Here is a 103,006-nt window from a genome sequence, read left to right on the forward strand (position 1 = left end):
TTTTGTTCTCCCTTGGACACAGCTGAGACCCAGGTGCGAGTGACCCATCAGCTCTGACAGACCTCCAGCTCCTACTGTACCTTCGGCCCTCCTTGCAGAGACGGGCCGTGCTGGTACGTGGCGGCGGCCTGCTAAGTGTTCCCCAGACGCAGCTGAGTGGCTGCCAGTCCTTGACGTATGAGACACTGAGCTTGAATATCCCCTACACGTGGCAAAATACACCAGGGAAACAACACTGAGAATATTTCTACATACCTGTAGGATTGATTATATTCATCTACTGAGGATCAACCGAAGTTCCCTGGATTATACCTGTTTTACTTATGGCCTCCAGGGCCTCTTGATAGCACAGTGCCGCTGGCCGGTAGAGTCTCATTTGGCTGTAAGCATAGGCCAGGTTAGCCAAGCTGCCCGCCTCTCCTCTCCACTCATACAAAGCCCCTGCAAGCAGTTTGATTTGGTAACTACTACAGTCATGATTTATGTCAGGCCTGCCGTGGTTACGGTGTTGGTGTGTGGAGCTAGCAGATTCTGAACATGTTCATGTTTCTTTATTACAGAAATTGTCCAAGAATCCCAGATTTACTCTTGTATGTGTATTGTATTGTATACATATATATATATATATAAACATTTTATGCAGGTTGTATGTATGTATATTTGTGTACTCATATACTATGTGTATTCTTTACTCTCTGATCTATTCTGTACATTCTCACTGCTGTCACACCCAAATCCAGGATTATTAAAGTTCATCTTATCTTATCTTGCATTGCTCAGAGCTAGAATCAATACAGCTTTAGAGTGAGGAAAGGGCCTTCATACCGAACAGCTGGGCAGCCTCAGCATGATCAGGCAGAGACTGGGAGAAGAGGCCCCTGGCGCTCTTCGCGGCCCCCAGGTTCTGCAGCAGCACGGCCCTCGCTAGCCTGCTGGTCGTCTGCGCGGCGCAGTCTGTCAGCGCTTCTCTGAAGCAGTCGTCTGCCTGGCTGTATCGACCCAGCGCACAGTAATGCAGCCCCACGTCAGTCAACAGCTGCCCTGAGTGAAGCAGAGCACAGTTGTAGGACGGTAACTGCCCATTCATACACTAAAGTAATTCTGCACTCGACTGAAATTGACGTGACCTCAGATATAAGAGGGGTGCTATGCTGTAGTACCTCTCAGTCTGCTATCAGATACCCCCTCCTTGCAGTTGTGAAGGCAGCTCTGGAGAAGCTCCACCGCCTGTCTGTCACTGTCAGACGCCCCCCGGCTCAATATCAAGTGTTTGGCGCCCTCTCTCTGTGCCATGGCTGCGTCCTCCCTCCTGCCGGCCCGTTGGTAGGCGCGGGCGGCCCGGACGAAGGAACCGACGGCGGCCGCTCTGTCCTCCAGGCTCACCAGGCAGTAGGCCAGTTTGACCAGGGCGTCGCCCAGGTCCCAGGGATCCCCGGACTTGGAGCTCCTCGTCGCTGCCAGCTGGAAGAACGGCAGGGCCTTGTGCGGCCTCCGTAGTCCCTCATAGGCCAGCCCCATGTTGAAGTATAGATCTCCATCATCTTCCTCATCATCATCAACATCATTAGCACAACCAGACTGCCTCTGTAGTTTCCTGTATCTCAGGAGGCACCTCAGGCCTTTCTGGGGTTTGCCCGCAGCTATGTAAGCTGCCCCCAGGTTGAACAGACAGCGGCGCCGGCGCCGGGGGCAAGGATCCGCACGGCTCGACAGGAAAGCTCTCTTGTAGCGTGACAGAGTTTGATCATTGTGAGCAGGCGGTGTTTCAGTGGTGCCCTCCATCCACCCCGGCTCTGAGAACTGCTGTAGGCTATGTGTGATCCACGTCAGACAGACATCCAAGACGTGTGCTATATCGTACTGATGTGACGAGCTGTGAAGAAGAGCGATTGTTGGATTAACAACTGTATGAGAACAGTTCGTATTCGTAAATAACAACAACCACTTACCTGATGTCAAGGTTTCATCTGCCTCTGACGGTATTCTCATCTCATTCCAAAGCAGCGGCATCTGTATGACACATTATCGTCTGGCTATATGAATGTTAAGGGCAATATCATGAAATCGCTACTAAGCAACAAGAAATCCACCCACAAACATGCGTGTCTTGGGCCTAGTTACCAAGATAAAGGATCTGGTGTAAACATGCAACAGTACAGAGACATGGTGTAGACATGCAACTACAGAGACAGAGTGTTAGGGAGACCTGGAAGAGAGTATGGATATACTGGACATATAAGACATACACATTTTCAATTCTGCATTAGATTCTTTAATACAAACAGAAATCCTTACATTGATAATATTTTGAAGACAATGTACATGCTGTACAATAATGCAAAATAAATTAAAAAGCAAGAAAAATAACAAGTAACTTTTGGGTCTTCTAGCTCAGCTTATATCAAGGAAGGTTGCAGTACAATTCAACTGCCATACATGTGATGAATCAGTCTTGGACCCTAACAGTTATTGTTATGATTTGGTGTGTCTGAACACCCCAGGGGTCCTATAAGCACAAAAAGATGTTGCACTAAGAGAATGAGTCTGAATCTGAATCTGAATGAACTGCGTAGTGAGAACTGCAATCTAAACCCACGCTGAAGCCATCATGTCTGCTGCAGATAGAATACTAATATACAATAGGGACAAACAGATTGGTCTAGGTCAAAAGATTAAAAAAAACATCTGGTTAGAAAAAGAGCCTTTTCGTTTGACAGGACAGTGGGTGTCAGGAGTCAGAAGGTGCACTGAGATAGTTTTACATAAAATAAGTTCTTTTTTCAGTGGTATTACAGCTAAGTACATCAATAAACCATTCTGTTCTTCACGTGAAATTAGGTGAAGTAAATGCTTACAAAATAAATTTTTCTATACCTTTGCGACATTGACTCTCAAAGCAGCAGGTCTAATATTTGCTAACAGCAGTGGCTGAGATAGCCTGTCACTGCTGCCTGTCAGTCCGACAGGGTGTAACTAAGGCCTATCCCTCTATCCCTGGGTATCTCCCTGACAGCACGGTGAGGGAGCTGACCTGTCTCTCTCGACGGGAGGGGGTTTGTGGACATTCTTCTCCTGACTGTCACTGACATTTCTGAATCACACAGACATTCTGTTGAGTCCTCAGAGGTGGAGCACTTTAGCTCATGGTGATCATCTCGTATTTGTCCTTGAGGCTGCTGTCCTCATCCTCTTCCTCCTCCTCCTCCTGCTCCTCTTCCTCGTCACAGGGCTTCTCAGGCTGAGCGTGGTGCAGCTCGATGAACAGGAAGTAGACCACGGCCCCGACCACACCACCGACCATTGGCCCTGCCACAGGGATCCACCACCAGTAGTCTCCAGTGCTGCACGCACGCATACACGCACGCACACACACACACACACAAACACACACACACACACACGCAGGCAGTGAACCAACAGTCATACAACTGATGATTCAATAAAGAGCGTGCAAGGACACAACATCCTGGCACCAAGACCAGCGTGACCGCTGTTGACACCAGATCACTCGTCAGTATTGACCGCATGCGATGAATGCATGTGAGGTTATATAACACGTGAATCAATTTCAACATCCAATGTTACAAACACAGTTTGCCTCACATCTCAAATGCGTTGTTGCCCATAATCAATACCAGACAATAACAGCAAAGGGAAGTGAATGAACAGAGCCTAGACTCTTCACTGCGTGCCTTTGCTCTGAATACCAGAATGTGGAGCTACCTGAAGACCTCCATGCCCCACCCAGCCACTGCAGAGAAGAGCCTGGGCCCGAGGTCGCGTGCAGGGTTGAGGGGGTACCCACAGTTCAGACCCATAGACACCCCTATGGCCATGATGATCAGCCCTACGGACAGTGGTTCCATCCCTCTGGGAGCTCCAATGTTTTTTCCATCAATGATGGCCAGGGTACACATCACTAGCATTCCCGTTCCAACCACCTGGAGAGAAGGAACAGTCACATTCACACCCTGTCTCAACACGTGTCCTGATAAACCACATTCCGAGTCCACATTCTACAGTTTCTGTTCATTTTAGCAGACATCTAATTATATTACAGGATTTAGATGAAGGGAGAACATGACACAGTTTTCAGTAGATCCATTCCACATGACACGCCTTTTTAGGACAGGGTACACCAAAAAGCCAAAAAGGGTGTTAAACATAGAATTGACCCTCCAGAGAAAATGGATCATTAGACCCAAAACTCAGCCAACGATGGAGGTGGTCTGTGACAAAGTAGGACAATCAATTTGCATTAGCCACTTTTCCCTGAGAATGGGCTACTTTAATGACGGAACCGGAGCAACAGCGTGTAACTAGGGCAGCCTGGAACACCAAGAGAAAGTTGTGACCCTGTGACCCCCGCCTCACCTGGTCTAGGAAGCCACCCAGGACCGACAGGTGCCTGGCGGGGTAGGAGGCGAAGATGTGGCCGGTGGCATTGATCCCTGTCACCGACAGTATGCCACTGCTGTATTCCATGAAGGCATCTACAGGGATCAGAGAGGAAATAGCAGTTCAGCTGCTCACATCGTGGTCACGGATCTATAGATTTGAATCTTCACAGTGGAATAGGTGTTCAGCTAGACACACACATGGCAAATGAACGAGTTAGAAGGTTCAAGGACCAAAGCAATATAAACATTGCGTTTGTTAAGGTAAAGGGTAATGCATTCAATCCAGTTGACCTGATGTGCCTTGGACTCTGTAAAACACTAATATTCTCTGACACTTAATGTCCGTTGTGCTTTAATGGCTCAATGCGCTGTCCTTTCAGTCTACAACATAGCATAAGCTGAATACTGGGGATGTGAATGCAGCACGCTGGCTGACGTGTGGAGATGTCAGCCCCACCGTAGTACATCCCGAAGACTGCAGCGGCCCCAGCGAAGCCACCGAGGAACTGAGCCATGACGTAGATGGGGAACTTCCAGAACTTCAGCTTGCCCAGGATCACCATGGCCAACGACACAGCAGGGTTCACATGGCCCCCTGGGATGAATGGAAGACAAAACAGACAGTGAGAGACACAGCGGGGTTCACATGGCCCCCTGGGAGGGAGGAGAAAGCAGATAGTGAGAGAGAGAGAGATAGAGAGAGAGAAAGAGTGGGTGGGGGGGCGGGCACTCCATCATCCTCAGGAGAGACATTTACAAGAAGCAGCAGAAGGGAATGGCAGCTTAGGCACTATGGGCCTTTGCTATTTAAAAAGAAATGCCTGGGGCACGTGATGGAAGAGGAATCTATCAATAGCAATTATGGTCATGGTCTGAATGTTAATCACACCAGCACACATTGCACGTTTCAGATGAGCAGCTCTGAGCCAGGTCTCTGTCATAGAGAGACAGACAGTCAGTGGTTCAGATCAATGAAGCCGGTAGGACGTTCGGAGCCCGGGGCTGGGTACAACCTCAATGAGGCTGACACTTCAAACGCGCTAGGGGGGAGAAATCAATGGCCAGTCCACGTCCAGCAGACCAGGACCAGGATCAGGGCTGAAACATTCTCCCTGACTCTGGAGTGTGGAATCAGAGAGCTGTATTGTGGTAGAAAAAAACCCTGTTTACCTTGTAACACTGCCAAAAGACATTAAGACATTACCCTTATCATTAACTGGTAAGAAATGACCAGGAATATCCCACATTCAGACAAACGTTACATTTACATTATTGTTCAGGCCTGGCTTAGATCCCATATCTGGGATCACTGAAAGAATTAAGAATGTAATTGATCTACCACAGAGGTACAGACTATTCAACAATAGAAAATGCTGAAAAAGCACATCGCAATTGAATGTTAACTATTATTAGGTGGGATAGCTGCTAACCCAGTTTATGATATTCCCACTATTTCTTTTTGCTGAGAGCCTTCACATTATTGTTATCCTGTTCTTTATTTTTTTTACTTCTTCTGTCCGTTTTTTGGCTCTCTTCAACTCCTTCATACTTTTAGCTACTTAAACCATTCAAATATCAAAATGTTCAGCTCTATAAGGACATGCTTTTTCAACTTTTTTTTTTTTTTTTACAATGGAAGTCAATCTGGGAATTTTAAAACATTCTTCAACCTTCAACGTCTTCATTCTTTGAGCTACAGAAACCATTCAAATATCAAAATGTTAAGCTCTTTGTGAACATTATGGGACACATTTCAGACTTTTAATATCTTTTATAGTTTTAAAAATATTCAGCTTTTCCCCCCAACATTTTTCTTTACAATGTTTAAGCATGACAGGGTGGACATATGTAGGACATCACAGCACCTGACCCAAACGAGACAGGTGGACATATGTTATTGGAACTGTACTACTGTACGTCCCCATCAGAAGACTCAGCCTTCATGGTTAGCTCAATCTGTACCTTGTCCATCACTAAGCCACTCCCCTGTCCACCAAAACTAACAGAGATTCACTTAGAGAGTTTGCTCTCACATTTTTGAGATTCAAACTAATAGAGCTCCACTCTAGTTTTTGAGTTGCTAATTCCGAACCCATCACCGTTTCCTAACCTGTCGCCACTCCTACAGTTTTTAAGATATATGGACCCAAGATTCCTACGATGTAGCCTAGATATCTAAGCTGTGACATATACTTTTTGAGATATACTGTAGCTGTCTGAAGCTGGTCATGCTTTCCCATGCAAACAATTGAGGGAATGTTCAGAGTGGCAGTTGGGATTTGAATTTGGGTGCATGAGCAGACTTCCTTGAAGGTAGACACCCTTTTATGATTACTGTAGCATTATAAAGTATTCCTACCTTCAGATAAAGTGATACAGATTAGATGTAACTCTGAACACTATTGTTGACCCTTACACCACTGTTAACTTTAACACTACTGTAATGTTACTGTTAACCCTTACACCAATACCTTTGCACTACTGCTAACTCTACTCTTAACCCTTACACCACTGCAGTGGCATCTGGTGGGTCCTGGTACCAGACACGCCAGAGCCAGCGAGATGCTGCCATCGCGCACGCAGTGGACAATCCGTTAATGTAATGCTCCCGTCATTTCATGACTCAGCCGTATTAACAACTCTAATTAATCACAAAAATCCTACATCAGCACCTTCATTAGCCTACTTAAATTCAAGGTTTTATACTATTAGCCTACTATCAATCAATCAATCAATCAAAGCTTTATTTGTATAGCGCATTTCATACCCAGAGGCAACACAATGCGCTTTACAGAGAACAAGGGAGGTGGGCATACGACCCACCTCTACATATTCCAGAGGGAAGCAAAAAAACAGTAATCACCCGGGGGCCAGATAAGTGAGCTGTAAAAATTCATCCCTGACCCCTCTCAACAAGGCGATCGAGCAAGCTCCAGGAGTATGTTTGTCTACCGGCTAAGAACATTTATAAAGCAATACATTACAGTACATTAAATTACATTTCAGAGTAACAGAGGCTAAAAAAGCATCATAGGAGAGACATGGCAAATACTGGTGTGTGTTTGCAATGGCCCAGGCCTAAAGCCGGAAGTGGGCTGGTGTATGTCTGTGTGTACGTGTGTGTGTTAACTAAATGCTACGACATCCACAGCAGACACAGGGGTATCTATCGGACTCAGGGTGGTCTACTGGTGACAGTGGGGTATCCACTGGACCTGGTTAGAAGATAGGAGGAAGAGAGAGAGGCACTAGGGAGAGGGAAGGCAGAACAGGGTTAGTAGCACACAGAGCCATAAAAGCAACACAGATATTAAAACAGGCAACCTGGAGCAAGCTCCTGGAATATATTTGTCTAACGGCTAATAACATTTATAGAGCAATAAATTACATTAAATTAAATTTTCAGAGCAAGAAAGGCTAAGAGCATCAGGTCCAGGCCTAAGCCGGATGTGGACTGATGTGTGTCTGTGTGTACGTGTGTGTGTGTGTGTGTGTGTGTGTTAACTAAAATACTACGACATGCTGCTGACACGGGGGTAGAACTAGTAGAACAAGCTGTAGTATTTATAGTAGTTTATAGAAGTTTTTATATTTATAGTAGTTTGTAGTTAAAGTAATACTAACAGTAATTGTATTACAGTAGTAGTATCAGTAGTATACAGTATATAGTAGTTTATAGTAGTACTATCATATCATTATATAGTAGGCCTAGGCTATATTTATAGTAGTTAGTATGATATAGTAGGCTAGTATTAGCAGTAAGTGATACGTCCGCCTGTGGCAGCTAGCCCACCTCACCAGGAAATGTACTACTACTACTACTACTACTACTACTACTACTAATAATAATAATAATAATAATAATCATCATCATCATCATCATAATCATCATCATCATCATCATCATAATAATAATACACTTGTATTTGTAGCACCTTTCATACAAATAAATGCAGCTCAAAGTGCTTTACAACAGAGAATGTACATTACATAAATGTGATGTGCTTCACATAAAAATAGACATAAAATAAACAAAAAGCAGGAAAATAAGATGTAAGATAAAACACAATAAAAGGTAAAGATAAGAATCAAGTAAAATACAGTGTAAAAATTACAATTTAATAAAATATTGTACTGGAGAGATATAGCCTTCATTAAAAAAGAAAGAAAAGTGCAAAAGGAACTAGTTAAAATTTAAAGTGAAGAGATACGTTTTTAGCTTTCTTTTAAAACTATTTAGCGAGCTGGCTTCCCTGATATCTATAAGTATTGTGTTCCATAGCTTTGGGCCATAACTGACAATGGCTGTACGCCCAATCTTCTTCCGACTGTTGCTGGGAACTTCTAGTAAACGAGCAGTGGATGATCACGGTGTTCTTAAAGGCACATAGTTGACAAGGGAGTTAGCCATATTAATAGCTGGGCTGCAGTTTTGAATGAGCTGAAGGCTCTCAGTGGTTTTTGGGGGGAGGCCAGTGAAAAGTGCATTATAGTAATCAAGTCAGCTTATTGACCGACTGACTGATTGGCCATACTTTTCTTACTTTACTTTTCACCTGAGAAACATATGTTTCTAATGTGGAAAAATTTGGTTTTTGTCACTTTGTTAACATGAGACTTAAAGCTTAGATGTGAATCTAGGATAACACCAAGACTTGTAACCTCAGGTTTAATCCAGGATGTCAGTTTCCCCAGATTTTTAAACAGCATTTCTCTTTTTGTTTTAGAGCCGATCAGTAGGATTTCAGTTTGGTCCTCATTTAGCTTTAAGAAGATTTATTACTCATCCATTTATTTATTGCTAGAAGACAGGTAGTAATGGAGTTTATAGCTGCAGCATCATTTGGTTCAGCAGAGATGTACAGTTGCAGCATGTATAGTGAGAATAGTAATGGACCAAGGCAGCTCCCTTGTGCAACCCTAAAGCAGGTGTCATGATTCTCAGACACATGATCTCCAAGCCTGACGTAGAACTTTCTCCCTGTCATGTATGTTCTGAACCAGTTTAACACACAGTCAGAGAGACTAACCAGCCTTTCAAGGCGATTGATTAGGATAGGATGTCATGGTCAATCATATCCAGCGCTGCACTTAGGTCTAATAGGACAAGAATTGAGACCTTATTTGCAGTCACTCTATGTCTGACCGTGGCTATCTGAGTCTGTGGTCACTGAATATTTTAGTAAGAACAGTTTCAATGCTGTGGTGTGTCCTAAAGCCTGATTGAACTTCCTCCAGGATATTATTTTCTTTGATAAAGGAGTTTATTTGTACTGAGACTATCTTTTCAAGTATCTTACTAATGAATTGGAGTTTGGATATCGGCCTGTAGTACAGTGCATTAACATCTAGGTTGAGTTTCTTTAGTAGCAGTTTTACAACAGCTGTTTTGAAGGCATCTGGGAAGATGCCTGTTTGAAGAAACATGTTTATGATCTTCAGGACATGACTTGAAACACTGTTGAACACTCACTTCAAGAATTCTGTAGGTACAGGATCAAGACATGAGGTAGAGGAGTAACACTCTTCAACAATCTTAGTGACTATCTTACAAAGCTCTGGTAATGTGATACATGTGAATTTCCCCATGGTTACATCTTTTTAAAGGGTTTGCTGAGGTCATCTATGTTTATGTCAGAGGTAATACTGGCCCTAATTGATGTTATTTTATTGTTGAAGAACAGTGTGAGTTCTTCACATTTTGGTGCTGAGAGCTGCAGAGGAGGAGGGGCAGCGTTGATTCTAGCCTCTAGTTGAAATTGAGATGTCAACTCCCATTGATTTAACTGAATGCCAATATCTGGTTTGGAGAGAAGAATTGATCCCTGCAACTTCCAATTAATAACAATCCATTCATTACATCATCTTGCACATGCAAGCTTTTATGCCATGCTCTCTGGAACATCCCACTCTAAGCCAGCCAGCCTGTTTGATTTGGCCTGTATCAAGACAAACCTTCCAGTAAGCTCGTATCAAAAAGTAATTAGATCAACCCAATATGAGGTGAAGGGCATACAAACAAATCTGCAATATACATGGCAATATATTCATATTTGTATAAACATATATTCAATAACCCAATGGTGAGATAGTAGATTTACCTGAGACTCCACCGGCCACGTACATCGCCATCATCAGTCCCACAGAGAACCCGATGTGGATGGTAAGGGTCTCGCCCATGGCGTTGCGACTCAGGACAGTCTGAGCCACAGACCCAATGGCAAATAACTGGCAGAGAGACGGGGAGAGAGGTGCACAACATCAGCCTGGCTAAGTTAGTTGTCAATGTCAATTCAAATTCAAACTCATTCTGACCTGGTATATAGCCTACAGCAGGTTATAACACTTAAGTAGTCTTTCAATTGACTGAAACATTCTCAATAAAACACACATATAGTTCTTATAGACAATTCTGCATCAGTCTTGAGAAGAAGAAAAAAACATGCTTTACAACAAAAACAAAAACGCATCACATCCTAGGCTATACTTACCACCAAGACAAAAGTCCCCAGAAATTCAGCCAGGAATTCCCTGAGTATGCCATGCTTCAGAGAGAAACGGCGCCTCATGGTTGTTCTCTTTACTTGTGTGTTGTTAGCGTGTATCGTGGACCACTGTGCCACCTCTGCGCTCAGGACTGACAGTTGTCCTGCAGTCTGTGAACCTCTGGAGTTCACCAGAGCTGACCCCCCCCCCCCTCCCCCCAACACACCAAGCTGAACTCCCCCACCTCCCCTCCCCCCAACACACTAGGCTGAACTCCCCCACCTACCCCCTGACAGGACTCCCATTCAGCACTCTGCATTGACCTGTTTGTTCACATCCAGCCCATTCACACTGAACCTCTGTGGGCAGAACGAAGGCCTGGGGGTACAGCAGGCATCATTTTTAGGAAAACACAAACCTATTTTAATTTTGGAATTGGCTTACAGAGATGATGTGTTAAGTACAGTTCAGTATTCAGCTGTGCCTCCGCCAATATGGAAAGCGCAGTCATACATACAAACAGCATATTCCTGCATACAGCAGTGGTTCGATTGTTGGTTCAAGTCTACCAGGCACTCAAAACATCTTAAAACAATGATTCTGCAATCCGCTTCCATCATATTATACTTCTCAGCGATTTAATAACTTAAGATGCATTACATCATGTCAACTTTAATTACATATTAGCAAAATGAACATTAATGCAAATGAAGTAGGACACGCTTAACATAAGGCTTTGCCTGTTTTATCATATTTGATCAACATTGCTTTGCATCAATCATTTCATCAGTGTCACCTTACAGTAGTTCTTGCATGGGACATATCAATTGTTATAGAACCAAGCAGTTTACAAACAGCCACTAGAGGCCACCCTAAGCAAAAGATTAAGGCAAGGCAAGGTAAGTTTATTTGTATAGCACATTTCAGCAACAAGGCAATTCAAAAGCAAGGCAAAGTGCTTTACATGAGACATTAAAAACATCAAGACAAAGTGCAACACATAAAAGCAAAGTGATCAACACAGTTTTGTACAGAGATTCATCAGTTAGAGAAAGTTGTCCATAATGTTTAACAGGTCAGGATAGCTCACAGCAATTGAACAGTTCCTTATAGAGGGCCAGTGAAGACTGACTGACTTCTGTCTGACTTCTTTGTTCTCAGCTGGTTGAAGTCATTCAGTCAGAGACATAGGCCAGCTCATCAGTATCATCTTCCACGATCATCATGAGTGGAGCGGATATTGCCTTACGCCTAATAAGAAGAAGAAGAAGAAGAAGAAGAAGAATACATTTTATTTATAGAGCACCATTTGTGACATAAAATGCACTTCAAAGTGTTTTACAAAAGAGACATTAAAAACAAAAACATAAATAATAATTGAGATAAAGTAAAAGTAAAGTGCATTAATAAGAGACATTAAAAACAAAAACATCAATTAAGAAATAATAAAAATTGAAAACGAAATAGAAAAGTAAGATCTAATGTAGATGGAGACACCACGAGAGCAAAGAGAGTGCAGTATAAGGTTAAGCATCATGCTGTAAGGAACCAGCAAGCCACCAGGGCGAGAGGGCTCACCTCATCTCGCTGCGCAGGGCGTGGAGTTGGCTCTGCAGCTGCTCGTTGGACTCCACCTGCTCGTCCAGGTCTCTCTGGAGCTTCTTCTTGGCGTGTTCCAGACGCTCGATCTCCTCCTCTGCCTCGTCCATCTGCCGCTTGGCCGTCTTCAGCCTTTGACTGAGCTAATAACGGACGTCACACACAAAGTGAGACGCCTGTGAGTCGACCCGAGTCTTCACAAGGTTCTTTGAAGTGCATACCGTGTGGTCTAGACTCTCTGTGTCTGACCGTGGCTACGAACTCTTACTTGGTCTCTCTGTGTCTGACCGTGGCAACGGAACTTTACCTGGTCTCTACGGAGCTTACCTGGTCTCTATGGAGCCTTACCTGGTCTCTACGGAGCTTACCTGGTCTCTATGGAGCCTTACCACGTCTCTACGGAGCCTTACCTGGTCTCTATGGAGCCTTACCTGGTCTTTACGGAACCTCACCTGGTCACTCTATGTCTGACCGTGGCTACGGAACCTTACCTGGTCTCAACTGAACCTTACCTGGTCTCTCTGTGTCTGCAGCGATAGATGCTCGTCATCCACCTGCATCGTCATCTCCTTCATCTTGCGCTCCAGTTTGCGGTTGGCCTGCTGCAGGTTGCTGTTGTCCCTGACGATAACGGACCACAGAGAGAGAGGGAACACATCCTGGTCAGGCGGTCGCCGTCGCGCCCCTGTAACGTGACGCGGTCTCGGCACACACGGTCAGGCCAGAGAACGCCCGCGCAGCACTCTTAACCACCTTCTTTTACAATGCGGAGGTAAGTCGACACCGGGGCAGTGAAAAGAGTATCGCGTTCTGTCAAGCAACCCGAGCAGACAGTTCGACGTTTACTAACGACTATGTAATGAGCCCACCCGACACAAATACTGGTGCATACTGTAAGTGCTTAATGAGTGTGTCTGACATGTGGTGTTGGAGGGTGCTCACCTCTCCTCTCCCAGCAGCCTGTCCTCCAGCTCCTGGATACGGACCACCAGTCTGGACACCAGGCCATCTTGGCTGGTCCTCTGGGATCCTTCCAGATGAGACACTCGGCTCTTCAGGTCCTTATTCTGGGGGGGGGGGGGGGGGGGGGTGAATAGGAAACTCAACGGAGGGGGGTTTGGGGGGTTTGGCCGGGATGGGGACATGAGCCATGTGAAAACAGGAGCGGAGGATCCGCCCTGTACGGGCAATGTGGGGTCAGGGGGTGATGGCGGTACCTGTCTCTCCAGCGTGATCCCGTCACACTCCAGGTCCTGTCTGACGGCTCTCTCCTGCTGAAGCTCGCTCCTCATCTTCTCCAGCTGTTACAAGACAACCGACAGGAATCAAAACATGAGGAGAGGTCAGAGGTCACGCCGACGCCCTCTCTCTGACCCTTCAGTCTACGGACGAGCTGTTCACAAGCGCTGACATGGCTTTGTGTTGAGCTTGAAAGAGGAGATGACGGCATACAAGGACAATCTCATAAACAGTGACGTTTCCTGCTTAACTCACAAAACCAGAGGAAATTGTGTGTGGTCTGACTTCCCCAATCAGAGGGTGAGCAGCCAGGGTCCAGAGGCTTTACTCACTAATGATGGTCTGACTGAGTCCCATGCCTAGAGAGGGGCCATCAGCGGAGGCTGAATAGCTGCCCAGAATAGCTAGCTCCCTTTTTTCGTCTTTTCAGGGTAGCCAAAACCAAGAGTAATATTGTGTCAATTAGTCTGCACCAATCAGCTCCCATACACACTGGCCTACTTTACCAGCGGGGGACAGGGACAGAGGACATGAGGGTGCTTGTGACTGCATCAGCGCTTCTCAAACACACACAGTTGTTATATGAAAGGGGGGTTGGGAGTGGCGGTGTTGGTGGGCTCGGGACTGTGGCTGAGTGAATGCTTACACTAGAAACAAATACTCTTCCTGAGTTTCACAATCTGAACGCCCTTAGTTGGCAGCTTCCAGCTTGTGGGAGCATTCGAGTACTCCGACCTACATCTGTTTACGATATAAATCTAGCATGTTTTTTTATGACCCAGAGAACCCGATATCTGATAGCTCGTCTGAGGAGTTGTCTCTCAGCCAATTGGTGGTGGGGGGGCGGGGGGCGGGCGTGAGGAAGAACTGCAAATGTAAGTCAACACAAAATCTGAGGGATCTTTTCCATGTAGCATGCGAGCGAGAGGCCAGAGAAGGGCCTGAGGATCTGGGACTGGCCTGGTCTCTGCCCTTCTCCACCCTGGTCATCAGGAGGTCTGCGCTGCTGCGCTCCTCGCCCAGGTCCTCCTCCAGACGGCCGATCCTCTCCTGAGACAAGAAACACACCGCACACCACAGGTGACGCATCATAAAAACTGAGTTACAGCGCGTTATTCGAGACTGCAATAGTGAGAACATGGCGGAGTGAAACAGAGGAGGGTGTAGTTGAGTAGCCTCGTAAGTCCTTCCTGATCTAGCGAGCTCACGGTCAGTTTCTCTCCGCAGTTCAGTCTGACCCTCCCCCAATCTCTAACGGTTATTGTGGGCGGGAGTACTTGCCCTGACAGATTAACTCCTTCAGCCAATCAGTGTAGCAAAACTTTAGCCCAATACAGTCAGAAGAATGGGGAAAACGTCTTTTCCTCATTATGAGTCTATTTCTGCAATAACTGCACTTACGGTTGTGTTTATTCTACTAACGTTAACGTTACTGCTCGATGCTTCTGGAGACTGTTTTGCCACGGGAACCACTCAGGGGCTGCGTTCTACTGGGGCAGAACAGCTGTCAGAACACAGTCCCTGATTGGCCCGGTCAAAACGTAATCAGAGAATAATCGTTCGATTTCGCTGGAAGCCCAGACTGATCTGCAGAGGCAAACTGAAAGTGAGCTTGCGAGATCAGGATGGTCTCACCAGGCTAGTAGTTGAGAGGTTTGATGGAGAGATCAGATTCATGACAACTCTCTCTACCCAGACAGGTCCGTCAACTCTGTCACGAGTGGCAACACGACCCCGCCCGTCTTGCTGTGGCCTTCCAGAGAGACAACAGGGAGCTAACTGGTGTCTCTCTGAGTGATGTTTTGTCATCAGTGAGAAAAAACAGCATTGAGGTGTCACTAAGTGAGATTTAGCAACCATCGCTCTTTTTGGGCGCCCTTATAATGTGCAGTTCATGCAGGTAGAAACAGAGGCATGTGAAAAGATCAACGATCCATGACGAACTGATGAATGCATCTGAGATTCTATCGACTTGGGGATATGAGGGGAATGTCTGTTTCATGAACTCTGTAACTGAAGAGTATGTATAATGAGTTCCATTGTAAAAAAAAAAGAAGAAAAAAGTACTCTCTCCTAACCTGAGCTTCACTCAGATGTGTGTGTTGACGCCTGGTTGTGTATGCGTGACGCTACCTCCAGGAGTTTGACCTGTCTGTCGCGCTCGTCCTGGGTGGAGGTGCTCCTCTCCTCCAGCTCCTCCACCCTGCGCTCCAACTGCCGGCCACTCTCCTGGGCCTCGTCACGGCTACGATGACACCTCCGCAGGTCCTCCTCCAGAGGGGACAGCTGGACACGTATAACACACACACACAGAACACACATTGAGGCATAATATACATACTTACATACATACTGTACAACATCAACACACACACACACACAGAACACACCCTTAGGCATAATATACATACATACATACTGTACAACATCAACACAACACACACACAGACACACACACACAACACACACTGAGGCATAATGTACATACAACACACACACACAGAACACACACACACAGACAGAACACACACTGAGGCATAATGTACTAGTCTTGTGAGACCATACGGATCTTGCAAGCTCACATTCAGAATGTGAGCTGGCGAGATCAGAATGGTATCACAAGGCTACAGCTCTGGTTATCAATACATATTTATTTGCCAAATCTGTAAACAATACTCAATCTACACAATCTTCACAATGGAACCATATCCCTCCCAAGAAACCATTCAGCTGTGGAACAGCCACTCGGCTTCTTATCACAGCGGGGGTGGAATGTGAAATCGTCCTGCGGTGACTCAGAGGGGAGAACGGCGGCCCCACCTCTTCCTGAAGTTTTCTGGCCATCTGCTGGGACTCCTCCAGCTCCGCTCCCTTTTCCTGCAGCTGTTTCTGCAGCTCCGCCAGCTCCCTGAAGCTCTCCTCCCTGGCCTCGTTGATCTGGAGCTGCAGCCTCTCCGTGGACGTCTCGCACTCCTCCACGATGTCGCTCATCTGACCGCATGCACACCAGACAGGAGAGCAGCCAGTTCTCAAGTGAGAGGTGACAAGTACATGATGACTCATGTTGTAGCTAGATGTACTGTAGACCAGGGGTTCTCAACCTTTTGTAACGTAAGGCCCACTTTTGGCTGTAAGAAGAAGAGGACCACCTTCCCAAATACATAACAACAAAAACTGGTGGTCTGTCACTTTTCGCATCTGAGGGCGAGGGAAAGTTTGCATCAGAGGGAACGTTCGCTAGCAAGCTACCTTAGCTAAACACATTCGGATGTGACTAGCGTTGTGATATTCAAACGTAACTGGTCATTGAAATTAAGCATTTTAACAAGAAATGTTTTATTTATACGTGAATTCTTGAGTACATCTAGATAGAAAAATAACTAGCTTTGTAAATGACCAAACTTTGTTTCTTTTTTTGTCTAACCATTTGGCAGTAGGCCACTTCGCGCTCACTTGATGGCACTCTGTGGTTGAGAATGGCTGATGTAGACAATATGCATAACTAACTCTAGAGTAGAGCCAAGCAGAGGCTAATCAATCCTATACATCCTACCACACCTTTACACTGAAACATAAGCTGTGTTTGAAACCGCTCACTCATTCACTCACTCACTATTCCCTATGTAGCGTAGTGAACGGGAAATTGTAGGGCACATCCTCTGCTCACTAGAAATTGCTGTGAATCGTGGGTATTTTCTAGTGGGCTATATAATGAATCGAATTAACCGTTGAGAATTCGGACACTAGAAGAAAATGGCGAACTCACAATATAGTCCACTATTACCATATAATAGGGAATGGTTTCCAACAGTCCTTGTGTTCATCCCAGTGACCTTTACTATGCCTGCCTCCCCCCCCTCGCCCTCTCCCTCCCTCCCCTGTCCATTCTACAAACCTTCCTCTGCAGCTGCTCCACCGTCCTGTCCTGCAGCCTCCTCTCCTCCTCCAGGTCGCCCTGCGCTCTCCTCAGTGCCTCCGCCTCCGCCCTCTCCACTCTCAGCCTCTCAGACTGCTCCCGGTGCTCATGGTTGAGCTTGGTCAACTCACACTACGGTGAAGATCACAAAATGGTAAATGGACTGCACTTATACAGTATAGCGCTTTTATCCAAAGAGCTTTACAATGAAGGCCTCTATTTCACCCATTCACACACACATACACACACCAGTGGCAGTCAGCTGCCATGCAAGGTGCTAGCCTGCTCATTGGGAGCAATTTGGGCTCAGTGTCTTGCCCAAGGACACTTGGACATGTGGACAGGAGGAGCCAGGATTCGAACCGCCGATCCTGCGACCATTGGACGCCCCACTATACCTCCTGAGCCACAGCCACGCCCAGCCACCCCTCCCAGCCAACAGAGACCGTCTCCTTATTCACATAGAGGACACAGTTATGGAGTCACAGATCTACAGAGCTCCTGTACACTTCATGAAAATAATTGGGTCCATGATGGGCGTTTGATTTCAGTCAAGAGTCAAGAAAACGTTATCCTTTAGGGGCAAATTGTATCACAGCCGGCAGTAACCACATGCAATGTATACAATATGAACAACAACCTCCCATTGAGTTATTTAAAAGGCCAATGGCCGCAGGGATCAATGAGTTGTTAAGTCTATTGGTCTATTGTATCTGCAGCCAGACAGAAACAACTTGAACTCCTTGGACAGTGGATGGCTAGTATCAGCCAGGATTGACTGGGTTTTCTTCAAGGTTCTAACCTTATACCAATGAGGAATGTCAATTGATTTTGCTGCACACTTTGACAATACCCTGCAGTGTGTTCCTATTTTTTAAGTTAGTTGACCCATACCTGCTAAACAAAGGCAAATGTTAGGACCGAGGAGGAGTCTCACCTGCACGTTCTCCAGGTGTATGGCCAGGGCTTGGTTGGCCTGACACATCTCTTCCTCCTTCTCCCTCACCCCTGACAGCGTCGCCTCCACCTGCTGCTTCTCCCTCTGTGGAAGGACACCTTCATGAGGCTTCCCTCTAACCAGAGGTTCCCTCTGACATGGAAATACATTTCCAAACACATTCTCTCTCTCTCTTTCTCACTCTCACTCGCTCTCTCTCTCTCCGCCTCACCTTCAGATGTTCAGTCCTTTCCTCCAGCTGGTGCTCCAGCGCTCGGGACTCCTGGATAGCCAGGTGGAGCTGCTGGACCTTGCTCTCCAGCTCCTGTAGCTGTCCCACCAGCCGCTCCCTCTCCTGGGTCAGCTCCTCCACCCGGCCCTGGGCTGCTCCTCTCTGCTCCTCCACCCCGGCCTTCTCCTGGCCCAGCACAGAGTTACTCTGACCGTGAAAGACAGAGGGAGAAGAATAGAACAGGATTTAAAGTGAGGGGAAATGAAGCCTCTCTTGGTTCATTATTAAAACGAGTTAAGAGACTCATTAGGTTGGATGAGCCGGAGTCTTTCCCCCCTGACCACGTTGGCCTCCTCCAGGGCCTTGCGGAGCTGCTGGATATCCTGGTTGTATTCCTCCGCCAGAGAGGCCATCTCTTTGTCGTGGGTCTCGACCTCCTCCGTCAGAGCGCCCCTGATGGCCGTCAGTTCCCTCTCCCTCCAGCGCAGCTCCTCCTCCTGCTCCTCCTGCACCTGCAACACCTCCTGGAAATCCAGGCGCAGCTGGGCCATGTCCTACCCAGACCAGCAGAGATAAACAAACAAGAGTTGTTCCTCTACCGAAGCCTATGAATAACCATATATATAGGCCTACCCGTTTGAATATTTTGGGGAGAACTTGATCAGTAACAGATGTACAAACTATCCTAATAATATTTTGTGTGAATGATATATAAATCACTTGCAAGTACACAATGTTCTATGTAGTGCTATGCATTTAACCCCCTTCTGGTGTAAATGTCAGAAGAGAGAACAGTAACACACCGTAAATGTAAATTACTTATATAGTTATTAGTCCGTAGGCTTAAATATTTATGAGAAAGTTTGACCTATGCCTCTAACCTTTAGAAGAGCCTCATCCTCTATGCTTTCGGCTTCCATCTTCTTGGCTTGGTCCAGCTCATCATGCATCTCAGACAGCTGTTGTTGCAGGTCCTTCATCTCTATCTTGGACTTATCTCTCTCCACCTTCAACTGAACAAGCCTGCCAGACACAACGTTGATATAATCACTCAACGGAACGACTAAACCTCTGCTTATCTGTGTAAACCCCTTGAAAAATAAGCTGTGCTTCCCCCCTCAATTACTCCTGTTTGGTGGACTGAAGTTCTGCCTCCATCTTGTCCAGTCTGCCCCTGAGTTTGGAGAGCTCTTCCTGGCTCTTCTCTAGCTCCCCCTGTAGAACTTTCACGTCGTCTTTGGCCTTCTCACAGGCCTCCGCTAGACTTCTCTCCGTCTGATAAAACACACACACACACATACTGTACAGTACACATCCCGAGTTGTGGGGGGATCATTCTTCCACCGGAAGAACCACATGGAAAATGATATATTGCTAAGGATGTGTGGATGTTTCTGACGGTGTCCGTCCCCTACTGAAACTACAGTACCATGGTCTCTTCTTCCAGCTGTTTCTTCAGCTCAGAAACTTCTCTCTCCAGCGCTGCCCCTCTCTCCTGGAGCGCCTGCGCCTCCGCAGCGAAGTCCTACAGTGTTTGAGAGGAAAACACGGCCAGACAGAGACATATTGCTAAGCTTACATGTTATTGAAGCTAACCATCTGAGTCACACCCCTTCCCAAACCTCACTTTGTCCTCCTCCTCCACATTCTCCGCAGTCTTCCACTTTAACTTGTTGATTTTGTCGAACACCAGGCTGACCTTCCTCTGAGTGGTGGAACTATTATCAGTCGTCCTGGAACACAACAACAACAACCAGTTGCACCACCATACCAGTATTTTCAGTGCAAAACTGGTGGAAATCCTGTTCGACAACCACCTAGCCTAACACCTTTTTTCCTATCATGATGACATGGAGATGGAAAGAAGATCAGATAAGACAAGGCAAGGCAAGTTTATTTGTATAGCACATTTCAGCAACAAGGCAATTCTAATGAGACATTAAAAGCATCAAGACAAAGTGCAACACATAAAAGGTCATATAAAACAAAATGCAAAAAATGACATTTAAAACAAAATGCAGGAAAAATAAAATACAAGAATAAAAGTTACAGTGCAGTGTATGAATAAATAATTATTTGATTTAATAAAAAGCAGCGGCAAAAAGAAAAGTCTTCAGTCTTGATTTAAAAGAACTGAGAGTTGCAGCAGACCTGCAGTTTTCTGGAAGTTTGTTCCAGATATGTGGAGCATTAAAACTGAACGCTGCTTCTCCATGTTTTGTTTTAACTCTGGGGACCGAAAGCAGGCCTGTGCCAGATGACCTGAGAGGTCTGGATGGTTCATAACGTAGCAGCAGATCAGAAATATATTTTGGCCCTAAACCATTCAGTGCTTTATAAACCAACAGCAGTATTTTAAAGTCAATTATTTGACAGACAGGAAGCCAGTGTAAGGACCTCAAAACTGGAGTGATTTGATCAACTTTCATGGTCTTAGTTAGGACTCGAGCAGCAGCGTTCTGAATTAGCTGCAGCTGTCTGATCGATTTTTTAGAGAGACCAGTAAACACACCGTTACAGTCGAGTCTACTGATGATAAACGCATGGACACGTTTTTCCGGATCCTGCTGAGACATAAATCCTTTAATCCTTGATATATTCTTCAGGTGATAGAAGGTTGACTTTGTAATTGTCTTAATGTGACTGTTGAAATTCAGGTCTGAGTCCATGACTACACCAAGATTTCTGGCTTTGTTTGTGGTTTTTAGCATTACTGATTGGAGCTGAGCACTGACTTTTAATCATTCTTCTTTGGCTCCAAAGACAATTACCTCAGTTTTATTTTTGTTTAGTTGAAGAAAGTTCTGGCACATCCAATCGTTGAATTGTTCAATGCACTTACTCAGTGCTTGTATGAGATTATAGTCCCCTGGTGATATGGTGATATAAATGTGTGTGTGGTCTGCATAGCTATGGTAGCATATTTTGTTGTTTTCCATAATTTGAGCTAGTGGGAGCATGTAAATGTTGAACAGAAGAGGCCCCAGAATGGAGCCTTGGGGAACTCCACAGGTCATTTTTGTCTGCTCAGATTTGTAATTGCCTATAGACACAAAGTAGTCCCTGTCCTTCAAGTAGGATTCAAACCAGTCTAGCACTGTGCCAGAAATTCCCAGACAGTTTTCCAGTCAGCCTAGTAATATGTTGTGGTGAACCGTGTCAAATGCAGCGCTGAGATCCAGCCTAAGACTGAAATTCTGCTATTGTCTGTGTTTAAATGGATGTCATTGAAGACCTTAACAAGAGCAGTCTCTGTGCTGTGGTGTGGTCGAAATCCTTACTGGAATACATCAAAACAATTATTTAGTGCCAGGAAGTTGTTCTGCTGTTGAAAAACTGCTTTTCCAATGATTTTACTTAAAAACGGGAGGTTTAATATGAGGCCTATCGCATATCAAGATAAGACTTGGAGAGGGTGTTCCACGTCGATGGAGAGGGTCGACGTCGGAACCGCGTAGTCTGACTACGGGGGTTCCACAAGGGTCTGTCCTGGGTCCTCTCCTGTTTTCCCTCTACACTACATCTCTGGGCTCTGTCATTCGCTCGCATGGCTTCTCCTATCACTGCTATGCCGATGACACCCAACTGGTTCTGTCATTTCCCCCTTCTGATACAGAAGTGGAGACAAGCATAGCTGGGTGCTTGGCTGACATTTCGGAGTGGATGACGACACATCACCTCAAGCTCAATCTGGACAAGACTGAGCTGCTGTTCCTCCCGGGGAAGGGCTGTCCGCACCAGGACCTGGCCATCACCATTGAAGACACAGTGGTGACCCCGACTCGGACTGCGAGGAATCTGGGTGTGACCCTGGATGACCAACTGTCATTTTCCTCACATGTCACATCCGTCACACGTTCCTGCAGATTCATGCTCTACAACATCAGGAGGATTCGCCCTTTCCTCACTAATGAAACGGCGCAGGTACTCATCCAGGCCCTGGTCATCTCCCGCCTGGACTACTGCAACTCCCTCCTCGCGGGGGCACCGGCGTCAGCCATTAAACCTCTGGAACTTGTCCAGAAAGCTGCTGCTCGCCTGGTGTTCAACCACCCCAAATTCTCCCACACAACTTCCCTTCTCCGTTCCCTACACTGGCTCCCTGTAGCGGCTCGCATCCAGTTTAAAACTCTGGCGCTAACCTACAGGGCAATGAAAGGAACAGCCCCCTCCTACCTCCAGGCCATGGTCAAACCCTACATCCCCTTCCGACCACTACGCTCTGCTACCTCAGGGCGACTGGTTGCCCCGTCACTCCGAGGCTCCTGCGGTCGATCGACACGGTCACGGCTCTTCTCTGTCCTGGCCCCGCAGTGGTGGAATGAGCTGCCCACTGATGTCAGGACAGCAGAGTCGCTGCCCATCTTTCGTCGCAGGCTCAAAACTCATCTCTTCAAGAAGTACTACAACAATCCTCCCACCTAAGCACTTATTATATTGCACTGTACTTTAGATTGTGATTCTTGCACTTTGCCTTCAGCACTAGATTATGCTCTTAGTCACTTGTTTGTTTTAGAAAGAAGATGCACTTGTGAGTTCTGGCAAGTAGTAGTACATTGGCTCTTCCTACGTTAAATGCAATTATTGTTAGTCGCTTTGGATAAAAGCGTCTGCTAAATGACTGTAATGTAATGTAATGTAATGTAATGACTTTATTGATCCCCCAAGGGGGAATTTTGGCATTCCAGCAGTTGAAAATTAGTTTGGGAAGTTTGGAAAGGAGAGAAACACTAGATACAGAGTAACAAAAAAAGAAAGTCACTAGATAAGGGGGGTAGCAGCATAAAAAGGGATAGTAGGGGCTATAAACCTCCATATGTACAGTAACTGTGCAGTGTAGAAATCCATATAATGCTTAGAAATGGAGATCCCCATAATGTTAGTCATACTCCAGTGTAGTGGTGCGTGATTTTTCACATTCACTACAGCTGTCATTACTCAGCAAGGAGGTGGAGGTGAGCGTTACATTTCATAGGAGGAGCTGTGGAAGTGACTTCATGCTTTGCATTCCTGGGCGGGCGAGTGGGAAAAAGCTCTCACAGCTGAAACAGCAACTCTTTATCAGACTGCTGTGGGGTGACGATGACCACTCCGCATGAAAGGAAGGATATGACCGAAGTGTTTTCAGCTAGTGCTCTCCAGGAAAAGACTTTCAAATGACTTCTAGGGGGAATTAATAAGAGAATTGCGTTACCATTATATGGTTGACTTACTGTAGTTCGTAGTACCTACCCATCTTGGAGGAAAGTGTACAGTATTTGTTTGGTCGTGTCTTCGTTCGGCTGTGGTAAGAGCTGCTGCCAGCCCTTCAGCAGATCTGGAGTAACCTGCCCACAGAACACACACAGCAGAGTGTTTACAAAGTGCCTTGTTTATATTCCACTGTACCATACAGTAAACTACCACACTGTACCTGAGTGTCTCTCTCTTCAGTGGACTCATCCGGGTGCTTGAAGGACGTGGACCTGGACAAGGAGGTCTTCTCCACTTTGTACAGCACTTTCACTGCTCCGGGGGAGGGTACTGCCTCCTTCTCCAGTTGACGGAACAACGTCATGGCGGACTTGCTCCCCCCTCTCCTGGGCGCCGGACTGGGTGCCAGATCTCCGGCAAAAAACCTGGCCCTGGGCGAGCCGGGGACACCGGACCTGCCCCCCGGCATCTCCCCTCTGGTGCCCCGGGCAGCAGGGGCGGGACTGGAGGAGGAGGGGTCCAAGGAGCGACTGCTGCTCTCCAGGCTGCGCGACCTCCTCCGCTCCTCCGGGGCCAGCCTGGCCCTCGGCCCGCAACGCCCCCTCCTCTGAGGGCTGTTGAACTGGTCGATCAGCCTCTCCACGGAGGTGATGGGGTCCGCGTCCACAGAGTTTGGGGACTTCAGGGTGACCCAAGCCTGGTCCTTAGGAGCCGCGCCAGGGGCACAAGCCTGGGTCTGGGTCTGGGCCTGGTCCGGGCTCTGGACTTCCCCTGGGCCATCAGCCGGTAGAGGGATCCTGGCTTTGGATACTGCTGCTGTCTGAGTGGTGTTAGACTGGAGGCCCACGTTGGCGAGGCTGTTGCGGTCGGGGTCGTATTGTCGGAGTAACTCCGGGTGTCTCTGATAGTGAAACATGGTGTTTGCCGCCATAGTCACCCGTGAGTCCCTGAACTCGGCCTGAGAGGCTCCACCACGCTGGCCCTGTCTCTGAGCCGGTCTCTGGCCTCCTGAAGGGCTGCCCAGCGGGGGTCCCCTGACCGCGGCCAGGCCGTACTCCGGCTGGTGGTGGTGGGCTGCAACGGAGACCTCCCTGAGACTCTCAAGGCTGCCACCGGCTGCGGCGCTGGCGCGGGGGTCTTTACCCCCGTTGTTCAGAACCACGTAGGGATGACCTTTGATCCCCTGGACTTGCACCCTGACCCCAAACAGGCCGGCGCTGTCGAAGTGAGGGCTGGCTCTGGGACTATGCTGCTCGACATAGCCTCTCTGTGGCCTGTAGTCCGGGGAGCCACTCATCCTGGCAGGATTCAGTGTGCCAACACTGTTGAGTAAATAAACCCTCCCCTAGTCTCACTGCTGTAAAGAAGCAAATTACTAGGCTATATCACTATATAGTATATATACTAAATCACTATAATCAAGCAGAGCACACACCCCTTTCATGGGAAGTGAAACATCTATATGGATAGATAGTCGAAATGGCAACAGTAATAAACAAAGTGTGGGCTAGTGTGGAACAATGGCATCCAGAGAGCACCTCACACACAGCTGCACGTACCAGCAATACAAGAATCGACAGCCAAATCACACAGCCACAACTGTGCCATGAAAACAGTTCCTTCTGTGTGCTAATCACAGAGTACTTATTGTAAAGCCCAGTTGAGTCAACTGCATGACGACTACCACTGGCAGTGATTGCCCCTCGCAGACTGTCATCTACAGATGATGTGATGGCACTTGGTCAAACTGTTCATCGACATCAATCAATCCATTACTTTGAAGAACACCAACAAGCAGCAGTAACTCTAACCTATTAATGAACCATATTCAAAAAGATATGAAGCACTGAACATGGCTGACATTTTTTAATTCTGCACTTCATCAAAATAGGTTATGTACGCTAAATGTCGATTGTATCATTGTAACTAAAACATCTCACTATCTATACAGTAGCCTACCTTGACACAACGCCGCTCAAACCTCCTTATCGATTCGTAAAAATAAGGTTAGTTTAGCCTATAAACTCAAATTCTTTGAGCAAGTCAACTAGGAGTTGTAAGTGTTTATGACTTCCATCGACTCACGAGACCGTTGAGAACAGGAGTGAGATGCGCTTCTTGCGCTCCTGAGTCTTGTGGAAAGTTCCTCCCACCCTTGCGCTCCTCCTCTCTCTGCCCGTGCAGAGCGGGCGGCGGTAAAGCGACGACACTCCTTTATTTTTGTCAGATAAAATGGTAGGCTACTTTTTAAATATTAGGTCTTAATTTGTTCGATTTGGCTTTGGAGTAAATCTAATAGTATGCCAGGAGAAATTAACAATCTTCATACTATAGCTACCCGCCCACCCCCCTCACCAAAAAAGTTGCTTTTATTTTCACCCAAATTAGTACTTAAAACTGTACACAATGTAGATGAGACATTTTTTATTATCTACATTACAATTACTTCGATTTCTGGACAAATGAAAACATGTAACATCTGTTTTAAAATGTCTAGTAAAATATAACAAAAACATTGTCATCTGTAAAATTAGACAGAAAATGTAAGATATTTACTTGTCAAAACATGTAAAAAAAAGATTAACTATTTTAAAAATCAATGCAATGTTCTACAGAGATCAAACATGCAAACAAACAAACCACCTCAGATGAATACCAAAGGGCCCAGGGGAATACTGTTGGATAAATACTTCCATTTGATATGTTGTGTTCTATCCTTCATTGTATCCTTCACCATAATCCCGTTCTCATTTAGCGTGACTATAAACACAAGGATGTAGCTAACAGAATACACGGAGAGATCTGTTCATTCACAGAATGCTCAAACTCCCACCACACAACCATGCTGACTCACTCACACACACACACACACACACACACACACACACACACACACACACACTGCACAAACTCTACATGAAATCCAGTCCTCTGAGGTTGGTTGACATCTTCAGTGCAGGAATGTACATTATGTAAATGATGACACAAGCGTTCCCCTCCCCTCTGTGGATAAACTGTGGCTACTGTCAACACTGGCTTCTAACCTTTTAGATCTCAAAACAGAAAGGTAATTGACAAAATAAATATAAAAAAAAACATTTTGTACAAAACATTTGCAGATCGCAATGCATTTGTCAGTTACAAGTTTAGGCACGAGTCAAATTCCATTTGGAGAGTTGAGAAGATTGTGACACTTCATGATTGTTCAGCTGCAACACACATAGCAAACACATCCTCCTCTTGCTACAGGGTCCACATAGCAAACACAGCCTCCTCTCTGCTACCGGGTCCTAGTTCATAGGAACACTATAGACGTCATCATTAGGTGGCGCATCGACCTCCGCAGTCCCAAGTTGCTCCTCAGCACAGCAGCTGTAGATCAAAGACAAGGTCGTATTAATGAGGTTGTCAGGGTGAAGATTAGACCAGCACAAGGTACCATAAATATAGAAATCAACGATTGTATTATAGTTAATCAAGTGGAGTACCACTATCATTTTGTCCAATGAGAGTTAAATTAGGAAATGAGATGTTGTGCACCTGACTGATGCTCAGAGATGACCCATGGGGTTGGTTGTGTCGGTCAGACTGGGGTGGAGCGAAGGGTACAGGGGCTGTCCGTCTGTCAACGCCCCGGACACCTTCTCCTCCTCTCTCCTTCTCAGACAAGCGGCCTTCGGGTTCAAATTCCTCTCTGCGGGTTTCAAAAGATGTCCAGGTTAGTGCCTATCCACACGGGGCAGATGACCAAATGACAAGAAAATAAAGACATTATTTAATATCTAATAGGTATTCCCTCCCCTTCTTTAAATCATCCTACAGCACTGTAGGACATATAGGGCTATAACTGTAGATTATCTGTCTTGAATTCTCTCTCTTGTGCTCACATTTGTTGTTATTGTCCTCATCTCTCTCTGATTGATTGCTTTTATTTATGGACATAGCAGACAATAATATCCATGAGATAACATGTAAAAGTTAAACATTTCCAACATGGCCCCTGATGTCCAACATGGTCCCTCTCTCACTCTCTCCTTTTCCCTCTCTCCCCCCCCCCCCTCTCTCTCTCTCTCTTCTGACCTTAGAGAGGTAGAGGCCCTGACCATGTCACACCCGTCTTCCTCTGAGCCAGCAGTCAGAAAGAAGGAGACACAGCAGTCTGCCCTGCCTGCCCGCGGCCTCGCCCACCCTAGTGACGCGCTGACCTCTGACTTGCTGCTCCAGGCTGAGTATGACGCCCACGGCCTGGTGCAGGACCAGCAGCTTGGTCTGGGCCTTCTCGCTCTTCAGGTGCAGCTGGCACATGTGTCCCAGCTCCTTGAAAGCCTCGTTGATGTCCCGCACGCGTAGGCGCTCCCGGGAGTTGTTGGCCATCCTCCTCTCGCGCTCACGCTCGGCCTTCTGTTCCGGGCTCAGGTCCTCGTCCTCATGGATGCTGCTGCAAATAAACCAGAGAACAATCAGATTCGGATTATTGCCATGGTAGTTTACAAATACTAGGTATTTGTATGTGTATTAATATGAGGTCGATGGTGCATACACTAATGGGGACAACATTAGACAGGGTGCAGGACAGGACAGGACAGGACAGTGCAAAGACAGGACAGTGCAAATACAAAATACAAGGTAAGGTAACGGTTTATTAATCCCCAGGAAATTCGTGAAACAAGAAGTCAGGGCATGAGAAATCACAAACAATTTCATGCATTCACTTTCTGATCCATATAAATGTCTTTAAGCTGACTGTACTGTGGACCAAGAACTGTGGCTTTGTATAATATGGACTCATCCACCCTCTAGTGGCAAGATACAGTAGCACATAAAGTAATGCTGGAAATACCACAGCCTCAATCACTCTGATTGGCAGGAAAATAAATCAGAATCATATATTGATGGACGCAGACAGACTAGAGTCCTCACCTGGCCCTGGTGCTGTCCCCAGGTGTCTTAGACTCCAGTGTTTCACTCTCCTCGTCCGACCGCTGGCTGTCGGAGCTGTGGCTGCGGGTGGTCTGCATCTCATCTCTCTCTCCTCCAAGACCCTCCAGCTTCAGCTCCAGCTGACCCAGCCCTCCTGAAAGACCTGGCGCACAGACATCACGTTAACTTGAGGTCATGATGTGTGATAGATAGACAGACAGACAGACAGACAGACAGACAGACAGACAGACAGACAGACAGACAGACAGACAGACAGACAGACAGACAGACAGATAGATAGATAGACAGATACATGTAGATAGATAGATAGATAGATAGATAGATAGATAGATAGATAGATAGATAGATAGATAGATAGATAGATAGATAGATAGATAGATAGATAGATAGATAGATAGATAGATATAGTAAGACAGTGGTATAACTGACCTCTAATTCCTTCCTGCATGTGCATGTTGTGCAGTGAGCCTCTCTGCATGATGTGGTAGGGGTGGCCATTTTGATTGAGGCTCTGCAATGCGGAGTGGTTGTTGTTCAGATTGACACCTTCAGCCTGTGGAATACACACAAGAGAATATGCTAGATAAAGGGTTATGCACATCTGTTATGCACTTGTGTACCATTCCTATGCTGGACGCTGCCAAGTGTTAAACATGGTGACACAATTACAGTAAAATCTGCCCCGTGTCCCTGAGTAAGACTCACACAATTAATTAAATCTGAGATAATTATTAATCCCTCCCTTAAAACTCAACTCTTAAACTCTCTAAACATACCCCTAATTCTTTAAAGGAATTATTTTTTATGGACATGTTTTCCAGAGATGTAAACATGAGGGAATAGATTTAATACCCCCACAGGATTAGACTAAAAACCTCCTCCTCTGTATTTACTCCCCCCCGGATGTGTTCAAATCTTCTGGAAGAAAGAAGGAACGCTGGAATCTGAGTGTGATGGCGGAGGCTTCCCATACTAGAGAAGTCTAACATTACCCTAAGCCTAACTCTAACCCTAACCCTAACACACACACACACACACTTACTATACACCCCTAACCACACACACACACACACACACACACACACACACACACACACACCTCTCTGCAACTACATGTCACTGGCAGATAGCCTTTAGATATACTGTATGTGCCATTCACAAAAACACCAACGTCATACTTCGACAAAAGAGCGTGTTTTCACCATGGCGGATGTGTGACCTGACCCGGGGCCGTGCCCGTGATGGGCCAGGTCCAGCAGGCCAGGGGCGGGCCCCACAGCGTGGTTACGCAGGACGTGGATCACGTCGTCCAGCCTGTCCAGGCGGTCTTCCAGCTGAGACTGGGGGAGACAGGTTGTAGCAAGAGAGACGTTATATAAGACGCAACCAGGATGGGAAACCACAACGATGTGCAGTTGATATAAGCAAATCATTTCTAAAGGTACTGTATCTATCATCAGACTGCGTCCTTACCATTGATATAAGAGAGGACTCATAATTAGGGGAGACTGGGACTTGAGCTGATGCCCGAGGCCATGGGTTAGGACCTAGGAGAGAGACAGAGTCAGAGAGTTTATTTGTAGAAGAATCCACATTGGAATATGGGTGCAGAGCTCAAGATTTAAAAACATGTAACATATCACATAGACAACATTGTTAAACAAGTAGCACATAGAATAAATAAATAAAAAGAGCAGGAGACACCAGGAGAGAGAAAGACGAGGAGAGACCAGGAGAGAGACAGACCCGGAGAAAGACAGACCAGGAGAGAGACAGACCAGGAGAGACCAGGAGAGAGACAGACCCGGAGAAAGACAGACCAGGAGAGAGACAGACCAGGAGAGACCAGGAGAGAGACAGACCCGGAGAAAGACAGACCAGGAGAGAGACAGACCAGGAGAGACCAGGAGAGAGACAGACCCGGAGAAAGACAGACCAGGAGAGAGACAGACCAGGAGAGACCAGGAGAGAGACAGACCCGGAGAAAGACAGACCAGGAGAGAGACAGACCAGGAGAGACCAGGAGAGAGACAGACCCGGAGAAAGACAGACCAGGAGAGAGACAGACCGGGAGAGACCAGGAGAGAGACAGACCCGGAGAAAGACAGACCAGGAGAGAGACAGACCAGGAGAGACCAGGAAAGAGACAGACCAGGAGAGACAGAGCAGGAGAGACCAGGAGAGAGAGCCATGAAGCGGTAGGGGAGATGTTTCTGTAATCCTCTATCGTAGAAATATAGCTTTCTTTCAATATGTTTGTCATGCTGTAGTAGTAGTATGTAGTAACATTACTACTACAGTAGTAGTAGTAGTAGTAGTAGTAGTAGTAGTAGTACATTGGCTTTTCCTACATTAAATGCAATTATTGTCACTTTGGATAAAAGCGTGTGCTAAATGACTGTAATGTAATGTCATGCTGTCCTCTGGGGTCAGTCCCGTACCTGTGGGTCCAGCCGAGCCTGTGAGGGGGGACGGAGATCTGGCCGGGGTGGACGAGCTGGAGCGGAGGCTGGTGGTGGTGTGGTCAGGGGAGTAAATCTGCCGGCAGATGGAGGATGGGTGTGAGGGGGGAGGGGTGTGTGTGTGTGGGGGGGGGGGGGCGGAACACAATGAAAGCCAGCTCGTGGATCATTTTAAAGGCACAACTTGTCATTTCTCTGTAGGGGTTTTACAGCCCCGCTACAGCCTCTGGAGAAGGCTCGTAACCTGAAGTGACTCATCAATCCTGGTCATTTTACTGGCCGGCGGCCAGTAAAGAGCCCGGCAGCATGTGCACGGCTCCGGGTTAATACAAGACACTTTGTTACCTGGATAAAATAACAGTTTCCCCTTTTTTGTCATTACAGCCTGGATACATTATTCCTAGGGCTCGGCTTCCTGCTCTGGTTTGCATATTATGCTAGACACAGAGAACAGTGGAGCTGAACAGCACAGTATTGTTAGAGCACTTACCGAGGCCAGGGCTTTCCCCAGGGCATCGCCTGTCTGGGACACTCCAGTGGGATTTCTCTGGTGATCTGACACACAAGAAACATGCATATCAAAAAATAACACTGAAGGCAAGACCTTTTCACAGTTAAGTAAAGAATAAACGTACAGACATCGGAATCTTTGCACACCGTCTCACCTGTAGAGCTCTCTGGGCTGTTGCAAGATGGCGTATGACAGGCAGTGTTGCAGAGTTGGAACGTAGACATTGGGGGAAGACCTCTATTGACATCAACAGAGTGTGGAGAATAGCCCTGGAAAACAATCAACATACATACATACAAGTGAATAAGGCTGTGTTTGAGTCAGAGGTGCATTAGTGTGTATACTGCCCTGTGCAGTAGCCAGCCCGGTCAGTCCGATCTTACCAGATGATCATTGGACGGCAGGTGGTTGTAGTTTCCTGACTGGGACTGCTGGGATGAGACCCCTCCATAGTCAGGCTGGCTCAAGACACTGCTGGAACTCCACATGTCAGGTGATCCGTTTGCGCCCTCTGAAATGAAATGAAGAAATACATATGTTAAACAGTACGTGTTAAACAACAATTTGGGTAGGTTTGAAGAATCCGTGCACCTACGTTTTTGTGTAAATTCATAGACCTAGGAGTAGTGTAGGACTGGAACACACGTGTCTTTTGAATAGTGTGGTTTAGCTCACCAAAGAATGTGCTGGCGAACATGCTGCCAGGGCCCCTGGAGGACGGCTGGGTGGACGGGTTCTGGTTATTGTCATCGGCGTTTGAAGGCTGAGCATATACCTGCAGAGATGAGGGGGAAACACAGCACCACGAGGGAGTCTTGTGAAGAATCATGACTCGGTCCAACCTACCATGCTCTACAATCAACTATTTCGTAACAAAGAAGTTAATTCCTGTTCTCGCCGCGGTACGAGACGACCACCTTCCGTTATGATACCAGAGCTGAAGCTCTACTGCAAATTAAAGCAAAGCAGCGAGCTGATGAACACTTAGAGCTATTGTGATAATCCATAAGCCGTAGATCCATGCGTCTCCTCATCCGGCTTTAGAAAGCATTCATCCCCGCACTAATCATCACCAGGTCCTGGCTGGGTCCAAACGTTGGCCTTTTACAGTATTTCATTTGAAAATGCTACACAGAGTGATTAAACCCTGTTTAGATTTGCCTTGTTTTAATGGGGCGACGTCATCGTAAGGCTTGTGTCTCACATAGCCTTCAATAGCCTACAGTAGAACACTTCCAAGGTCGAACTGGTCAGGCGAACGTTATGATGCTACTGACACATTTGAAAAACACACGTAGGCTACAGTAAGATAGAGCTGTGTAACGGATTGATCTGAAATTGTAAACTTATACACTTTACACTGTCTGACAACAATATTAAAATGCGTTGTATGTGAATAAGAATTACAATAGGCTTTAGCCATTGACCACCACTAAACGGTTATTTACAAATGAAAATAAAAACAAACACCTATGAACACACAAAACACGCGCATGCGCACACACTCAAACACACTGGCAGGCCTGCGTTGCACCTGCGCCCCCCTCGGTGACTTTGATGTGCCCCGGGACAAGAATAGAAACCTCCTCGAGCAACATCAATGGGGTGTCAGTTACCCAGACGACAAGTCCTGCAAAGCATTCTCTTAAAGACTCTTGAGCACACACACACACACACACACACACACACACACACACACACACAGACAGACCCCCCCCTCCCCCACACACACACACGCAGACCCTCCGCCTTCCCCCCTCCCACACACACAGACGCACACACACACACACACACAGACACACACACACACACAAAGCCGTGACCCTGGTTGGCACGCGTCCCGCAGTGATTCTGGGCCAGGCCAAGCACAGGAGCCCCTGCCGACAGGGGCCCGTCTGAGACGCCATAGGCAGCATATGGAGGAGGATAAAGCCAATTGTCCTCCTTACCATGGGTGTAGCAGGCGACCCGTTAATAATGATCACACCCCCGCCCCAGCAGCAGGCCCCCACCGGCCCCCGCCGGAGAGAGGCACCGACCCCACGCCTTGGTCTTTTTTAGCACAGCATTGATTTAGGAACCATCAATCACTCCGTCACACATGATAAGGGACTTTTCTCCATTAGAACATCACAGCTAATGGTGCTTTTTGTTGACACGCAATGACCACATTTTCTTTTATGCTTACCTGTGTATACCTGTAGTTTGCATTTACACCCCCCCACACACACAAAAAAAAAAATATATATATAAATGAAAAAAATTAAACTAGTATCAACCAAGAACTTAATTGAGTAATTGGGGGAAAACAGGATTTTCTGTTAAAAATGTTCAGAATACAGGAAGAGAAAATATTATTGTACCTCTCTATAGTTGCTATACTGTAGGCTAGTTCTGCCATGACCAACTGGGGACACATGCAAGTAATTTTCTCCCTCTGAAATCCATGATGTCTGGATATGGTTACTCTCACAAAGATGAAAGCTGCCTTTGATAACGGTCGTAATGGGGCATAGGGACTGCTGCAAATAGCAGGATTAAATCAAATAGAAACAGCAGAGATCTGTCTCATGTAAAGATGTATGTGACAGGGAGATTTAAATAGAAGGTTCTCAGATCTACCCGATCAGGGTCCCATAGCTTATGCACTGACCATCATGGTCTTGTAAAACACTGGACAGGCCACAAATCTGACCCATTCTCATAAACCCTGGTGAGTTCTAAAATCGATGTGCTGTCTTACATTAAAACAGTCTAATAGAAGTAGCAATGGAACCACAGTGATTTTTGACCTTTCTGCTGTTTACATTTCCCCACCAACTCCTACGCTGAGAAAATTGAGAGAAATATATTTTTTTTATTGATACATCAGGCTACGTCATTTTAAAGAGTCTGTTCTTGAAATGGTTAAGTGCAGACTTCCTGTTGTGAATGCCAATTACTCTGAAACTAGGATACATACTCGAGGAGCAGCTACTTTCACATAATGAGAAGTTATTATTACAAGCTATTATAACTTCATGAGAGAACATATTATATTATAAATGTAAGTGATTCATTTATTATATTTCTATGTTTTAAAATTACTTCACTACAAATGGTGACAGTGAGGATAGTTAGGCAGAGCTAAGTTTTCCTAAAACTGTACTGAATAGATACAGTATACTGTACAGTTTGCAGCAGATAGCAAACAACAAATCCAGAGTTATTGAGAAGATTGTATAGGGATTGTAAAGGGATTGGGATTGATGTATGTGACATCAACTAAATATGTGTCACACACACACCTACACCCACCCACCCACAAACACCCACACACACACAAACACATAAAAGCACACACAAACACACACAGGATGGAAGAAAATATACTCACTGATTTCATATTGTAGCAATACATCAGTGGGTTGTTTTCTGTCCGAGAGACAGGATAAGCACAATACATGACTCCAGCAGGTTCAGTGCAAGTCGACTCCACAGTCACAGAACAGTCCACAGCTCTCTCCACTCATACACTCATAGTGCAGATCCCTGCCCTGCTCCTGCAGCTACTCACACACAACTTATGCAAATGAGGGCTAGACCAATTCGGACAGCAGAGAGGGGTGGCCAAGCAGAGACAGGGGGAGGTCCTACTTTACCCATGCCGCTTGGTTGGATGCATCCTGTATCTGGTCCAGGGGATTGTAATAGTGTAGGCTATTTTGCAGATGATTTGATGTGTCTGCCTAGATTCTCTTTCAGGGATGAGTGACTGAGCATGAAAATATTTGGAATCCCGTCCACACGACACAGCTACTGTCACTTGAATGAAAACAATAGACAATTGGAATAATTACAGCCTGTTCACTGAATACATGACCATGATGTAACCATACATCTTCACTGTGACAATCACAAACATCTGCACCTACCCATACCTCCAAGAACAACACAGGTAGTGTTGACGTGCGAAGACGTCGAGGTTACGTCCCCATTAGAGGATTCCAGAAAACACTCCGCCGCCTCCTCTGTCTGACCCACATTTCCAAATAAGATCTAGCCTTAGTAGCTAGTAGGCACGTGTCCCGTGGTAAGGTCCTTCTCTGTCAGGAGTGATGTAATTTATAAGGTAGCCTGTCATGGGCGCTGCTCTGAGTAAACACTCACATCCAAGAGGTTTTCCTGTGAGCTTTAATCCTCTTGGCTCGTACTGTCTGCTTGCGTGGGCTGCCAGTCACTGTGACCTACTGTACTGGATGAACACATGCCTCTTCCCTCAGTAGGTCTGACCAGCAATCTGTCCTTATATGAAAGTCTGAAATGCCTGACATACATTACATTACATTACAGTCATTTAGCAGACGCTTTTATCCAAAGCGACTAACAATAATTGCATTTAACGTAGGAAAAGCCAGTGTACTACTTGCCAGAACTCACAAGTGCATCTCCTTTCTAAAACAAGTGACTAAGAGCATAATCTAGTGCTGAAGGCAAAGTGCAAGAATAGCAATCTAAAGTAGCCTACAGTGCAATATAATATAATACAATAAAATACAATAAGTGCTTAGGCGGGAGGATTGTTGTAGTACTTCTTGAAGTACAACAACATCATCTTCATCTCCATCATCTTCAGAGTGACATCTCCATCCTGCTCAGATGTCGCCGTGGCGACGAGATGGAACCTGTTTCTAAGCAGCCAGCTGGTCGGGCATACTGTAGGGTCTTGCCTTATACTGTAGGGTCTTGCCTTTTACTGTAGGGTCTTGGCAAACACCAAATAAAGCCCATAATGATGAATAGCTCATTGAATTAATAATATTTTGAACACTCTTGCAACAAACTTCTTTTCAGGCATATTATGTCACTTAAATTCTGGACATATATCAGACAAGAAGACATAATTGTGGCGGTATGCTGTCCTGCCCTAGACGGTGTCAGTAGGCTTCACAACGATCCAATAAAAGAATCCTCACTGAAAGTCAAGGTCAGCTGAGGCTACACTGATGTCCTCATATCCTACACACCCTCTCATTTCCCCTTGTCATTGCCTGTTTACATCAGAGCAACCTAGGATTGCGATGATTGAGGACAAGTAGCTCGGGAGGTAGGGGATTGGAAGGTCCCCAGTTCGATCCTAGCTCCCGGCAGTGTGTTGAAGTGTCCTTGAACAAGGCACTGAACCCCAAATTGCTCATGGGTGGCACAGTGGCTCGGTTCCATTCACGCATGGGCTATCCGGACCTATCTCCCGGGCCTTTCTGTGTGGAGTTTGCATGTTCTCCCCACACTGGCTCGAGTTCCCTCCACATAGGGCCCCAATATGAAAAACATGCAGAAGAACAGATGCTTCCAGTCCTGTCCCTGACCAGGACTTGGACTGAGGACTTGGACTTGGTCCCCGGGCTCCACTGACGAGGCTGTCTGCTGCGCCTGGCTGCCCCTGGACGGCTCTTCCAACCTGGATGGGAGAAATGAAGAGGATAAATTCCACCGGCGAACGCTTATGCGTGTGTTTGTGTGTTGTATGTCCTTTGTCGCCTACGCGACACCTACGCGTGTGTTTCTGTGTAATTGCCGTGTCGCTAATAAAAACCTTCGATGTACATTAATTATTAATTGATTATAATACTGTGGTACCTCTTTCAATTGGGACCAGAGACTAGGGCATCGCTACACAGCACTGAGTTGGACATCTGAACACGATACACGAGAGAAGAAGAATTGTGGTAGCAGGACATATACTGTACTGTAGGCTATATGGACATGTGAAACCAAGTAGTATCATCTTGAAATGTGTTCCTGATGAACATTGACAGTGACATGAGTTAAAGGAGACTGCTTAGAGTTCACAGGTTACAGTACAGTAGGCCTACGAGCATGGGTCGAGGTGTATATTATTATCAAACACAGGCACAATGCCTTTGTTTAACTGGGTAACGTCTGCACATCTATTTCAGAAAGGTTTATTGTAATACAGTATGCCTGACGAAGACCAACACCTCTCCAACACTTCTCTATTCAAGAGGAGAGGCTCCTCCAAAAGTCACGCTCTAATCCTGACTCCTGAGTATCCACGCAACCGGTCTTACCTGCAAGAAACTGGGTCACGAGGTCAGCGCACGCCTCCCTCTTCATTAGAATCATTATCTAACGATCTTAAGACGGGGGGATTGAGGGGGAGCTTATGGAAGCCTTTACCTCTGACAGAGGTACAGCGCTGCATTATTGTTAGCACATCATCCATAGCTTAGACAGGTTTGTGCGGGAGGAGGGGTAAGCACCCCCGACCACCCTCCGTACACACACAGGCTTTCCAAGCAAATGACCCCGGGGGAAAATATATACAGTCGCCTCACCCCGAACTTTGCATCAATCTTAGTTAATTACAGCCTTGTCAGGGGCCCGATTATTCAAACAGGTAATGCAAATGTTAATGAGTTCATATTTGCATATCTATATTTTCCCTTTGTTGAAATGTCATTGATTATGACACTCTACAATGATGAATGTCACTCCTGATGCACTCTGATAAGTGATTGGTCATTAAGGAGGAGAAAGAGCAACTGCAGAGAAAGAGAGGGGGGAAATGAATTAAACAAGGCTGCTTATCAGAGGAAGAAAAAGAGAGAAAGATACAAAATGTTTCTTCTCAGACACACGTAGCCCTACTACTGTATGTGGTTAAGTTGCACCAATTAATTGGATGGTTTTGACTCTAGACTATAGGGTATGAAGATAATAATAACATTGTAAATAAAAAATATCACGTAACAAATCTAAGGAAATAATGGAAATTAGTAGTGTCACCAGCAGTTCATATATGTATGTAGTTCAGAATCTATTACTACAGTCAAATACTACATATCCCACTGCCCTGCACTGCAATGGGATATGTAAATGCACCTTTTCAAGCGATGGTGTGATATTGCTTATCTTCATGTGCATGATTTGACAGGGCTTAAATAACTATCTTCCCTGCCAGCAGAGAAGGGGAGAGAGAAGGACTGGGGACCAGATGGTGACATTCCACATGACCAAACTGATCAATCAGCATGCTGGGACGCAGGTGCTGCACAGGCAGGCAGTGCCACTCTGTCTATTTCACCATCTACAGGGGCACCGACACATGGGCACCAATCACAGCGCCCCGAGGGCCCGCACGCTCCACAGTCCTGCTGGGCCAAGGTTGATGACATCAGAGTTTCCCATCCGCTCGCCCACTGGAGAGCATTAAAAACAACCACATAAAACACACACACACACACAAATGGAACAATAAGACCCAGCCAGGGATAGGTGATGAAAGTGACGTCAAAGCCAGGGACTCCCAGAAAAACATCAAATGTCCCTTTTAAAAGACACACAGGCACACACACACAAACATATATATATATATATATATATATATATATATATATATATACATATACATATATACATACACACAGACACACACACATATACAGTACTGCACACATACATTTACATCTACATGTACACAGCCACACACACACACACACACACACACACACACACACACACACACACACACAAAACCGGCAACTAAAAAAACAACATCAAAGCCTTTAGGCCTACACTTCAAGCCTGGGGTCAACCTTATGTGTAGACAGTATTCAGCCAGACAACTGATTCTGTTTTGTTTGTATGTTTCATACCTGCATGCTAAAACACAGATAAATCATAAGGTACTGTATGTTCTAGTAACCTATATTGGTGTTACAGTACATGACTGACAGCTTTACCTATCCTGTTCTGCAGGCGTGTGCAAATGGTGTTTGATAGCTGGCGTGACTCTACTGGAGAGGACCTGTCTTTGGGATGAGATTAGGCCATCTGATCTTGGAGTCTGGCCTGAGAGCCAGAGGATGTAGTTCTAAGAGGATTGGAGCAGGGCTACAGACAACATGTAAGAGGCAGGATGACCGCTGTTCTTTGGGTGATCTCAGCCACTGGCCCAGATTTACCACGACCGCTCAGGAAAGAGGGTCATCTCGCGTCAACACCGGCACTGTCTAAGGCCCAATTTTGACCTTATAAACCGTCTTGGTTAACGTAAAGCAGACACATTTCACTTGGTCTCTTCAAACTCTAGTATTATTACACTTGATAATCAATACAAGCTTTTAAGCATGGACAGATCTCAGAAGGGCAATACATCCCAAAAATAATGTATTTTTATTAATTCATGTGTAACAAAGATATGCAGACAAGAACATATAACAACAACAACAACAACAACTGCTAGAGAATAATTGTACTGTAGCTAAAGAGGTGCTGAAGAACAACGAAGGACAAACTGTTCAAACAAGAATCCCAACAGAACTCAAATGAGAAGCGACAGGAGATTGACAGTAGCCTAAAATAGATTAATAACAAATAGCAGAGAACAGGAAGTCAAAGATAGAGTGCATATAACTAACAGGGAGACATTTCCTTAACACATAGGCTAAGAGAAGATACATGAGTATCGTGTTCACCCAATTGCGTCAATAAAAATTTGATTTTGACATGTTGCCATATCGTGTGACATTCAATCTCACAATGTGGCCAACACATTTAGGCTAGTAGTTATCACTTATAATATATATCGGAAGAAAAACAGTTTTATTGTCTATGTAAATGACAGTGACTGTCAGTGTGAGCCAGAAGGTGGCAGCATTGAACTGGTATTAGGGATGTTGGCTGTCAGCAGTAGGGTAGCCTACTACTACTAAGGTCAGAGACAGGGGTATTTTGCTTCACTTAGAACTTCAGAATTCTAGTAGGCCTATTAAATTACAATCACATGCTTAATTAAATACATTTGAAAATAATATGTTAATTCGATAGTCAAACGGGTATGCCGTGTGCGAGAATGAAATATTTTGTCTGGGCTGGACCTGATCATGATTTGATGATGATGATGTTAGTTCATGTAAAGTTTAGATTTCTATGATATAAACATACGACGATAGGTGCTGGTGGTCACCTAGATGTGTCATCAACCTGTACCCTCCATCCTCGCCTGCGCCCCTACTGCTCAGCAGCAGCATCGTCCGTGGCTGTGGCTGCAGCAGGCGTGCTGTTTGCGGCAGTGGAGACCTCTGCGAAATGTATTTTCTATTCCCGAATGTCTTTTGTTTTGTTTTATACATTTAGAGTGTCAAATCGTAGTCTTAATAGCTATGCTTTATCGTCGATTCAGCAGGTTGGCCTAGCTAGCTGAGGGTTATTTAGACGGTTCATGAACGGTGGGTCCGGTCTAGCAAGCTAATGCACAACCGGAGCGGCGCTCTGGTCTCGGCTCCAGCAGGATGAGGCCTACTCGTTAAAGCTCCCCCGCCTCCCCTCCACAACCGTGATGATGGCTGAGGATCAACAACAACCTGGCCAGCAGCACCAGAAGCCTACCTCGGGATTAGGCTCTCTTCCAGCGCTAGTACCAGGACTTCAGGGGCCTGAGGCAAATGCATTGCAGTTCAAAATAAAGAATTCAATTTGGTAAGATGATCAATGTCAATGGATGATTAACACGCACACGGGCGCTGTCACACACAAAAAACACGATGGTATTGACGCCTTCCCAACCTCTGCTAACCGTCTTATGTAGCGACCAAGCTTACTGTAACCCCTCAGTTTCGTTAGCCAGATAAATTAGCTAGCTAGCTATCTTCATGAGCAAATTATACATAGTCGCTAGCTAGACAGTTATGGGAGGCCTCTCTTGAAATACACCTGAGCCCCTTAGCTGGCAAATTGCTCGCTGACTTGCCAGAGCTAGCGAGACCTAGTGCTAGCTGGCTTATTACAATGTAGTCTAGTGTGGTTATTTGTGCATGCCATGACATGCCCTTCTGTGTGACTGGGGGATGTAAAGAGTTGACCGCCCAGGAGCGTCAAAATACATAATAGCTTGGTAATCAGTTAGCCAGCGGCAGCTATCAATTCGGCCAGTAGACACCTAGCCAACAGCTTGGTCTTGTCCAGACCGTCGTCTCTACCTGGTCGTAGCTACAGTAGTCATCTCTGACAGCTAGCAGGCGTCCTATCGGTTAAGAGGTGGCCATCCATTTGGCTGCATGTCCATCATGAATGCACGTAGCCATTGTTTCAAGTGCCTGGTATTTCCCAGGTGAGGTTTGCCATTCAAGGACCAAATCTGACCTTGGCCTATTGCACACGTACTGTTGGTCGCCAACCTAGAAAGATACATGTATAGCAGAGATTATGCTGACCTGATTTGTTACTCATTATCTGACATTTGCTGTCTTTCCTAATGCAGCAAATCTGTACAATCAAAAGTGGACAACATATTGGTGAGTAATTGGAATGGCCCTAATTACTGTTTGTCATCTGGCTCATTTCTAACACGTGTACCACAGCCAATGTTTTGAAAATGTCTAAAAATGGCAAGAAATTAGTTAACATGTACAATACAATATTAATGTAAGGATGCAATGTCCTCAACCCTGTCAACATTTAGCACGTATTAGAATGTCCAATTTCTCATCCTGTCACATCTTAATCTGCCAACAGTAGTTGTTGGCTCTGCCCAGCGACCGCTGGCGGAGGTATAGCCTCGCGTCACCAGTCTCCTCGGGGAGGAGAGCCTGGGGTCTATTTACTTCACTGCCTTAAGCCCGCCCCTTCTTCCGCCTCGAGCCTGTAGAGCCCGCCTCCTACTTCCGCATGCTTTATTTACATCGATGGAAGAAAACATGGACATACCTGAAGAAATATTTCAAGAAGTCATGGAAGAAGTGTGCCGGATACACAATATCACACACCACTGCAGCGTCTAAGCCTCTGAAATTATAGATACAACAACTGTTCTTTTTCCGGTCCAGACCGGAAGATTATGCGATGCGTCATCCTAGGCGCTTCCCCTCTAGACCGGTGAAACAACTGCGAAAGAGACAGGCCCCAGACTACGGAGGGTATATATCAGTCGTGTTTGTTCGTTTGTCACATCACATAGCAGGACTATACAAAAACTAGCATGGGCCAAGTTAGAACACATTACATGTTGGTGCGGATCAGAATCATTGGTTGGATACACAAATTAAAAGAAATCAATATTAGCCATACTTGGACCGGCTTCTTTCCCTTTATATTTACTTCTCCCACCAGGTTTACTGTATCGCTGTTGGCCGAGCAGTAATGTATCAGTCTAGCAATGCGTCGATTCAGGTTCGGTTCCTGGGTTCGGCTTTTGATGTCAACTTTTTTTTTTCTGTTTACGCCAAATATTGTCTTATGTTTCTATGCATGTAAAACAAAATCATATCTGATCCCTGAAAAACAAATCAGATAAACACTGTATTAGGAAAAGTTACATTTTCTTAGCCTGGATCCTGTGGTATTAGCCTACATATAAATCATAAGCTACCTGCACATCTGGGCTGAGGTTTTGCCCCTTTGGTGTCAGGTTTCACTAACTTTGTGTTCTTTTTAATTTGAGTGTTGAAGCAAATGAAAAACAGTATTATTCGTCACATAGCAGGATTATACAAAAAATATAGCTGCAAGCAGCAATGTGGGGGCCAAGCAGGAAGCGTGACCAGCGCATCAAAGACAACAAGTGAAACACGGCATAGCCGCATTCGAATCCCTACCGCAGTTTTGAAGATCGGGCATACGGTTCAGAATAAACGCACTTCCAACTTTGACAGGTTGGTGACACTAGAGAGTTTGATGTGTCGACATGGACTTGGTGACAGAGGTCACGGGGCTGTCTCCGAGGAGTATGCCAAATGTGGTTTTGAAACATCAAAGTGGTACTGAGATATGATCACACTTCCTGTTTGGCGGCTTAAATGCCGAATTCAATTAGCTGTAACGGGCGAACGCTTTTGAATACCTGTAAGACTTTTGTAGACATTGGTCTAGAGAATGTGCGTAACCACTCATTGGTCAAAATTCCTAGGAGGAGATACATTTTAAGTGTTTTACACAAAATACACAATGGCGGGCAATTCAATTGGTGGAAAATGACATCATAGGGTGCGTTGAACTCGGCATGAGTCAGGGATTCCAAGGGTACCTCATTTTTGAAAATCAGTCCCACGGGTCAAAAGTTGTGTGCCTAAACGCACTTCCAACTTTGACACGGTGGTGGCGCTAGAGGGTTCGAGCTGTCGCGATGATACTTGCTGACAGGGGTCAGGGGACTGTCCCCGATGAGTGTGCCAAATGTGACTGATACATTAACAACTTGCTGAGATATGACCACATATCCGTTTTGGCGGCTTGAACGACAAATTTGATTGGCTGTAGCGGGCGAATGCTTTTGAGAATCAAAAATCCCTGTAAGGCTTTTGTGGACGTTGGTCTAGAGAATGTGCATACCGAGTTTCGTGCAGATTGGTCGAAAGTCCTAGGAGGAGATACATTTTAAGTGTTTTTCACAAAATCCAAAATGGCGGAAAATCGTTTTTGAAAATCGGGGTTACAGGTCAAAAGTTGCGTGCACAAACGCACCTCCAACTTTGACACGTTGGTGGCTCTAGAGGGTTAGAGGTGTGGACATGAGTCTTGGTGACAAGACTCAGGGGACTGTCATGAATGAGTGTGACATTTCACAACTTTTTACCATACGGTTCTATGGGCTGCCATAGACTCCCATGGCAGAAGAAAGAAAGAAAGAAAGAAAGAAAGAAAGAAAGAAAGAAAGAAAGAAAGAAAGAGAAAAGGTACAAGAACAATGGTGGCCTACGCAACTTCGCTGCTTGGCCCCCAACTACCAGAGCGATTGGAACATCCCACAAACTATTTTCTACTAAATACACTCTGATATCATATGAAAAAACACAGGTACAGTCAAACCGTGCTGCTTTCTTATCTTTTTTTTTTTTTTATCAACTTACACATTCATGCGCGGAAACCTGTGATCTCTGAGCACCCTTTCTAGTCTTTACTTCTTCTGCCAGGCTTACGCCTGGTGGCCGAGCGGTTAAGGCGTTAGTCTCATGAATTTTCATTGCGGGTTTGAGCCGCAAGGAAGATGTTGCTTTTTCTTTAGAAAACGTTTGCTCTTTGTTACAATGAGGAATCAAGTCAGCTTTAAATATCATCTTAGATATCAACTTTATTTATTTGCTGTTTAAGCAACCAATATTATCTTATTTTTCTCTGCATGTAAAACAAAATAATAATAATAATTACACAAAAACTACCTGAACGATTTTCATGAAACTCGATAGAGGGGTGTAGCATAAGCTGTAGAACCCATTCCAGAGACATGGACACTGGGCTAGTGCCTGTCCTTTTTACCCCAGAGGAATGAACACTGGACTTAATTTCTGTACATAGTTTTGTAACTTATGTCTTCTGTTATTGTCTATAATGGCTGATTGAAAAAATTACAGAAGTATGTTCAGTTGTGTTCATACATGACCACCTCTCATAAACACCACTATCAGTTACACCACCAAAAAGCTTACTCTTCAATGGTGCAAGTGTACTATATTTATACTGAGGAGTGAGTTTAACCATTTCATCTCAGTTACACCAACAAAATGCATTAATGGGCGGAGCCCTGTGCTCTCGGAGCACCCTTTCTAGTTACTATTTTGTTACAGTTCAGTAGATACAATACCCAATGAATATCAAACCTACAATTGTTTTATGTCAATCTGCATCAAATAATGGCACACTATAACTGTAGTACTCCGAGAAAAGACAGAGGCATTTAGTGCACAGCATGCTGATCATCAGTGTCTAGTAAATAGCTTTTTTTCCCACCTCATTCGTAAGTATTGGTTCCCCTAGCAACAGGCAAGAGACAAATATAAAAGCGAGAGGTGAGATGAATCCATTCTTAGAAGCCAATTATTTCATAGTGAAAATGCACATTTCCAGTGCACCAAATACATTGTAGTGTTTAGATTTTCATAGCAATTCACAATTATATGAAAGATCTCCATGTTCATCTGCTATAATAGCTGACCATTTCAATGGCACTATACACTGTAAACTAGCCTCCTCCCGTGCCAATTCTCACATTGTCTAGCAGTAGGCTATCCAACTAATTTCCATTAGTTGAGGGCAGTTGTCAACATTTCTGGTGAATGGTCACCTTTTTTACAGACTCCATCCACCAGAAATGTTGACAACTGCCCTCTGTATGTATACTATTAATTATCTCATGGTTTAAGCCATCAAGACATAGGCTATTGCAACCAGTCTGTTTTTGTTTTGTTACTTCGGTAACAAGGAACTATACTGTTGTAGGTTTGTCTTTTATCCTTATATATTGTCTCTCTTCATCCCCTCTGCATTTTTACAGCAAGATGTTGAGAAGTTTACAGACATTGAAAAACTCTACCTCTACCTTAAGTTGCCTTCTGGTCCCAGCAGTGGCAATGATAGAAGGTACATTCCTACTTCTGTTTCACAGCTATTGAGCTGTATCTCGTTGCGTCTTGTATATTTTCGTTGTGCAGTGCTTGGAGAGCTTCCTTCAGTAATTAGCTGGTGGACTTACTTGTGTCAGTAAGTCACACCCTCTGTCCTCAGATTGCTAATGCTACATGGGCTGTATGTCTAGTCTTTTAGACTTTTGATCAAGAGGAGTGTTTTGATCTAATGATTCAGTGCATGATGTGAAAATGCTTCCACACTCTGCATTTATAACAAAGATTAAAAAGTCAAGTTATTGTTGTATATTAACCAACCAGTGAATAATAGGTCTATTACCCACACCTGTCCGCAGTGAATTGTGATGCTTCCTGTCTTGTGGTGATGATTATTATGGCATTAGTTAATCATTGTTGACCTCTTTGCCTAGGCTAAAAGTATCACACAATCGTTATGGCTGTGTGGTTACCATGAAGCAGTATTAGTAATGATTGTTTTTTTTTGTTGCTATACCCAGTTTTCAGTGTTTTTAATTTGTTTCCCCATATCTATGCATCACCTCTACCCCAAATACTGCTCGTTAGGACTGAGAATCAGAGGGGGTCCTCCACTCCTGGACTATGGTACTAAAGTTTCTCTTCTAAAGGACAAGCAAATCACACCTATCTGTTGAAGACATGTCTTCTCTGAGCTGGTTTTCCTATGCATTGTTACAGTGATCAGAGTTCCATGTCATCCAGCCGGACACAGCAGATGTATGCATTCAACTGGATACGGAATCACCTAGAAGAACACCCAGAGACATCCCTCCCAAAACAAGAGGTGTATGATGAATACAAGTGAGTATCTATCTAGTCTGACTGAACAGATGTACTGAAGTTTTTGGTGATAAGCCTTGTCATTCGTTTATTACTGCCCAATCAATGGCGACAGAATATGTTGTCGGCCCAATCAGATTCAATCCAGACTACGTGAAACAACAACAACCTAGCAACCACTCTGTTAAAGACGATTGTGATTGGTTTAAAGAAATACTATGTTTTTTCCCCTTATCCCTGAATGGTAATGAGTCCAGCCAGACCTTTCTCCAGCTCTGGCACAGTGTAAAGGAAGTGTGGAGATAGGTCTGGTTTGCGAGACTAGTATCTAGTTAACCTGATGTTTGCTACAGTCACGTGCTGTAGGGTGGGAAGCCAAGGCCGATCCGTGGCGTGACACACCTGAAGAAAACGACGTAGAAACAATTCAATTGGGCCGCCTGGCTTTTAAAATAGATGATGATGGGCCGCCCCGGTAGCTCAATGAGTTGGGGCGCGTACCATGTAGAGGCTCGTCCTTACCACGGCGGCGTGGGTTCGAATCCGGCCCACGCCCTTTGCTGCATGTCTTCCCCTCTCTCTCTCTCTCCCACCTTCCTGTCTGTCCTTCCACTGTCCTATCCCAATAAAGCAGAAATGCCCTAAAAATATCACACACAAAAAAAGAAAATAGATGATGAATTATGGGTCATCTACGTGTGCCGCTATATTTCACTGTAGTGGTAAACTCATACATTTTTGTGTGCTATTTGAATTTTTGTTGCAGGAGCTATTGTGACAATCTCGGCTACAATCCACTGAGTGCAGCAGACTTTGGGAAGATCATGAAGAACGTCTTTCCCAACATGAAGGCTCGTCGTCTGGGAATGAGAGGCAAATCCAAATATCCTTTCAAATGCACTGCTCTGTGAAGCTGGATGTATAATTTGGTCATTTCCTGTAGCAGACACTTTTATCCATAATGTTTATTTTTAATTTTTTAACTTTTAATTTTTATTACATCTTAGTGCATTTGCCCTTTACTTCATGCGCTGTTATATATTTTGCACTGTCCTGTCATTTGTACTGTCCTGTCTGCACTGCTCTGTCTTGTTATTGCACCCTGTCTACTGTTGTCTATTTATTGTATGCATCAACAGTACAGAACAAATTCCTAGTATGTGTGAAAACCTACCTGTCTTAAATAAATCTCATTCTTCTGATTCTGATTCAGTGATTGTTGAGTGGCCTGGCCCAGTCTTGAACCGGTGACCTTTCGGTCAATGTTGAGCAATACAAAAGTCTATATTAAACCTTAACTACTTCTCACATACTGTTATAGTGGCTTGCGGAAGAAAGCTTTCGTACACATGCCATCGCTGCCCAACCTGGATTTACAGAAGTCAGGCGACGGGGTGAGTTTCTGTGTTACCCATAAGAGGTCAAAGTAGTTCTAATGGATAATCTGTTACTCCTCTAGACCTCCAGATGCTGACCCAGGTCTCTCTGCCCATTCTCTCTGCCTCCAGTGTGAGCTGATGGAGACGTCGGGTCAGTCCCCCAGCGCCGAGGATGAGATGCGCTCCGCTGCCTGTGGCCTGGTGTGTGAGTGGGCCCAGAAGGTTCTGAGCCGCCAGTTTGACAACGTGGAGGACCTGGCCCGCTTCCTGCTCAACAGCCACTACATCGGCACCAAGTCCATGGCGGCCCTCACAGTCATGACCGGGACGCCCACAGGTGAGTGCGACCGCCTTGCTGCTGGGGTTCAAGGGTCGTGAACAAGTTGTAGATTAGGGCTGTGCAATAAAATCCATACAGCAAATCATGGTGATATTTTTTCCAGTGATGCTCTATTGATTTTCTGTACAGTACAGTATCGATACATACATTTAAAAAGAAAAACAACTTTTTTTTTACTCAAGGAAAACATACAGAACAAGACATGGAATAGATATAGATATATCAAATGAAGGATAGAATTCAATCATCAATACATAATTCATGTTTAAAATGGATTTAAAATGTCCTTACATTCCCTCCGCCCTCAGGATCACCTCACAAGCGGGGGATGAAGTTGTATTATTATTATTATTATTATTATTTTTTTAATACTTTATTTTTATTGCTTTTCCATTAGCAATCAAATGCACACACACAAAAGAATAAAGAGCACTAATAAAAAAAAGATTTAAAAAAGAAAAAAGGGGGGGGGGCTGGATTGCCTTCTCCACAAAAGATTTTCAGCCCTGTACCTTACAAACAATAATCAAATGTACATTGAACTATCCTATCTTATCGTTGATATGTAGGCCTAAACATCATCCATCTATCCCAGATCTCTTGATTCTTGATTCCACCCTGTATCATCTTCTTGTAATGGCCGTCTTACAGGCTGCCAGCAACACTTTAAGCAAATATCTATCTTCTCTCACCAATATCCCCTGACACATTACCAAAGTACAACACTATCAATGAACTAGGTGTCTCATATCTCAGAATCTTGTCCATAGTCATATGAACATTTTCCCAAAACTGTACAATTTCAGGACAGAGCCAAAATACATGAGAATGATCTACATTTATCGCCCCACAGTCTCCAGCATGGCTGGGCTGTAGACAGGTATTTGCTCTTAATTTGGGGAATAATAAAGAATGTAATTATATTTTTCCAACTGTATTCCCTCCAAGTATGTGAGGATGTTGTAGACTGTTGTGTTTTCCAAATCTCCAACCATTCATCTTCCGTAATACTTGTACCCAGTTCTTTTTCCAATTTATGCTTCACATACAGTAGAATGTTGTATTTCCTCTTCTCTCCATTAGTTGTTGATATAATGTAGATATTATTCTATATTTCTTAGAATCGTTAACTTCAATTATCGGCCTAATTATTCAATTTCTATCCAGATTTACATTGTGCTTTGTTTCTCTATTGTTAGTCAGTTACAAATATCTTAAATTGTCCTGGTTGGTTTATTTATAGTTTTGCTTCAGCTCCTCAAAACTCATAACATTCCCATCTTTTATTACTGTGCATAGTGCTGTTATACCATTAGGAATCCATTGTTTGAACCTCTGATCAAGAGTGCCCGGAATAAAATGTCTTATCATAAGCTATCCATCAAGGCAGTCTCAGCTCTTTCTCTAGTTTATTGGAGTTGTATTTTCAGCAGTATTTTTAAATCTTCAGTAAATTATGTAGAGTATCGCAATATGTATTGTATCGTATCACAATGTATGGTGACCTTGCCAATACCCAGCCCTACTGTAGATGTAAATCTAACCGGGACGTCCTGAAGATTTAATGTAATACAGATTTAATGTAATACAGAACACGTTTTTTTCATGTTGTGCATGAAAAAAACGTGAGAAAATTCACGTCCAGTGAGGTTACGCAATGTGGTAAACATAAGCCTCTTCAAGAAGTACTACCCAGACCCTACCTCTTAAGCACCTGCTGTATTTTGTATCTTGCTGCTCTTGCTCCTTGGCTCTAGTGCTAGATTACTCTCTTAGTCACTTGATTAGAAAGGAGATGTACTTGTGAGTTCTGGCAAGTAGTAGTAGTACATTTAAAATAAACGACAGGACCCGAGGGGGGTGGGTCTTTAATTGGCCACACGGTGACACACATTACACACAGTGAGCTGCGACACAGAACACAACACACACACACATATATGCAACTTCGGAGGTCGCCAGTGGAAATTGTTCCCGGCATTTCTCCCATCCAAGCCGTCCTCCTCCAGGGGCAGCCAGGAGCAGTGGGCAGCCATAGTTCATGGCGCCCGGGGATCAAGTCCAAGTGTGGAGGAGAGGGTCTGGGGGGGTCTGGGGAGGAGACCCCGAGGAGAACATTCAAACTCCACACAGAAAGGCCCAGAGACCTTCTTACTATGATGTGACAGTAGTAAGTACTGCACCACCGTGAGCGATTTTGGGGTTCAGTGTCTTGCTCAAGGACCTTCGATCCCCAGCCGGCCGCTCTACCTCCCGAGCTATGTACCGTCCCTACGTTAAATGCATTAACGCTAACTACGTTAAATGCAATTATTGTTAAGTCCCTTTGGATAAAAGCATCTGCTAAATGACCGTAATGTAATGTAAACCACGTGCTTGGGGCAGAAATGACACAATTTCTGGTTAGTTAGCACCAAAAACAGAACTAGAGGTTAGAACTCTAGAGAAATGACGTGTAGCAACTTTCAAAAAAGAATGTGCCACTTTAACCTGTGGAATCCCCCCTTCGCTCTGATCAGGAATGAAGACGCCCACCCCAGCCTCTGCGTTTGTGCCCACGGCTGAAGCCAACTCCTTCCAGCCGCAGGTGAAGACCCTCCCCTCGCCCTCCAGCGACGCCAAGCAGCAGCTGCAGCGCAAGATCCAGAAGAAGCAGCAGGAGCAGAAGCTGCACTCGCCGCTGCCCGGCGAGGGCCAGGCGAAGAGGACGGAGGCCAGCACCCCCGGCCCCTCCCTGCCCTGCGGCAGCCCCGCCCTGCTCTCCCCTCAGCCCACCATCGGCATCGTGGTAGCGGCCGTCCCCAGCCCCATCACGGTAAAGGTTCCACGGCGAAGAGACGTGAACGTGTTCCACCTAGACATCTGTCCTGTGTCTCCGCACCGCCATTTGCACATGCCTAGTCCTTGCACACTGTCTATTGTTGTCTATCCATTAATGTTATGCTCCCAACTGTCCAGAACAAATTCCTAGTATGTGTAAAAGATTGTGATCACAGATTGTGATTCTAGATTATGTTAATTCTTCAGATATATTAATATTGTTCTTCTAAAAATATTAATAGATTCTTCTAAAAAATAAAAAAAAACATAGTGTGTTTGTGTTTTAGGTGAGTCCTTCTGAATGCAGCATAATCACAGTTGTATCCTCAGGTGTTGACGAAGTCTGTTGTCGCCCGCAGGTCCAGAGAAGCAGGCAGCTGATGACCTCGCCGGGTCCCATGGGGACGACCGAGGGGAAGGTGCTGCCCGTCAACTTCCAGGTAGTCGCCCAGTCTCTGAAACAGTCGCCTAAAACCCTGCAGAACGTCTCTGCCAGCCCCGTGGGCGACCGACTGGCACGCCACAGGTACGCCCAGATCCTGCCCAAGCCCTCGGCCGCCGGCGCCATCACCCTGCGCTCGCCGCCCACGCTGCTCATCACCAACAGCCCCATCAAGACGGTGATGCCCACCCCCCACGTCAGCTCGGTCAACGTGCTCAAGATGACGGCCATCTCCCTGGCCCCCAGCGGCAGCAGCAACAGCGTGAGCATCAGCACGGCCCTGAGGCCAGCCTCAGCCGGAGTGAGCAGCGCCGCGGCCGTCCAGGACGAGCCGCCGCCGGCCACCCCCCAGTCTCCCACGGTCAGGCCCGGCGCCCCGACGCTCTTCCCCCCCGCCCACAACTCCAGGGCGGCGTTCGAGGCCGGTAACAACCACAGCCTGGCGCCGGAGAAGCAGGGCGGCGTGCACGAGTCCGTCTCCGGGGCCAAGGACGACAGGCTCAACAAATACAGGGCGGCCAGCGAACCCAGCCTCCTGGTCAAGTGCTCCCCGGGACCCGACCGAGTGGCCAGGACCAAAAGTGACTCCACGTCGCCCCCTGTGGCGACCTTCGCCGCCTTCGCCGCCGTCGCCAGGACTCAGGACAGCAATAACAACAGTCACTGTCACAACAGTACCCTGTATCTGACCGTTGATAATCAGAACGCTAGCGTCGGCATGTCGTCCAACGGCTCCCCATCTGTCACCCTGTTGTCCAAGGACTCGTGCCCCGGCTCCAAAAGCCCCAGGAAGCGCGCCGGCACCGGCCCGGACCCCCACGTGATTCCCGTCAAGAGGGTGTTCATTTCCCAGCAGCCTCTGGCCCTCGTTGACAATCCCAAACCCGGAGTGGGCGCAGGGGCGAAGAGGATCCCCAGGCCGGGCACGCCCGCCAGGCCCGAGAGCGCCCCCTGCAAGGTGACCGTGAGACACGCCGCCCTGGCACCACCAACCCAGATCCTGGCTCTGTCCGACTCGCCAATCGTCGTCCCCCGGGCCGTCGTCAAACCCCAGGCCTCGCAGGCGAAACACGGGGACCCCTCCTCCTCCTCCTCCTCCTCCTCCTCTCTCGGCGGCGACACCACCAGCAGCGCCGCGCCCGGTGGCTCCGCCTCCTCCGACCAGACCCTGCTGCTGCAGCAGATCACAGCGGACACTCGGGCAGTCATGCCGGCCAACTCAGGAGCACACGAGGCCTCCGTGATGAGCGACTTGAAGAGCACAATGTGGGAGGAGGCGGGGCAGCTGGACGAGCTCCAGAAGCAGGCCTTTGCTCAGCAGATACCAGCAGACCGCGGCAAGCCTGCGGCCACCGACCCGCTCCCCATGATGGCCCAGTCCGCCGCGGACGCTGCCGAAGGCTCGCTCTCCCTCCACCAGGACATCGTGGACTTCGCCGGCTCTCAGCCCGGCATGGACTACTTCCCCTTCAACGACGACGACATGACCCAGGACAGCATCGTGGAGGAGCTGGTGCAGATGGAGGAGCAGATGAAGCTGAAGGGCCTGCAGCCGCTGTTCAGCAGCTGCGTGGACATGTCGCTGCCCGGCCAGACTGGCGGCGGCGGCCAGGGCGCCGCGCTCGGCTCCACCCACCATGCGGGCTCCTCCTCCTCCTTCTACCACTCGGCCCACAGCAGCACCACCCCGGTCCAGACGCCCACCCCGACGCCCACCCCCACGCCCACACCCACCTCCGAGATGACACTGGGCGGTCCGCACGGCCTGACCCGAGAGAGCCCCTGCTCCCGCATGGCGCCCAGCACCACCCCTGTGGATGGCGGCGGCAGCGCCATGGGCCGCCACACCCCCGTCAGCACGCCGCTGTCCAACTGCAGCAGCGTCCCGCCCAGCCCCGTGGAGTGCCGGAACCCGTTCGCCTTCACCCCCATCAACGCCAGCATAACGGGCGGCTACCACGACGCCAGCGTGGTCTCCAGCAGCCCCGTGAAGCCCATGCAGCGGCCCACCGCCACGCACCCCGACAAGGCCAAGCTCGACTGGATCAACAGCCGCTACAACAACGCCGGCGCCGCCGTCGGGGGCGGCCCACTGCCCAGCCACGGCATCCTGCCCAGCTACCAGGACCTGGTGGACGACCACTTCCGCAAGCCGCACGCCTTCGCCATCCCGGCCGGCCAGTCGTTCCAGGCCCAGGCGAGGCAAGACGCCCACTTCAGCCGCCTGACCCCCATCTCCCCGGTCCAACAGCTGCAGCAGATGGCGTCGTCCGCCACCACCCCGACCAAGCAGGAGAGCTTCGCCGTGCCCGCCCCGCTGGACAGCAAGGCCGCCAGCTCGCCCGGTTCTGGCACATTCCGCTGCCGCAGCGTGAGCCCCGCCGTCGCGCGCCAGAGGAACTTCAGCGGGAACGCAGCCATGGTCGCCACCACGACCACCGCCAGGATTGTCATATCCCCCTTCAACTCCCCCATCACCTCCGAGGTGCTCAGTATCCTGTCCAACAGCCAGGCGGTCAACGCCGTCCACAGCATGGTCCAGAGGAGCCAGTCGGTGCCCCTCAACGTCATGATGCAAAGTGAGATGCTGCCGGTCCAGCTGGGCCAGAGCAACGCCACCAAGATCACCAGCGTCCTGCTGAGCAAGATGGACTCCGATGGGGACGACGCCGTCCGCGGCCTGGGAATCAACAACCTGCCCTCCAACTACACGGCCCGCATGAACCTCACCCAGATCCTGGAGACCGCGCCCGGCTTCGCCGCCGCCACCCACCAGAGTCAGCTGCCGGTCGGCTCTGGTCCCGCCGCTGCCTTCGAGCTCCAGCAGCACGGCTACCTCTCTGCCGCCGGCGGGGAGCCGGTGAGCTTTGTGGCCGGGGAGAGCCAAGCACAAGCAGGAGGTCCCGGGGAGCAGCAGCAGCTGGGGCTCCAGGAGGACATGGGGCAGCCCCAGGCCCAGATACTCCTCCATGGGCTCCAGGAGGACACGGGGCAGCCCCAGGCCCAGCTGCTCCTCCACGGGCTCCAGGAGGACACGGGGCAGCCCCAGGCCCAGATACTCCTCCATGTGCTCCAGGAGGACACGGGGCAGCCCCAGGCCCAGCTGCTCCTCCACGGGCTCCAAGAGGACACAGGGCAGCCCCAGGCCCAGATACTCCTCCAGAGCACACAGCAGCAGCAGGAGGAAGAGGAGCAGCAGCAGCTGGACTTCAACAACACTGTCAAGGACCTACTGGGGGACGACGGCCTGAACCCCAGCTCTCAGCTGGTAGGCCAGGTGGCGTCAGAGCTCAACGCCGTGGCATCCGACTTCTCCAGCGACATAAGACTGACCTCAGATCTGTCCAGTAGCATAACTGACCTTAACACTTTGGACACAAACCTGCTGTTCGACCCAAATCAGCAGCAGGAACAATACGAAGACTCGACACTGGAAGAACTGAAAAACGACCCGTTGTTTCAGCAGATATGCAGTGATACTGTGAGCTCTGGTTTCGACTGGCTGGAGAGCAAAGACCAGCCTACAACGGTGGAGATGTTGGGCTAATATTGCCTAAGAGTATTTATGGTTCCTGTTTCTTGTTTGGTATGTCTGTATATCTGTTTGTTTTTTAATTGTTTGTCGGGAATTGTCTGGACTTGGCCATTTGTCCAGTTAAAAAGTGCCAGCCTTCCCAGAAAATGTCACCTTCCCCTCGGCCGTCCCCACGGGGCCTGGCGAAGTCTCCTACTGATTTTTTTTTTTTCTTTTGTCACTCTCCATCATAAAGTAATGTGAATCACAGTACATCACCACTGTAACTCAAACCATCTGCAGTCTGAAAGGAGAATTTGAAGGCAGCATGCTGTTGTAACGGTGGGTTAGATTTCCCAAGTTATGCACACACTTGAAACTTCATCTTTCATATTATGTCAGTTCAATAATGCAATATTTCTTTTTTTAAAACAACACTTTATCAAAGTGGGACAAATAGGAAATTTGGCACAAACAATCACAAATGACTTCACCAAAAGATTTATGTTGTTATATCCTGTTTTAGGGTTCAAATGGAAGTTCGAGTTTAGTGCGCGTATCACCCAGCAGTAGGACATGTTGCCTACCATATCAGAATACTAAAAAGGTAGCAAGTGATGCTACCAGGTGCTGAATTTAGGACATTATCTTTATACATTATCATATACCAAATCAGTGGAATACTGATTCATGTCCGATCGTTGTCCAAGAGGGAAATCCTCTCTGAGGTGATGGTACTCCTGCTGTTCAGTGTTTTGTAAAGGGAGGAGATGGGTTTACCAGAGCTGGGGCCATTTTAGTGGAAAGATATGACATGGAACTGAAGCGACAACTTGGCAGCCTTAATTCCAAAGTCAAAGGCCTTACGCCATCTCTAGAGAGACTGTACATAGTATACTACTCTGCACACATCTTCACAAGCATCCAGAGTTTCATATCAAGGCAGCTGTTACTCTCTTTCTTTTTCCAGTACTCTTTCTTATTCTTTTTTATTTGTAGCGTTATGCGTGCATATTGTATAAACCACACTGTGTGTGCCCTTATCAGTTGTAGATTAAGAATAATTTGATAGGTCATCATTTTATGAATTCCATATAAGGCACATTAAAATGTGAGCGGAGGTGTGGCATCGATGGTATGGGGATGGCTGAATATTTCACTGAAGGCTTTGCTCTTGATTTCGATGATGTCATCTTGAGATCAAGAGACGAATTGTGATTATTGTCTTTTTGGAGATCTAGCCTTATTTCCATACCAAAGATGAGCTGTTAGATTAACATTAGATTGTTGTTCATGGGGTCGATCATCCATACACTCTTAATGACTATTAAAAATGAAGGGAAGTAGGCAGCCTCTGAGATATGAGGAACATTTAAGAGTTATGTAGTAGTGTGTGTGTGTGTGGGGGGGGGGTCTAAAGCTGAAAAAATCAATGTACAGTATGTAAATGAGTGAAATGGTGGCAGTCCTGTGTTGTATAGGCAACTCTGGACCTGAAAGCATGTTGAAACCATCACTGCTAGCCAGGTATGTGATAAAGTAGGCCGCTTGCTTGAATTTTGGCTATTGTTAATGTTGTAAAAGTCATGTTAAAGCTCCATTTGTAAATAGGATAGATACATAGAAATTTGATGTATCAAGACACTATATTATGGCCATAATTCTAGCCAAGTCTATGTGCCATTCAAAAAAAAGAAACAAAAAAAAAAGAAAAGCTTAACAGAAGTATACTGTAGTTGGCGAGATAGGCTACTGTATGTTGTGTGTTCCATTTCTGGCTCGGTGTGTCGTACAAGTATTGCTGTCTGGTCTCGCTTGCTGGTGTGCTCTTTCTTTTTGAAGATAATAGGTCTCTGCTTTTGCAGAAGTGATGTGTGCTTTGAGCGAGAACAATAGCATGGTTTATTGAGAAAAACAAGTTGTGATATATTAGCTGGTTGCAAACATTTCTGTGACATAGACATTGTGCTCAGAGCCTTTCAGCAGACACTGGAAATTCAATGGTTCATGTTTCAACAAACTTTGGAGGTTCACATTATTGCACTAAATTTTTATGACACATGGCTTTGTCACATCTTTATGGACAAATGTAATGATGGATGCCCTCAAAAAAAGAAAATATTTTTTATGTCAAGATAAGAAAGGAAAATTTAAATGAAATTGTCAGAAAATGACTATATAATTGTCTTGTAGCAAACTGTGCATTAATCTCAGTGAGATACGCATTCCTAGTCATTCTCATACCTGAGAATATAAAGCGTTGAGGAAAAAAAATGTTAAGATGACCTTAAAACCTACATGCTTCATTATGTTGCTAAATGATTGTACGCGTGCATGTGTGAGCGTGCATGTGTGATGGATTCTATCGTACTTTGTAACCACTGTCTTCTGTGATTAGGGCAGGTTCTGCTAACCGGACGGACAGTGCTGGTTACCGGACAGTGCTGGTTACGCAAGTTACTTTATTCTCATTGTGTGCTGTTTACTAAGTTAATATTGTTATGTATGTTTTGTTAATGACTATTGTGTCAAACTTTTTTTTTTTTTTACATATTCTTTGTACTTATTCTTATTTTGCAAAATGCAGGTGGGAAGAAAATTGTTACCATTTTCTCTTAATTTTTTTTATATTGAACAAGGCACTGATATTTGAATTGGAATGAAGGAAAATGCATCTCTCCTATGGTGTACAGGAGCTCCATCAAGAAGTGACTCTGACTCTGTACTTCTGGCTGACGCAGTACCAACTCTGTTTGACTATCTTGTCCATTTATACCAGTAGAAGATCCTTCCTGTGTGTTGTTGTCTGGTGTACTGCTTCATGTACAGTAGCTTGTTAATATCGCAAAGCATTAATGTTTCTTTTTTCAATGGAAAGTACTCACTGGTGAGATTTTTAAAGTGGTTTTAAAAGCCAATAAACTTTTTTAAAGAATCTGCTCCTCCTGTTTGACTATTTGAATATTTGACAATATTTTACAGTCTTCTAAATCATACGCACACACACACAGATGTGCTGATAGCACGGTTCTTCTCAGTTTTGTGGATTTTGAGTTTTAAGACTGAAGCTATATGACCTGAGTTCATTTAGATAGAAAGTAGTTTTGTTATTTTTGACCGGCCAGAACTCCACTTGTACAAAAATGTGACTGAAACCCCTTGTACAGTGAAAACAAGAAATACCAATGACATAATATTATTAAACATGTTTACTGAAGCCACTCAGCACTACCATGCAGTGTGACACATTTTCCACCATCCCCCGTCTTGAGGTCGGAGGTCACGTCAGCCCCTCCGATGACCTTAGAGGTCACCGGGACGGGTCTGTCCCAGACCAGGCAGACACACCCTCTGACCAATGACAGCAGAGTCGGTTGGCCTCGGCTTGGCTTTCCCATGGCCTGCCCATATTCATAACATGTTAATGACCTTTACTCTATTGATCATGGTCTCCCTGGCCGACCTCTGGCCATGCGGTGCCCTCCACCTCCACACAGCCACATTTGTCCTGCGCAAGTCACCAGGTTTGACCAGCATTACCAAAACGAGACATCCCTTTTTTGAATGATAGAAAGATCGTTGATTATGTTTACATGTTTCCAATACATTTGATAAGACCGCATATTACAACATCACCTATCTATCAGTTAGCAGGTAGTGGTCTTAGTATTATTAGTAGTAGCGCTAGTAGTTCTACTACTTAGTCATGAACTTGAGACAGATAAGCCTGTACATGTTTCTGTAGGCCCTATGTCACAGCACGAACATTTTCATAAGAGCAGGAAGTCTTGGGGTTGAAATTATTATAAACAATGGCCTGATTTCAGCTCAGGATAAATATATTATTTATAAACGAATGAACGTTAAAGCAGAATAGGCCTATTGGATATCATTATCTTGACCGCCACGATCTCTTCGGTCCGAAATGATTAAATCAATGGTCAGCTCTAATCAATATATAATTATACAGCACACCCCATCTCATTTGGCTGGACAGGCGTTCCAAGATGTGGGTCCCTGGTATTGTATCAAATTAGATTAGTTTACAATTGAAGATTGACATAAAATGTAACATCATATATAAGCTGAAATGTTTGTTACTGTTAGGCCTAGTAATATTAGGCCTATATACATTTCGACTCACTTCAGTTTTACTTATGGGGAGAGGGGATTTTTGCTGAAACAGCTGACTGGCTTCACAGCTGGACTCTATTGTCGCGCTATCGAGTGAGGGCCGTGGGACTGCAGGGTCATTGTCAAAAGGCACGGGCGTCGGATCAATATCAGAATTCATTAGGCAGCTGACTTGCACCCATCAATATCTCTTCATAATTACCAAGGTTTATGTTCGGAGCAGCTGTCTCCCAATGTGACCTGATCATCAGTTTGTCCAGTGGCCCTTGATAACAGCATTTTGTATTCCTGGAAATAGGGACGAAACGAAATAATCAAGTAGTTTTTATTTGAAATGAAGTTGCAATCTCTTGAGTATCCAACTACAGGTGGATTGACATTAAAACCTATAGGTCTAGGCTACTCTAGAATATTCTATGGGCATGGCACAATTTCTGGCCAACCACTGCTTACATTACATGCTTAGTCAGAGAGAAATGCATACTTTGGTGGTTTTGTCCATATAGACTAATAATTGCATCTAGATGCACACAAAATATCCTGATCCAGTTGTGCGTACATTGGTTGGTTGAGCGCTGGATGTCGGAGCGCATGCGTCAAGGGGAGGGGGTCCCTCGCACCAATAAGGAGTTGTCGTAGCGCCAGAATCATTAGTGATCTGGAGAGGCACACAGCACGATGGGGAACGGTGGTCCGCGGGCGTGAAAATGACTGAACAATCTGGATAAATGGCTTATTTTAAAAAGAAACTTCTACAGCATTTGCTGTTTTTCGTTTTATGTCTTCCACTCTCAAGTAAGTATTTATTTAATTAATTATTTTACATCATTGATAATGGTCAGTAGGCTAATTATTTGCTGGATCTTAGGGGTCGTTGATGACCGGATGACCAGCCACTGTGGACACAACGTTTGGGCGGATGAGATACCAAGAAAAATGAATTAGAACTATAATATTTTTGCATTGTTTAATGATATTGTGCTAGATCAGTAAACGAGTTTTGAAGTAGCCTAGCTGATTGCGACTTGGCCAATATCCACTTCTTAATTGCTGACCGACACATGGATGTTTTGAAGTATCTGCACCCTGTGCCATTTCAACCCGTTTTTAACTATCAAACTATCACCTCAAACGAATTGAAGAGACATCGGCGTTGTGCTTCCTTTAATCAGACCCTCTACTCATTAATGGAATTGCTAATTTCACTAAACGAAGTGGTCAGATGTAGGCCTATGGTAAAAGTCTTCCTACATCTAGCCTACAGTCTCTCAGTGACACTCATCCATGTATTTGCTTTTTATGGAATAGAAAATAGGCGAGTGTTTTGTTATGCAAATCTTTTATTGGATTATTTTATTTTTTATTTTCGGCTACTGTATTTTTCTCCTAGTTTCAACTGCCAGCCAGCTGTGATTGTGCCATAGTCTACCACTGCCCTCCGGTCTTCCTCTAATGCTGATGTTCCCCTCTGTCCAGCTGTGTTTTGTTTCAGTGAGCTGTCCTTCATCACAGAACCCAGCGATGTCACTGTAATACCAAAGGACCCGGTGGTCCTGGACTGTCAGGCCCATGGACACCCTCCCGTCACGCTCAGGTGGCTGAAGAACGGAGCGCTAGTGGAGGGAACGCACGTGCAGTTTCTCTCCAACGGTTCTCTATACATCCCTGAGGCCAGGAGGGACAGGGAGCATTCTGACCAAGGCTTCTACCAGTGCCTTTCTCAGAACAAATATGGAGCCATCCTAAGCCAAAGATCACGTCTGACTATCGCAAGTAAGTATGGAGATCAAGATAACAGATTTACATGTGTGAACGTTTTCTCTTTTCAGCACCATTGGAAATATGCAAAGGCCCAAGTTCATTTTGGTAGCCAAATGGATGAGGATTTTGGATCTAATGGTGGTGTCCACTTTGTGGTGTCAACATATCAGACCAGCAGGGTCATAGGTCGTTACCCGGGAGATGGGGACCAGATGGACCCCTCCTCCTCCTGTTCCTTCTTTATTGAGGAAAATCTCCAAGTCCTAAAGTCAGGTTTCCATGTAATTAGAAGTTATGCAGTGTTCCAGAGAGAGGGCAGTCTTGGTGATAAAGGCTGTCGAGCAGTTACAGACTTGTTTTAAGGGACAATTAAGCACTGATGGAGAGTCTATCAGAAAGCTAATAAAATGTCCTTGTTAATAGCTTGGTCTGATATTGCTTTTGTAGTGGCGGGTATACAAGGAATATTTAGCAAAACACACATTTAGGACAACACACATACATGCAGATTTTCCCCCCAAACAGATCACTGGGCAAAAAAGTTGTGAGAATTGTGTTATGTTGGTTCACTTGATACTACTGCTCTGGGCGATTGTTCTGTGGTCTGCAACACAGAGGAATCTCTAAAAGGCCATTCACATTTGCCCTTTTGTGTGGAGTTCCCCTGACTGCCCCAAAAGAAAAGACTAGTTTTTCAGGCCATTCGTTTGTCCACGTATCAGTGGCCAGGACAGCTGTGTCTATTCACCAGGCCAGTCCTACCATGGGCAGGGCTTTGCTGTGGTCCAGGCCCATGTGTTTTCTGCATACTATCTTCAGGGCTTTTGGAAAGAATATTAATGGACGGGAAGCAGAATCTTACAGATATTTGAAAACATCCTACCTTCCCCTATGTGTTTAAAACACTGATTTGAAAAGCAAAGACCTCTGAAGCAACATGAACCATCCGTGTTGATTACAGGCGTGTTTTTTTATGTGACTGTTGTATACCCACCCACTATAGTGAAAGGAAAAACATTTTCACCATATTTTCCTAGAAAGCTTTATTTGTTTCTCCTATAGTTGAGATTGCTGGCACCTAATGGGTTAAGGTCTAGGTCAGCTGTAGGCTGGGGGTTGAGGATGGGCCCCACACCCTTTCTGCTCCCCTTCTGTCCAGAAGCACACAGGGTCAGAGGTCACATGGGAAAGGCTTTGTGATGTCACTGGGCTGCGCTGGCTATGTTACCCTGCTGTCCTGTCGTTTGACCATGGACCCTTTTCATCCTCTCTGTCTCTCTCTGGCATTGTCAAGCACAGCTCCTTTGTTACACACACAGGTCCAACTTATCATGTGGTTGAACAGGTCTTATTCTCAACTCTGCAATGCTATAACAGTCTCTCTCTGCCATATATTTATCAATAGCCAAGAAACAAGCTCCAAGTGTTGACAGCATCTTGTTTCTCTCTCAAAACACTGCATCACATTACTAGGCACAGAGCAGCCTATAGTACAGGACGCATAAAGATAAGATATGCAAGAACCGGTTTGGTAGACAATTGGCAAACTGACTTCGATCTGAGTGGGTCCCCAATTTTGGTTTGAAATTGGATGGACAGGGGGCTCGGGGAGGGGAGTCGAACCCTGACCTCTTTTGTGCTGGCCATTGATTTGTGCTTTACGACACTGCTGACTACATTGGTGGATCAGTCTGCTGCTGGCCACACTAGTGGACCAGTCTGCCGTGGCCACACCCACCTGACCACATTAGTGCTGTGGCCACGCCCACCAGCAGCAGCGTAATGGCGGGTGGGGAGTGGACGTTAGATCATCTTAACCAGTTCTCTGGGTGGACAGGGCTACATGCTGCTCAGTGGTGTACTTGTGACTGAGCGTGAATAAGGAGGTATATTCCAATAGCTAATTTGCTTTAATTGTACAGTTTTTATGTGAGTCGTGAGTAATAATTAAAAAGTATACTCTGTGGACTAATAAGTGGGTTTATAGCTGTTATACAGTGTCACATAGACCCACCAATATGCAAATATACTGTACAGTATATGACAATGAAAGATGGTGTGAATGTTGTTAAATTGTTAAATTGAAATATTTTTACGAACATCATTTAAATGTAGAAGCATAGATTTCCTTTAACACATTATTGATTTGAGCCTTCCTGTGACCAAAGGCGGTAGAAGAGAAGTTATTAACCTCTTGGGGGAGGGTTTAACACCTTGTCATTACCTGCATTCTTCTAAAATGTTTTGTTTTTCCGCGTTTGTAGAAACCTGACTACCCCATGTCAGGATGTGACTCTGCATAAAGGATTAGCATCACGTCACATAATGTATGATAATCTACATCTAACATGACAACACTAAATGTTTCTCTGCTTTGGAACGACTCTCAATGACAACGTTTATCTCTGAAGATTTTGGTCATGAACTTAAGTTATAGTTCTTTCCCATCTCTCAAACATACCCAATCTATATGTAGTTTGAAGACTCATATTGCTGAACAATGGCCAAGGGTAATTCTCACTGAGTGAGGAGAGCTTATTGATTGGTCTTTATCTATGACGATGCATCAGTCAATGTCACCCTCCCATTGATCCATTGATCCAAGCAGCTGGGTAGTATCGGACCTGATAGCTGCTCAAAGACAAGATCACGGTGGCTTGAAATGATCCATTTCCTCATTATCGGGGTTTGACAGTCCTAACCCTCCACACTAGACTGAAAGAAGATATATAATTAACAAGCAATGGAATCAGATAAACAAAATTATTATTTGTCGATACATCTTATAACTTTCCTATTGAATTACAGAAGAGCTGATATAGAGAGATGGATAGATAGAGAGATGGATGGATGGATGGACGGATGGATGGATGGATGGATGGATGGATGGATGGATGGATGGATGGATAGATAGATAGATACAGTAGATAGATAGATAGATAGATAGATAGATAGATAGATAGATAGATAGATAGATAGATAGATAGATAGATAGATAGATAGATAGATAGATAGATAGATAGATAGATAGATAGATAGATAGATAGATAGAAGCCTTTATTTAGACAGGGAAGAGCATACTGAGACCAGGTATCTTTTACAGTTGTGTCCTGCTTACAAACAACCTACATTAATTCAGATGCTAGGTATCAAAGCCATGTCTCTATTGACTGGGATATACTCAAACCTGGTTGCTTGGTCTGTATGTCGTGTCTGAATGGTGGTCTCATCGTGTCCCAGGTATGTCACCCTTGGTGGTGCAGCCTGTGTCCGTGGTGGTGACTGCGGGCTCGGTGGCCAGGTTCTCCTGCCATGTCACCTCCACTCCTCCTGCTACCATCACCTGGGAGCTCAACCAAAGCACACTCCCCCTGGAGACGGACAGGTACCTGATCAAACCATCTCCATTCTCATCCATCATCTACTCCTCTGACTGCTGTCCATCTAAACAGTGCTACTATTCTGCCTTGTATGTTGTATATTTTTATACTGTATATACATATTATATTCATATTGTCTCTCTATCCCTAGAATCACTGTTTTGCCCAATGGAGTTCTTCAAATCTACAATGTTCAAATGGAAGATGCTGGACAATACCGCTGTGTGGCGACAAACATTGGCAATCGCGTGAGGAGCAGCGAGGCGACGCTGACCGTCAGCCTGGGTCTAGGTGTGTAGACGGCTCAGAGACGGAATACCCTGACCGTGCATGTCAACCCCTGTATGAAACGGGCACTAATGAGTAGATATGAATCCCTGTTCCTCATCTGAAGGTGCTGGCCCCAAACCCCTCCAGAGACCCAGCATCATCACCGGGCCCCAGAACCTCACCACACCCCTGCTCCGGACGGCGGTTCTGGAGTGCGTGGCCACGGGGAACCCCAGGCCCATCATCTCCTGGAGCCGGGCCGACGGCAAGCCCATAGACGTGTACAACGCCCAGGTGCTGGGCAGCGGCAACCTGGTCATCATCAACGTCCAGCCCCAGCACAGCGGCGTCTACCTCTGCAGGGCCACCACCCCGGGAACGCGCAACCACACCGTCGCCGCCGCCAACCTCACCGTGCTGGGTAACGAACCGCTCATCTGTCCCCGCGTCCAGAGCATGAATAAACCAAATATGCTAGCATCTCCCCCTGGTGTAATTTGTGTGTGTGTGTGTGTGTGCTTGTTTTCACAACTTCTCTCTTCTCTGTCGCTCTAGTGCCCCCGTCCATAGTGGAGAAGCCGGAAAGCCAGACACGTCCCCGGGCGGGCACTGCCCGCTTCATGTGCCAGGCTGAGGGGGTCCCCCCGCCCCGGATCACCTGGCTGAAGAACGGAGAGGAGGTGCACCTGAACGGCAGAATCAAGATGTACAACAGGTATCACATCACCACTCGTCTAACAACAGTTATAACAGGTATCACATCACCACTCATCTAACAACAGTTATAACAGGTATCACATCACCACTCATCTAACAACCGTTATAGCAGGTATCACCTTCCTCACCACTCATCTAACAACAGTCATAGCAGGTATCACCTTCCTCACCACTCATCTGTACCAAGTAACAACAGTCACAATAGGTTTCACATCACCACTCATCGGACCTAGTAACAACAGGTATCACATCACCACTCAGCAGTACCTAGGAACAACATTAAAGCTTTACATGGCCTTGAACATGAACAAGAAAGACTATGTTGATGTTTACATTAACCCCCCCCCCCTTCCCCCCAGCAAACTGGTCATCACTCAGATCATCCCCGAGGACGACGCCATCTACCAGTGCCTGGCGGAGAACGAGCAGGGCTCTGTCCTCTCCCTGGCACGGCTGATCGTGGTCATGTCCGAGGACCGGCCCAGCGCGCCCAGGAACGTCCACGCCGAGACCATCTCCAGCTCTGCCATCCTGCTGGCCTGGGAGAGGCCGCTCTACAACGCAGACAAAGTCATCGCCTACTCTGTTCACTACATGAAGGCCGAAGGTAAGATGGGGAGAGACTATACCAATACATCTTGGTGTAGGTGTCACTCAAAGATGATGAAAAGAGATCCTGATGAAATATTGTTGGAGTTGTGAACTGAAGGTATGGAAGCGTTTTGAGTGAGATGACTGAGCTCTCTTATCTGAGACCAACTCTCCTTAGTGGAGGCCATCTGTTGTTGCCAGGCAGAGCAGAGGTCAAGGAGAAAGAATAGAAACTCACTAAAATAACAACAGGCCCTGGTCTGCCATTGTCCCCTTCCCACTTCACTGCTAGCTGTTAAAGGGGCAGGACACCATTTTCAACGCATTGAAAAGTTTGCATTACTCAAGCTTGTGAGTGAAGTTTGCATTGAGCTCAAGCTTACGAGTAAAACCCACAAACATGTGATTCAAGTTTTTCGAGATACATCTGTGTGACACGCTTCAGAGAATTAAGGAAGCAAAGCAAAAGTATATGACCTTTTTTTCTCCTGACATTTGATTACGTCTCGTTCCAAGAGGCCTGGAGGCGAGACAGGAATGATGTGAATTTAAGGGAGAATGTGGCTCTGCTTTGCATTAGCTTGATGTTTACAGAATATAAGAAAGGACATGTGGGAAACACAAGCTAACTCAGACAGTGACATATGCCTGTTTACATGCTGCATGTTTTAAAAGGCTTTAAAAGGCTCATGTCTGCTTGTTGGCTTTTTTAGAGGGAGCTGAGCGGATAGTGGCAAATTGCATTAAAGCTAAAATATCCTTTTCCTTTTTTCCTTTATTCATTTAAATCCAGGTCTAAACAATGAAGAATACCAAGCCGTTATCGGTAATGACACCACCAGCTACATCATTGACGACCTGGAGCCGGCGAGGAACTATACCTTCTACATTGTGGCCTACATGCCGATGGGAGCCAGCCGCATGTCTGACCAAGTCAGCCAGCACACCCTGGAGGACGGTGAGTCAAGAACACCGCAACTCCCAGCATCCTTTTTGAAATAATTCGCTTCGGCCGTCTTTGGAAATTCATGTTTAAGACAAGGTGAGTGATGTGTGCCTCCACCGGTTTTGCCCGCAGTGCCCCTGCGTACTCCGGAGCTCAGGCTGACCAGCCACAGTCCCACGGACATCCAGGTGAGCTGGGAGCCCCTCCCCGCCAAGCTGAGCCGCGGCCAGGTTTCGGCCTACCGCCTGGCCTACCGCACGGCCGCGGACGGCGCCGTCAGCGAGCTGGAGCTGCCCCAGAACAGCACCTGGCACGTCCTGGATGGCCTGCAGCCGGACACCATCTACCTGCTCCGCATGGCCGCCGCCACCCGCGTGGGCTGGTGTGAACCACCGGCCTGGACGTCCCACCGCACGCCCAAAATGTCCAGCACCAGAGGTAAGGGCACAGCTGGACATGCTGCAGGTGATACTCTGGGAGGCTAATGTCATCAAGTCATGTGTGGTTTAGCCGGATCTCTTGGTACTGTACATCTCCATGTGGTCTCCCTGAACATGACAATATGGTGGGTCTGGACCCTTAAATGGTTATGGGATCCAGCCTAGGTTTGGGTTAAAAACGTTTTTTCTTTCTATTTGATGGCTCAAAAGAAATCGCAAAGGACGGTTCAATTGAGTCTCGAAACTAAAACTTTGCTGAGAATCTATCATGTCACACCGGGTGCTCATGACTACTAGTCCATACAGAGCGGCTAACTTTGCACGTCTTGTCACATTGCTATTGAAACCCCAGCAGCCCCAACCATGCAGAGTGGTCAACTCATGACCAGGCTGTTCTCTGGTAACATTGTCCCACCTCATGACCAGGCTGTGCTCTGGTAGCATTGTCCCACCTCATGACCAGGCTGTGCTCTGGTAGCATTGTCCCACAGTCTTTGTGTTGGTTACCCAGGGACCTTTGGCCTGCACTGTCAGTGGTGTTAGAGCAGCCTCGGTCACGGGTCATAAAGAGAGGGCCCCAGGCGTCTGTGTGGGGGAAGAACAGGGTCTTTTCACGGCCTTGTGTGTTGGGGGGAGCTTGTTTTTCTTCCTAAACTATATTTTGAGTTTGAACATTGGGAGTTTGATGGTAAAGAAGAATTCTCTCTGGGAGTAACCAACAGATTCATAATCTGCAGACAAGCAGTCCAGAACAGTGTGTCAGCCATTCGGAATGGATGGAGCTCCTGGAGGTGTGTGTGTGTGTGTGTGTGTGTGTGTGTGTGTGTGTGTGTGTGTGTGTGTGTGTGTGTGTGTGTGTGTGTGTGTGTGTGCATGTGCATGTGCGTGTATGGGTGTGTGGGTGGCGGTTATTGTGAAGCCAGCTGTTTCTATTCAAGTCACTTTTCAACAGAGTGGAGAATACATTGATTTCAAAGCAAAGTGTAAATATAGACAATTTCACCCATATAAGTCTTGGTTGCCATATTAACAAATTGATATTCCAAGACAACCAGACATCGAAACAAGGGAAATATCAGAACTGCCATTTAACACACAAAAAAGTCAATAGACTATATATCATCCAGAGGCTTTGTGATAATAAAACCATGCACAAAAGCAGCATAAAACATGTTACAAATGTGTAATAATACATAGCATACGTCACAGAATAGTTCACTTACCGTGCCACTCTTGGCTATGTAAGTCAGTAAAAGAGCCTTTGGAAAGATGTTGGATTCTATTGGTCTATTGTGTTGTTGTCCTTGTAGAGACTGATTCACTGAGTTGATTTTCCAGTTACTGACAGCTTTCAGTGTGATGTTCTCTAGATGAGCTTATCGATTCACCCCCACTGTACATGAAGCTAAGTGGTGTCTTTGTATCAGCCTTGCATTGGCTTTGTTAAGAGGCTGAAGCAAGCAGAGCTGTGAATGGGCTCCACGTGACGATCATAAGAAGACGTGTTTACAGTACGCGTCCCTCATGAGTGCTCTTCTGTGTCCCCGCAGTGCCGTTGGCCCCGCTGCTGCGACTGGAGCCTGTCAACTGCACCTCCATCACAGTGCACTGGCAGCCGCCTCCAGGAGCCGTGGAGGTCCAGGGCTACCGGCTCTCTTACCACCAGGAGGGCCAGCCGGAGCAGCCCAGCATCCAGCTCCAGCCTCAGGACTCCCACTATACCATCAGTGGCCTTGGTGAGGGAGACTGCCTCCATGGAGCAGCGCATTACACTGACTTAATTCACACAGTGGTGAATTTAATGAGAAATAGATCCAATAATAATAATAATAATAATAATAATAATAATGATAATCAGCATCATCATCATAATGATAATTATAATTATTATTCATTGTCTTTATAAGCACTTTTCATCTCAAAGTGATGAAAAACAGTTTAGCTAACTTTTCCTCCTTCTCAAATTCGTTAGCTAATGTCACCTCAACTCCTGAACTTACAGTAGTGAAATTATCACTTGGACACTGTATCAGTCTACTGTTGCTTCTAGTATTTGTGGTTGTGGGAGAGGCTTTAAACAGAGATAGAAAACCTTTCTTTCCCTCAAACAAATCGACTGCCTTATTTTGCATTTCCTAATTACTTTCAGTGGGCAGTGACACTTCTTAGTATTTCTCGACCCCCCCCCCCTCCAAATCAATATGGCTTGACCCTGCTTTCCCTCAGCAGCAGTGGCCCCTCTCCCCCCCTGCCGCAGCGTTGTGTGAGCGCAGACTCCCAGGGTCGAAGGTCGGGGCCCAGATGTCTCTCCCACTGCCGTTTCCCATCCCCGGCCCTGCATAATCACCCCTGGCCATTGTGTCCTAGGTCCGGGACCTGGGCTGCCCTTTGAGACCTGCCCTGGCCGCTCCCCCCCACCCCTCCTCCAGCTGGACACACAAAGCCCCCTGGGACTGGCCAGAGCTGGACGGGGGGGGCGAGTGACCTATGGACGTGAGATGGTGGACTTGGGTTTGCATCCTACCCCCACCGCTCCACTCTTAATAACCTAAAAAGATGCAGGTTTACCAGTGTAAAACGGTCGTACCCTTCTAAAGACAGAACATTTTTTGGTTTGATCTGTTTGAACGGGCCTTAAGAAGCTCTGTTGTTTGGTACATCAACAGATTGGTTGGGCGCCTGGTTTTGCAAATGTAAACCAGATGGAAATCGAACTAGATTTCGGAAATGACTAGAAAGTGTTCATGTTTTATGTTTAAGTCGACATCAGGGTCATCTTCTGAAGAACTATCAGTCCATGGTGTAATATCCTCTCTGGTGCCTTCCAAGTTGAAGGCTAAATCAGGGCCAGTCTGAAGGACACCAGGGCAGAAACAAAGGGGCCCATCTCCTATCCCACAGTCCGGAGTCCAGATTCCTTCTGTTCTAACTTGGCCTGACCCGTTGACCCCAGTCAAACCCCCCCCGGTCCCAGGGGCCCCGGGTCCCAGCAGCTGAAAACTGCTCCCGGACCCATCCCCCCACCGTCCCCCCCGGACACAACACCTACGCTGGTCAATACCCACAGTCTAACCTTTCACACTGAAGGCATAAAACAAATCTTAACGCTCCCTAAAAACGTTCTGGTTTTTGTAGATGTGGCAGACTGGTGTGGTGGGGTACCTTTTCAAGTCAAAGGACACTGGCTTTAATTGCATATTTCAGGGGAAGGATATTCACTTTCTTAACACTGGCCTGCAATGACCCTTCCTCGTTTCTCAGAACTTATTCCTCTTATATCCCGTTGTTCTGCGCAGGAGTTCTAGTAATGTGTACAGACCTCATTTAACCCCCACCTCAGTTGGCCTCCTCACAGCTGCTCTTCCTTGTACAGTACCTCACTTCCTGTTCGTACAGTAGCCTACATCACAGCACAGCCTAGTGGTCATACCGTATGCTCCTCATGTGCCGCTACTTCTGTTATATTTTTGGCATCAAGGTTTTTGGACGAGGACAGACCGTCAGCAGTGTATGTGTGCATGTGTGTGCCTGCGTGTGTGTGTGTGTGTGTGTGTGTGTGTGTGTGTGTGAGAGAGAGAGAGAGAGAGAGAGTGTGTGTGTGTGTGATAATCCCGCCCGTCATGGGGTTCATTGGCCTTGTCAGCTCTGTTTCGGGGCCCTCAGGCTGCCTGCTCTTTCTCAGGCTCTCTCCTCCGTGACAACACATGACAGATAGACTGGGGTGACATCAGAGACCCTGAATTTTCTGTGAATGGGAGGTGGCTGGTTGGCAAAAATCAAGGGATCTGCTCTCCAGCACCAAACAACTGTCGATGTTATACTGTTTTTAGTTTTCACTCGTTGCGGTGGATGTTCTTAAAGTTAGGGCAAGGAAGTTTGGGCCTATAAGCTGTGATGACAGTCAGCATGGCCTTGAGTGCACAGCTCAGCTCGACTCCCAACTGAAATCACACTTGCGATAACCGTTACATTGGTGTAACTTACAGTACTTTTTCAGTACGGCAGCCGTCAAACAAAAAACACACAATTTCTAATTGAACAGAAAAATACTATGATTAATTTTTATATTTATATATATATATATATATATATATATATATATATATATATATATATGGGCACCAGTGGAGGGGCACTAGCACTTTTGGGGCCCAACCATAGTGATGGCCATGCTACTAAATAATATACAGTTAGGTCCATAAATATTTGGACATTGACACAATTTTCATCATTTTGGCTCTGTACACCACCACAATGGATTTGAAATGAAACATTCAATATGTGCTTTAAGTGCAGACTTACATTCAATATATGCTTTAAGTGCAGACGTTCAGATTTAATCTGAGGGTATTTACATCCAAATCAGGTGAACAGTGTAGGAATTACAAAGAATTTTGTTCGTGGACCCCCCCAGCCAAAATAAAGCTGATAGTCTGCACTTAAAGCACATATTGAATGTTGAATTTCAAATCCATTGTGGTGGTGTACAGAGCCAAAATGATGAAAATTGTGTTCATATCCAAATATTTATTTATGAACTATGTATGTTTATTGTTGTGGGGAGGTGGTGTGGGGTAGCCTGATATCGGACAGAATGTCAGCTCATTACACTCACTCTTGAAATCTTCAAGAATCAGTCAACTTTGGTGGAGTCGTCGTATTTGAAAGTCTGCACCCAGGCTGGGGGGTCCTTCAGGATTTTTTAAAATATGCCAGGGGTCCCGAGCTCAAACAAGGTTGAGAACCACTGTTCTAGACAATGTTTGTGTCATGAATATGATGGTTAGTCGGTGACTGATTTGAGGCTGATATATTGATCTCTGTTGTGTTCCAGATCCAAGGAGGAAGTACCACATCAAGCTGTTGGCCTTCAGCCTCCTAGGAGACGGTTACCAGGCCGATCAGACTGTTAGCACTCCGGGATGTGTCTGTGAGTAGGCAATCTAACAGTGGTCTCTACATCCATTTTCGCTTTGACGAAAATGTATAACTTTGACTAAACTGTGTGTGTGTGTGTGTGTGTGTGTTTGTGTGTGTGTGTATCAGCGGTTCGAGACCACCTTGTGGCGGCCCCCCCAGCCCCTGACCATGTGAATGCCCAGGCAAACAGCTCGTCTGCAGTGCACCTGCGTTGGGGCAGTCCGGCCTTCGCCTCTAGGAAGGCGGTCAGCTACACGGCGCGCTGCACCCCCGTCGGCACACAGAACGCCTCCGCCGTGCGCTACCTGCAAACGTGAGTCGGTGCAACAACTTCAACGAGACTGCTGTCATTTTTCTGCTATGTGTTGCAATGACGAGCTCATTGACTGAGCTGTTTGTCTGAACGTTTGTCCTGCCTGTTTCTCCACAGTACCAACAAGAGTGTGATGGTGACGGATCTGGACCCCAACACGCGCTACGAATTTGTGGTTCGTCTTCATGTGGACCAGCTGTCCAGTTCCTGGAGTTCTGTTGTCTACCAGAGGACTCTACCAGCAGGTAACACGCTGTAGATCACATCTTCACCACAGGGTGGCGCTCAGAATAGAAGAACAAATACTAGGGATATTTATAATAATTCCTCCTGTTTCCATAGTAAATACAAACTTTATTTTTATCACTACCCCGTAATTGCCAGTATGCATCCATCCGCCAACTAAATTGTTTATTTACTAAAGCGAGACTCCTTTTTTTTTGCCTGTATGGTTCACTAAGAGTGTGTTTTTGTTTCCAGCTCCCAGCCGCCCGCCTTCGGGGGTGCGAGCGTCCCTTATTGAGGACGACGTGGCTCTGGTTTCCTGGAGGGAGCCGGAGGAGCCCAACGTGGTGGTGACACACTACACCGTCCTCTACGCCTCCCAGAGGGCCTGGCTGGCTGGACACTGGCAGGTCCTGCATCGGGACGGTGAGGGACATGTGATCAGACAGGCTTCAGATTCACATTCAGATTTTATTTTTTCAGTGTATATAGTACAGTGAACAATGTACAGTGAAATGTTACTGCCGGCTCCGTGATGTGCCCTAAAAAATCAAAGATTACACAAAACTATACAAATAAAGGCATGGATGTATGTATTATGCACTGTACTGTACATACTATAAATATAAATAATCCCAGGGGGAGGATATACGGTCTATACAAATAAAGGCATGGATGTATTATGTATTATGTAATATTATGCTTTAGGCAGCATGATCCACAGGCTATTGTTCGAGTAGAGTGTGGATGAACATAGACAGGGATTCTAACGCAGACTTGCGGTTGAAAAACCATTTTGTTGAGAAGGAAAGTAAAGCTACCTCTGGAAACTTGTTTCCCCGACATCGACAGCCTAGTTAGCCGAGCCTCCCGGTGTCAAGAAGAGAGTTTGTGGGAGAGGGACGTGTTGTGACTGGTCAGAGCTCTCTGACGCGGTCTGCTGTGGTTGACAGGGAGCAACACCATGGCGCTGCTGGAGAAGCTGGAGAGGGGAAACATCTACCTGGTCAAGGTCTCCGCCTCCAACCAGATGGGGGACGGGCCCTTCTCCGGCACCGTGGAGCTGCTCCTGCGGCCCAGGGGCCACCACCGTGGCAAGAGCCCCCGCCACTCCGATCAGCCCTCAGAGACAGCAGGTCAGCGTTGGACTGGGGGAGCAGAGACAAGGAGCTAACATGTTGAACTGTACTGAACGCTGGCTCGAATGCTGCAGCTAGACGTGGTTGCCTAGTGTGAGATGATTCCCCTGTGAAACAGTGTTCTGTTTGTCTTCCAGTGTTCCCTGACGGCCTCTACCACATCGACCAGAGGTCCATGACAGGGATCATCGTGGGCGTGTGCATCGCCTTGGTCTGCATTGTCATGTGTGCCTTGATCCTCATCAGTAAAGGCAGATCCAGGTAACTGCACCATAGAAGCACCCGCCTATGATGGACGTACCGCACTATTGAGCGTCACTCATGATGTCATTCACTCATTTAGACTTTTTTTACTCACCGACAGGAAATCCTCCAACTCTAAGGTGATCGGTGTGATGAACGGGGAGGTTGCTGGGTTCCCCCGGACCGGCGAGCGCCACGCAGAGGAGAACGCAGAGGCCTTGATGCCAATGATGAGACGTCACTTCACAGACGCCAAGGTGAGACGCGGGTCCAGAGATGGGGCTTTGTCCAAGACTGAAACATTCCATCGAGACTGAATGACATAAAACGACATAGTGAGATGTGTTTTGGGGGCAGAATTCCTGAATTTCTCATGCAATCCTCTCAAATGGTTCTAGGTTGGAACCAATCTGATGATAAACAGCGCCGGCCCAGTCAACGCTGGCAACAGAACTAAGAGGTGGCTGTGTTTCAAGAAGGAGAAGCGGAATCCGAAAATTGGACATGTAAGTGGTCAAGAAGTTGAATTTTCAGATATTAAAAGGAAAAAGTTCAAGATTTGTATTACATTTCACAATGGCACACATAGCCTGACCTCTTCTCCTGTGATTGGCTCCCTCAGACTCAGGACAGGGCGTGTTTGTACGAGGCGGGTGAGGTGGTGTTGAGGTACGAGGAGAGGCTGGGCGCCTCAGCCCCCCTCCAGCCCGCCTCCCTGCAGATCCTCTACGGACCGCTCAGGGACTCCGAGAGCTCTCAGACCAGCGAGGGAAGCCACGGGACCGGAGACTCCGGACACTACTCCGGTGAGGACACCGAGACGAGCCAGCCCTCCTCCGCCGGCTGCGCCTCCAGGCCTCCGTCCTTCGGGTCCGACGACAGCCCCGCCCCGGAGGAAGAGGGGCCCCGCTTCCTAGTGGAAACCGAGGAGCCGCCGAGCCGCTGTGTCCCCGCCGCCGCCCTGGCCTCGCGTCCGGCCTGCTCCCTGTCAGCCCTGCAGGCCGGGCGGCCCGTCCACTACACCCCCCAGCCTGCAGGATCCTCCTGACCCCCAACTGGCCTCAACCTGCCTCAGCACTGCCCACCACCTTCCCTCACCCCACGCCCCTGAGCTGGGCCCCCTGGTCCTTCTCTAAAGAGCACTGATCAGGAAGCTGAAAGGGGCATGCTCTTAATCCACCTCTACCTCAGGATTTTTTGTAATGAATGATGAATGTCGTTTTACCCTCCCTCATTTTCAGTCTAATTTTTTGTCTGAGCGTCTGTTATTGTATGAACTAAACCAAAGCTCACCCACAATGAATGTCCTAAAGAATGTTGAAAATGTATTGAGATACATTTCTCTATATTTAAGTTTTTTTTTTCCCACTGGAGCAAAGGTGTGTAGTTGACCCCTCGTTGCTGATTGTCTACCTCAGTTTCTCTTTTTGTATATAGGTACATTGCTACCTCTTTTGACAGTATATTGTGCAGTATTTCTTCTAACTCAGGGGCAGGGTTTATTGAAAGACGTGAATGTGAAAGCCATGTCTTCTTACCTGCAGTGGTGTCCTGCAAGACTTTTGAAGGGGTCCTTTGTTGAGAAGGTTTCTCGTGAACTGTTGTTCTAAGACTGAAAATGCTTTTACATTTTTAATTGTGTCCCTTTATTATTTAGTTTCAACAATGAAGTGCATTTGATATTGTCAACTTTTATTTGAGTAAGATCAGGCCAAAAAAGGTTTGACTGGCCTTTTCAGTGCACTAAACCTTAAAAGCTTTATGATGGCCTTAGTGTGGAAAAGGTTTGATAAATGAGAGATATAGATATCCAACGATAGAAAATGTACCCAAAGAAAGAGTTTTTGACCCAATATAAAAGAAACTCAAAAGCAACCAAAAAGAAATGGAACGCCTGTAATAGTAGGGGTATATACATTTGTGTGAGGGTATGCCAAAATATTGTTCCTGTCAATTATTTAAATCTGTCCTGTAAAGATTGTGTGAACGCATTTCACACTGTGCATTTATCGATGCTTTATCCCGGTGAAAGCTTTAGATCTCGTCTCTCAGATGAGTCGTTCATTTGCCTTGTAGACCGTCGCTAGATGCAGCGGTGACGCCAAAGAGTTGTGTGCTTCCTCAGATGGGCGGGGCTTTGGTCCTGGGAATGAATCCGTAGATGCTGCTCACACCAGACCAAAGATCCAGCGTGTATTCCCAGTGATCGCTGGTGACAGGAGACTCAGTAAATCTCACTTTGAACAGGGATTTCCACTCATCAACTGAGTATCATCTCTCGCAATCCAACATTTATGAATGATATATGAAGAAAATTATATTCACTAATATTCTGTGTGACAACAACAAGGATTCTGACTATCAAACGATAACCCTATGTGTGAAGAGCAACATAATCAATTTTATATCTTTGAAAAGCAAATAATCCTAAAACCAAAGAAATGTGAAACCTCGGTTGTTTGTTCATTGGTCTTTGGTTTGCATTTTACATACAGTATTTTGCATAATGTGATGTAATGTTCTAGGTTTTTGATTTCTATAGAAAGGCATTGCCATTACCATGATCATTGTTTGGAACTTGAGAGGTCAAAGTGTTCATTTGGATTGTGTTAACATGATTTCACCTGAAAGATGTTAAAAGGTTAGCCTACTTTGGGAATTTTCATTTTTAGTATCATGGTGAAAGTTTTTTTTTTTGTCTCCTCGTAGATTCATGTGCGTTTTTTTTATATTCTACCTCTGGTGAATGCAGTGGCAATAAAGTTAAGGTCAGGCTTAGGAGATAAAATAATATTTTACAATTTCAGGATGGGGGCTAAACACAAATTGTACATTTTGAATGTATGCCCTGTATAGTTATGTAACTTATGCTTTTTATAATAACATGCTTGAATGCATAATTATTTACCATATCATGTATTTTACTCCAAAGTGTTAACTATGTTTTTTTCTGTCTTAAGCGCACAGCATCACAACCAACCAAAGTCTTTGATTCTCTCAAGATTTTCTCACCATTCAAATAAAATCTTCCTAAAAAGTGTCCTTCCTCTCTTGTGGTCTCATCTGTTTATCTACTCTGCAGGGGATCAGGATGGATATGGTTAGGATGACAGCAGCCAAGGGTAGAGGGGACTATAAATTACCGTGAGTGTGTGTGTGTGTGTGTGTGTGTGTGTGTGTGCAGTGTTGGGGAAGCTACTTTGCAAGCGTAGCTTGTAAAGCTACAAGTAGTTCAGCATGGAGGTAGTTTGAACAAACTACATTTCTACCCCTGGAGAAATGTAGTTTGTAAAACTACAGCTACGTAGTAAAAGTAGTTTCAACTACTTTATTTGTCAGCGTTAAATTTAGAATGTAGCCTACCTGTGGTGTCTATGAAACAAAAAATAATAGCCTGCAAGAAAGTCACATGCCAGCAGAAATATGCCTCAAATGTTTTTTTTTTTTTAATAAATACAAAATAATTTACACTTTTGTCAACATCTGTCATTTTTCTTTCCTGTGCGAGTCCTCATGTGAAATACAAAATTATTTGTTACATTCTGACACTTACATTATATGACCTGTGTGGTTTATGAAATGAGACCGCAGAGAACAAGGAAATCAACATGAACAAGGAAAACTAAATCTGTGCTACATACCCTTAAGCAAGACTCACCCACCCTGTGAAACATTTGAGTGCTACCAGGGCAAGCCAACCAGAGGCAGCATTGGCTTGTCATGTCTTGACATGTCATGTCATGCCTTCAAAGCAATCAGGATGGAAGAAAAATGGACAGTAGCTTTCAAAGAGGGTTCTGGTACAAGAATACAATAATGGTAAAATTCAATTTATATTATTTAAAAAAAAAAAAAACATTAATGTTACTGCCCAAAAATTTAGTTTGTAAATTGAGTAGTTAAACTACTAAAATGACCCAAAAAGTAGTTGAAATACTTGATGCAGCACAAAATATGAATGGAGTTTAACTACCAGCAAGTTACAGCAAAATGTAGTTCAACTACATGTAGTTTAAGTCTCCCCAACATTGTGTGTGTGTGTGTGTGTTTGGGGGGGGGGGGGGGGTGATACCCCGTAATACCAGAATCCACCACCAACAAAGGGGCGCTTCAAATCATGTTATCCTTGCCAAGTACAATTTTGATTTTTACTTTTGGCACTGGGTCGGGGCCGGGCGGAGTAGAGGAAGAAGGAGACAAATGACAAATATATGAGGGTCTAGGTGTATACATATATACACAAACTGGTGTAGGCATATTTTTCCTATTAACTGCTACAGTTAGGAGATGGAACAAGATTTGAAGTTGTGACATGGTCACAGCTCTTTGTGTGTGGCTGTAAGCCAGCGCACCATAGATAGCATTTGTTGGGTTGTCACTCCCTCCCTCCCTCTTCCCTTCGTCCCGTGACCTGCATTTCTATGTTGCCACCACAAGAGGCAGTGGTTCCAGAACACCAAAATAAATACACTATGACATCGCACAGTATCAGGTTCCTTGGAAGTGTAATGGATAAAGCGTCCATGCGGAAGGTCAGGGGTTCAAGTCCCAGTGGAGAAGATTTTTTTGGTCACTGGATGTTATAGAAGCTATGTAAAAATGTGGTTACCTGGTGGTGCCATGTCAGTTATTGAATTTATGTGCAGTAATTGAACATTTGAAATTCTGTTTTGAAATTATACCTACAGTATAGGTGTCTCAGTATTTACCCATTATATATTAGGCTATACTTTGCATGTATTTACCATGTAAATGTTTAGTAATTGGGGGACTATGAAAGGAAGGGTTACACAACAAATGTAAGTTAATTTAGCAATAGAAATCCATAAGCCTAGGGCCAGGCCAATGGGCCTAGGATATACTGTAGACAATAAACTACCGGTGGAATGGTGGTGGAGCAATAGAGGTCCGCTTGCCCATCGATGTGCAAATGGCGAGGAACCCGCCAGCGGATTTAGCTGAAGGTCTGCCAGCGGATTCGGCCGGAGGTCCGCCAGCTCGTCCATCGGGGACCCGCTGTAGGTCCGCTAGCCTTGTGTTATCTGGGTTTATCCCTACCTTTGTCCAGAAGTTGAACCAATTGCAGCAAAATAGCTAACGTTACAGTAATCATCAGTGTAACTGCTTTAGCCACTGACCACTACCATTAATGTTATGGAAGCTGTTGCTTGTTGTTGTGAGCTCATGAGCTAACTGGCTATCCCGCTCTTATTGTGCTGGATTAGCATTGGAAGCATTGGAACTGATGTGTCCAGGCGACAAGACCTATCTTAATTTATCAGACATTATTTCATGTAATTTCAATTCACAGCTATTTCCGTGGCATGACTAGCTTCCGTCCTACCAGTCCTGAACAGAAACAAGCCAGCCACGCACATAAGCCAGGCTTGACCTGGACTGGTTTATGAAGTATTTATTCCATGTTCTGTGCTCTGTAAATGCTCCTAGCCAATAGACTTAAACATTTTCCAGGAGCTTGCTCAATCATCCTGTTGAGAGAGGTCATGGAAGAATTTTTTTTACAGCTCACCTATTTCGGCCCCTGGGTGAACTGTTTTTTTTGTTGCTTTTTTCTGGGGTAGGATCTATGTCCATCCCCTCTTTGCTCTCTGTAAAGCACATTGTGTTGCCTCTGTGTATGAAATGCACTATACAAATAAAGTTTGATTTAATTTGATATACTTTTAAAAATCCAGTTGTCCACAAATGGAAGAGATTTATATTTTCTCTCATATGAATCCATCGACTTGTTGTAAAGCAGAAATAGAACAAGGCAAGGCTGAATTACCGGTAATACAAATCTGGAAGGCCTTGCACGGGTTATGTATCTCGCGAGATCAGGATGGTTGTACGAGGCTGGAGAAAGAACAACAGCGCATGCTCGGAGGTGAAGCGTAGAAGAGCGTCGTTTGTGTTGAGCATCATTTTAAAACACTAGCTAGTTAGCTAGCTATTTATACATTGCAGTCATGTCTGAGGCAATCGAAGGAACACCAATCACCGAGGAACAGCAGGTGAATGCCACATTAACACAATATTTTAATGGTAGCCTAAAGTAGCGGGCTGGTCATGCCGCAAGCTAGCGTAGCTAACGTTAGATGAAGCTTGGTTGTGGGCCAGACTAATCACTGGAACAAAACACTAGCTATGTTTACACTTTCCAAGTCTTGAGAATGTCGGTCTGTGTTGTACCCAAACGTAACTTAATCATGTTTAATACATTCTACCAACGCGCCAAACGATAATTGTTAATAAAGTTAGCTAACGTTAATTTACCAATCGTGGAAGTTGGTAAGCTTGCTGGCAAGGTGTCATATTCGACCAATCCTGTCATAGCGGTAGTGCTAGCTACATAACTTAGCTACCCTCCGAGCATTAGCCCAGCTACTGTAGCACTAAGTTGGCTAGTGATTGTCGGGGCAGCAGCCTGACAGCTTGTTGAAATATCAAATTCGGTTGCAACTTGGCTATTAGCAACTGCTTAGCTATGCGTTCAGAAAGTGTTCAACACAACAATTCTCCACTGCCTATTCTGTCTACTGTCAATGTAGGAAATGGAGGATAGCGGTTTAAATCCCGAGAAAGCAGAGGAGGCCAAACTGAAAGCCAGGTATCCTCAACTTGGGGCCAAACGTGGAGGATCTGACCTTCTTAGGAAACGACTTCAGAAAGGGGTATGTTGCCTAAATCCTGTTTTAGTCTTGTGACGCTTTTTTCAAAGACAATATATTAATACAACCTGACTCTTGTCAATTTTATCCATGCAGCATCAAAAGTATTTTGATTCTGGGGACTACAACATGGCCAAAGCAAAGGTGAAGAACAAACAGTTGCCTACAGCCACAACGGAAAAGGCAGAGATAACAGGAGACCACATCCCAACACCTCAGGACCTGCCCCAGAGAAAGCCATCCATTGTGGCCAGCAAGTTGGCTGGTTGATCTGATTTTGTGATGCCAGCTGTTATTTCATTCCTGTCCTTCAAATCAAATCATGACTACTGGCCCCTAACGTTTGTTCCTTCTTCTACCTTCTTGATAGGAGAACTGTTAAATTAAGCAGAATACAGATATCTGTCAACTCATAGAATTTTAAATGATTTGTTAAAGACATAAGGACTTGTTAGTGTTGGAAATTGGGCTGGTTGAAAACATATCTTAATGTGTTGGAGAAAACAAAATACATAATGTTAGTGTTATACATTTGCATCACACCTTCATTTGAATTATGAATTGATGTTTTAGTCTCCCCTTCCCACTATGAAAGCTATTTTCTTTGTTTTATGCATCGAAAATACAACTGATGCATTTGTTGCTAGCTGTTACTGTCCATGATTTGATAAAGTCTCTTGCACACCTCAATCAAATCTTGGTGACGGGTGCTTAGGCGGAGTGGATACTATGAGGAAACAGGAACAATCGCACACTGTCTTCACTTGCTCAAGTCTTTGAAACATTATATAGCCTATTGGATTGGATTGGATTTCATTGAACAAGTGAAGACAGTGTACAGGTGCTCCTGTTTCCTCACACTCCATATTTTTGACTTTGATTTTCAAAGGCCGCTGTGAAAATGCATCCCATCTTGACCTCTAAAATGGCTTTACAGTAATGACCCACTGTTCTCTCAGGCAATATTTGTCCACTCCAGTGATGATTTCTGTGACTAAAGCCTGGAATGTCTGCCATTATCTGAGACAAAATGTCAGGATTGTGCATGTGCATTGACTGTGGAGTCAGGTTGTGCCATTTGTTTGTAAATAAATAGTTTTGCACAATATTCTTTACTCTCTGACCTTCGCTTGAAACACTTGTGAAACACAGTGTTCTGTACCGAGTCATACCTAATACATGAGTTATAGCTATATTGAATAGTTGAGAACTTGAATGGAGTAGAGGAGATACTTAAAGCATTATGTCCTTAACTGTATCCATTAACATTGCAATTGGGTAACTAGTAGCTAGTTCTCATTGAAGTGATGGATTTACACCATTTCCCCAGCAGCCATTTTGACGTCATAGCAGCATAAACACATTTAATTGATCAAACTAATTAAGGCCCCATTGTATTTAGTTACAGCCTTATTCCAATGAGCCAGCATACACAATATCAGGGGAATGGCCTACATAAATCCTAAATGTAAACAGGGCCATAATTACTGTTATTAATTACACCCGTATTTACCCTGCAATGAAATGTCAAAATGCCTGCTGGGAAAAGGGTCTATTTGAGTTAGAGAGTTTTGCTAAATCTTCTCCAGGGGTGCAGGCATAGATGTACAGTAAACAGCAAGGGGGCATGAAGGAAGTTGTCTTGTTTCAAGGTCAGTGTCAAGCTATTATTTGTGTGGCCACTGGGGGGCACGCGCACCCCACCTGTGGCCAACGTGCCACGGCGCGCGCCTGGGCCAGCAGAAGCACATCTATGAGCAGCGCGAGGCAGCAGCTACCCAGAATGCACGAAGTTAAGAGAAGTATGTGGGCATAGCAGAGAAGCCGCTACTTTTCCCTCCACACTCTTCATGGATATGTCTGTACACACCGTGGCGCAGAAGAAGAGATGAGCTAAAAACAAAACAAAAACATACTGAGCGCTATGGCAACTTCTGAGCTGTACTCAAAGGTAGGTTGAAGCTGGATTAGCAGAAGTGCAGACCAGTTCATTGATTGACTGTCTTGTCTAGGGTCTGCTGATTGCAGATTGAGCTAGCTAACGTTAGCTAGAATTTCTATTGCATGAATCAGTGACTACGGAATAGTCATCTATCATGGCTGTTAAGTTATGCTTCTCTCACATTTCTGATATTGATCAGGAATGGTTTATTGACTAGAGTTATTTGTAATTGACTTCAGGTCATGTCAAACAACGATGGTCAAAGTAAGAAGCATAGGCTTTTGACTTTTCAGCGTAAATTGGTGATGACTGCAGAGTCTGAGTGTCTGACCTGTGTCTCCGGTCTCTCAGTATGCCAGAGTATGGCTTCCAGATGCGGCAGAGGTGTGGATGTCGGCGGTGCTCACCAGAGACTACACTCCTGGCGACAAAGCTCTCCATCTCCAGCTGGAGGATGGCCTGGTGAGCCGGGGTCCTGGGCAGAGTGCTGTAGGGGAGGGTGGAGACATGGTAGTGTATCATAACTAGGATGTGAAAAGGGTACAAGGCTGGATTTGGTCCATGTTCTCTCAATGGTGCCAAGTACACATATTTTCCTACCTTTGCTGAAAGAACATTTATTGGCATTTAAAAGTTCCCTCTCAAGTGTGTCGTGCAGAAATCCTCATTATCTATGATAGTAGCCTGGTCTACTTCTATCTGAAAATAATGTGTTCCTCAACCAGTTACCTCCTTTAACAGGCTTGCCTTGTTTAGGAGTAGTATAGGACTATAGTCTATAAGTACTCTGAAAGAGATCTTCGTGGTCATGCCTCCACACCATTCCTCCAGTGCTACCAGACACTGCTGTTGCTGACAGCTGCTGTAATGTCATGCTTGGGCTTGTCAGACCTACTCCAGGTACCAATGGAAATGAGGTCAAGATGTTATCTTGTGCTGGTGAACATCAATATACTGACTAGTTGGAAGGCAGATGGAATTACTAATTACGTCAATATTAAACAGAACCCAACATTGCAACATCTAGGCTTCATCTTACTCATTTCACTAAAACCTTGCTGTCTCTTTTCAGGATGTGCAATACAAACTAGACCCCCAGTCCCAAAGTTTACCCCACCTAAGGAATCCTGACATCCTGGTGGGGGAGAATGACCTCACAGCCCTCAGCTACCTCCACGAGCCCGCGGTCCTCCACAACCTCAGAGTGCGCTTTATCGACTCCAAGACTATTTACACATACTGTGGTAAAGAACAATAACTCTGACTCACTATCATAGCTGCTGTAGACTTTGGATTCCTGTTCACAGTCCTGTCTGACATAATCTCTAGTTGTGCTGATCAAGGACTCTAGGGCCTGTTAACAGTGGAGACACAGTTAGTGTGCACAGGAAGTGGTTCTTTGCACTCACAACAGAAGTATCAAATCTATTTTACTATTGTGAAATTGAAACTCCATCCTATTTTTGGAAGAAAAAAAGAGAAAAAAACATTTGTGTGAATGTTAGGAAATAGCATTCACTGTATTTCATCACAGGTTTATATTGGTAGCATTTCATCATCATCATAGCTTCCTGAGTTACTAATGTTGGTGTTCTGGCGTTCACAATGACAGTGTACTTATTTGTTGATGTATACAGGCATCATCTTGGTTGCCATAAACCCCTATGAGAGTCTGCCCATCTATGACTCTGACATCATCAATGCCTACAGTGGACAGAACATGGGAGACATGGACCCCCATATATTTGCTGTTGCGGAGGAGGCTTACAAACAGATGGCCAGGTTTGTCATAACTAGCGTTTGTTTTTTTGTTTGTTTGTTTGCTTGCTTGTTTGTTTGTTTAGATCCCCATTAGCTACTGCTTGTTAACAGTAGCTAATCTCCCTGGGGTCAGGTAGTGTTCTGTTGAGACTGACATGCCTAGGTATTGCCGAAAAGCATTTCCTGCATTAAAAGAAATAGGTTCAAGGAGATAAATGAATTGTCCTGGAGTCCACCTCAAGTAAGTTGGTTTCTCTTCCTCTCCCCTTCAGAGATGAGAGAAACCAGTCCATCATAGTGAGTGGGGAGTCAGGAGCTGGAAAAACAGTCTCTGCCAAGTACGCCATGCGCTACTTTGCCACGGTCAGCGGCTCCTCCGGTGAAGCCAGCATTGAAGAGAGAGTGCTGGCCTCCAACCCCATCATGGAGGTTAGAGAGCAGCCCGTCAATGTTTATTATACAGTAGTGTAACCCATGTTAAGGGCTTGCCCAGGGCGGGATTTGAACCCACGGTCTCCTGCTTGTGAGGCGGATGCGCTAACAGTTGTGCCAATCGGGACATCCCTCTTGGAGGGACTTAGGAGTGAGTTTAACCAACTACTCGCTACCACTACCTGGGACTCAAGAGGACACTTTGTCACTTGTTTACAGTAGCATGACTACATGACATCCAAAGCCCCATTCTGCTTGTCACCTAGGCCATAGGAAACGCCAAGACGACCAGGAACGACAACAGCAGTCGGTTTGGGAAATACATCGAGATTGGCTTCGACAAGAAGCATCGCATTATTGGGGCTAACATGAGAACGTACCTCCTTGAGAAATCTAGAGTGGTTTTTCAGGTAAGTCAACCCTTTCGTTTATAAACAGCATGATATACTGTATGAGCATCATTCTGTTATCCGCTACCAGTAAATACTTGGGCACAGTTTGAGAGAGGACTCCCAAGAGGCCCAGTACTGCCTAATGAGCTGTGGTGCTTTACATATTTAGTAGCATCACACAAGCACATTCCTGAGAACAATGAGGTAGTGTGCACCTTGTGTTGAGAGTGAAATTCACAGGCGTTTAAAAAAAATAAAAATCTCCTAATTTGATTATCTCTGTCTACTCTAGGCTACATCACCACTAGTGTAGGCTAGCTTGCCAATGGCATACAACCAGAAAAAGAAATGTATTTGGTATATTTAGTACCTTTTTTCAGTAATCATTGTTTTCATTATACTGTGCGATGGTATACATTATACTGTACATACAGTAGACTTTCTTTTTGTTACAGACCCACGGAGAAAGGAATTACCATATCTTCTACCAGCTGTGTGCCTCCTCTCATCTTCCAGAGTTTAAAGCCTTTAAGTTGGGTATGTCCCTATTCTGAAGAATTAAGACTATTTGAAAATGCAGTGTTCTTTTATACTCTGGGGAAGTCCTCTATCCTCAAAATCATGTGAAGTGGCAGGTCCACAGACCCCCCACTGGCTCTGCCAGCTTATACACGGGCCTTGTTACAGTATGTGTGATCGATGTCTGAAGGTAGTGCAGATGACTTCCACTGCACGAACCAGGGTGGCAGCCCAGTGGTGGAAGGAGTGGATGATGCCAAAGAGATACGCAACACCAGGAGGGCTTTCTCCTTGTTGGGTGAGTCCACACACTGGAGAGTACGCATGATCAAGTACACTAAAATCCAACCTTTTTTTACGCATTAAACACACATGGTTATAAGATATTTTAATTGAGAGAAATACAATGAAATTAATTCCAATGAACCAAAGGTAAGGTTTATATTGGTAGAGCATGTACAAACATGTTGGTCTCTTCACTTCAGGGATCAATGAAGTGTATCAGACTGGACTTTTCCAAATCCTTGCTGCCGTCCTTCACCTGGGGAATGTTGAGGTGAAAGATTGCTCTGCAGACAGTAGCGCCGTCTCGGTGAGTTAGATTCGATTTGTCTTTATTGTCCTTTGCAGGAAATTCATATCTACTGAGTGCAAGTCCAAGTGCAACACACAACATAAACCCATTACCGCCCAAACCCCACATTCAATTTCACATTTACACATATACACCAAGACAAATTTACACATACCCATACAGTAACACATTTACACGTGGTCATCGTACATATTTACACATATATACATACATTTATACATGTTGCATGGGATGATAGGGGGGTTATTATCGTGGTGTCTTGTTGAGGAGTGTGATGGCAGAGGGAACAAAGCTCTTACTGAAACTGGTTTCCAGGCCAGGGCTCTGTATCTGCGGCCTGATGGAAGCAGAGTGAAGTGTGGGTGGAGGGGGTGACTGGGGTCATGTGCTATGGTGTGTGCTTTGCGAGTGATGGCTTGGTTATTGAGGTCTGAGAGGTTGGGGGTGGGGGGGCCGACGATCTTAGAGGCTGTGTGTGGTACGGAGGAGTTTGTTTTTGTTGGGGGCAGTGAGCATGTCGAAGAAACAGAGGGAGCAGTAGAGGAGAATGGGCTGGATGATGCTCTTGTAGAGCAGCAGCAGCAGGAGGTGGGGGGCAACGGAGAGGGCTCTGAGTTTGTGGATGCAGTGATGTGTTGATTGAAGCTCAGTTTATTGTCCAGGTTGAGTCCAAGGTATTTGTAGCTCTCTACAATTTCTACCGCTTCGTTGTTGATGTACTGTAGGTGGGGTAGTGGATGGAGGAGTTGTGGGCTGCGCTGGGTGTGTTGGGGGTGATGACCATTTCTTTGATTTTTGCCACATTCAGTAGGAGATGATTGTCCAGGCACTACTGTGTGAAATGGGAGATGGAGTCCTGATAGCCTGCAACCGAGTTATTGTCTGTGAGGAGTGCAAGTATGACAGTATCGTCTGAGTATTTGAGGTATGTAGTGATGGGTGAGGGGCTGATACAGTCATTGGTGTAGAGGGTGAACAGGAAGGGGCTCAGGACGCAACCTTGTGGGGCTCCGATGATGGTGGAGGATGTTGTGGAGCTGACTCTCACTGTTTGGGGTCTGTCACTGAGGAAGCTGTGCACCCAGTGGATGAGAAGGCGGGGGACGTTGAGGTGGCGGAGTTTCCAGATCATCTGGTGGCACTGGATGGTGTTGAATGCTGAAGTGAAATCGATGAAAAGTAGTCTGGCGAAATTCCTGGGGGCCTCAAGGTGTTGTAGGAGGGGGTGGAGGAGGCATGCCCCAGCATCCTCGGTCCCCCTTCTGGCCTTGTAGGCAAACTGGTTAGGGTCCAGTTGTGGTCAGTTGTTCCAGGCATTTTATGATGATGGATGTGAGTGCGACTGGCCTATAATGGTTGAGTTCTGATGGACGGGGTTTCTTGGGCACCGGTATGATGGTAGGTGTTTTCCAGAGGGTGGGTACTGAGGCTGTCCTGTAGGATTCCCAGAAAAGGGAATGCATGATGGGAGCGAGCTCCGCTGCACACTCCTTCAGGACCCGCGGCTGAATGCCGTCTGGCCCCGGAGCTTTGCCTGGTTTGCACCGGCTCAGCTGCCGACGCACATCCTCCTCTGAGAAGGGGGCAGGCTGCGCTGGCTCCGGGATGGGTAGGTCCTCCAGCAGCTCCCTGTACTCCTCAGAGCAGTCGGTGGTGTCAAACCCGGCATAAAAGGTGTTCAGGTCTTCTGCGAAGGACAGAGGGTTGGTTATTGTGGATGGCTTGGGTTTTGAATCGTATCCTGTGAGTGTTCTCACTTTATTTAAGGCTCCTTTGGTGTTCAAGGTGCTGAATTCCTATTCCAGTTTCTCTTTGAACTCGAGTTTGGCCTTGAGGATATCATTTTTGACTTGACCGTTGAGTATTTTGAGTGAAACCCAGTCCTGCCTTTTAAAGGCTTCCCTTCTTTCCCTCAGCCTCTGGTTGAGCTGACGGGTAATCCAGGGTTTGGTGTTGGGATATATCTTGACTGTTTTAAATGGTATGGTGGATTTCATGGTAAATGGACTGCACTCATTCACCCATTCACACACACACCAATGGCGGCAGCTGCCATGCAAGGTGCAGCTGCCATGCAAGGTGCTGTTCATTGGGATTCAGTGTCTCGCCCAAGGACACTTTGACATGTGGACAGGAGGAGCCGGGATTCGAACCGCCGACCCTATGATCATTGGACGGCCAGCTCTACCTCCTGAGCCACGGCCACCCGTATTCAAACAGGAGTTCAAACGGGACTCGTGTTGCTGTAGAGTCAGAATCAGATCTACTCTGGCCAGGCAGGTTTTTACACATACAAGGAATTTGCTTTGGACTGTTGGTGCATAATAATAAATAGACAACCAACAGACAGGGTGCCAGGACAAGACAGGACTGTGCAAAATACAATGGCAGTAGCGAGGAGACAAATACAATAGGATATACAATGCAATCCTACTACACAAGTTGGTTGTAGATTCAAGCAGATTCTCATGAAGCGTCAGTGCTGTGCTGTGCTATCCCGTGCGTCCTGGACTCTTGTTATTGTATTTGAACCTTTCACAATGCTGATATTGGTTTATTGGGGATACCACTAGCGCTCGAATCAGCAATTAATTGCCGTTGATGTGATTCCAGACTGACGACAGTCACCTGGCTGTGTTCTGTGAGCTGATGGGAGTGGCCTATCAGGACATGGCCCACTGGTTGTGCCACAGGAAGCTGAAGACGACGACGGAGACGTACGTTAAGCCCGTCTCCAAAGAGAATGCGGTCAATGGTAGAGACGCCCTCGCCAAGCACATCTACTCAAAACTCTTCGCCTGGATCGTTGACCATATCAACGAGGCCCTGCAGTCCGTCAGCAGACAGCACTCCTTCATTGGAGTTCTAGACATTTATGGGTGAGTTTTTGTGTCGTCTTTGGATTTATTTTATATTCCTTCTGCACAAACATGTCTCTTGGTCTAAGTCTCTTTCGCCTTTTACTTCTCCCTAGGTTTGAAACATTTGATGTCAACAGCTTTGAGCAGTTTTGCATAAACTATGCAAACGAGAAGCTTCAGCAGCAGTTTAACATGGTCAGCCTTTTCCTCTGTAGTTGGGTTCGGACCATTGTTGTCGGTTCATCTCTGGAATATGTGGCTAAACGGCATCTGATCCTCTCTCCCAGCACGTTTTCAAACTGGAGCAGCAGGAGTACATGAAGGAGCAGATTTCCTGGACCCTGATAGACTTCTATGACAACCAGCCCTGCATCAACCTCATCGAAGCCAAAATGGGGATCCTGGACCTGCTGGATGAGGAGTGCAAAGTAACAGGGCATGAAAACATACTCACTCACTCACACCATGTCTGTCCAGCCCTCTGTGGGGGCTTGTATTGAATGTACTGCACAATTGGAGGATGTGAGCAAGGCTGGTGATTCATGCTGGCGTTCGCCTCCCTTCCATCCACAGATGCCAAAAGGTTCCGATGACTCATGGGCTCAGAAACTGTACAACAACCACCTGAAGCAGAACGCCCTCTTTGACAAACCTCGTTTGTCCAACAAGGCCTTCATCATCCACCACTTTGCAGACAGGGTACATGCAAGACACATATTTCCTTGAGTAGTATCTGGTATTTTACTAAGGTTGCACAATGCTGCTGTTTCAAGTGTATATAATAATAATAATAATAATAATAATAATTATTATTATTATTATACACAGCTGTAAGGTTTCCTTGCGTTCTGTCTGTACAGTCAATTTGAAGCAGTTGTGTGTCAGGAGCAAGCAATTATAACTTGGATAGTTCACCCTCGAGCAACACCAATCAGTTATGTTGACTCATGACTCATCTCATGCTCTTATCTGAGTGAATTTCCGTACCCTCTGTCTGAACCGTCCCTCTGTTCTTAGGTGGAGTATCAGTGTGAGGGGTTCCTGGAGAAGAACAAGGACACGGTCAACGAGCAACAGATACATGTGCTGAAACTAAGCAAGGTTGTTTGCTTTTTAGTTGTTTTTTTCATATTAATTATTTTCTCCAATCCGTCTCTCAGTAAAAGTCAAGATGAATGATTTATTTGATGAAAGTCAGTCGCAATGCAGTGGTTGACTGGTCTGTCTGTGCTGCGTTATAACTTGTAGGACACACTCCCTTGGGCATAGATCTGTGGAATCAAGCTCATTCCATCATTCCAACACTTGCATATGAAGGTGGACAGACAGCAAACACTGCCACCTGCTGTTCACTCAAGGTTCCTAGATGAATGACTGATCATCAAGGCCTGATATGATTCTGCCATTGATGGTTATGTTTGATTATACAACGAATAGCTCAAATCAAGCAATCTGATTGGTTCGTAGCAGTGATATATTTACCACGGCTATGACGTCTAATTCCCTTTGCACAATTTAGTATCACTACACATCTGACAAAAACAAGATGTAATTTTGGCTCTGCAACTGTAAATATGTCACTTTATGAAGTTTTTGATATTTTAAAACTGGATTTGAACTCTGCTTATGACCCCAGCACAACCTGTGGTATTATTGGCGATCATACCACACGCCTTCATGAGTTACTGCTTCAACTTTGTGTGCAGTTTGATCTGCTGCTGGAGCTGTTCCAGGAAGAGAAGCCCGCAAGCGCCACGGCCAGTCACACCAAGATGGCGCGGTCTGGTCCGGCCCAGAGGGACCACAAGAAGACAGTCGGCCTGCAGGTGACGGCACAAGAAACAGGCCTGATTACAGTAGTTGTCATAGCTCCGCTTTCCCAGAACGATAGCACTGAATGCACACGATCTCTCTCCCCCCCTAGTTTCGCAGTTCTCTACATTTACTGATGGACACGCTGAACGCCACCACGCCCCACTACGTCCGCTGCATCAAACCCAATGACCTCAAAGCCCCGTTCACGTGAGCAAGATTCCTCTCTTTCTCAGATAACATCCTTCTCAGACACGCTGCGCTAAGAGGTGTGACTAACTGAACTTAAGAGCGCGGTACTCTGAGGTCGCTTGTCTCATGTGATCTGAAAGAGCACATTGATAACTTGAGTTTTGTATGGTGTCTTTGTATCAGGCTGGACCCAGTGAGGGCTGTACAGCAGCTTCGAGCCTGTGGCGTCCTTGAAACCATTCGCATCTCTGCCGCAGGCTTCCCCTCCAGGTAGAGCAGTAACATTCACTGTGTCCAGTTTCTCACACACCAATGCCCTTCATGAAAAACACATGCATGTCGTTCTACAAACAACATTACACTGTACAGTACATTGTAAACAGTACCATTTACATCAAACCAGAATCTGAATCCGAATCACAATACCCCACGTCATAGGCTGAAAAAACAAATGTATGAATGAATGAATCTCTATGACTATGATCTCTATGAAAAGGGAATCGAATCTATTGAAAAATTGAATCTATGAATCTGGCTTTTTGCTTGATGACAGGTGGACCTATCAAGAGTTTTTCAGCCGCTACCGCGTTCTGATGAAGCAGAAAGATGTGCTTTCGGACAGGAAGCTGACCTGCAAGAACGTCCTGGAGAAACTAGTGGAGGTATACTGTAGGAGTGCGCCTCATAATAATACATGTTGATACAACTGCTTTTTTTTCTTCTTTTTTTTTTTTACCATGACAAAGATATAATTCTTCCAAAATGATCCTTTATGCCTATAGGACAAGGACAAGTATCAGTTTGGCAAAAGTAAGATCTTCTTCCGGGCTGGCCAGGTGGCCTACCTGGAGAAGCTGCGCTCTGATAAACTGCGCAGAGCATGCGTCCGCATCCAGAAGACCATCCGCTGCTGGCTGGCCCGCAAGGTGTACCTGAGGATGAGGAAGGCCGCCATCACCGTCCAGAGACATGTGCGCGGCCATCAGGCCCGCTGGTGAGCAGAGACCCTAACATCACTGTAGACACACACTGTAGACACACACACTGTAGACACAGACACACTTTAGACACACACACTGTAGACACACACACACTTTAGACACAGACACACTTTAGACAGACACACTTTAGACACAGACACACTGTAGACACAGACATACTTTAGACACTGTAGACACACACACTGTAGACACAAACACACTTTAGACACAGACACTGTAGACACACACACTTTAGACACACACACTGTAGACACACATTGTAGACACAGACACACTTAAGACACAGACACACTAGACACAGACATACTTTAGACACAGACATACTTTAGACACAGACACATTGTAGACACAACGTAGACACAGACACCCTGTAGACACAGACACCCTGTAGATACAGACACCCTGTAGACACAGACACCCTGTAGACACAGACACACTGTAGACACAGACACCCTGTAGACACAGACACCCTGTAGACACAGACACACTGTAGACACAGACACCCTGTAGACACAGACACCCTGTAGACACAGACACCCTGTAGACACAGACACCCTGTAGACACAGACACACTGTAGACACTAGGGATGTGCAAGATTAACCGACTAGTCGAGTACCTGACGGGAGACCTGCTACTCGACAAAGAAAATACGGTTTACCTGAAATACAAATATTGGCCACAATTAATGTGTGCAGAACAACATCTGCTGACTGTTGAAGCCACTGCAGCTCTGGCTGCGAGAGTGAAACGCGATCACGTGATGAGCCTGTAACTCAGACACAATGTAGAGAGACACAAGGTAGACACAGACACACTGTAGACACAGACACACTGTAGACACAGACACACTGTAGACACAGACACACTGTAGACAGACACAGTGTAGACACAGACACAAGGTAGACACAGACACACTGTAGACATAGACACAAGGTAGACACAGACACAGTGTAGACACAGACACAGTGTAGACATAGATACAAGGTAGACACAGACACAAGGTAGACACAGACACACTGTAGACACAGACACAAGGTAGACACAGACACAGTGTAGACACAGACACAGTGTAGACATAGATACAAGGTAGACACAGACACAAGGTAGACACAGACACAAGGTAGACACAGACACACTGTAGACACAGCCACAGACATTATGGACACAGACACACTGTAGATGCAGACACACCATAGACACAGACACAATGAGTAAGCTGATTGCGTAATCCTTTCCTTTGATGACGAAGCGCCTCTCTCCCCTATCTGTCAGCCATGTCCTGTTTCTGCGGAGGACCAGAGCTGCCCTGGTCCTCCAGAGGAACGTCCGCATGTGGTCAGCCAGGAAGCGCTACGAGCAGCAGCGCTCCGCAGCCATCACTGTCCAGTGTTACCTACGGGCCTACATGGCTAGACAGCACTACTATAAGGTACTACTACTACGCCATGTTCAGACGACACAGTGTGGGGTTTCATTGTCCCCCACCAAGCGACAGCCGAAGGGGGGGGTCTTTAAGATAGCCGATGTCACGTCGTCAGTGTGAGAGTGTGTGAGTCAGTCAGTCAGTTAGTCCCACCCCCCCCCCATAGTACCAAAATCCACTGCAAAAGGGGCACCTTTTCAATTCATTTTTCTATTGTCAAGTACATTTCGATTTTTACATAAAAAACACAAATGCTTGGTGTCTCAGTATAGTCTCAGACAAGTTTACTCATGAAGCCATGTACTTTCTACATCTGGAGAGAGCAGAGTTTGAGGTGTTTAGTAGCTCTAGATATATCAAAATTCATGATATTGGACTTAAGACCATACGGGTTCATGGACTTGTTTGTCCACTAGATGGAGATATTGAGTAGCGGGAAGTGGAGGTCCCAGAGTCAGTGCGAGACAGGGGGCTTGTTACCATAAGGGAACACACATAATGGGTGGGGGACAACACGTTTACATGTGCTCTTGTTTTGGTGTTTGTGACCATCTTATGGCCACTCTCCTGCCCTCAGCTGCTGTACGAGTGCAAGGCGGTGGTGATCCAGCGGTGGGTGCGGGGCTGGCTGGCCCGGCGGAGGTGCCGGCGCTCGCTGGCCTCCCTGGTGCTGCTGCAGAGCTGCGTCCGGCGCCTGATCGCCAAGCGGGAGCTGAGGAAGCTGAAGGTGGAGGCGCGCTCGGTGGAGCACTTCAGGAAGCTCAACGTCGGCATGGAGAACAAGATCATGCAGCTGCAGCGTAAGATCGACGAGCAGGTGAGCGCCGTGACAATGGACGTTAGACGTCCACGGTTTTCTGTCCTTCAACTGTTTATTAGTAGCTAAATAAACATGGTGTACCCCAACCTTGTTTTGAGAGGTAGAGGAAGTAGTCCAGTTCACTATGTCAAGATATGAGTTTGTTCACATTTTGGGGTGATTAGGAAAACTATGGAAACTTCATAAAATAACAAATCAGAAAATTAATGATTCCATTTTTCCAGAAGCCAATATGGCAACAATCTTGAATTATTTTTTGAAAATGGCGTCCTTTAAATACTAGTTTTTCAATATCTTGACTCCTAAATTACCTAGGATTATGATTCCAGTGGCTAAATCTACATGTTGGGGGGCAAGAAATCCAATGGTGCTGTTAGAAGTCAGTATAGCTGATCAATGGCACAGGCTTAGGTCGCCATATTGGATTTTTAATGCGCATAACAGAGTTGACGCTTATCTCTGTATCCTGGTTCCTATGTGACATAGGAACCTGATCCAAGTCTGAACAAAAGGAATCAGATGAAGATATTTACAATAGTATATTACGCGTCACACAAAAAGCTTGTGTGCCCCCCCCCCCGCAGCATAGGGAGAACAGAGAGCTCGGTGACCGGCTGGGAGGTCTGGAGAGGTCCCGGGCGGCCGACGGAGAGAGGCTGGGCAGAGAGCTGGAGCGCCTGCGCGGGGTGGAGGAGGAGGCTCGGGCCCAGGCGGAGAGGCTGCCCTCCCTGCTGGAACAGCTGTCCTTCCTCCGCCAGGAGCTGGAGGCCTCCCGGGAGGAGAAGAGGGCCGTCCAGGAGCAGGCCGAGGCCCACAAGGAGCAGATGGAGAAGGTAGGCTTCGGCAGAAGACTCTAGTACTGATACTGATCCCACCACTGCCTTTTTTATTTTACTATTCAACCCTATGGTCCTCGCCTCGCTGCAAAAAGTGCTTGTTTGCCACAGATTTGGATGATCATTATTTGTTGAGTCTAAATAGTTGAAGCCTAGCACATTTTTTATTCTTTATCACCAGATGGTGGCTGAGCTGAATGCAAAAAACAGCCTGCTGAACAGTGAACGAGACAGTCTGAATCAGCTGATCCAGGAACAGGTCCAGCAGATCGCAGGTACTGGTAACAGGCCTCTTGATTTCTCTCCCGTGCAGTTTGCCATTCTGTGTGAACCGAGCCACCGACTCTGTCCCATTCAAGGCCTTAATGAGCGCCTGTAACGTGTGTCTGCCTGTTCAGAGACCAAGGCGGACGCGGAGAGCAGCAAGCAGCTGGAGAGAGACCTCGCTGAGGAGCGTTGGCGTTACCAGGTCCTGCTGGGCGAACACCTGCAGCTGGAGGAGAGACACGCCGACCTGAGGGACGAGACGAGCGTCAGTGTGAGGGTGAGAGACATTTAGAACGTAGCGGCTACCACTGCTGCCCTATTGAAATGGCGCACGCATTCACAGATTAATGCTTGGTTTGGTTTGTCGGTGGGTCTTTTTTGTTTTATTGCCTCGTATCACCAGAGCACAAGCAAGCCTGGCCACAGGAGGTCAGACTCCAACTACAGCAGCAATGAGTCCGAGGGAACCCACAGCTCAGGGTTTGCAGAGGAGAGCTCTGCGCAAAGAGAGGTAAAGGCCTCCCGACTTCTTCACAGGAAGCAGAATCGCTCAATTTAGCCCCGGTTTGCGACAAGTGGCGGAGCGTTTCCTCTGCTGTGTGTTTTCCCAGGATGTCACAGAGGCTCCTGTGGACATGCCGGTCCTGCTGAAGCTGCAGAGGAGGGTGAAGGACCTGGAGCAGGAGAAACAGTCACTCCAGCGCCGGCTGGATAAGAGAGAAGATGCCCAGCTGGAAAAGGCCAAGGTACGGTACAGCGCCACACAGCCCAGCCCAGCTCGGAGCAGAGGAAGAAGGGCTCGTTCTCTCACGCGCACACCGTCTTAGAACCACGTTCTCGTTCCGCGGTTAGCTGGCTTGGGTGATCGAATTATTCTGTCTTCTCCGCACAGGAGGCCGAGGAGCAGAGGACTGCCGGCAGAGCCGAGCTGGACCTGGAAGCTCTCAAGGTGAGCGTGCCCTCCTCCCAGAATTTACAGAACAGATAAGCTCTGCACAGATTAGCTCTACACAACAGCCGGCACACAGCTGGGAAGGTGAAGCTGTTCCGACTCCCTCCCTCCCCTCTCTTCAGCGCCAGGAGCTGGAGTCGGAGAACAAGCGTCTGAGGCAGGACCTGGCCGAGCTGCGTCAGTCCCTGACCGAGGTGGGCGGCTCCCCAGGCTCCCCGGGCTCCCGGGCGTACGACGTGCTGCTGGAGCAGCTCAACGCCTCCGCAGAGGAGCTGGCTGTGCGCAAGGAGGAGGTGCTGCTGCTCCGATCCCACCTTGTCCGCCAGGAGGCGCTAAAACACAAGGTGAGGAGGCTTGTCCTGAAAGGTTGGACGCCTGATTTCTGTATGTATTGTATATATTGTTAATTCTTATTCTAATCTGTGTTAGTTTGTTGTCCTCTGCTGCTTTAATAGTGCAATTTCCCCCTGGGGATTAATAAACTACTACTACTACTATTACTACTACTACTTTTATTTCAGTAAAGAATTGGAATATACTGTACATATAATGATATTTCTTTTTCACGTCAGTACCTGTTCTTTGCTGTTTGCAGGACCTTGCATTCGGAGAAGGGCATATTAGTGAAATCTTCCTGCCGCACCAAGATGTTGACAGGTAATCCCGTTTGGCTTTGTAGAAGATTTTTAACTGATCTAAAGTCAAAAAGGATTCGCCAAGATTCGCTCAAAGAGGTTAAGTCTGGTTTATTGAGAAAACATATGAGTGCAAGGACTTGAGTGCTATCCAGCAGAAGTGCCGCAGTCTGGTCTTGCGCGGCCTTATATTCAAACCAATACACAGGTATGACGCTTTCAGGGATGTGATTGGCTATCCCATTGTACACGTCATATTAAATGGCAGGCATCATCAACAGTGGTCGAGAATACAGACACGTGACATGAGAAAAGGCGGTAATTCTTGCAGGGATAATGGGACAAAGGATGGTTATTCTGGAGCAGACAACGTCTAGGTGTGTTGACCTCCTGGAGGTCATCCTGTCATAAATTAGATTAGCACAGCTATGAGAAAGGTTGAGGGAGGTGGTGAATTACAAAGGAGGTGGTGAATCTACAATTTCTATGAAAGCTTCCTACTGGCGTTTATATCCTGTCCGTTTCCTGTAAGACACGGCTGTGTACTGTACATTGTTCTGTCTTGTGTGCGACGCGTGCCAGGTCCGCTCCTGACGTCCACACACTGAACGAGGACGGGGAGCTCTGGCTGGCGTACGAGGGGCTGAAAGAGACAAACAGGTGCGCCAAGAGAGACGCCGACAAGAACGCTCTCTTTCTCTGAACACTCTCGAGTCGTTTGAGTGAAACTCGTTCTCTTCCGCGCCTCCTCTCCAGGTTGCTGGAGGCGCAGCTGCAGCTGCAGGAGAGGAGCCACGAGGAGGAGTGCGAGGATCTGCAGGAGGAGCTGCGCAGGGCGAGGGAGGAGAACCGGCAGCAGCAGCAGCTCCTGGCCCAGAGCCTCCTCCTGCCCCAGGACGCCCGCATTGAGGCCGGCCTCCAGCACGAGATCAAACGCCTCACCAACGAGAACCTGGTGGGTACAGACAGACAGACAGACAGACAGGGGGTGGGGTCGGTCGCCTGGGAGGTCGGACCGTCCGACCACTGGCGGTAAGGTCGCTGGTTCGAAGGCCCATATGCCAGGCAACTTGACAAGTGATTTTCCTCCTACTGTTGTGCCCTTGAGCAAGGCATTTAATTTAATTTTAAGACTCTTTGGATAGAAGCGTCTGCGAAATTACTAAAATGTAAACATAAAAATGTACAGAATAGATTCTCCTTGCCTTCCTGACCGTTATGTTCTATGTTGGACGTTAGAGTCGTGTGTTTGACCCTAGAGATTTAACCTGATAGGCCTTGTTCTTGTAGGATCTTATGGAACAGCAAGGGAAACAGGACAAGACCATACGCAAACTCAAGAGACAGCTTAAACTGCATGTGAAACGGCTGGAGGAGTTTGAAGGTACGCCTTCACATTGACATGGCCGCATATGAAAATCTCATCTAATGAAAAGCTTTAAAAACGTGATAACGTGACCGGGCCGGTCGTTTTCTCTCCTCCCTCCTCTGGTGTTGTCAGACGGAGCTCAGGAGAGCGTGGCCCCGCGGCCCGCCCATCGAGTCAGCATCAGCCGCAAGGAGAGGGAGTTCCAGGGCATGCTGGAGTATCGCAGGGGGGACGAGGCACGGCTGCTGAAGAGTCTCGTCGTCGGTACGGTCGTCCTCGGGTTGAGATGAGTGAACTTTTAGGCTGTGTGTCCACCGGTGAGCTGTATGTACTGTAGCTGACCAGCGCCAAGCTCACAGCTGCTTAGAAGCGCACTGGGAAAGCTAGTAGACTGGCTAGGCTGCCGACAGCTCACGTTAGCACCGAGCGTCGTGTTTATGTAGACTGCAGATTAACTAGGTAGGTTAAGATAGCTAGCTAATGTTAACTAGTGCTAACGTTCGCCCTCTCTGCAGTCATGCCAAAAACCAACCTCGTCATCAGAACAGCCTATTACAGCCTGCGCTCGAGCCCAAAAAGTTCAACTTTTTTCAATTGGAGAAAAAAAGCCTAGAGCTCATGACGCTATAGCGCTAGAAAGCGTTTGGAGCGCAGCTCTCGTCTCTAGAGCTCACTACCCATCGTAAACAGCGAGAAAACAGCGGCAGCTCTTAAACACAGCTCGCCGGCGGACACGCGCACTGAACCTAACGGACCGGCGCCCGATGACAGCAGCGTGGTGCCGTCTGATGTGCTGATGATCCGTCGTGTTTCCCCCTCAGACCTGAAGCCTCGCGGCGTGGCCGTGGGCCTGCTCCCCGGGATACCGGCCTACATCCTCTTCATGTGCCTGCGCCACGCAGACTACGCCAACGACGAGCAGCGAGTGAGCACGCTGCTCAACTCCGCCATCAACGGCATCAAGAGCGTCATCAAGGTACGGCACGCCGTCCGTCCGCAGACGGAGACGGAAGCGTGTGGAGAGGTTAAAGGTGAGAACTGAGGTGTTCAAGACCGTGTGTGTGTGTGTGTGTGTGTGTGTGCTGTTTTTAACAGAGGAGAGGAGATGACTTTGAAACCGTGTCTTTCTGGCTGGCCAACACTTGCCGGCTCCTGCACTGCCTGAAGCAGTACAGTGGAGAGGAGGTAAGCCGGAAAGCATGCTAATTTTTACCGCTTGTACACTTCCACCGCCACCCCCCCCCCCCCCCCTGCTCTTGATAACGGTCGGTCTCTGCTCGGCCCTCTGTGCAGGCGTTCACAAAGTACAACACTCCCAGGCAGAACGAGCACTGCCTCTCCAACTTCGACCTGTCGGAGTACCACCAGGTGCTGACCGACCTGGCCATCCACATCTACCAGCAGCTCATCCGGGTCATAGAGGAAACCCTTCAGCCCATGATAGGTGAAGATCGCCGCTCTCACTCCCCTTCCACACACAGCACATGCAGAATTTTAAAAGAGCGCGGAGAGCTCGGCCAAAACCTCTTGCTTACTGTTTGCCATCCTTCCGGAAACGTCCAGTGTCAGGCATGCTGGAACATGAGACCATCCACGGGGTTCTGGGAGCCAAGCCCACCGGCCTGAGGAAGAGGACGTCCAGCGTGCTCTCGGATGAGGGCGCCCAGACGGTGGACGCCATCACGCGGCAGCTCGGCCTCTTCCACTCGGCCATGACGCAGCACGGCGCCGACCAGGAGCTCGTCAGGCAGGTGGTCAGGCAGCTGTTTCACATGATCGGCGCCGTGACGATCAATAACCTGCTGCTGCGAAAGGATATGTGCTCCTGGAGCAAAGGCCTGCAGATCAGGTACCGGCGCCGCCACTCGCTCCGCCTCTCCACTCTTGCGTCATGGTCGATCTCCCCCCTCTTTCGGGTGGATGTGGTGCGCGGTAGAGAGCCGATCTGGGCGATATATGGGCCAAATGCGGCACTTGTGGCTTAGTTCCGGCCCATATATGGCCCAGATGGGTTTGCTATCTGTGCGACTCGTTCAAGGATTCCTCACATCCACAGGGCTCCCTTGAGAAAGATTTTTTTTTAATGAATGGGACTCCCCCGCATAAATAAAGGTTAAATGCATTTTAAAAAGAAATGTCTTGAATGTGACCCGTCCCTGGGTTCTGGCTCTGCCCCCGCCAGGTATAACGTGTGGCAGCTGGAGGAGTGGCTGGCGGAGAAGGATCTGTTAGACTGCGGCGCCATGGAGACCCTGGATTCACTGATCCAGGCGGCGCAGCTGCTTCAGATGAAGAAGAAGACGGAGGATGACGCCCAGGCCATCTGCACCATGTGTAGCGCCCTCACCAAAGCACAGGTCACACATTTGCACTGTCATGTGTTTTGCACTGTCCCGTCCTGTCCTGTCCCATCTTTGCAATACATGCTCTTATAACATACCAATAACTGTAATGCGAGAATATTGTAAAGACTTCTGAGTGCGGACCTTACTAGCGTGACGGCATCGTCTACGCACCATTGTTCTCAGCACAGTGGCTGTCATGAGGCAGATGCTTTGCCTCATTGATTCTGTTTCCTCTCACTAGATTGTGAAGGTGCTGAACCTTTACACCCCAGTGATGGAGTTTGAGGAACGGGTTTCCATAACCTTCATCAAAACCATACAGGTATGTCGAGGGTTTTGCGTGTGGACGTACGAATGTACAGCCCTGTGAAAATGCCTTTCCTATTTTTCTATTCTGTCATTTTCTTTGCTCTCATTCTCCGTGTGATTTTGTAGGCTCTTTTGAAAGACCGGGTAAACGAGTCTCCAATGCTGCTCATGGACTCCAAGAAGCTATTCACCATCACATTCCCGTTCAGCCCCTCCCCACTGGCCCTGGAGACCATCCAGATCCCCAGCAGCCTCAACCTGGACTTCCTCACACGCATCTGAGAACACGCCTGGCCTGGGACCCCAGCTGGCGGGGTTCCTCCCATGGACCACTGGGCAGGGAACCACATTCTCTCTCGTGTCAATTTTATCAATGCAGCATCAAAAGTATTTTGATTCTGGGGACTACAACGTGGCCAAAGCAAAGGTGAAGAACAAACAGTTGCCTACAGCCACAACGGAAAAGGCAGAGATAACAGGAGACCACATCCCAACACCTCAGGACCTGCCCCAGAGAAAGCCATCCATTGTGGCCAGCAAGTTGGCTGGTTGATCTGATTTTGTGATGCCAGCTGTTATTTCATTCCTGTCCTTAAAATCAAATCATGACTACTGGCCCCTAACGTTTGTTCTCTTTCTTCCACCTTCTTAATATGAATTCTGAGAAAACACTGTTTAATCAAGCAGAATACAGATCTGTCAACTCTGAGAATTTAAAATCATTGGGTAAAGACAAATGAAGGCAGGCTTGTCTTGTCAAGCGACTCAGTCAGTGTCAGGATTGTGCATGTGCATTGACTGCAGTCGCATTGTGCCATTTGTTTGTAAATAAATGAAAATTCATTTTCACACCATGTCATGAAAATTGTCTTTTTTTAATGAACATCTGAGATTTATTGAGCGAGTATTTGCAGAAGCTGCATAGGCCTACAGTGTATGATACTGTATGATTGTAAAACATGTTGATGCGCTGTGGGCTCAATTTTTTTATTTTTATATTTAAAAAAATTGTGAAGATCGTTTGTGGAGGACAGATAGTAGGCCCAGTGTAGCAATTTTGGTGTCAATTGACCAAAAAATGTGGGAGGAGTAGGGTTTGATAGGTTTCAGTTTTTGAGAAAATCTGAGTGATGGACTTCATAATTCCTGCCAGCTCAAAGTATATGTTGTTGTTGTTGTGTGAATCATGTTTGTATTATGGCTTAGTCATGTCACCTCTAATT

General features: G+C 46.4%; 7 protein-coding genes across 7 annotated transcripts; 4 read left to right on the forward strand and 3 right to left on the reverse strand.

The window, feature by feature from the left end:
• Positions 1-3,136: 3,136 nt before the first annotated feature.
• On the reverse strand, positions 3,137-10,969 carry aqp9a (aquaporin 9a; the record flags this gene model as incomplete). Its single annotated transcript, XM_084452872.1, has 6 exons — positions 3,137-3,341; positions 3,724-3,941; positions 4,375-4,493; positions 4,858-4,995; positions 10,502-10,628; positions 10,892-10,969. 6 exons carry the CDS (start codon positions 10,967-10,969, stop codon positions 3,137-3,139), a joined length of 885 nt encoding a protein of 294 aa, XP_084308998.1.
• Positions 10,970-12,460: 1,491 nt separating this feature from the next.
• LOC311320637 (cingulin-like protein 1) lies at positions 12,461-25,299 on the reverse strand (the record flags this gene model as incomplete). The annotated part of the gene is made up of 18 exons (XM_084452439.1): positions 12,461-12,628; positions 12,998-13,106; positions 13,428-13,552; positions 13,703-13,786; positions 14,685-14,774; positions 15,858-16,010; positions 16,545-16,715; positions 17,620-17,772; positions 18,039-18,092; positions 18,578-18,682; positions 18,810-19,016; positions 19,151-19,363; positions 19,691-19,832; positions 19,936-20,084; positions 20,239-20,334; positions 20,437-20,542; positions 24,063-24,136; positions 24,223-25,299. 18 exons carry the CDS (start codon positions 25,297-25,299, stop codon positions 12,461-12,463), a joined length of 3,276 nt encoding a protein of 1,091 aa, XP_084308565.1.
• A 2,254-nt stretch (positions 25,300-27,553) lies between these two features.
• Positions 27,554-35,361, reverse strand: LOC311320641 (transcription factor 12-like; the record flags this gene model as incomplete). Its single annotated transcript, XM_084452444.1, has 10 exons — positions 27,554-27,696; positions 28,208-28,440; positions 28,923-29,085; positions 29,373-29,496; positions 30,146-30,283; positions 30,417-30,490; positions 31,385-31,481; positions 31,896-31,960; positions 32,592-32,691; positions 35,293-35,361. 10 exons carry the CDS (start codon positions 35,359-35,361, stop codon positions 27,554-27,556), a joined length of 1,206 nt encoding a protein of 401 aa, XP_084308570.1.
• A 5,803-nt stretch (positions 35,362-41,164) lies between these two features.
• On the forward strand, positions 41,165-55,602 carry rfx7b (regulatory factor X7b; the record flags this gene model as incomplete). The annotated part of the gene is made up of 11 exons (XM_084452703.1): positions 41,165-41,399; positions 42,181-42,214; positions 46,186-46,271; positions 46,841-46,879; positions 46,973-47,095; positions 47,841-47,981; positions 48,396-48,468; positions 48,583-48,790; positions 51,313-51,608; positions 51,973-55,008; positions 55,153-55,602. The coding sequence occupies exons 1-11, from the start codon at positions 41,260-41,262 to the stop codon at positions 55,600-55,602; spliced, it is 4,626 nt and encodes a 1,541-aa protein (XP_084308829.1). The 5' UTR covers positions 41,165-41,259.
• Positions 55,603-60,431: 4,829 nt separating this feature from the next.
• LOC311320643 (protogenin B-like) lies at positions 60,432-75,696 on the forward strand (the record flags this gene model as incomplete). The annotated part of the gene is made up of 18 exons (XM_084452446.1): positions 60,432-60,498; positions 61,180-61,476; positions 64,705-64,849; positions 64,996-65,129; positions 65,239-65,535; positions 65,670-65,829; positions 66,191-66,438; positions 67,216-67,380; positions 67,501-67,806; positions 69,359-69,544; positions 72,643-72,738; positions 72,855-73,041; positions 73,159-73,286; positions 73,522-73,692; positions 74,220-74,402; positions 74,543-74,666; positions 74,770-74,905; positions 75,271-75,696. 18 exons carry the CDS (start codon positions 60,432-60,434, stop codon positions 75,694-75,696), a joined length of 3,456 nt encoding a protein of 1,151 aa, XP_084308572.1.
• A 4,835-nt stretch (positions 75,697-80,531) lies between these two features.
• LOC311320750 (cAMP-regulated phosphoprotein 19-like) lies at positions 80,532-82,389 on the forward strand. Its single transcript, XM_084452576.1, has 3 exons — positions 80,532-80,662; positions 81,200-81,322; positions 81,416-82,389. Exons 1-3 carry the CDS (start codon positions 80,618-80,620, stop codon positions 81,587-81,589), a joined length of 342 nt encoding a protein of 113 aa, XP_084308702.1. The 5' UTR covers positions 80,532-80,617; the 3' UTR covers positions 81,590-82,389.
• Positions 82,390-83,243: 854 nt separating this feature from the next.
• Positions 83,244-102,065, forward strand: LOC311321182 (unconventional myosin-Va-like; the record flags this gene model as incomplete). Its single annotated transcript, XM_084453118.1, has 40 exons — positions 83,244-83,270; positions 83,613-83,723; positions 84,334-84,505; positions 84,899-85,043; positions 85,295-85,451; positions 85,721-85,864; positions 86,302-86,383; positions 86,556-86,663; positions 86,851-86,957; positions 89,574-89,839; positions 89,935-90,016; positions 90,109-90,249; positions 90,395-90,520; positions 90,839-90,925; positions 91,528-91,647; positions 91,746-91,843; positions 92,009-92,095; positions 92,379-92,487; positions 92,608-92,819; positions 94,100-94,256; positions 94,828-95,067; positions 95,655-95,903; positions 96,088-96,181; positions 96,305-96,447; positions 96,577-96,684; positions 96,785-96,919; positions 97,066-97,122; positions 97,248-97,469; positions 97,721-97,782; positions 98,343-98,420; positions 98,517-98,715; positions 99,051-99,144; positions 99,262-99,393; positions 99,951-100,105; positions 100,225-100,314; positions 100,423-100,573; positions 100,693-100,978; positions 101,312-101,486; positions 101,716-101,796; positions 101,910-102,065. 40 exons carry the CDS (start codon positions 83,244-83,246, stop codon positions 102,063-102,065), a joined length of 5,445 nt encoding a protein of 1,814 aa, XP_084309244.1.
• Positions 102,066-103,006: the final 941 nt, after the last annotated feature.

This window comes from Borostomias antarcticus, assembly GCF_949987555.1.
Source record: "Borostomias antarcticus genome assembly, chromosome: 18".
Lineage (NCBI taxonomy): Eukaryota > Metazoa > Chordata > Actinopteri > Stomiiformes > Stomiidae > Borostomias > Borostomias antarcticus.

What these genes read in the sequence shown, in the direction of transcription:
- LOC311320750 (XM_084452576.1), top strand. Translation starts at nt 80,618, where the DNA reads ATGTCTGAGGCAATCGAAGGAACACCAATCACCGAGGAACAGCAG. An exon ending in CAATCACCGAGGAACAGCAG is followed by an intron (nt 80,663 to 81,199) that starts GTGAATGCCACA and finishes CTGTCAATGTAG; the next exon opens with GAAATGGAGGATAGCGGTTT. An exon ending in GGAAACGACTTCAGAAAGGG is followed by an intron (nt 81,323 to 81,415) that starts GTATGTTGCCTA and finishes TTATCCATGCAG; the next exon opens with CATCAAAAGTATTTTGATTC.